Source organism: Microtus pennsylvanicus, chromosome 3 (assembly GCF_037038515.1).
Source record: "Microtus pennsylvanicus isolate mMicPen1 chromosome 3, mMicPen1.hap1, whole genome shotgun sequence".
NCBI classification, from domain to species: Eukaryota; Metazoa; Chordata; class Mammalia; order Rodentia; family Cricetidae; genus Microtus; species Microtus pennsylvanicus.
The window spans coordinates 138,619,266-138,763,444 of NC_134581.1; the positions used below are offsets into that span (position 1 = coordinate 138,619,266).

The following is a 144,179-nucleotide window of genomic DNA, read 5'->3' on the forward strand; positions in this document are numbered from 1 at the left end:
TTCACGCTAACTCCTCATGGCCTGAAATCCAGGGTCCTCCTACTTCCATTACTGAAGTGCTGGCATTATGGGTATGGACCATCATGCTCCAAGCCAGATGCTCAGAGGAAGATGGACATATACGACTTACCTTGAGAAGGAGGGATTCTAGCATCTATAACCTGTCTCAAGGAGAGACCTATGAGCCGGGAACCACAGGCAAAACCCAAATACAACATAACACCCAGGCATCAAGATTGGATGAGGACTCTGATCAAAGCTAGGCTGTCTGAGAGCAGGAGGGAGCAGTAGGTGGGTAAAGAGCAAGATTCCGAGCTCAGGGTCACTGCAGATCTTCCTCCTCTAAGAGCGACAGACCACCATTCTGTGATGGGAAGTGTTGTGCCTAGGGAGTAAAGGAGGAATGCTTTGTTTGACAGCCGCAGTGACGGCCGACCCTGTGGGTCAGTGTGGACCTTCCTCATCACTAGGAGCTCGGAGACAGCTGAGGCCGGAAAGCTGAGTGGTGGGAAATGGGCCCTGCTCTGGGGCTATGGGAAAGAGCAGAAGTCACACCAGGATGCAGGGCAGTTTTTGGTTGTTCTGTGGATTCCCCCAATGTCTCCAGGGGCCGGGTAGATAGCCCGACCAGAGAGCTTTCTCTCCCACAAAGCGAGTCTTGCTGTTCTTGTCCAAAACATCTGGGTAGTGGTTCTTAGTTCCAACAACTGAAATTTATTTCCCTCTGTTTCTTTTCCCGAATGGATTTGACAGATGCAGGGTGGCAAGTGTATATGCCCAGCAGTCTATGTTGATCAAGTGATTGTCTTTTCAGTTATTCAATATCTATTTATTGAACAACTAAGTGGCAGACGCTTTTCCAGATGCTGGGGATAGGATAATGAACAAAACAAAGAGAAGTATGAGCAAATTTCATCCTCATAGAGCCCCTCCCATACCAGGAAATAGCATCACCACCCAGGCAGCTAGCCAGGCGCAAAGCCCAGGGCTGTTGTATTGTACCCAAGACCTTCTAGCAAGTTTCCTTTTCCAATTTTACCAGAATCTCTCTATTTCTTCCTCCTTCTTTGCTGCACCCATAGCCACCCATAGCACCCTAGCCCAAGACATCATCATAAGCTCTTGGTGACATCACTGCAACCATTTATCCTTTGGTTCATTTCTCCCTCCAGTCCTGGCAGCACACAGAAGTCCCACTGGTCATCCCCAACACACATCCATTCCCACGACACCTAACGGATCTGCTGAGAGCTGACAGCCAGATGGGCATATCTGTCTCAGAAATAAATTCATGGTACTGAAAGTGCATGGCTCATGAGACAGTCTCCAGGTGTAAAAGCGCCAAGGATAGTTTTTGTTTCCTTTTCCTCACAATGGAAAATGTCATAAGGAGCCGGGCATGCATGGTGGTGTACATTTGTCATCCCAGGACTTGCAAGGTGGAGGCAGGGGGAAGCAGGAGTTCTGTGCCATCTTGGGCTACATGAGACCCTAGAGAGAGAGAGACTGGCTAGTTTAATGTCGGCTTGACACAAGCTAAAATCATCAATTAAGAAAATGTCTCCACAAGATCATGCTTCATGCAAGTCTGTAGGACATTTTTCTAACTAGTGATAGATGGGGAGAGTCCCCCCATTGTGGGTGGTGTCACCTGTGAGCGGGTGGTCCTGGGTTCTCTAAGAAAACAGGCTGAAGCTAGGTAGTGGGGGCTCATGCCTTTAATCCCAGCACTTGGGAGGCAGAGGCAACCGGATCTCTGAGTTCAAGGCTAGCCTGGTCTACAGAGTGAATTCTAGGACTGCCAGGGCAACACAGCAAACCTTGTCTTGAAAAACAAAAACAAATAAAAAAACCCAACCAACCATACAAACAAACAAACAAGCAAAAAGAACGAAAGAAAGAAATCAGGCTGGGACTAAGCTAGTTAAGATGGGCAAGCCGGTCAGTAGCACTTCTCCACAGCCTTGGCATCAGCTCTTGTCTTCAAATGCTTGAGTTCCTGTCCTGACGTCCTTTGGTGATGGACTATGGTGTGGAAGCATAAACCAAATAAACCCTTTCCTCCCCAACTTACTTTTTGGTCATGGTGCTTCATCAGAGTAACAGTGACCCTAGCTAGGATAGAGACCTAAATAAATAAAATAAAGGGATACCTAGGGACATAGTCCTGTAATCCCAGACCCTTGAGAGGCGGAGGCAAAGGTTTCAAGAGTTCAAGGCCAGCCTGAACCACACATCAAATTCAAGGGTACTCTAGGTAATTTAAATATTTTCAAATTAAAAGAAAATGGCTAGGGATACAGCCCAGTGGCAGAGTGCTCATCTAGTGTAAGACCCCAGTTCAATGTTCAACGCTCAAGAATAAACCAGGACTTGGAGAGATGAATCAGTGATGAAGAGTACATATTGTTTTTCCAGAGAACCCTGGTTTACTTCCTAGCACCCTTATCAGGTCACGGACCTGTAACTCTGGCTCCAGGGAATCTGGAGCTTTCTTCTGGCCTTTGCAGGCACCACCACACACACACACACACTTCAAAAGTTAAGTCCAGTTGTAAATCTATCAACAGTGCTTCTCAGAGCAATCCTTGTCAATCTTCCTCCCTTTCGTTGTTCAAAAGTAGGGATGATGGAGGATCCACAGTACTTTTCCTGCCCTCTGGCAATCCCAGCTAAAGCTCTGTCAAGACAAAGGGGCTGTCAGCAAAACACCTTTTCAAGAGAGCTCACTGTTGTTATGGTTAAGTCTGGGATGTCCCCCACAGGTCATGTGTTTGAACACACTTGGTCGCCAGATGGTATTGCAGTTTTGGGAGGCCGTGGAGCCTCTGGGTCCTCTAGCCTAGCTAGCAGAAATGGGTCCCTGAGGATCGGTTTTGAAGGTGATATATCTTTCTGCTTCTGGCTTTGGCACCCTGCTTCCTGATGTATCAAGGCATCAGGAGCTGCCTCCCTGCGCTACCACTACTATAACGGAGTATTCAAACCTCTACACCTTCTCCTCCATGATAGATTTTATGTCCTGGTGCCACAGCCCAACACAATCCTCTCTCCCCTTATCTCGTTTCTGTCGCGTATTTGTTCACACCAACAAGAAACAGCTGTAAGAAAAGTAATGAAGACACCTGTCCACCATGATGCCCTTCCCACTCCCAGAGATTAATGGCCCAATCTCCATGCCAGGCCTAGGATGGGATTAGAGGGAGAAACAGTCATGATCATCTGCCTCGAGAAGACTTCAGGGTTCCCCGTAAGAGGAAACTCTCCTCACAATACCAACTAGTGGGAAGGTCCTCTCTTAGTTACTTTTCTTCTGCTGTGAAGAGACACCATGACCTTCATAAGGCGACTTATAAAGCAAGCATTTAGCAGGGGGTGATTATGTTTCAGAGGGTTAGAGTCCATGACCATCATGGTGGGAAAGAAGGCAGCAGGCAGGTAAGCATGGCACTGGAACAGTAGCTGAGAGATCACATCATATCCACGAGACAGAGAGAGAGAGAGAGAGAGAGAGAGAGAGAGAGAGAGAGAGAGAGAGAGAGATCGGAATGGCAGGGACTTTTGAAACCTCAAAGCCCACACCCAAAGGCATACCTTCTTCAACAAGGCTGGTCACACCTCCTAATCCTTCCCAAATAGTTCCACTAACTGGGGACCAAGCATTCAAGCATAGGCACCTATCTGGAGTATTCTAATTCAATTTGCCACAGAGCCCCCCAAAATGTGGTGAGTCCTAGGCAGAGGAGATGTTCTCAAATTGATGCCACATTCTGTTTGCCTTTAGACTGAGGTAAGATGACAGGCCTTTACACCAAGGTGGAGATGGGGACAGAAGAGAGCTTATTGGTGAAGAATCTGGCTAGACATTGTGGATCAGGCAGACAGTGTTAGGCTATACGTGTTGTGCCCAACATTTGAAGATCCATCCCAGTGAGGACACTGGTGGGATGTGCTAGTCAGAGAAGTCCCAACAGCCAACCCAGAAAGGACTGTAGCTGTAGCCAGAGAAGTAGAGACTCTAGACTTGTTTTCTTCCCTGACTGCCCACTTCCAGACACACGAGAGAAGCTGGGCATGAAGAAGGAAGGGGAGGGGATTTTTCAGGCCCAGATTACGCACCTCTCCTATCTTCCTTCCGAAAAGGATGCCAGCTCAAGAGAGCTGTGTGAGGGCGGGGCAAGGGAGCAGCACGGCAAGGGGATGGTAAGGTCACACAGGAGATAGCCACTTAAGCAGGAAGTTATGCAATCTTCCCGTGTCTGTCCTGTGTCTCTGACCTCTCCCCGTCTTCTCCCATGTCTCTGTGGGGTGGGGGGCCCTTTTCTACAGACCGTACTTCCCAAGATGCTGACTCAGTGGACTTCTAGCTTGGTGTAGATGAGTTCTTGAACAAGGAGGACAAACAAACCCTGAGCGAACACTGTTTCCAGCTACACTTCTGCTGTGGGCTCTGTCTCCCTCATGACTCCAGGCCCAGCACAGGCCAGGCTCTGTGTTCTGGCCCTTGTCTCCAAGCTCTGCAAACACATCCTTCTCCGCTCACCTATCTTTTCATAGTACCCGGATGGACATTACTGCCCTCCATTCATTCATTGGCTTTTCTATCCATCCATGTGATTGGCTGTCCACATCAAATTCCCTTGGTTCAATTCTTTAAAGTGCCTTTTGTTGCTTGGTTGGGCTTAGATGATGCACTTTCCCAGGGGTCTTTAAAATCTATGCTGTAGAAGACTTAGAGATAGAGCTAGTGATAGCAATCGCAAGAAATCAAGTCGTTTCATGTTTACACCTTAATCAAGGTACCTCAATAAGTCGACTGCAGATGTCACTTGAATGTCATCTCTTCACACTGGAGCTTTTGAAGAGGGCACATCCTCCTCCAGTCTCCCTCAACCCTGTCACCTTGTCTTTCCCCAGTGTCCAGGACTGTCCGAATCACCACATACTTACTTGTTTACATGTGTGTTTTATATACTTCATGGGAATATAAACCCTCGAGGGAAGTTGTTCTTTTTCTGTCCTTTCCAGTAATTCATTAATAACTGGCTCATCAGTACCAGGACCTGAATAAGAGGAGTGGGTGGCACAGCAGCCCCTGGAGCTTCTGCTAGATTGGATCACTGGATGTCACGTTGACTGTCAACCCTTAAAGAGGCAGCGAGTCTGCTTTATTGAGTTGTAATTGTTACAAGTTGAAATGTAAATGAGGACATGTATAGTGTGTATGCATGTGTAATGTTTAACGTAAGAAGTAGGGTGCAATGGGCAGCTTTTTTTTTTTTCTGAGACAGTCTCATGTAGCCCAGGGTGGCCTCAAACTTACTATGTAGCCAAAGATATCTTTGAATTTATAATCCTCCTACTTCTGCCTCCCAAATTCTAGGATTTTGGGCCTGTGCTTCCATCCTGGTTTATGTGGTGCTGGTGATGGAAACCAGGGCTTTGTGCGTGGTAAACAAGCTTTCTACCAACAGAACTACATGTCCAGCCTCTGTGGGCAGGGATTTTTGTTTGTTTTTATCTTGGAGACAGAGTTTCTCTGTGTATCCTTAGTTGTCCTGGACCTCTCCCTGTAGACCAGGCTGACCCAGCACTCATAGATCCACCTGCCTCTGTCTGCCAAGCGCTGGGATTAAAGGAGTGCACTGCCACCACCACCCAGCTCAGTGGGCACTTTTAATTGTTACCTGTCCCTTCGTTTTTTGGTTTCTACAGCATCTTTTTTTCCTTGAGGGACTGCCCCAATACTACCCATAAATACATATGCAAAATGTGAGAAGCTGAGCAGATTTTTAAAATCATCTTTTTGATTTAATTTATAGCTAGCAAAACGTCCAGATTATCTGCTTCAACTGTGCTCATGACATTTTCATAGCATATTATTCATTGTATCTGCATCTTAAAATTCAAATTAGTAAACAGTCCTTAGGAGCTTTGATATTTTTACAGTAACTTTTATGTATTCTTTGAGAAATTCACACGTGTATATAATGTATCTTAATCATATCCACCTCCAACTCCCCCCTAGAATCTTCCATATTTTAAAATGGCTCCTATGTCAGTAGTTTATATTTTTACTATAATTTTATTCATGTATGTTTTTCTTTCTTTTGCCATAAATATGCTTGCCAGACTGACATGAGGTATTCTCTGCCTTGGGCCATTAAACAAAATAAAAGTTAGGGAACATTTTGATAGTCTAATACCGGGATGGCTACTCAATGACCAATGGGAGTGTCCTACTTTTATTTCTGTTGCTGCGATGAAATACTCTATTTATTTTGGCTTACAGGTCCAGGTTACAGTCTGTCACTGTGGGGAAATCAAGGCAGGAACTTGAGGCAACTAGTCACATCTATAGTCGACAGCGGGGAGAAAACTCATGCAGGCTTACCTCCCCTTCTCCACTCTTACACAGTTCAGGGTCCAACTCAAGAGAAGGTGCAACCCACATTTAGGGTGGGGCTTCTGATCTCAACCCAATTAGGAAGTGGGACTACAGAGATGGCCTAGCGGTGAAGGGTCTCTGTATCTGTAGAGGAGCCTGGGTTCAGTTCCCAGCACCCACTCAGTGGCTCACAAGCATCTATAGCTCCAGTTTCAGAGGATCCGACAACCTCTTCCAACCTCCAAGGGCACTAGGCATGTACATAGTACACATGTGTGTGCACGGACAAAAATTCACATATACATATCCTAAATAAATGTAAAAAAATAGTGATACTCAATTCCAAACCTTCCCTGCTGTGTGTGTGTGTGTGTGCGTGTGTGTGTGTGTGTGTGTGTGTGTGTGTGTTCACATGTGCTCTCTCATGCCACTGTACATGACTCTCCAGAATTGGTTCTTTCCTTCTAGGATGGGTCTGGGGATGAAGCTCAGGCCAGCAGACTTGCTCAGCAGCATTCTTCCCACGGGGGCCACCTCACTGGCACCTTATTTTATCTCCAAGGACTGTCTCTGATCCTCTCAAATTTATCTAATTTCTTATCCTCTAAAATTTCACCGAGAGTACAAATTTGAATTTACAAAGTTGTCTCTTTTTTGTTATAATCACTCTTTTTAAATAGAAAGCATTGGTTCTGACCCATCTGCTAGTTTCTGCTTGAGAGCTGCTGGGACGCCTGGGATGACTGACATGAATGTTGCTGATGTTCATGAATATGGAAAACTAGAGATGAGCTTGAGCAGCTCTGCTGAGGCCGTGCTTGGTAGCACAGGTGTCTGTGAGAGCCCCACCCCCCACCCCACCAGCCTGCAGGTGACCTCAGCTCTGCTTGCATGGGCCAGCAGTCAGGGCGCAGCTGGGGCCCAGGCCTGGTCTTCGCTGTGGTTATTAGTGCTCAGCCATGCCAGGTTCCTGCTTCTCAAGAAGCATTTGACAGCTTCCATCCTGTTCGTACACTTGTAGGTTTTCTCCTTCTCTTCCTCCTCCTTTTCTTCCTCTTCCTTCTCCTCCTTCCTCCCTCTCATTTTCTTCTTCCTCTATCACCTCCTCCTGTACCACATCTTCATTTTTTTCTTTCTCCTTTCTCCCTTCTTCCTCTACCACCACCCTTCTCTTCCCTTCAATCTTCTCATCTCAATAAGGTTCCACGAAGTTGCTGTAAGCTCAGATTGTTATCATGAAATCAAACCTGAGTGGTTTCCTGATCATGATATAACAAGCCTCGGTGCATCACCTCTAAATTCCTTGAAGGGCAGGCACTTCTTGCCCCGGGAGCTTACTCTGGCCATCAGAGCCTACTCTGCGTATGTGTGGCCAGCTGGAGTTTGATGCAGCACCCTACCCCTCGACACCCATCCCCCCATCTCTCAGTAACCAACTGAAGCCGCTCTACTGTTCTGGAACAGCCTAGATCTAGTGTACTGGGACTGGTCTTCAGCCTTGAGACTGAAGAAAAAGAGGCAGACAGAGCAAGGCTTGGTGAGAAAAATTTATTAACCATTGTGTTAATGATGAAAATATGGTCCTTGCTGGCAGCAAGCCCAGTCGGGTCCCCAAAATTTGGATCAAAAGAGGATAGATTTGTGGGCAATGACAAAGTTGACTTCATCAGAGATGGGATGTATTTTTCTTAAGATCTATGGAAGAGTCAGGAATGTCTCTGGAAACAGGATTTAGTAAGGGCCCACATATGATTGGGGTGGAGCCGTCCCTTACAGTTCGCTGGGAAGCTACGCAGGAAACTCTGACTAGGGTTACTAGGGCCAGTCCTGGTGGCCATGACTCAAGATGGCTGCAGTCATTTAAAGCTGAATCCACAAATATATAAATACCACAGTACCCTCGCTCTGTGGAAACTCTGAGGTTCCTAAAGACAGGTCCCTGAGTTCCCTGAGAGAAGCGTGTGAGCTAGCTACCCACAGAATAACTAGCCGCACTCCTCATGCCCTGCCAACCTTTCCTTGTTTCGTTTCTCGAGGGTTTCCAGGAAGTGCTTCCCCTTTATGAGATGTTTGCAAATGAACCCCCTCTAAAGGGAATTCCAGGTCAGACTGATGTAGCACAGTGGGCATTTGTGGTAAACTGTCTCTTCTGGAATGAAGAAAGACCTAGGCAAGAAGCTCAAGTCCACGAAGAGACCATGTGGAGCTAGGAGGGCCAAGCTGCAGAGACTTAAGCTGCTGAGAGATGGCTCAGGGCTTAAGAATGCTTGCTGCTTTCACGGAGGACTAGAGTTTAGGTCCCAAGCACCCACATTGAGAAGCTCCTAACGGCCTGTAGCTCCAGCTCCAGGCAAGCCAACACTGTTTGGGCCTCTGTGGGTGTTTGCATACACATGTCCATGCACAGAGAGAGAGAGACAAACACACATATAAAAATAAAAATTATTTAATCTTTTAAAGAAATCCAAGTGGCTATCATTTTAAGTAACTGTACTTTGTTGGGTCTCCATGTCACTTTTTTGTGTCTGAGACCAAACACCTGCCTCCCTTTTCTTCCCACCCCAGCTGCCCACCCCCAGAAGAAGGAAGGTTTATTTTGACTCATGCTCTCAGAAAAGCTTCAGTCCATTGTGGTGGGGAAGCATGGTGGTTAGAAATGCTCCATCTGTGGCAGCAGGAACATGAGGCAGATGCTGGACACGTGACTTAGTGGCAGACGTTAAAAGGTCAACCCAAGTGATCTAGCCAGCCAGACCCACTTCCTAATTCCACAACCTTCAAAGGGTGCCTTGGGATAAGGACCAAGCGTTCAGATCATGAGCCTGTGGGGAATATTTTGGATGCAGGCCTTAGCATGGAAGTCCCAAGCACTTACTGCTTCTTGATACTGAATACTGAGGACAAGTCCATCTATAACTGCTGAAGAAAATGGCTGGTGGAGGAGAATTGAGAACATTTACGACAAAACGATAGATATCTGAGGAGATGTGATGCCCATCAGCCTGATCCTATCACTGCTCACTGTATTTGTGTGTGAAATGTCACACTGTCTATATATTATATGTAAATATGTTTTCATTGCATCAAGTGAAAATAACACAAATATTTGTCAAATGAGTAAATAAATGACTTTCCAGGCCCAGGTTAGATGTTGGTGTCATTCACTGAGAAAGAGAACAAGTCTATAAGGAGAACAAAGTGGAAGGTTTCTTCTTATGAGAGTTCTGGAACCTTCTTGGAACTCAGGGCACTGGGCAGGCTTGTACAGGAGACAGAAAGTCCACTTAACGACATGACATGTGCCCCTGCTAACCAGAAGGAATCTAGCCTTAGTATCGGGACTGAGTTCTGGGGTCCCTGCTAAGCAAGATGATAAAGCATTGTGTTTGTTGGACTGAGGAAAAAGGAAGGAGTGGAGCAGGGCAGCCAGAGTATTGGGGTTAGGGACAGGACAAATTTAAGATCAGCACTCAAGGATGCATCAGTGAGGACATGGTAAATCAGTTCTGGGCTTGAAGATGGGCAGAAAAGCTAAGCTGATTGGAAGATAACACTTAGCACAGTTTGGGGAAGAAGCTTCAGCTCCTCCTGAAGACACCTGGGTAGGCCAAGGATGGAGGGCACACTGACGGAGTGCTTGCTTGGGCTAGAAACTCACTCCCAGCACTACCAGTGAGCTCATCCAATGAACGCACTTTCTGTGCCTCCCCCTTTGCCAGAGGGAAGCACTGAGTTGCTGGGAAGGATTAAATGCTGGGATTGTGCTCAGAAACTTGGAGAACATGCAAGGGATGACATGGGCAGCAAATGGCAGAGCCAAAATTCAGAGCCACGAAAAGACCTCTCAGCATTCGATTGTCATGTGACTTAGAGTATGAGCTGGAAGTCAAGAGGGGGCTTTGAAGAGGCTCAGTGATACTCTGATGACCCAGGAGCTCAGAAGGAACAGGAAACATCTCTAGCTGCTAGGTCAAGCAAGACTTGAACAATGCATTTGTCCCCATGGCAGGGTCCTAAGTGTGGAAGGATGCACGAGAATTCAGAACAGTCTTGACATTAGAATCGCCTTGGTTAGGTTGTTTTTTATATGTTTATGAACACTAATTAAAGAAGAGGAGGCCAGGAATTTGACGGGGTCATGGGAGGAGATGGAGGAAGAAAAAGGAATGAATAGAAATGATGTCATCATGTTTCACACTTAAAATGTTAAAAAAAAAAACAGCCGGGCGGTGGTGGCGCACGCCTTTAATCCCAGCACTCGGGAGGCAGAGGCAGGCGGATCTCTGTGGGTTCGAGACCAGCCTGGTCTACAAGAGCTAGTTCCAGGACAGGCTCCAAAAACACAGAGAAACCCTGTCTCGAAAAACCACAAAAAAAAAAAAAAAAAAAGAAAACAGATGGGGTTGGTGGACTTGAAAAACAGAGCCATCGTTTGTCTCTGTGCCTCCATATTGAAACATGATCTTCTGTAGAAAATAATGATCCCAGATGTTTCTGAGTAAGAGAACAAATGAAGAAACATGGAGCTGAACCCATCTCTTCCTTCCTCAGATCTTCCCAATGTACCCTGACCATTCATTGTAAGATAAAGTTTATATGCTTTATCCTAGAACTCCAGGCTGGCATGATCTCACTTCTGCCTGCTGCTCCATGCCCACCTCACCCCATCCCATCCCACCCTATCCCATCCCATCCATCCCATCCCATCCCATCCATCCCATTCCATCCATCCCATCCCATCCATCTCATTCCATCCATCCCATCCATCCCATCCCACCCTATCCCATCCCATCCCATCCACCCAATCCATCCCATCCCATCCCATCCCATCCCATCCCATCCATCCCATCCATCCCATCCATCCCATCCATCCCACCCCATCCCATCCCTTCCCATCTACCCCATCCCATCTCATCCATCCCATCCCTTCCCATCCCATCCATCCTATCCCATCCCTTCCCATCCCATCCCATCCATTCCATCCTACCCCATCCCATCCATCCCATTCCATCCATCCCATCCCATCCCATCCCATCCCATCCATCTCATTCCATCCATCCCATCCATCCCATCCCACCCTATCCCATCCCATCCCATCCACCCAATCCATCCCATCCATCCCATCCATCCCACCCCATCCCATCCCTTCCCATCTACCCCATCCCATCTCATCCATCCCATCCCTTCCCATCCCATCCATCCTATCCCATCCCATCCCATCCCTTCCCATCCCATCCATCCCATCCATCCCATCCCTTCCCATCCCATCCATCCTATCCCATCCCTTCCCATCCCATCCCTTCCCATCCCATCCATCCTATCCCATCCCATCCATCCCATCCATCCCATCCCTTCCCATCCCATCCCTTCCCATCCCATCCATCCCATCCATCCCATCCCTTCCCATCCCATCCTATCCCATCCCATCCCATCCCATTCCATCCCTTCCCATCCCATCCCTTCCCATCCCATCCCTTCCCATCCCATCCATCCCATCCATCCCATCCCTTCCCATTCCATCCATCTTATCCCATCCCTTCCCATCCATCCCATCCCTATTGCTGGGTATGATGAATCTTGTGTTTTGCTCTTCTCAATGTTCTGGTCATTTCAAAAACCTTAGGCATTTTGGATGGAGGAAGTTTGTTTGTTTGTTTGTTTGTTTATCTGCACATATCATCTCTGGTGAGGCTTCCAGTCACAGTCCAGGACACACAACTCAAGTGAATTGCAGTCATTTTTAGAAACTGATGTAATCCCAGAGGGAGAGGAAGCCTCTTCTTCCCTCTGTGGCTCTTGGCTAACAGAGGGCAACACAAGTCTGAAGCCCTGCCCACAGCGGCAACTAGTCTTTGGTTGGAAAGAAGAACATACACAGAGAAAAGCAGAAGCAAGCCAGACAGACAGACGGGAAGATGGGCACACACCCTAACCCAAGCGCGACATTGCCAGACTGAGTCTGTGTTCCATGCCCCACTTCTTGGTATTATGAACCGACTCATTCCTCTTTTTATTTTTACTCTTTTTTGAACCTCAGTTAGTACTCAGCTATACCAGGCTGCTGACAGTTCCCATGATTCTGCTTGTATCCTTTTCAGATTCGGGTGACACAACACTCAGACAAGGGATCCAGAGGGGACGGGAAACCTGAGGTTGGTTCCTGGACTTACTGGGTCTGTTTCAGGCCACACCATGTGGCCACATAAGTTTCTCAGATGATCTTGGTACTGGCTTCCATACTGCCACAAGAACTGCCAAGTTCTTTTGCTCCGTTGTCTCTCCACCCTACTTCTGCCCCATCTATAGAGGTTGGCAGCCATTTCCTCCCCACCCCCACCCATGTTCTATTGCTAGTGGAAGATTCAGGAAGCCGAAAGCTATAGGCTCCAGATCTGCGGGTCTTTCTTACAGACTCAGAGCAAGTACCCCAAAGTCCTCCACCTTATAGAGGTGATTAGCTGTGCACGCCAAATCTTCCTTCCTGGGTTTGAACAGAGTGTGAGAGTTGGTCTCACAGCCTTCTAGTGCCTTCAAGACTTCCAAGCAAATGGGTAAAAGGTTTGGAGACCCTTAAGTCATTCTGTTTTAACTAGCTGAGTGACAGATTTCAGATGTGAAACCCACCAGGCATCCCGAGGGAGGAGCATGGCACCAGGTAAGCAGGTCTAGGGGATGTTATAGATGCTTTGGGGGAAGGGGAGGAGAGAGACAGGAAGGGACACTTAGCGATTTTGGCTCTGCCAAGACAGCACAGGACACGAGCACCACGGCCCAGCAGAAGAGCCTATGCAGCTTGCCTAACACATCATGAGGTAGGTCAGGCAAAGATGAGGCGGAGGCAGACGTTTGGCAAAGAATCTTGAGGGCCGGGCACAGGACCAAGATGCTTAGTCAGAGTGCATGGGCCCAGAGTTGACTCTGGGACTCCATCTGTGAGGGCGTGTCCTTTAGCATGTACAGAGGCAAGCCTCAATGCCCTCTCCTAGGGTCAGGAGAAGCTGACGTCTCTCTTCCTGGCTTCTCATCTCCATCTTGTCCTCTCTGTGGTCTTGGGTCTTGTGACTCTGACTGAAGTGGGCAACATCTCTACTTCCCAACTCAGGATCCCTGTGTCCTCTCTCTCCTGCCGCTGCTGCCCATGACAAACACTCCCCACCTGTAACTCAGCCGTGGCTCCATCCTCAACCATCCACCCCTGGGATTTTCCCCTGGAACCTTTTTTAGTTCATGATTCATTAGATTCCAGCTGCTCTTCCTGCTGTGAAGTCTGAAGTGGAGGTTCCTGGACTGTTTTGCTTTTGCTTCATTAATTTATTTTTGTTCTTAATCTCCTTCCTACTTCAAGGACTCAGGAGAATGCATTCGCTATGGTGGCTTTTTCTGGGCCAGCCCCGCTGAATGAGAGGAAATATCTCAGCATGCTTCTTGACTACTAATTATGTTTCTAGAATGATGCACTTGGGGTGGAGAGGGGGCCAACAGGTGGCCATACCCTGCGGCGCCCCGGAAAGAGCTTGGGCATGGGAGGGAGAAAGCCTGAGTGTGAAGCCAGTCCAGCAATGCCAGCCACGTTACTGGACTCAGGAAGGACCTGAGCCTCCTCTTTCTTTTATCTTCATTTGTAAAGTGGAGGTTTAAAAAAAATACCCCCTTTGCAGAGCTGGGGTACCTCTGAGGAGTAGCATTTACTTAGTGAAGCTGACATGGTACGTCTATTCTGGCCTCCTAGAGACAGACGAGCCCACAGCCATGCATGGAGACAAGGGTGCAATCATAGCAGATCTCGTCTCCCATGCAGGTTTGTCTGCCTCACCCACCTCCCCCCCGCCCCTCCTCAGGTCTGGAATAGATTGTCCCCAGTGCTGGTGATGAGATTAGCACATCCACCCAGGCCACTTCTGCCTCAGTGGCAAAGAATAAAAGATTCAGGGGGGGGGGGGAGAAAGTCACACGGAAGAAGGCACCTGGAAGAGATGTCTTTATGTTCTTACATGGAAAAAGGTAGCGAAGCCGAGAGCGCAACGGTACAGATTTTTCCGAAAACTCGCTTCAACGAATCTGTTTCAGCTGCAGTCGTAATTCAACACTTGCCAAGTGGAAATTTGGGGTGGGGGATGGGAAGGAGGACCAGCAAGGGAAAGGTAATGATTATGCGCTGTTTCTTTTCTTAGAGTCTCAACTTTCCCAGCAAGCCAGAATTACATAAACAGATGCCACGCTCAACTATGATTGGGTAAACATGCAAAACTCGACAGCATGGTGGCAGCGATGTTTTAAGGGGGAGCCATATTAAAGCCTGATAGAAGAGAATATGAACGGGATCTTTGGAGCAGTTCCCTTCCTCTGGACGGATGGGTATGGGTGGAATCTCTAAGCACTTGGTTCACACATAACTTAGGAAGGGGCTGTGTGTCTAAAAGCTGACCTTGTAAACAAACATGAAGGACATCTTACACTCAATAGTCATGGTTGGAAGGAAGGAACTATTCTCTGAAGAACACACTGGGCGATCCCTCCGGCCTGTTTGCTGATTGCCCTACTCTGTGTTGGGTTGTATTCACACTGCTGGGGTTTCCTGCAGGATCTAGCACCAATATGTGGATTGGATCTGACTTGGATCTGAGTCCCTCGCGTCTTTCCTTTTGAGTATATTGAGGTATGTTTTCTTTGGTTTCTCTTTTGACAAATGTGTAGTATACATATATAAAAAAAATCCTGTAATATTTACAGCATTTTAGACTTCAGTGTCAACTCTTCACATAAGAAAAATTAGAAAACTCTTTAAGAATCGTGGGAAGGCTATTACTTCCTAGCGTCGGTCATGAAACTGTTTTCGATACACAGGACGATTAGCCGATTAGCACAGCTATAGGCTTTCTGGTCCAGAATCTTCCCTGTGCTCAGTGGGGAGGCAAATCCCGTTACTGCCATGTCTGTGGTTCGCCAGGCTTCACAGTACTTATCCACAAGACGGACTCCATGGGGGTTGGATCCATGCCAGACGACTTTCTGGGGCCTAGAAAGGAATTTTAGAGTGTTATTTTTTAAGTGGCATTTTAAAATAACATCAAGTTCTTTATTTCTTATTTTATTTTACAGCTATTGGGTTGTGTGGTTTGTGTGTGCGTGCAAGCATATATGTGTTTGCATGGGGGGTGTGGTCGCATGAGTGTGGGCAGAGATCAATACTGGGTATCTTCCTCAATTATTCGTCACCTTATTTTTGAGGCAAGGTCTCTCACTGAACCAGGAGTTTGCTAATTTAGCTAGATTTGATGGCCACCAAATCCCAAGGATCCACCAATTTCTCCCATTCAGGGCTGGGGTTTACAGTTGTGTGCCACTCCTCTGGCAATTAGATGTATGGTGGGGATCTGAACCCAGGTTATCGTGCCCGTGCAGTGAACATTTTACCCTCTGAGCCATCACCCCAGTTCTCAAATGGCTATTTTTTTGTGGTATATCTTAGTAAGTGAATTGGCGTAAGTATAGTGAACTAAGACACATTCCTCCTCATCCACAGTCCACGATCCAAGCCAAATCCTCTTTGTGACCTTGTGACTATTACCAGCTTTCTAGGCAGACTCTGTTTCCAGCCAGACTCAGCTTGCAGCATCCCCCAACAGCGTCTTTAGTTTTCATGAATCTCAACCGTTGTTGCTGAGGTTGCTTCCTCCCAACCAGACTTGTGACTCCTTCACCTTAGGAGTCCCCTCTTTGCAGGATTCTGCTTTTGCGTCTCACCCTCAGAAACAATGGCTCTTCTCTGCTCCTCTCATCGTCTTTCTCTTTTAAAACTACAAAGCTGTCTACATTTCCATTTGGTCTGTTATCTATTGCCCCTTGACGCTGAAGACCCTTAAAGCGAAGGGTCCAGGTAAGCGTATTATTGTGCCTTCCAGACCTAGCACTGAATGTGTTAGAGCATAGACACTGAGTATTCTGAACAGCACGTATTGTTTTCAAAGACTGAGAGGCCCATTTATAGGACAAAGCCACAGGGCCACCAGTCACATCATGTCTATGGAATACTGCGTTTTCACCCACAATCATCCGCACAACTGTCCCATGGCATACACACCATGGTCTACTCATTTGACAGGCAGGCAAGGCCGTTGAGATCCCTAGAGTAAAGTGCTTTGCCCACGTATTGTAGTGAGCTACTAGACCTGGGTCTTCTGGCTCCAAGGCCATAGCTTTGCCATGACTCAGCGGCCTCCCTGTGGCTTCGGATTGGCAGTACTCCAGGGCCGTGCTGGCAAAGGTATGTCATTGTTAGAACACATCCTAAAAGCACCTAGCATGCCACACAACAGGGCCCCATTTACCATAATGAATCGGTCATCACATCTCGACCGTCAAAGGAGTATATCGGAATGTGTGTATTGAATTGGCCTCCATCACCAGAGAAGATCGAGTCCCAATTGTTGAAAAGCACCTGGCCCTATGAAGAAAAACGCCACATTAGAATTTTTGTGCCACTGGCCTACAATTAGGCTTCTGCTTATTCTTGAGGGTTCAGATGTCAGCTATCCTGAAGTCCCCTCAGAGAGGAAACTGCTTTGAAAAGAGAAAAAGTGGGGCCATGAGCTATGGTTGATACCCTGGAGTGGCAAATGCTTGGGTCGCTTGGGGACCGGTGTGCCTGAGGGCAGTGATGGAGGTTTGTCTTTACCTTGAGGTTCACAATGGGGAGGCTGAATCTCTCGGCTTTCCTCACAACTGTGGAGAGATCCTGCAGGTGGGACGACAGGAAAGCTCGGAAGGTGGACAGCAGTCCTGCAGCCCTGGCCTGCTGGAAGCACTGGAAGTCTGCTCGGATGTCCCCGGCCACCGGTGTGTTCAGAGCAACCAGGTGCAGCTGCAAAGAGGAAGACAGTGTAGTTAAGGGTGCCGCCGCCACCTCTTGTTTTGGGCAGGAACCACCTTCTGGCTGCAAGGTGTGCCATAGGCTTCTTGGCCACCTGTAAGGGCAATGGAACTGTGCCCATCCCCAGTCAAGATAGCCTTGGAACTTGGCCTGTAAGGGCAATGGAACTGTGCCCATCCCCAGTCAAGATAGCCTTGGAGCTCCAGCCAGCTCATTACAGCTCTGTGAACAGCCCTTGGGGTAGGGATATCTTTCTTAGATTTAAAAAAAGAATGCAAAAATTCTCCTTGGACCGAGCAAAGCCCTTTTGAGATCTGTTTGAGCCTGCGGCCCATGCTCAAGCACTCTGGATATGCTCCTAGCTTAGTTCTCACCACAGCTTATAAGTTGACTTTGCCCTGGCTCCCAAGCTTCCTCCAGCCATTCCTGGCTGCCCTTACTTCTTCCTGAGCATACCAGGGGCTGATCATGGGAGGTGCCCAGGAATGGACTCACAGCACTTATCAAGACATCTGGGATGGAACCTTCTAGAAACTAGGGTCATATAGCTACTCTAGGCTCCCATTCCCGACACCCTGCTCATCAGCCCCAAACAAAAGCCATTCTAGACTTTGTTTTCTCTCATACACTGGCATCCATTTGTTGACCTCCCCTTCAGCCTTTTCTGCTGGCATTCCATATGAAACACAGTCCACAGGCTGAGTGTTCACCCTCTCCCGTTCCCTAGCCTCATCTCAAGAGTAAGAAGCTTACACTGACCTCCAAATGCACCACACACACACATGCACACATGCATGCACACACGCGTGCACGCGCACACACACACACAGAGTCACACACCCCTCACACACAGATATAATAATTGAAAATGAAAACCCCAATATACTGCGTTAAAGCTCCATTAGCCACTTTACTGACTTTTGGGACTCATTGACGGCTTACTTAAATTCACTTCTCTCTCCCTTGAGCATTTACTCCTAGAATCTTGGTTTCCAAAATGCTTTGTGCTCTCTTCTAAACCCGAAGGGCACCTTTCAGTCATTTTTCCCCCACCTCCTGCCTTTGATTCTGGAGTACCCCCTTTGACCTTCTTTCTTTGTCTCAGCCTTGGCTTCTCATTTGCTTCTCCTGTTTCTTCCACCAGCCTCTCTTTGCATCTGTCTCTGTATAGAATCTCTTTGGGACTCCTGCCATCCCCATGACGGTGGCCATAGCTCTGCTGACGTTTCCAGCTGGATTTAACACATTCATCTTCTACCCCTTCCTTCTCACTCTCACTTGGGTGTCCCGGGGCCACCTCAGACTTACTTTGCTGACCCTGAGGTCTTCTCTGGAGGTGTGAACATTCCAGAAAGCCTATTTCTGTGCTGTGTGGCTTGTACTGTGAAGGCCTTAGGCCTCTGACCCTGTCTCCCTGCTGCTCTCTGTTGGAGTGGAAATGAGTAACCGATCTAAGACAGAATCTGAGGCTGCTTCTCCCAAGGCTCTGAACTGACTCAGGTGGGTTGAGCTCTGCACCCATAAGGTAAGAGAGTTAGGGCACGAGAGAGCACTGTGGCAATCCAGACAGGCCTGTAGGATAGGGCTAGCGGGGGACACTCTTCTACAAGGGGGTCTGTGGAAATAGCAAAGTGTCTGAGAACAGGGACAAGAATTCCCAGGCTGGCTATACATCCTGTGATCAAGCTCTATGACGTCCCTGAAGTGACCAGGACATGGTCTTTATTTACACTAGTGAAGGGCTGGGGTACATCTCCACCCTGCCAGATGATGCCTGGGAAGGGGCCTGTGCCCACTGCATCAGCCCAGTGGGGACTGGGCATCCTTCTCCATCTCACTCATCCTCCTGGCAACACTCGCACCAAGGGACCAGCCTGGCTTCCCCTGTCTCTTCCCGTGACTCCCACCAACCCTCTTCTACAGCTCACAGCCTCAGTCACTGTTCCTGGACTTGCACACTCAAACTAAAGTCATTTCAAGATAACATCCCTACCACTTCCCCTTGCTCTACTTTTAACTTATCCAAAGCTCTCATCGATTGCAGGAAAGGGTCAAAATCCCTAGCTCTGGCCCTTGTGAGCTTCTGTAACCTAAACTTTTTCCTCTGCTGTGAAGTCTACTCCTCTGGCCAGTTTGAAACGCAGTCAGGAAGGAGCAGCACACACACCCCACCCTCCCATGCTCCATCTTCCCCTCTGCCAGGAACTCCTCCTTTCATTTTTCCCTGCCTGAACGTCAATGTCCTTTAGGTCTAAAGCTAGAGGTCACCTCTTGTGGACTGACTACCTTTGTCTTTCTGGTGACCCCAGCATCTCGGTTTTGCCTCACTCAAATAACCATGATCCAACTGCCCATAGTGTGTGTGTGCCCTCCTGGCTAGGTGGTAAGAGCTATTTACCAGGGCTGCAGAGGTGGCCCGTCAGTTGAGCGCACTTGCTGCTCTTTCAAAGGATCAGGATTCAATTCCTAGTACTCACATGGTGGCTCGAAGCTATTTCTAACCCCAGTTAAAGGGGATATGATTCAGATTCCAGATCTCTGCAGGCTTCAGGCACGCACATGGAGCACGCATATATAGACAGGCAAAAAAAATACCACTCATATATGTGAAATAAAATCAATCTTAAGAAGAAAAAGAAGGACCTAGATACCAAACACAGGGCTCAGGGCACACGCACATACTCATTCTCTGCCAAGCAAACGTATGACTGTACTTACAACGGGCCTCTGGTAATTGGCACTTAAAATGGGATTCAGTGGAGGCTGTGGCTGGTACGGCTGTGACATGAAATGGGAAAGGGAAAAGAATGAATACATTCAGAATACACACTGTGCTCTTCAGCGTACAATGAGGTACGAGTCTAATGTCCCCTTTAAATAAATTTAAAATGATGCTTTAAACTCTCAAGCGGGAGGACTTTCATGGACAAATGAGAAAGTCATTAGCAAAGGAGGGAGTGTTCTCAGGCTCTTTAAAACAATCCCTGAAACTGGAGAAGCAGAGGACCTCAGCTTAAAAGCCAACATGTCTACCTCTTCAAAGGTTCAGTTTTATAATCTGAAAAATGGGGTGATAGTAGTGGCCTCCAAGGGTTGCAATAGAATTCAACATCAGGCTATGCCAGTTGCTTCTGCTCTTTTACCGTTGTGAGTAAATGTTAAAGGTCGGCCTGGTGGGTGTGTGGTGCACGCCTTTAATCCCAGCATTCAGGGAGCGGAGGCAGGTGGATCTCTGTGAGTTCCAGGCCAGCCAGGACTACTAGTGAGATCTGGTCTCAGAATAAGTAAACAAAAGAGGGAGGGATTCTTCCAGACGGTTTGTGGGTAAATTGGGAACAGGGGTCTCCAGCTTCCACACCCAGGTCTCCCTCCACTCTGGGTGACAACATTCTGTCTAGGAATTATTGGGCTTCCATGAGGTGCTAAGTCACACAGAACAGGTTGGGCTTGGAGATCTTGGTCCAGGTCCCCAGGGGCACCCAGGAAGCAGACAGTGGAGTTACTCACATTGCTGGAAAGCGCTGGTGGTGGGGGGCTGTCAGCAGGAATGGGGATCAGTTCTCCCAACTGCAAGAGAAGGAAGATGTTGCTAATGAAAAGCTATAAGAAACAGCTTCCAAGACAGAAAACCGGCACTAATGGGGAGTTCTTCACCTTGGAGGGTATTTGGAGGGGAGAGGGCTAGCAAGGACATTGAAGAATTACCTGTAACCTTTTCCAACCATCTCGGACACGAATGAAAAACTCTGCACTGTCCCTCAGGTAGATGAACGTCCCCTCTATAACCAAGTGTGCTTTCTGCAACATGTCACCCATGTCGTTGAGTGCTGTGACCTGTCAGGGTATTAAATTCCAAACTGTCAGGAAGCAGTAGCAAAATGTGATGCGCATTTTGATAAGTAACCCCTCATCCGAGAAAAAGGTTTATTGCATTGGACAGTGCCATAATACTAGTTAATAACTAACAAATAAACTTATTAGTTAATAACTAAAGTTATTCGGTGTTCTGGCTCAAACCCAAGACCTGTCCAAGCTAGGCAAGTGCTCTACCATGGTTGTTCTCTCTTCCTCTGCGTGTGTGTGTGTGTGTGTGAAGTACCAGATGTTGTCACGTGGTCTTTTCCATTATCACTTGTTCTCGACCTCATCTTTTGGAGCAAGGTCACGTACTGAACCCAGCACTAGCTGATTGTCTACACTGCCATCCAGCAAGCTTCTGTAATCCACTGTCTCTGTTCCCACTCCCCTAGCACAGGGTTACAGATGCGTGCAACCAAGCAGCACTCTGTTTTTCAAAATGGATGCTAGGGATGAACTGGGGTCTCCATGCCTATGTTCAGGCACTTGACCTGCTGATCTTCTCCTCAGCCTCTAGCTTTTTAAGACGTTCTCACTGTAGCCAAGACATGCCTTGAACTCAATAATCCTTCTGTCTCAGCCTCCCAAGTGCTGGGATTTCAGGAGTGTACTATCATGCTTGGCTAAGGGAGTTCTTTTTCATGAAATAAAAACATGCATTTCTCTGAACCACAAGTCTAAATTATAAAAAAATGAATAAAAACCAAAAGATAATTTCCTGTGAAGATAAGGATATTGCGCCAGAGTAATCTTTGCTGGGTTTTGGTTTTAGCAGAATCATCAGCACATTGCCTTTTTCCCCTGCCACTCGCATTGGTTTTTAGCATCTCCACTGGCTAATGGTGTCATCTCACATTCATCAGTGACTTTCAAATCCATTTTCATTTGGGATAAGAAATGCAAGCAAGTAGGCAATTATACTTAGCACTTAGTCTTTAGTCTAGCTGGATGGCTGCAATATTAAATATGTGTTTCAAAAGTGGGGGCTTGCGGCAGCTCTGTCTCAAAAGTTGCCTAAAATGAGAATGGCAGCTATTTAGCAGCCCCAGAAGCAGATTCAGGAAGCTGAGACTGCAAACACTATTCTGAATAGCACCAAGCCTCAAGGAACTATCAGTCGAGAGTCTCATTGTAACTGAGAAAAAGTCCCCCCAATTTTTTTTATCTTACCTTGATGATAATAACGTTAATCAAACTGACACAGAAATCCCCAAAGAGGCAAAGTGTCAAATTTTGTCATCTTCTGGACAATTCTGTCTTTTGAAAGTCAGTTTTTTAAAATATATTTTTTTAAAGAATGAAACCCAGTAACCACCAAAAAGGTTTCCTTGGACTGCTGCCAGTCTGGTAGGTGTTTGTCTGTCTCTCTCTCTGTGCATTATAACAATCCAGGCAAGCCACTCCCACTGCAGTGCACTGTGGGGTTGTGAATGCCCATATGCCATGCTCCATCTAGGAAACAACCTAGCGTGAGTGTGACCATCAGAGCACCTATGGTGTTGTTTACACGTCTTTACATGCTGTCTTTAAAAATAGGAATGATTGGATTTTAGTCACTTCAAGAGTCACAGGCTACAACGTCAATAATTAGTCATTTTGTTTTCTGTAGCTCTTTATTGAATAAGTCATTTGAATAGGAAATAAATGGCCATCTATTATTGGTGGAGTGACACATTCTTTTGTCATGGAATTTTACTTGTTTGTTTGTTTAGAGATAGAGTTTCGTGTATCTGGCCTCTAACTTGTGTTGCTGAGGACAAACCTTGAGTTTCTGATCTTCCTGCCTCCATCTCTTAAGTGCTAAGACAACAGGCATCTGCCACCATGCCTGGTTTTCTGTGATGCCAGAGATCGAACTATGCCTCCTACGTTAGGAAAACAGTCTGCCCACTGAGCTCCGTCTCCAGAGAGTTCTAATTCCAAAATAAAAGGGATTCCAAACACTGTCGCCAGAGTCTGAAGTAAGTCTATCCAATGTGTAATGGCTACTATACAAGATACTGACCAAGTTTCTGGATCCCGGGAGTCCTGGCTGTCCTGGAGGGCCAGGTGGGCCTGGAAGGGCCACGGCTGGGACAAAACAAAAGAGAGAAGTTATCACAGGGGGTCCCTGCCGGCCCCCAGAGGGGTGCTCACAGTCCCTTCCATGCTGAGGGTTATCCACCTTGCAGCTGGAAATGGGGCACTCTGACCCAACAAGAGATTAAGGCCATGCTGATTGGCTTGGGCAAAGAGCTGAGATTCTTCATCATCGCCCTGGATGAAGCTGTGCCCGAGACTTTTCAGAATTGTGAGGAAATCCCATTGGTGGTTATTTGTAAAAGCCAGTTTGAGTCGAACTTTCTGTTACTTGCATCTGAAACTACCCTGACTCATACAGTTTACTCAAGAGACAGAGCATGTGACCACCAAGTAGAGGAAAGTGGACCACAGAGGGGAGAGGAAAGAGTCCAGGTTGAGGGTGACAGGAGGGATGACCAGGTTGTCCATTGCCAGCCATGCATTTTAGGAAGCAGCAGGTTCGAAGGCTATTTGCCAGACATTGGCAGACATTCCTTCTACTTTAACATTCTATCGGCATGCTGGTGAGAACCAGTGACATTCAGGCTGCAATCTTCCCAGAGTTTCTTAGTTCTTGGTGTGTCACAGGACCCTTAAAAATTAGCTCAAAGCTGCCATATTGATCCCCAGAAAAATAAAAGGGCGTGAGTGTCCAGTTGAAAGGTCCTTGCCTCAGGCAAACACAGAAGTATTAGCATTTCCCCTTGGTTTTTCTTCTGCCTCTCTAAGCCACATCCCTTCAGCATCTGCACAGCTCTTGGCAGATGCAAAGATGTCTCTATAAGTCCTAGAAAACAACTGCATTGTCTCTTCAGGACACCGCAAGCGAGCCTTAGCTCCAACACAGGGCTTGAACGACCACGCATAGGTGGTACGTGCCCAGTGGAGGACTTGGATGTGGGTCCAGCCATGTGTCCATCGAGCATAAATGACCTTGAGAGAGTCACATGCCCTTTATGAGCCTCAGGGTCGGCCTCCTGGGGGTTATAATACTATCCACTTCACCTCCCTTCAGCATCGCTGGGAAGTCTATGTGGGTAGTGGCTATGCATGTGTTTTATATACTGGGACTTGTCATGCATTGTATGAAAGACAGTCCCTGCTCAGTGCAGCAAGGTGTCTGGATCCCCCTAGGCTGATGCTTTTGTGGTCAACAAATTCTCTGCATCCCACACTCACGCTGCCAACTGCCTGTATCTTCTGCAACGCCTCTGCATCCCTCCAGGCCCTGTTGGCACATCTGGTTTAATCTACCCAGCATCCTTTGCAGATCAAAGTCCTCATAATCTTCTCCTGAGGTCTTTCTCTTCACACCCACAGCCATTTCCTCCCAGAAAGAGCTATTAGGTTCTCAAGTGGTCCTCCCTCCTGACTATAGATGATTCGTTCAAAGTTGGCACCTAGCTCAAGACAGGCCAGTTAGAACTTTTCCTGCAATTGACCTATTCCAAGATATTTCAGACTCGAACTGAGAAAGGAGCTCATGATTTCCAGCTCACAGTGGAAGCACTGAGCTGTCGGTAACCACCTTCCCCTCTGTGCAGAGGATGTGGTCTGTGGTGAGTAAGGAGGAAGCTGGTACACAGATAAGATAGGGCCAGAGCTTCATGACAAGGTGCGAGTCTGAGTTAGGCTCTGGCTGTTCTTGGCGTCCCATTTCCGGTCTACTCATCCCATGAGCTGATTGCTTAGCCCCTCCTTCCAGTGAGCAAACTTCCCTACCAGTCACTCTGCTCTGAGCCTTGTTTCTGCTTTCAGCCAGGAAAGCCAAGCCATGTTAAAGCCAGCCCCAGGCCACTCTCTGCAAGGCCCCAGGTTCTGTGGGTTCCTGGCTTGCTCCCCATGACTTGCTCAGCCTGCTTTCTTATAGAACACAGGACCATCAGCCCAGGGATGGCCCCACCCACAGTGGACTGGCCCCTCCTCTATCCATCACTGATTAAGAAAATCCTACAGCCTGATCTTATGAAGGCATCTTCTCAATTGAGGTTCCTTCCTTTCAGATAACTCTAGGTTGTATCAGGTTGACATAAAACTAGCCAGAACTTCTGGTTTATATCTAATGTCCAGTATAGAAAACTCCAGAGACAAAAAGGAGATCTGGGGAGGTAACTGCTTCCAGCAAAATCAGTCTTCCTTCCTCCCTCCCTTCCTTCCTTCCTTCCTTCCTTCCTTCCTTCCTTCCTTCCTTCCTTCCTTCCTTCTTTCCCTCGCTTCCCCCCTCTCCCTCTCTCCCTCCTTTCCTCCCTTTCTCTTTCCTTCCTTCTGAAGTTCTAGGGATAAAACCTAAAGCTTCCCCCATATTCTACCACTGAACTTTTACTCCATCCCATGAGGCTTCTTCTTGGTGTAATGAATGTCTAGAATTAAGCAATTGTGATAGCCGCAACATTGCTAAATTGTACACTTGAAATAAATGTATGTTATAATATCTGAATTATATTCATTTCAAGGAAGAAAAGAAGGCAGGCTCCATCCAGCAAACAGCCCTGTTAGACAGAGACGTCTGCCAACCAGGTGTGCCACCCTGAGCACAAAGACAGAAGCAGTAGGAATGAAGCGCCACTCAGCACTAACCTGCACCCAGGATGGCAGGAGGTCCTGGAGGCCCAGGGGGTCCCGGTGGTCCAGGGACACCAGGTCTCCCAAAGCCAGGTGGCCCAGGCAGGCCTGGAATTCCTGGGGGGCCCTGTGGTCCCACAACAGCCTCTCCTTTCTGTCCCTGTTGAGGCAAGCACATAGTCATGGAGAAAGCTCTCTTTTAATAAGGATGTCTGCAAGATCCAGTAATTGCAGGTGGTGTCAGCAAGCAGCATCCCAGACACGGAGTCCAAAGACACCAGGCAGTCCAGGCAGCCAGAGGTTCGTTGAGATCTAGTCTGGCTTTCTCACTCCATACATGAAGCTACTGAGCCTTCAGAGTGGAGAGGACTGGCCTTAAATCACAGTGCAAGAACCATGCCACAAGAACCAAAGAGTCCTTCTAAAGCTATTGCCAGTGCCTTCTGTTCATCCTACGAAGAAACCCCTCACTATTGATAGCTCTGTTCAGAGGGAAGTTGCCACAGTGTGGACAGCTAATGCCCGTGGGTTCACTAACTGCACGTAGCCTGGACAGCTCTAGAGACTGAGTTAACCAGCCAACAACACAGGAGGAAAACCTGCTCAGGCCTAAGTACGCACTACACCGACTTCAACTCTAAACCCACCTACTCATACTGGGGGCGAGGCACAGGGAAAGCCACAGGTCCCCAGGGAGTTACTACTCACAATCAGGCCTGGATGTCCTGGTAGACCTGGAGGCCCAGACCCAAAGAGGTTGTTGCTGGACTCTCCTCTGAAGGCTGCATCTCCATTCCCCTCCTGGAAGAAAGACCGTGGGAGGTTGCAGTAAGAGGCATGAACCTTTCTTAACAGAAACTCAAGAAACCAAATCACAAGCTGTTGTGATATCAGTGGGACCCCCAAAGTCCACATGTTAGAAATATTATCCCCAAACTTGTGTATTGCTGGCACTGAGAGGTGGAGTCTGGGTTAGTGGAGTGACTTGTGAGCTAGGGAGTAGTTTTGCTACATACATACATACATACATACATACATACATACATATCCTTAGCATCCTTGTTCTGTCTTGCTCTGTGATTCCTGCATCGTCTCAGGACTTTGCAGAATTCCAACAAGTAAGGAGCCCTAGCCCTCCAGAACCATGTGCTAGAGAAACCTTTATTCTTTCCAAGTTATGCAGTCTGTGGTATTCAGTTACGGCAACAGCAAACAGACTAGGATAATAGACGAAACATTGAATAATGAATAGTCACCTTTAAGCTGTGGAGAAAATGTCTCAGGTAAGCCGGATCAACCGGAGGGCCTAAAGAAGGAACACTTTGTAAGTTCATCATTGTAGAGGCAGAGATTTCAGAGTTTCCAAGTTAGTAGCCATGGTTATCTCTTAATAAAAGTGATACTATGTTGATTTACTAGAGCTGACAGTAGGCTCAGAGGCATCTCCAGTCCTAATCTAGGCCCAGGGACTGTAGGATTCTGGGCAAGTGCCTGATTCTCTCAGTGCCATATTTTACCTATGAACAACAACAGAAAGTCACCCTCTCCCTCTGACCCCCACCCCACCTGTAGTTCTGGGGTTGGAAGTCGGGGTTCTGAGCATGCTTACCAGTACCCCACCTTCAGCCCTCCCCCCTGGTCTCCCTTGAGTGTTCTGCTTTGGACATGTCAGGCCCGAGACTGTTTCTTACTAGAAACCACAGCGCTTGTGGACAGGGTGGCTAGCTTGTGTAGCCACCTTGACTTAGCAAGGCCTAGGGCAGGAGCAGGCATACCTGGTGGTCCTTGGGCTCCTTGGTCCCCCTTTTCTCCTTTTGAACCAGGAAGACCCCAGGACCCTTTCTCTCCTTTAACACCTGTCATCAAACACAAGTACACATTTAAGAACAAGGAAAAGTAGGTTGTGGGAGATCAGGTTTTAGAATTAAGCCCTTTAGCAAAGCCCATCAGACCAGAAGGCTCAGGGAAGCCAGCAGGTAGGAAAGAGCCTTCAGGGCCATGATCCCGGCATCAGACAGGTTTCCAGATCTTGACCCAGTTCACAGTAATGTAATGTCACAGAGAAGAGTAGAGTCCAGCAGGGACTATAGTGACTCAGCAGGGGCTGACTTCCCACTCGCTTAGGAGAGTTTGTGAGAACAGGCTGGGGCCCCATTCCACTCTGCCCTTCAGTCTCCTCTCCCCCGGGGCCGGTGCAGCCTGAAGTCTTGAGGAGCAAATAAATCCCCCAGGGACGATGACACAGTTCAGCTAAGGGGGCTGAATCACTCACTTATGCATCTGACTGAGGGGATGAACACCCACTATGGGTCACATGCCACCCTAAGTGGTAGGAAGCCAGGGGTCTGAGGGGCTGCCTTCCCAACCCACTGTTTCCTCTGCTCCTCATAGGGGAGAGGTGCATGAGGAGGCTTTTAGGAAAATGTATCTGGGGAGGAAAATCACCCCTTTCCGCTGTCCCCTGGGTGGGACCTAAAGGTGGACGTGAGATCCTCCAGTTTATGACCCCCTAAAAAGGGAAGCAGATAAACCTTCCAGTGTTCTTTAGTCTAGAGGTGGCTGTCCTAAGGTTGTGGGGTTCAGGCTTCCTGGATATAGGAGAACAGCCAAGAGCACCAAAGGTGTGATGAGGGAGCAGCCGGGACGTCCAACCACATGGCCCAGGTCCCACGGATGCACGGGAACCGGTGAGACTAAGGGCACAGGCAGAGCACTGTAGGTTCCCACCCAAGCCACAGCTAGTGGTGAGGGCAGAGGAGATAATGAGTAGACACCCACAGGTGCTGCCCTGAGAGGTGATTTAACACCCAGAAGCACTTATGGAATACCGCCTCTCGCCAGGGCCAGTGCATCCAGAAAGTTCTGTTCTTGCCCCTCCCTCACAGGATAGCCTCACAGGACAGGGAGCAGCTGAGGGTCTGAGAAGGCAAACCCAGCTCCCCTTCCTACCCAAGGCCTACCTACGGCCCTCATTACCACCAAATAATAATCTCGAAACAAGCCCAAGTGGTGCTCATGCCTTTAATCCCGGTTGTCAAGTGGCAGAGGCAGGTGGATCTCTATGAGTTCAAGGCTAGTCTGGTCTACTTCATGAGTTTCAGGTTAGCCAGAGCTGCGTAGAGAGATCTTGTCTCAAATGACAACAAAATTCCATAAGAACAAGTTTTACCTAACATCAAGGAGACAGGGACCTTGGAGCAAGTCTGAACACCAGGTCAGGACATGGCCTGGACTTGGCAACCAAAGTGACAGAAAAATAAGGAAAACCTCATTAGGGAAGACCCCTCCCTGGCAGACCAGGGTGACACAGCTAAGCTGCAGGGGACCACAGAGTGAGAACGGCTTTCCCTTATAGAAGTTGTGAGTGTTTTGATTCTTCCAACAAAAACCAGGCACTGTGTGGCAGGGAGTAGAGGTGGAAGGGGAGTCTTACTGCTCTCTTAGAGGCCTGTCCCGCTGTGGTGTGCTCTTAAGAGGCTGAGCGTGCAACCTTTACTACCTCCCCTGACATATCACTCCTCCGCCCACACACATAAACACACTGAGCAAGGTTTCACGGAAGCTCTGTCTGTAGACTAGGAGAACACAGGTTCCGATGGACCAATGAGGACAGATGCTGACCTTGAACTGGTGATCCTCCTGCCTCAGCCTCTTGAGTACTGGGATCGTAGATATGCATCACCATGCCTCGCCGCACCCTCTCCTCACAGCAGTGGGGATCAAACCTAAGGGCTCACACATGCTAGGCGAGAGCTCTTGACCAATGGAGCCGTTCTTTCTGTCCTGTAGTTAGTTTTAATGGTTCCTGGCACCCGAAAGATCTTAAGGGCTGAGAAGGCAGGAGACACATAGGGCAGCACCAAGTAGGCATCTGTGGCTGTCTTTCGAAGCGATTGGCAAAGGAATGAACAAAGGGAGAGTTTCTTGTAACCCAGGAAGTTTAGCCAGGATGCACGGGTATGTGAGAAAACCAGAAAGACATGTGTACTACAGCTCAGCTGCCACTTGTCCCCTATGCCAGTCAGCCCTTCCCGACCACCTCATCTGTGTCCAGCACTAGACACACATAAGTGCCTACAGATCAGGAATGTCTCAGAGAAGCACAATGAAGAAGAGTACATACCGTGGAAAGTGACAAGCTCTGTGTCCCCAGGGTGAGCAGTACCAACCTAGGGAGAGAGAAAGACCAGGTCAGACGTGGGAAGCTCTACCCTGGCTTTTGTCTGAGTAGTTACAGTCCTAGGGACATATTGCAGAGGAGGAAATGACACAGGGCCAGGCTTGGACTTAGCTCTGGAGCTCCAGATCTCCCAGCACCCTCAACACAGACATCCCAGGCCTTCAGTAGGGAAGCCCGTGATGTAGCCGGCCTCAAGAACACAGCATCGAGATTTCTGGCCAAAACTCTCAGCAAAAGGGAAACCCAGGGCCTTCAGATAGTGTTCGCAAGAGTGTTGGCCAAGCTGAGCGTTTTGGCCTCCTTCCTTATCAATTAAGATTGGCTCATGGTTGAGGCCAAACGTCCGAGCCAGTCCTGAGCCAGCTCAGAAGCTGGGCCAGTCGTCTGCTACTGAGTGTAATCAAAGACAGGCATAAGGCACGGGTCCTGGCAGGAGTTGCCGTGATAAATAACAGGGTTGTCATTGATTGGAGAGGCTATTATGGGCTCTTCATTAGGTGACAGGGGTCTGGAATCCAAGCAGTTCTGGATAATATAATTCTCAGTTCATTCCCATATCCCTGCTGCCCCCCTCGCCCTTTCTCCCTTCCCCCCTCTCATTCTCTCCCCCTGCCTCTCTTGTGTGTAATCAATCTTACGTGTGATTCCTCAGGCACTGTTCATTTTGTTCTTTGAGTCACTGGCCTGGGTCTGGTCAGTGAGTGGTCAGTGAGCCCCAGACATCCTGTCTCCACCTCTGTGGCACTGGGATTACGAATGTGCACCAACATGGCTTTTCCCTCCTCAGGTTCTGAGCATCAAACAGTTTTTCCTGCTTGTGCAGAAAGCCCTTCACCAAGCCACTCCCGAGATCCCCAGATCTCGCCTAGCACGTGTGAACTCTTAGGTGAGTCTGCAGGCAGAGGCCCCTGCAAACTGGTGTGCAATATGCCTTGTCTTAGCTTCGGCTCCTGTTCCTGTGATAGGACACCCTAGCAAAAGCAGCTTACAGAAGATTTTTTGATTGACAACTCCAGGTTATTGGAGTTATAATGCTCGGGAGGGAGTCAAGGTTGCATTGCGAGGAAGCAGCTAGTCACATTCAATCCATAGTCAAGAGCAGAGAGCTAGGGATTCACGTATGTGTGAAATGCTCGACTCACTCTCTCCACTCTTACACAGTTTAGAATCTCTTGCCTAGGGTATGGTGCCACCCATAGTGGGCAGGTAATATAGACAACCTGACCTATACAATCCCTTATCAAGACTCTCTTCTCGGGCGATTTTTGGTTGTGCTGGGTCTACTATTAAAGGGAACTACCACACTCCACCGCCATCATTCCCCAGTTGAGTGGCGGTGCCCCACCTGGATCCAGGATCTTTCTGTATTTATGAATGGGATTGCCAGTTGCTTAGCGGTTATCACACACACAAAAAAAAGATGCTGGGAAGGGGAAAGAATCTTCGAGAAAAAAAATTAAGGATGCATATTGCAGAGATTCTGGTTAAGAGGCATGGTGGGGGTATAAACTGTGAGGCCTAAACTGTGCTGGAAAGTGCTTATGAGGTGCTGGGTATGTTTCTCTTTGGTGATGTCCACTTTGAGGGTGGCCGTATAGGAAACATCCTCTCCTCCAAATCCCAAGGTGTCCCAGTATGCCACGGGAAATTAAGACAAAACAAAACTCACTCCAAATACTCCGAGCCTAGCATTGACTTCTTTTAAGTAATTCCACAGCACACCCACCCACGTGTGGATATGGCACAGGGTCCCAGCATAGGTCATGTGACTGCAGTAGCATTCCCACAATACTCTAAAGTTTGTGGTGGGCCGTCCCATACTTGGCGCAATGGATTGCTTTGTGGGAGGTGGTAATGCGGCTGGGTTCTGCGGTGGAAGGCGGGACCTTCAACACTCATAGCCAGGGGAACCTAGGCAGCCTATAGCTCCTGCATGTGGAGGTGAGTGCACAGCGTTCTGGGACTATCTCCAGAACCTGCCCTTGAACCAGAGGCCACTATGCAGTTATCTGTAGAAACATGCCCTTGGCGGTGCTATCGCACCTACGCGGAGCTCAGCACTGCACCCAGGTGGATCCCATGCTCTGCCTTCCACGCTAGAATGCTTGGAGTGTGGGCTGTCCACTTGGATGCCGCAAAGGTCAGACTTGGACATATGCCTAGGGCAACACACAGCCAGCCAGTCTGTGTCAGTCGGAAGCCTCAGAGAGCAGCCCCATCGCCACTCCCACAGGAATCAATTCAAGCCCACTTCAAAGTATATTTTGAAATGATCATTTGCAAACTCCAGAAAGCAGAGCGCAAGCCTGTCTAGGTCATCCCTGTGTCCCCAGGGCCTAGCAGAGTCCTTGGCACTGGTGAGAGCTCAGTAAATATTTACTGAATGAACGAACGACTGATTACTCACAGATCCGTGACTCATGCCTGTCCCCTTGTTTCCTCACAGAAATAAACGTCTCTCTATGAGACGGGCAAAAACCTAAAGACAGTGCTGCCAACGGCCTGTGTGAGGAGGGGCAGGAGGGCAAGCCATCATAGTGCCTGTACCTGCTTCCTGGTGACCAGGAGATCTTAGCTGTGGTCCCAGCTGCCCCATGCCCCATGACCCTGGGCTAGCCCAAGAGCTTCCGTGGGCAGTTGCCTTCCCGTGATGAAGGGGAGAGATATTGTTTGCCTCTTGGGGAGGTTTGGTAAGCAGTAACACAATCCTCAGGAAGGATAGGACAGAGTAGCTACAGATTCCAACCCCAAGTTCCCAGCCCAGGCACCATGAGCTGGTGTAGCTTCTTCCTGTTATAAGGGATCTATTTTGCAATTTTACACTCCTCTTGCCCATGAGGCCAATGTGGTCTCACTAACAGAACACTAGCTGTACTGGCTGTATCAAAAGAAACGGTGTGCAGATATTTCATTACTGGTGTCTATCACCTAGAAACATCTAGACCTTTAAGGGTCCTGATGTGGATAGAAGCTACATCCAGGGATGGAAGGTGCTTGAGGCAAGACTAATCTGTTTCTCTGAGTTGGCACCCATGCTTAGCCTGCTGCCAATGACATGGGCTCATGTTACTTACTGGAGTTTTGCAGTGTGGCCGGGCAGGTATTGGGAAAACAGCCTGTAGGAAAGAGAATATGAGGGGTGAGGCCCTCAGAAAACCCTGCTCCAGCTGAGGCCAATCTGGTGGCTGTTGCATGGTCCCCAGGCCCATCCTGACTTACACCTTTGATGTTAACCACAGCTCCAGGGGGTCCTGGGGGTCCTGGGGGTCCAGGTAGGCCAGGTGGACCCTGAAGGAAGAAAATAAAAGCTGCTACTGAATTTGGGGATCTGGGAGTAAGAAGCAACTGCAGGGTGTGCCCTACACTGGGCTGGAAGTCGGGAAGGGAGGAGCCTTTGGAGACAACCCACAGTGGCCTCTGGTCCCTAGTCCCATCCACAGAGCGCCTTCACATCTGGCCCATACTGCAAAAATGTCGGTAAACCATGGAGACAGCAGAGCAACTATGTCATACTGGTTAATGGCCACAAATAATGAGGCCCAGGGAGGGGACACAACCTGCTCAAAGTTTACAGAAAGCTGACATTGGAACCCAGAGTTTGGTTCCTAGAGCAATGCTCCATTAACGTCAGCCTTCCTGGAACTACGTGCAGAAGGGAAGAGGGGCATCAGGATCCTAAGAGGCTCCAATCCCTTCCTCCTGCCCCCTCTTCCATCTGGTGTCTGCATGGGGAGACTGACACTCTTCAGCATGAGCATGATCCAGGTGGCACGGGACCCTCCTGAGAGCGAGATGGGGGCAGGGCTAAGTGTGAGGATCTTCGGAAGTGACAACGGAGGAAGAAGGCGAACACTCCCGAACATGCATTCTGCAAACCCCACTCCCTGAACTTCATGGCACTGGACCCTCTCGAACAGGGTGTGATCAGCCCTCCAGCTCAGGGGCAGCTGGGATGGGAGAAGCGGATATAGTTCTCACCGGCATCATGATTCCTCGATCTCCTTTGGCACCCTTGAGACCGTTCAATCCTGGGCGACCCTGAGATGCATACAAGATACCTTAGTGAGCTCTTGCTGTGGGGCAATCTGGTCCCCACATGCCCCATCCTTTAGTGTGGGGAACACTGATACCTACAGGTCGTCCGGGGAGGCCAAATTCTCCTTTATGTCCTGGTGGTCCTTTGGGTCCCTAGAGGCAAAACAAACACCAGAGTAGCAAATGACAGAAACTCAGGCTCCAGAGATATGGAAGGCTGGGCTTGTTCTTTGAGGCAGTGAAGCAGGGATTGGAGGGGGGAACATGAGCCACAATTCTGAAGCAACCACCCACCCATTTCCTGGTCTCCTGCCTCTCAGAAGGGCTTGCTCAGTCCTTACACTCTCCCTGTTTTTCTGAAGGCTACACACCCAGGATGCAATCCCTCAGTAAGGGTGAACAACATAGCGAGAAACCAGCAGCTCAGTGCCTCAGGTCCCGGGTGGCCACATGCTAGGCTGGCTCAGAACACGGAGCTTTGCCACTGGTCATACATTCCAGGGTCCCCATGTCTTTCTGTTCTGCAGCCCTACCCCTCCCTATGCCTGTTTGCCCAAGAACCGGCTTCAGGGTATGGTTCCTGTCCTGTTCCTACTCATCTTGAGGCCCAGCCTCAGCATGGTGCTCCCATCCTTCTACAGAGTAGAGTCCCTGACCCACGGACCCTTTTTCTGGGTCCACACACTTCTCGAGTCACTGCCCTGATCTAAGCTCCCAGCGGGAATCATCTTGCCTACTGGATTCTAAAGAATGGCAGGTATGAATATGTCTGGGGGCCTCCAGCCCCTCTGCCCACCACCACTAACATAAGTAGCATGCCCTAAAAGATGACAAGGAAATGTTGCATTAAGACAGGGTCCGCATGAAAAAATCTCAAGTCTATGTTATTCTTACGGAAGGGAAAAGCAAAACTCGAGGGAGTTTCCAGGGACTGGGCCACTTGGTGGGTGGTTCTTTGGAATGCTTTCCAAGTGCACAGGTACAGAGTGTCCTGGGTCTCATTAAAGTGCAGATCAATGGTGTCTGAACTGGTATCTGGTCCGGGGCCTGCATTATGCATTATGACCAGCCTCCCAGGTGATGTCAGGGATGCTGATCCACGGACCACACTTTGAGCAACGAGCCGTAGCCTGTCTGTAAAAAGAGTTGTAAGCTACATTGGTCTCTAGGGCCACAGTGAGCCCAGATGGAGGCATTATGCAAATTAAAAGGTGCCCTTACTGCCTTGTTTGGCAAGCTGTGCACAAGCTGGCCTCCAGTGGGATACCCGCCATAGCCATCTGCAGCCGCCTGCTGGCCCCACTACTAACTGTTTGCATTTCCCATAGAACTGGAGGTTACCGAGTGGTTAGCCAGTTGGAAACAAGACTCCCCCATCTGCCTTCACTCTCAGCCCTTGTACTCTATATTCAGCCTTTTCTGCCTGGCTTCAGGAACCTAGAGCCTTAGAAGCTTTTCTGAAGGATGGGCTGGGAGTGTGAAGGTGTTCATGTGAGTGTGAGCCTTTCTCCCACCGCCTAAGATCCAGCGTCAGTAGAACAGACCCACTGCGCGCGATTGGACAGTCCATGGGGCTCCAGTAAGTAAATCAATAAATAAATAACAAATAAAGGGCAGCTTGTATTTTGCAAGTTGGGGGAGGGTGGAGAAGTGGGGGAGAAACTCTGGAAACAGGGCATGCCAGGTTGGCCTCAAGCCTCCCACTTGCCTCTGTCTTACACACTGCATGTCCTCTTTGAGCCCTGGTTTCCTTGTCTATAGACTGGGGGTGGGGGTTGGGGTTCTTTGATCATACCCGAGTCTGAAATGAGATGTCTACAGTAAGCTTATCCAGTGCCTGACCCACTGTGGTGATCAACACTAGAACTTTCTGCATTCCAGGGGGAATGCATGACAGGGAAGTTTAGGGTTCGTTCTCGGGAAGAAATAACTCAGGAAGTGTTTGAAAATTCAAGTGTGCTCGCTGTCTCTAGAACAGTGAAGCCAGAGAGCTCTAGCACTATCTAACCTGAGTCCAAGGCACTCGGCATTCAGATGGGAAGGACTGAAGCCCGGAAAAAGGGAGAGGAAGACATGCCCCAGCCTCATAGCAACAGAGCAGCAGACCCAGCAATATGTGAAGGTCCTTGTGAGGTCCCCGGCCCCTGACAACCCTTGCCAGTTCTCTTCCGTTTCCTATACATGTGGCTCTGCTATACATCTGAAGATCCCAAGAATCTGACCAGTAGAACATGCTAGACGTGATGGGCACTACCCTTTATAGTCTCCCCCACTTCCTCCAACCATAGCTTGCCAATTAGACAGCTCTGTGGCTCTGAATCTGGAAGACACTGGAGTCATTGCTTGGAGGAGAGAGGTCCAGCAAGAACTGTCTATAGCGGATTGTGGGACACTCCCGTCTTCAATCACTGAGGGTTTGTCTGTTTGTTGTTGTTTAAATTTCTATTATTATATGTAAGATTGTTTTGCCTGCATGTATGTATGTGCACCACATGCATGGCTGGTGGCCACAGAAACTAGAAGGAGGTGCAAGTGAACTGAAGTTAGGGATGGTTGACCCACCTGTGAGCACTGGAACTGAACCTGCATCCTTTACAAGGGCAGCAGATGCTCTTAACTACGGAGCCATCTCTCCAGCCCTGTTCTGTTTGTTTTTGAGAGTCTCTTGTAGGCCTGGAAACCACTGAGATTTCTGTGTCACTGGAGCTCGCCTCCCACAAACATAGACACATGTTTTGCCACCTGTCACTGTATTACTCTATGTTTTCACAAGTAGAACAATTCAGTCTGACCGAGCCAAAGCACGAGAAAAGCTCGAAGCCATTGTCCCAACCCAGTGGAGAGACACCCAGCTTACCATGGGTCCTGGGGCTCCATGCATTCCAGGTTCACCCTAAAACAGGAGACAGGCACTTGTCACTCAGGAGACACTGTTTATGACACAACCAAAGCTGGCAAGCCAAGGCAGGGGCGGTGACATAATTACCTTTCTCCCCTTCACCATTTCCAGAGGGATGTCCCCTGTCAAGATAGCGCCCGGCTCTCCCTTCTCACCCTGCAATGCAGAGAATCTTTTAAAGTCCAGCCTCCTCCTGCCATCTTGTTCAAGGGGTCTTTAAGACGTCATGCATGCCCCGTCAGCATGACATCTCGTCTTCAGATCACCCCTCCAGCCCCACCACTTCAGCATGGCCTTCTTGCCAGAGGATAGAACAGCTGCTTACATGATGGAATGTTCTCTGAGCTCTTCCTTCCATGTCTAGTTGAGTTCACTGTCCAAGTGCACTCTCAAGGGCTCTGAGAACAGATATGTAGCCTCTTTCTCAGACCCCACTCCTGCCCCAGGATGGCTCTCTACTTCTTGCCATAGATGCCCTTCTAGGAACCCCTGGCTCCTGACAGGTTTGGTAGTTTGCTTTTCTAATGACTTGAGATCTGTCTCTATCAAGGATCCTTATTGTTGGTTAAACAGCTGAAATTGGGATAGACAAAGCTGTAAGCATGGTGCCTCTCTCAACACAGGAGCCTCATGTCTTCATATACAACTCTCCCCGATTCTCCAAGTCTCTGTGCAAACGCCTTATTGGTTAAGCCAAGCTATTCTAGATGCCAGGAAAGAGATGATGGGAGACTGGGGGTTAAAGACACAGGATCCTGCTCCTAAATCCCTGTCCTCAGTAGGTCCTCTACTATCCCAAGACTTCCAGAAAGACATACATGAAGAGAAACAAGGCCAGGTGGAGAAAGTAGCATACCTCTGGGCCTCCACAGTAGCTCTGGGGAACTAGGCTGACCTTACAGCAACCTCCTTTCCACAGTTGGAAGTGGCCAGGGTACCAGGGTGAGCAGTGAAGCCCCTCTCTCCACCCCCCAAAGCCCGCAGCTAATATGTGGGTCTTACCACTTGGCCGGCGAGGAAAGGCAGTCCTGAGCAGCAGGGAGAGGCAAGCACAGAAGCATTAGATGCAGAGTGGCAGGAAGTGCAGTTGCTGGAAGGGCCGGAGCAGAGCTGCCTGGTGTCTGCCCCAGACATTCAAAGTAGCAGAGGATTAGAGGCAGGAGTAGCCCGTGGAATCTAGAGTCTAGGTCCACCTCCTTTGCCACATATGAAAAGGAGCATTGAAAGCAAGACCTGCCAGAGCCAACTCAAGCCCATCCCTCCTCTGCAAGCCCACGGCAGCAAAAGCATCCCAGACACCACCACTATCGTGTGCTTCCAAACGTTACCCAACACACTAAACTCTCTACTCCCTAGTGTAGAAGGCCAAGAGTCTCTGGGGCCTCTTTCCTTGTTCTGGGGGTAATGTGGCACCACTGGGACAAAGGCCCAGAGAAAACTGCAATTCCTACCCCTCTCAGGGAGGATGCTTCCTCTCGACTCCCAGGGAGGTGTAGCCCCCTCTGCAGCCCCTGAAATAGCAGGATACTCTGCCCCCTGTCCTGTGGTTATCTTTCTATAATGCTTGGTATAAGAAACTTCTGGGTCCCTTAGGGGATCATAAGATGAGAGAGAAAGAGAGAGAGAGAGAGAGAGAGAGAGAGAGAGAGAGAGAGAGAGAGAGAGCGCACAAATAGTTGTGGGACAAAGTCAGTATAATCCAGAGTCATTGCCATCTATTCATGGACGTTTCTGTTTGCTTCAGCTATGAAACCTTCTAGGAAGTTGACCGTAAGAGGTCATGTGGGGCTACAAAGGGTGGCTCTGAGTCCCAGTGTTCTCCAGGAGTGACCTGCATGACATGTACTTAACTGCACAATGTCCAACTTGCAATCACCAAATACTGGAACTCATTTCATTCATTGATCGTTATTCTTCCATCCAGCAAGTGTTTGGGGTGTCATTTGGGGGCCAGACTCTGTACTAATCCCAGAGCTTCAGAAAAGTCTGTAGCCAGGAAGCACATACGATAACCAGGAGACAAGACGGGTCAACATGTAAGATCAATGTTGAGCCGTACTTTCTTTTCAGATGGGGGAAGAGTGGAATCAGCAATGTGACATCAGGGAAGTCATCAGATAGATTGAGAGTAACTGTGGAAAGGCATGGTATTTCTTTGGGATGAAAAAGAAAAAGAATTCTAGGGGCTGGAGAGATGGCTCAGAGGTTAAGAGCGCTGGCTGCTCTTCTAGAGGACTGGGGTTTGAATCCCAGCATGCACATACCCCCAAACAACTTTTATTATCTTTGTTTCCAGGGGATTTGATGTCCTCTCTGGAATCTGCAAGCACTGAATGCTTGTGGTGCACAGTCATGCATGCAGGCCAAATACTCACGCACAAAGTAAAAATCTTAACAAAGAAAGCATCCTAGATCTAGAGAGTGTTGGTGGTTGTGAGTCTTTTAAATGTTGCTGTTGGGTCTGACTCTCCAGAAGGAAACAGCTGGCCAAATGGAGGGAGACGGTTAGCCAATTCCAAGCACATCCCCACCCAGGCATTAGGGTCTTACCTGTTCTCCTTTCAGACCTGGAAATCCAGGCACGCCAGTGTCACCTTTTGGTCCTCTGGGGCCCTGCAAAGAATTGTTGAAGGATACTATGTTGATGGTTAAAAGGTTTTACAGAGAAAGAAAAACATTGCTGTTTTTCTCTTCCTGTCTCTGTCTGTCTGTCTCTGTGTCTCTCTCACTCCCTCAGAACAACCACTTTTCAAGCAGGTAGAAGTCATGATTAACTTGATCTATTTCTAACTGTAAGAAGGCTGGAAACCGGGGACAGACGGCAGCACCGAGTGTTAGAGGCCTGGAGAGCCCACACGGCTGTGGAGAATGAAGCATACTTTCGGGGTTAACACAGTGGGGCATGTCAGGGACCTGGCCAGGGAACTACTCCCAGGAAGGCTGTTCACCTTAAGACAAGATGCTTTTCCTTCCCAGGCCTTTGGTGCTGTTTCTATGGCGGGGCTGAGATTCCGTGGCGTCAGCCCCTCTTTCGTCAGGAGGATCTATTTCTTTTTCTTCTCCCCCATCTTTTTCTTTTGAGTGCTGACCAGAACCTAAGGATGCTTTTTCAAGTCCCTAGTCAAAGATCTGTCTTTCTTGCTCTGTTTCTAAAGCACTCCCGCTATGTGGCTGTGGACCACCAGATGGCCGATGGCCGTGTTTATCTTCTCCTTTCTCCTCCTCCAGGAAACTGTGAGATTTACAGTTTGTCTACTCTGGGTTTTCCTAAATGCTAATGAAACGTCCTTGTGCTTCTCACTTGAGTACGTTATTTCTTTTATTATTGAAACTAAGAACCCCATAAGGAGACCCCAATTATCATGGTGTATGATGGCTCTGCTGCTGAGACTCCCCAAGACTTCCAGAACTACCTCTTTCCTGCCTTTTAATTCTTTGATAGAGAAAATGAGCCTGTCCCTGCATCCCTAGACAGCATCACTCCTTTGAACATCGGGTTCCTGCAGGCAGGCAGATGCTATTGGATCTGCTCTCTTCTGGTCCTCCTGGGCTGACTCACCCACAGCTCCCCTGGAGCCTGTACCTGTCTGCCCAACATTTGCCCCACAGGATGGGATCTAGCATCCTAGCTCGCCATTAATATTGGCAGGACCTCACACTTCATCGCCCATGCCCTGGAGGTGACTCCCTTCCGTTGACCTCCTCACACTGGACCTGTTGTCCCTGAACTAAAGCTCGTGCTGCCCCTGCTGGGCTGCAGAGTCATATTGGGCACACCAGCCAGAGGCCATGCTCTTCAACTCCAGCAGACCCAGAGAACTGGTGACAGGGACTGGTCTACTCATGGTGCCCACTGTCCCAAGGCATCTTATTGCTTTATTGTTATTTAACCTTTCACAAGCCCTGTCTTGCCTCTAGATGAAAGAGTATGCTTCTATCACAGTGAGAACATGGAAATATTTCAGTGCTATTGTTTAGCAGCAAACTTTTCATTCTTTCTTTTTCAAATAATTTTAAATATAGACCAAATAGGCAAAATCAGTTAAGGGGGAACCTCACATCTGGGGTGTGTGGTCTGGATCCTGTTCATGACCCGTCCCCACTCCCTGAAGAGGCCCCTCAGAAGACAGGATCATTTGCATGGGGGAAGGCATGTTGGAATGTTCCAGAATGTGCTCTGAGTCTTGAAGTGGCTGCCTTGGGGGCTGCAGCTAAAACATGGGACCTTTTCTGATAATGGCAATACTGCTTCCCTTCCCCCACTTCTGTTCTAATGTCTAGTGAACATGATAATTTTTTACCACCATCATAGTTAATAATCATTTAGAAAATACAAAAAAGTTCCAGTGTATTACAAAAAGAAAATATGAAAAGTTCAGAAAAGTCTGAAAAGATAAAAAGAAGATCATCTACAGTTCAGCTGTCAGGAACACATTTTTATGACAGTTTTATCCATTTCTTTCATTTGTCCCAGAACGGCATTTCAGGCCTTTCCAAGTTGCAGAGTTTCAGAGAAGCAGGTCCCACCCTGGGGTCAGCCTTGGCCTTCTGCATAGGCACATACGCCAGACAAAACTGATCGCTTCTCATGCAAGAGCACACCGCCCTCCACAAAGGCACACACAGGCTGTTAATTTCAGCCCTCTGCTCTGTGACTGTCCTATGTCCTCCTCTCTACACCACTGCCTTCCTGTGTCTCGAGGGGCTTTATCTGCATAGTCTGTCACTTGAAACACTAGGGTTACCCAGCTGCCCAGGGCTGGATGGCACAGGGGTAGAGACAGAATACCTGGCCCTCTATAGCTGTCACAGAGTACACACACACACACACACACATACACACACACACATACACACACACACCACGGGAGAATCTGTCACTTAAGGCAAAAAAGAATCACAAAATGGTAAAAATAAACCCAATGGGTCTCAAAGAAGGGGATGCTTCTGGAGAGGGTATGAAAAAGGGATGCATGTGGTGTTGCTAGAGCTTGGTCATGCGTGGATGGAGGGAAACAGCATCTCAGGGGTAGGAACAGGATGAGCATAGTGCCTGAGCGCAGGTGGACACTGAGCACTACAGTACTTACTGGAAATCCGGGTAGCCCAGGCACACCATCCGGCCCCTGTAACACACCAAGGACAAAGAGTTCTCAGAGTCAGAAGTACCATGCCTCAGGGACCACTGTCCCTCAGGAGGGCATCAGCCCAGGCCTGTTTTATCCAGCAGGGTCCACTGTTCCCCTGCCTAAGATCCAAGCCTATTTGCACCCAGTGTGAATCCCTGTCCCACTTTGTAGAAAGGGGTGCTGGAGACTGGTAGGCAAAGTGCCACCAAGTCACACAGCTGTTAACGATGGAGGCAGGGACTGTCCTCAAGCTGCCACTATCCCTTACTGAAGCTTCCTCTGCATGACGTCACTCAGTGTGAAATGCCCTGGAGTGATGGACAGCAAGGGAACCTGGGTTAGTCAGCTCTGAAGATGGACTTGAGGATACGCTGGGGGGCTGGGGGGAGAAGTGGGTGCATGCTGGGAGTAAGACTTTTATTAAAGAGATGGTGATTTTTTTTAAAGGACATCACAAATGGCATGTGTACTTTACCACACAGGGTCACAGCCTCCATTTCTGCCAACTCCAGAGATCTGATGAGCTAAGACAGGTCAAAGGAGATAGATAGATAGATAGATAGATAGATAGATAGATAGATAGATAGATATTTAGATGGATGGATGGAGAATGGATTGATGGAGGGAAGGATGGATGGGTGGATAGATAAATAGATGATAGATAAATAGATAGATGAATGGGTAGATGGATAGATGATAGACAGACAGACAGATAGATATTTAGACGGATGGATGGATTGGTGGATGGATGGGTGGATGGATAGATGGATAGATAAATAGATGATAGATAGATAGATAGATAGATAGATAGATGAATGGGTAGATGGATAGATGATAGACAGACAGATAGATAGATAGATAGATAGATAGATAGATAGATAGATAGATAGATAGAGACTAGAGACAGATAGACAAAAACTAGAGAGAGGTCAGAAAAGTATCTCTGCAAATAAAAGTGCTTGCTGCCAACCTTGATGATCTGAGTTCAATCCCTGGAACCCATATTTAAAAAGAGGTAGGAATGAACCAGCTCTACCAATTTGTTCTCTGACCTCCACATACACTCCATGGCACACACACACATGTCACCCTTTCATAATACCCCCTTCACTACACACACACACACACACACACACACACACACACACACACCGTCAATAAATTAGACTTTAAAAACTAGATAGAAACAAGCGTCTTAACCCACTGGTTATGGGGAAAGGGGACATGAAGGTAACAGCTTGAGTCCTCTTAGGAGGAAGTTGCCACAGAGAAAGGTGAAGCTTGATCCAGCCTCAGAGGTGAAGGGGGCCTGGACTCACCCTTGGGAAGGACATTAATGGGGAAGGAAGTGTGGAAGGTGAGGGCTAGAGTGTAGGACCCAGGCTCAGGGCCCAGCACCACAGAGCGCCTGCTTGCCTGCTCGAGGTTAGGCTGTCTCGCTTGCTCTACCATCAACCACTCACACTCCAAACCTCTCTTTAGTAGTTCAGGGAGAACAAAGACCCCATGACTGATTTTTTTTCCCAGTGGCTGGCCTGTCTTAGGCTTTGAATACGGGTCTGTGGATTATTCGTTTCAGAAGCAATCAACGGAAAGGGGCCCTGTGGGACACAGCAGAGAAGAGGATGCTGCTTACAGGAGGAAGCTGGGGTCAGAGGCGCCACCAGATAGCTGCAGAAATCTTGAGTTATGTTCCAGGTCCTCCCCCAACATCATGCATGGCCAGCCTCCCTGGGTGGCTGGGTGGGCTTCCCCAGAGCATCTTCTGGGCACAGCTGGGCATGCTGGGCATGCACCTTTGGCTCCACAGTGACTTGCTGAGTACCATGGTGTGATAAGCACTTTCACCTCCCCCACTCGGCTATCCCAAAGTCCGGAAAGAGAACCAGGGACTCTGAGTGGCCTGCAGAGATGAGGCTGGACCTCAGGGCTCCTATGGCCTCCCCCCATACCCATCAGATGCCATGGGAGTTTATTGAACAAAGGGAATCTGCTTCCTTCTTTTGAGACCCTATCATGTGTGGGTCAATGCTAAAGCCTCAGGGAGTCATGTGAGTCCCTTGTTTGTTCATTTCCTCATCTCTAAAATGGTGTGAGAAAGGTTGCAGTGGGCCTCAGTCCTCCCGTGGGTCCAGCGTCCCATTAGGGCAGCCCTGTTCAAAGAAACGAGACTGAACCGACATGCGTGGGACCACAGCATCACCCAGATGGCATGGTGTGAGGAGCGCTCTGATCTCACACAGAACTCTGGTGCATGGGATGGAACACTTCCGCTCAACTGAACGCCAGTCTCCACGATGACATTAGTATTAGACAAGCATCTCAGAAACTCAGGCTCTCTTCCTTTTGACTTTGAGAGCTCCAGCAGCTAAAAGGATTCCAACCCAACCCAACACTTCCAATTGAGGATCTGGATAGAAGACTCTCTCAGGCGCAGCCACAGATACAAACCGGAGGTCCCATAAGCTCAGGAATGTCCGAGAAGTTCATGGATCCATTAGTGATGTTGAGCAAAGACTGAAAGAGAAAAATTACTCAGTGAGGATGGAGGGCGGCTTGTGCTTCTCCTTGCTTCTGGCAAGGAGACCTTAATTGAAGTCACTCAGCATGGAGTACATTGATACATTGATCACACCTCAAAGCCACTGCCAAACATTCCCAACCCTCCCACTCCCCGTCAAACAGTCCCAGCCTGCCAGTCACTTTTCCTTTGTAATTAACTTTAAAATTACTCAGGAGATGAATGTTTTCTCTTTTAAAATTGTAAATGTATGTATACATACATACGTATATACACACATACATACATGTGTGCCCATATATGTGTGTGTGTGTGTATGTATGTATGTATATGTAAAATAACTCATGTATGTCATTATTTTACATAAAAGGCATCAGGCTGTGTGAACTCCCCTTCGACTCATTCTTCTCCACTCAATCATCTTGTGTGGAGAGCTTTCCATGTGCAGTTCTGGAAGACATCTATTTTTAGTTTGAACAGACTGTCAGGGAGCCCTCCAAAGGGGCTGTGCAATTTACACTTCCCCCACGAACACTCAAGATTGTCTATTTCCCCACACGCCTGGCACTTAAATCACACTCTTTTCCTCTTAACTCTGGTCATTCTTTTTTCTAGGTCTTTGGGATTTTATTTTCCTTTCTCATGTCTGCCTGCTTGGTTGTTATTCTCTTAGAAGTACCATGGTCTTTCTCAAAGGTAGTGGCCTAGTATGTGTATATCTGATGGACAAAGGGATGGATGGATGGATGGATGGATGGATGGATGGATGGATGGATGGATGGGTGGGTGGATGGGTGGGTGGATGGATGGATGGATGGGTGGGTAGATGGACAGGTAGATGGGTGAGTGGGTGGATGGGTGGGTGAGTGGATGGATGGATGAATGGATGGATGGGTGGGTGGGTGGATGGATGAATGGATGGATGGGTGGGTAGGTGGGTGGATGAATGGATGGGTGGGTGGAGGGAGGGATGGGTGGGTGGATGGATGGATGGATGGGTGGACAGACAGGCAGGTATACATCTGATCCAGCCACAGTTCAGCTTCTCTCTATCACTCTAGTAACCCCCAAGCCTGCTACCCACTGTCAGCGAGTTCCTGGTGTCCTGACACAGCCAGCACAGTTCTGTCTCCTCCCATGACTCAGGGTGCTGCTGCCACCAGAACACTGAGAGTCACCGAGAGTCCTATCCGCATGCCTGCTCAGGAAAATTCTCCTCTCTTGTCTAGTCCCCACCCAAAGATACTTCCTTCAGAAAGTCCTCCTTGATTTCTGTGGGCTATGGGTCACACTCTGCCCCAGCCATCCTCTTAATTGCCAGGAGTGCTTGCTTCTTAGTTGACTTTAAGCCCCGGGTCTGGTGCCGACCATGAGTGCAGGAATGCTTGCATCAGTGTTTCTTTTTGTTTGTTTATTTGTTTTGTTTTTGTTTTTTCAAGACAGGGTTTCTCTGTAACTTTGAAGCCTGGCGTGAAACTAGCTCTTGTAGACCAGGCTGGCCTTGAACTCACAGAGATTCAACTGCCTCGACCTCCGAGTGCTGGGATTAAAGGCATGTGCCACCACCGCCCAGGCATGCATGTTAATGGTAGGCACAGAGATTTAAATGGCACTTCTCAGATGAGGACAGGCAGAAGACCAGGAGCTCGTAGGAGGACAGGCAGGTTATCAAGTCTTTGTTTGTGATACGGATTAATTATGACATCAAAATTACACATTACTATTTCTCTGGGAATGGGGGTCAATGTGGGGAGAGCTTCTCTGTTCATCTGTGCAGAGAGCTTTCCAAGTGAAAATTTGGAATTTGTCTATTAATAGTTTTAAACAAATTGCTAAAGAGACATCCAATGAGATCATCTGAAGATGCCTCCCTGACAAGAACTGGCCCTCAGGGGTATAATCTGAGGGTAAACCTCAGGGTATATATCTGGCTTTTCTTGGTCTCTTTACTCCCACCCCGGAAGATGGAGGATGCTTTCTGATGGCAGTTTGGGGCATGCTCAGCACTATCCTTCTCTCTCTTGTCTGACTCTGGAGTTAGTGAGCAGGCCTGTGTGGCTCTCCTACAGGGCAGAGGCCACCAGCCTCCACATAACCTCTGCCATAATTGAGCAGGTATATGCCGCTCTCCCATAGGGTGAAGGCCGTTAGCACGCCTTTGCCAGCAGTGAGCAAGTGATCTCAGGCCTGCGTCTCCAGCTTTGACTTTCTTTCTCAACTAGTTCAGAACCTCAGTCAGCTGAGAAGGCAAGCCAGATTTATTTGGGACTTCCTCAAGTTCCAGTACTTTCTAGGCTGCTGTCTGACCCCTGATCTTGCCAAGCAGAAGAGTAGACTCTGCAGGTCGTATGTAGGAGAGCGGTGGCGTGGAGGAGGTAGGACAAACAGATAGGTGAGCTTGCTGGTAGGTGCAGGCCCTGACACTCTACATAGCCATCAGCCCTGTAGTCCTGAAGGGTCGGGTGACCTGCTGTCCCCTTTAGTAAAGCAGAAGGCACGTGGCCAAGCTCCAATTTGGATGATACTCACACTGGACAGGACCTCAACACGCCCAGGGGGCCCTCTGGGCCCAGGGGGGCCCACAGTGCTGGTTCCGTCCATTCCCCGTTCGCCCTAGTTATAGTAGAGGGAAGTAAGAACAAAGCTCTCAGTCCATGGATAATGCTTCTATAACCTTCTAGAAAGACCCCCACCTCAGATGGGCTAACTTACCTTGGGTCCTTGTTCTCCTTTTTCTCCTTTGGGACCCTGACAAAAATAACCAAACAATGAAGAGATATTCTTTGGTTTCCTCCTGTCTGCTGGTGTGTTCTGCCTAACTGGCATCTTGCCAACTCTCCCTAATTTCTGCAATCAATGCTATACCAGGTGATGGAATCAAAAAGTGGGGGGAAATTCCCCTCCCAGGGTGAGAAGTGCCCACAGAGGGCAAGCCTCAGAGGCCCTCTCCCAGCCCGCAAGTGTCCCCTGACTCCACCCTCGGATCCTGTGTATACACGACGCTCCGTTTTCTGTGCCAGAAGTTATTCCCTGGGCATTTGGCATTGTTTCATGTCACAAAGATCATAAGATCCAGTGGAGGGTCCTCATGCAGGCATACCACAAGGACAAGGGCAATGCCTTCTGGGGATGAGGGAGCACGCAGGGCACCTGCTGGGAGCACAGCATTTTTAAAGGGGGCAAAGTGACTCTAACATGGTGACCGGAAGCCATGAAGCAGAGATGGCAGTAGTGAGGAACTGGCCAGAGGGGACAAAGATGACTATCAAGTTTCCCTACGTGAGTCGGTGCGAAGCTTCTATGTGGCCCCTGGAGAAAGAGCCTGCGATAAACACCTTACAGGCTGCGCAGCTCGGGGTCAGCAATAAGCACGTTACAGGCTGCAATAAGCGCCTGAGAGATTGCACATTTTGGACCCTGTGATGAGTACCTTACAGCCTTCAATGGGTTCCTTACAGGCTGCACGGCGCAGGGCTGGAGTGTGACTCATGAAAAAGAGAAAGGCCAGGTGCCCCTCCCTCACCCGGCCTCTTCACTCAGGTTCGATAGCAGGACAGGGCTCATAAAAGGGTTCGTAAAAGTCTACTTACACTTGGAGAGGAGGGTCCCGTGAGTCTGGGTTTGCTCAGCGGCTGGATGTTCCCCGAGCCTTCGAAGTCCTCGGGGAGAAGGAGAAGCGAGGATTTCAGAACTCACTGCCAGGTGGAATGCTGGGAACTGGGGGCTCGCAGGGAGCTCAGCAAAACCTCTGCCCTCGGGTCAGTACCCGGTGTGCTGTGCCTTCCAATGGTCCTTCCTAACCATCACTCTGCAGCCACGGAAAGGGCGAAAGTACCTCAAATCCAAGTTCTGTTGTACATCCAGGGCCTGGGGGTCCAGGGGGTCCAGGAGGCCCCGGTGGTCCCATGACCCCAGGAGTGCCAACTTGTCCGTTTTTCCCTGGGGGTCCTGGTAAGCCTCGGTTGCCAGGGTCTCCCTGTAAGGAAGAAGACAGGATAGTTACCAGCTGCAATTCTGCCGTGGAAGGAGAGTGTGTGCACCTGAGTCAGAAGATGACCCCTTGACGCTAATTACGGTGGGAAATTCTCTGATGGGCGCTGCTTGACGGCCCAGAACAGCTGCTTCACTAATTGACATTCCCCTTTGCCAACGTGCTCACCAGAACGGTGAGGAAGGGGGAGCGTTCCCAGCTGGCCTCTCTTCCCTGAGCCATTGCTCTGAGGAGTGCTTCTCTCTGCCCTGTGACATTTATGGGTTCACTCCGCTGGCCCGGGGGCACACTGATAGCAAAGGGAAAAGGGGGGAGGGAAAAGCTGTTCTCAATTACCTTCTCGCCAGCCGAGCCGTTAGGTCCTCTTGCTCCCTAAAACACATGAACACAGGGGCCAATTAGGATGTGTTGGACTAGTCCCGCTCAGAGGAAAATACAGCATTACAGTCATTGAGAATAGCAGGATACAACGGATTGTTCTATCTGGATTTGGCTGGTGTCTCCAAGCTGAGCACACTACCATGGCTATCAGTCTACTGAACAAGTCAGGCCCAAACCTTGAGAAATCCATTCCTCAATAATTAACCAACTCCGCCCCCCCCCCCACTTTGAGATTAAACTAAAGCAGTTGGCATGAAGCAGACTCACACTGAGGAGGCTGACTCCCATCTCACCCTCATCCTCTGCCATGACGGAGGTTAAGGGGTGCTTCCAGTCTTAAACCAAGAGAAGAGGCAGTGGCTAATTCTGATTATCGGTTTAGTTGGGTTGAGGAGCACCTTGAAGATCTGAAAGCACACTTCTGGGCATGTCTGTGAGGGGTCTCCAGAGAGCATTACAGAGGAGAGCAAGACCTGCCCTGAATGTGGGTAGCACCTTTCCATAGGCTGGGGGCCCATGGGTCAAGTTGGAAGAAACAGGGAGCCAGCTAGCACAGCATCCACACCACCCCAACCTCTCTCTCCGCTGCCAAGGGAGTTCCCAGATTCGTTCTGCTACATCTCTTGCTGCCACGCTTCTGCCTCATCATGGCCCAGACACAAACAATGGAGCTAGGCAAGCAGGCCTGAACTTCTGCACCTGTGAGCCCAAGTAAGGCTGTTCCCCTGCGGGAGACGGTCCAGACATTACGTGGCCACACAGAAGCTGTGACATTGATTATGGCATGCCTGCCACTGAAGACTTCATCTCTCCTTGCCTCTTTCCCGGGCTAGATCAAACCCATAGAAATAACCCACATCATCCACAGGCTGGGTGGCGAGTCTACAATACCCATCCTCAACTAAGATAGGAGTCACTTGGCTGGAAGTAACTAGGAATGCCAACGTGAAACAGACAAGAAGCCGACAAGGTCTCTGCCATGGGGAGGAACTGTAGAGACCGAAAGGCCCTGCATAGTGGTGGAGAACACAAAAGCAGGAGGCAGCCCAGGAGGAGGCAGAAGTAGGGGTGACCCTGGAGGAAGCAGAAGTACCCTAGGAGCCTATGACAGGGAGACAGGCTGAGTTCCTACATCAGGACGGCCACCCAACACCAACCAGCTCCCCTCACCTTCAAAGCACACCCCTGTCAAAGAGCACCTATGGGTGCCCTAGTACCACATTAAAAAATACGAGTTCTTTTCAGGAGCGAGGTGGGGTAGAGATCTGGAAGCTTAGAAGGTGCATGGGCACCCAAAATGAGATCAGTTTTGGAGGAACCCTGCCTGATGGACAGTCTACTCTTATCACGCTTACTGAGAAACTCACAAGCCTCAGACGCAGTCACTGCCCACTTCCTCAATGGCCTGTGCCAACAGTGGCCTAAGAATGAAACGGAAATGCCAATTTTGAAAGCAAACACAGAGGAAGAATCAGCGATCTGAGGAAGGAGACAAAGTCAACAACAGAACAAAGGGAGCAAATGCAACCAGAACTTTAATATACTCAGAGAGAAAAGGGACGGTATTGTATAACCATGAAACAAGAACCAACTATTATGAGATGAGAATTATCTCAGAATAATGGGTATGAAAAAGAGCCAGTTAAGAGCCATGGATATAAAAACATATCATGGTTAAAAATGAAGAACTCTATGGGAATAAAAGAGATATATCCCAAAGAGAAAATTAACAGAGAAAACCAAAGACCAGGCTACAGAATTGCTCCAAAAGGCAGTACAAAAGAATAAAAGACCCAGAAAGAATGACCAAATGGAGCTCAGAGGATAGGCAGGAATTCCGATATCTGATCAAATAGAATAAAAAAATAAAGAGACCAGAGAAAGCAGCCTGAGAGGGCAGTAACTGGACAACCCTGCACGTGACCTCGGCAGAAGGCAGAGGAGCTCTAACTGAGCACTTCTGGAAAACCAGGAAACAAAAGCACCACAATCCAGAGGGCTCCAGAGTAAACAACACCCCACCCAAGGCTAGTGAGTACCAAATGGGAGAACACATCTTTTAAAGAATCCTATCCAGTGACAGGACATGGGGATTTCAATACGTCAAGAAAAAAAAAAGGACTCCTGAAATTTGCCAAAGGGAAAAGACAGATGGCCTTAGGTAGGTTGAGCATGGCAGCTAAATCTGTCCCAGAAAACAGCGAGACTACCTTCAAATCTCAGGGGCAAATGGTTTCAAATTTAAAATTGCACACACTGCTAAATAAAACACGATGTCATTATTATGGTTCGGAACTCTCTATCTAGACCAGGCTGGCCTCAAACACATAGAGATCCACCTGCCTCTGCCTTCTGGGTGCTAGAGTTAAAAGCGTGCATCTGCACATTAGGCTAAAAGGAGAATTTTAAGCAGCCAAAATCTAGAAAGTTTGCACAGACCCGCTCTGAAAACACTACAGGGATACGGTCCTGCAAGAATAGTTGAGGAGGAAGTGCAGGATGTGGGAAGCAGTGAAAGGTGACTGCTTTTGGAACTACACATTCACTCAAAAGGTTGCCTAAGGCAGGACTTCTCTCCTTCCGTCTGAGTCCGACACACTTCCTCGTCCAGTGGCTTGGCCAAGACACAGGTAGGAAGCCAGGAACTGAATAATTCTCAGGTTCTTTCCAGCTGGCTCTGGGAACGCTTGCTGGAGATGAGCCTAAACAAAGTTCTTCAGATGACCAACAAAAGTAAGAGCAACCCTGGGAAGCCCGGCACTGAGACAAGCCACCCATACACCCAGACAGCCATTCTCCCTCTTCCCAGGCTCTCTGCTCAGCCACTGCAATAGTCTTCTTCAGGCCCCAGGGGGCTCCCTGTGTGAGGCTCAGGATTCTCTGGTGAGGGCTGTCCAGGAGTGTTGGGATGAAGACAAGTGCCTGGTCTGTGTGAGGCATGAGGACAAGGTTCCACATCTCAATAATAGTTCCTTGGTTGGGAGACCCTGCTCAGTCCTTGGGCTAATGATGGGGACAGTGCAGGAAAAGCATTGGACCTGTCGGAGGAGGCACCAGACTCCAGGCAGGGAGAGCGTGCTGGAGTGCACCGAATTGTACACCCAGATCATTCGGTAGCTGGTCCTAGGCAGCCTGGCAGAACCCCTGGTGCCTCCCTAGCCCAGGAGCCACCAGGGATGCAGAAGGAAATGGAACTCAAAGCAGAGGAAGTAGCCATGACCAGAGCCATCACCCCCATCCCGGCCCACCCTGGGAACCAACACAGGAAAACTGAGCAATTGAGTGGGACCTTCTACCTGGGGCAGAAACATGACTCCAGTACTGGGTTCCTATTGAGCTGCTAAAAGTCAAGGCTGCGGTCTCTCTTAATTCTATTCCTCTTGGGCATGAGCAGTTAGACTTTGCATACAACTGGCTTCAGCCCCTCCTTAAGAAAAGTATCTACCTCTAGCCACACATCAAGCCAGCAGCAGAGATCTTATAATCACATTTAAAACTGCCCCATCTCTGAGGGCATTCAGCTGTGCTTCCAACTGATGCCATTAAATAGAATTATTATCACGAAGTGGGAAACTGCATTGTTTTCCATTACTTTCCAAGTCTGTTTAAGCCAAATGCACCTTGTAGCAGGGTGAGAGGAAGTTCTAGAAGCCATCTGAGTCCCTGATCTTTCTCTCTGATTATTTTAACACAGCTTGAACATGCTGAGAAGGTAGGGCTTATGTCCGGTTCACGGCTCACGTGTATGGGGGCCAGCAGTTTGGAATATGAGCAGTTTAGTCAGGGGACGGAAGACTCTAACCCATTAGAATGTTCATGAGTGAGTAGGGTGAAAATTGAGAGCTTTAATAAGTAGTTGAGGAAATAATCTGCTCTTCCGAAACGGGGCAGTAGCACACGCCACTCCTTAGCCGGAAGGAATTTGGGTGCATCGAGTCTAGGCACTTTCTTGGAACTCCACCTAGTAGAGCCACGGGGTTATGAGTGGGAAACTGTATAGGCTCACCCTCCGCAGCAGAATGAGTCACAATAGGGCTCTGTGTCACAAGATCATAGTTCAGAATTTTAAAAATATATATATATTTTCCGCTTTGAGACAAGGTTTTATTATGTAGCTCTGGCTGACCTGGAACTCACTATGCAGACTAGGCTAGCCTCAGACTTTTAGAGACCCTCCTGTTTCTTCCTCCACAGCACTAGGAATACAGGTGTGCACTACCATGCCTGGCCTGTAGTTTAGAATTTGTGCTGATCAATCTTGACTGTCAGCTTGATTGGCCTGGCAGTGTTGAGATCAGCAAAGCATACTTCCGGGCATGTCTGTAATGGTGTTTCCAGAGGGCATTAAATAAGGAGGGGATGCCAGCCTGAATTGGGTTCAGATGGAACAGAAGTAGAAAAAGGAGAGCTCCTAGCTCAGGCATGCACTCTGTTTTCTGGCCAACATGAGCTGCTTTGCACCTGCTCCACCACAGACTCCCACCATGATGGCCTGAGCCTCTGACCTCTCTCTGCCCCACCATGGGCTCCCACCACTACGAGCTGACTTCTCTAAATCTGAAAGCAAACCCTCCCACCTCTTCTCAGGTGTTCTGTCACAGCACAAGAAGGCGAACATAAGTCATTAGCAATTCTGACTAACTGTGGTAAACTAAATTATCAAAGGCATTACAAGATGTCAATATATAGGAGCACAGAAGGAGACAGCAGATATGTAGCCTTTCTTCTTTTTTTTCAGGTTTGTCTGCTGAATTTGTTCATGGAGTTAGTATTAGTAATAAATTCATCTCATGAGCCCCTACAGACTTCAATCTCTTTGGTTTCATAGAAGCCTGGCATGCAAATGTTGTGCCAAAGCCAGCTGCTAGTGAAAGAGAGAAGACAGAAGCCAAGCCAATACTGTGATGTGCTGGACTTCAAACACAGCTGGTTTCTGGATTCTGGGCAAAAGCAGCACGATGCTCAGAGTCCTCAAGGGTACCCTGATGTTGTGACATGAACCACGTTCCAAAGCAGATTGGGATTGCTAAGAGATGGGGACAGTGGTGATGATGTCATCAAATTTCTCTTCTAACTCACGAAAAGACAGAAGTTGGGTCTACAGTGACATTTCCAGCCCAGAGAGATTACTATGAGACAGTTCTTGGGAGTTCAAGGTTCCCCATCGATTCTGGGTAGTTGAGAAAACTTCAGAGGACAGACTTTTCCTGTGTGGGTATCTCAGAACCTTCTAAGGCTGAGGAATAACTTGAATGCCCTGGATCCTGACGACTCCATGCCCTCAGTCATTGCAAAGCTGGGAGCAGAAGCTGCAGTGTATAAAGCAGTGTTGTCTGAGGACCCTGCTCTCTAGCAGGCTCTTCAACTTCCCTACCAGATGTGCTCTGCAGCTGGGAAAGTAGGCCACTTCCATCTCCTTCTGCCTGGTATAAAGGTGTCAGTTCAACTTAGTGTGGGGAAAATAAAAGATACTTCTATTTATACTAAACATCATAAATAATCTACTGGATACATTCTTACTGACCACCCTTGATGACAGGTTCGTGTGTGATAATGATGGTTATATATAAGTGTATTAAATTTCCCAGACAAGTAAATCAAGTCTTATTCATTATGTGTAGGGGAGGGGCCTCACTTTGAGCTGGGCATGGGAGTGCACACGTGTAAATCCTGTATTTGGGAGGGATAAAAAGGGGTATTAACATTCAAGGTCATCCTCAGCTTTTACAGAGTTTGAGGTCAACCTGGGCTGCATGGGACTCCATGGGTTCTCGCAACAAGAACACACACACACATTGAGATAATTGCCTGGGCTGTTCTGTGTGCCTGGCAAATAGCATGAAAAAAAACTTCCTACAGCTCAGTCTATCCAACCATGGGAGGCACTGTCTAGGCCTTATTGATGAAGCTATGTAGGTCACAACAGACCCTGGCAGGAGATGGGGTCAAATGTATCACTGGTCCTCATTCTCATAAGGGTCCCAAGACACTTGTTTATGACTGTCTGGTTGCCCTTCAACTCTCCAAATGCAAAAGTGCAAGTCCTTCTAGAATCTGCTTTTGCTTAATCCAAAAGCAGTCCATGTACCCGGCACAACATGGGGCCTCTTAACAAGCCCCCGGGGATAAACCAGCAAAACTGATCCCAGCAGTAACCCAGGGCAGGGCCACTCTTCCTGCCTGCTGCTCTATGAGCTCTATGAGTTGCAGCTGCAGCAGAAGCAGCACACGGGTGTCTTCAGGCACAGACAGTGTGGGAGGACCAGCCTCTGGTTTGGAGGCGCTGGCAAGGTAAGTGTGGGTTGGCGGCACTTCCTGCAGACCTAGATTTCTTACAAAACCGTCGGTTCGCATAAGATGAGTTCCCTAAAATCTCACAGTTGAGTCTTTTTCTGAGAAGTTCATTTGCAACCAAAATCAGACTACTCTTTCCATTAAGTTGGTGGAAACTGGCTTGGATTGAGTGGCCAGGGTGTCCTGGAAGGAAGTACTTCAAACATGTTCATAGAGGTGATGCCCGGGGCCCAGCCTCCTATCCAGTGGGTGCCTCGAACCCTCATTCACTCTGTTAGTGCATCCCTAGTGCAAACTGCCTTTTAAAAACATTTATTATCTCTCTTTGCAGAAAGAGACTTGTCCTCATTTTGGCTGGGAAGGCTGCAGGGGCAGGAATTGCCTTCTCCCAGGAGCACTAGCATAGACAGTAGGCAGACAGACCTGCCAACAAAGACTGAAAGCAGGCTAACAGAAACGGTAACTTAAAATGGTTTTTGAAGAATAACCCACTTCTTCATAAAAGACTAATAGAGGCCTGTGCCAGTTGAAAGGCTGTTTCCACTCTATGGCAGGATAGGATGAGAGTACACAGGCTGGCTAGCATCTTCTGTGTCACTGGTTAGTTCTCAGTGACATTTACCGCATGTTGACAGAAAGAGGAAGGAGGACGGGTGCTGGAAGAGTTGAGAGAAGTCGGGCAGTACGTGACATCTATAACCCTAGCGCTAGGTGCTCGGGAGAGGAATCACAAGTTTGAGGCATACCCCAGCTGTGTAGCATGCCCCTGCCTCAACAGACCTCAAACAAAATACTAACCCCAAATGAAAGGACGAGGAGGAAGACATTCAGGGTCCCCCTCACCTTATCCACAGTTCTACTCTGTGGTTTCAGTTAGCCACAGGTTGAAATTATTAAATGGAAAATTCCAGAAATGAGCAAGTCACAAGGTTGATATTACACACCATTTTGAAGAGCGTAATGGAATCCTTCAGCTTCCTGCTCCATCCATCCTAGGACACGAGCAATTCCTTGGTCTAGCATATCACGCTGTGCACATTACCCACCCACCAGTAACTTAGCTGCCACCTTGTTATCAAACCAAGTATGGAATCATCCACCCGTTCCTTAACCTTTGTTTTACTTAATAATGACTCCAAAGTGAAGAGAAGTGATGCTAGTGATTTTGTTATATTGTTACGATTGTTCTATTGTATTATTAGTTATTGCAGCTAATTTTTGTTGTGCTTAACTTAGAAATTAAATGGATACAAACACACAAAGAACATAATCTGTATGTGTGGGGAGGAGTCTTGCAACACAACGCTTAGGATAAAGGAGAGTCTCTGTATCTGAACTGGGCCTTGATGACAAAGAGACATGGCATTCCAGACGAGGCGAATAACACATGCAGATTTAGAAGCTGGCAAAGAGGAGCACGCAGCAACTGGCTTGTTGCTCTGAGCTGGAGCAGTGAGCAGTGGGCTCTGCGCTGTGGAGACAGCTGGTGCTAATGAAGATGGGCATTAGGGCTTTAGTGGCAACAGAGTGCCATTAGCATTTTCTCAGGAGCCAGGGAGTGCCCACTACATGAAGGTGGGTGGGCATAGGGGGGTGACTGTGGGTAGAAAGGACATCAGTGAGGGTCCTAATGCTACATGGTAGGCAGAAAGAGATGTCTGGTTGGGATGCACAGAACGGTCACAGGTATGGAAGTCACTCTTGACAACTGGCCAGTGATGACAAGGAAGGGACGAGAAGATGGAGCCTGGGAAGACAGGCCCCAGGGTGGATGGCGGCAGTGCCATTCACTGATGCTAGGGCATACAGGAATGGGAAGGAGAAACAGATGAGAAAACTGTGAACCGAACCCAATGGTGGGATGGACATCCAATAGAGATGACCAAAGAGAATAACAGAGAACAAACTCAGGTTAGAGGTCGGAGAGTGGCCAGGCTGGCTCCCTATGTTGGGACCTCATACCATCCCCATACCTTCTCTCCTTTCATCCCAGGCTTGCCAGAGGCTCCATCAGGTCCAGGCTGTCCCTCGGGGCCCTGCGGAACACATGACAATCAGCCCACAGCATGGCTGCTAAAGACCACACAAAACCCTACCTAGGAAGGAGGGAAGGATGAGCGGACAGGAGGCCAGTGAGCACAGGGCTAGCTGCTGGTGCCCCAAGACAAGCATCCTCTGCTCTCTGAGTCTCCTCGGAGGAGGAGGACATCAGGAGTAGCACAGGACCAGATGGTCTCCAAGGCTTTCCCACACCAGGTCTAACACTGGTGTCCTGTGGCAGGTTCTGAAATCTCCATGAGCCTGCACTCCTACCCCCCCCCATATGAATCAGGAAAGCGGTGCATCAGGCATGTTCTTGGTTGTCCTTCCGTGGAGTCTCAGAAATGACCCAGAAGGGGAAGATTTTGGTCCCCAACCTTGGGTGGTGCTGGGTCTGTAATCTGTCTGTGAAAGGAAGCCCCACAAGCACAGAGTGAAGAAGGAGGCTTTGGTTGCTCACCGGAGGTCCTGGCTCACCGGTAGCTCCATCCTTTCCAGGAGAGCCAGGGGGTCCCATGAAAACATCCGTTCCTGGTTTTCCTGGAATCCCGGGTGATCCAGGTGGGCCTGGGGGGCCCGGAGGACCCTGAAAAACAGTGTGTTGAAAGTAATGAGGGAGGGTGAATACACGAAGTTTTTTTTTTTCGTTTAACCTCCTTTCCAATCCTCGTAACACTCCCATAAGGAAAGAGTGGGGTTCCCACCTTGCAAAGGGAGCAACTGGGGCTCAATGAGGTAACACAACTCAAGGAATCATACACACAGCTGAAAAGCAGTGGAGCTGGCATTGGAATGTAAGGTTTTCCAAGCAGCTCACACCAGGCTTTCTCCTCAATGGCGTATACGATAAAGAACCAATGAGCTGGAGTCCCAGAGGAACCCCGGATAATTCTGCTTTCTAATTGACTGTAAGGTCAGCCAAACAGCCTGTGTTTGACCTCGTCTTAAAACACTTTCCAAAGTGGACTTGTTTCCCCAGCTTCCTGCTGGCTGTTGGGTCTCACCAGCCCAGACTGTTCCTGGTAGATCCACTGGGCTTTCATACCACAGAGCCCAGCTAAGTGGAGCATCAAGCTGGAACAGCATGGCGGCTCAGGGGAAGGGCTGGAGAGAGGCCTGGGCCCAAGGATGGAGCAAGAGCTACATGGAGAACCAGCCACACTCCCCTGTGGGTAATTTAGAGAGGACTAGTAAAGCCAGCCTAGGGCACGCCAGACGTATCACAGGCACCAAGAATGGGCCAAGAGCAGACTGGGGGCCAGGGAGGGTTTCACGCTGGAAACTTACCATGAAATACTATCCAAACAGAGAAGGGACCAGGGTAAGTCTTTCATAGGTAAAGGGTAGGGTGAGAGTCATGGGTAGAAGTGAAGGTCAGTGAACAAACTTGCTATGAAGAGATAGGAGCAGCTTCCAGAGAAAGGAGGAGGGTGGAGAAGAGAGACATTTCAATGCAAATCTAGGCTCGCACTTGGCTAAAATGAGACGGAAATGTCAAACGTGAAAATAAAGGGGAAATGTATGATGATCCCCACAGACTCCAGGAAACAGTCCCTAAGGACCTGTCTACTTTCATTGGTTGCCTGACCCCACGACGTTCCCTCCCGGGTCCCCAACACCAGCCCCCAGCACCCCTAATACTCACTCTCAACAGATCCTCGTTGCCCATAAAGTCTCCAGAGCCTGAGCCCACATCTGAGTCCAAAACAGGGCCAGAGCCTTCAGTTTCCTCTCCTACCTGCAGAAAAAAGAAATTCCCACAAGGAGATTCAGGCACCAGTCTCTACAGAAGGCCATGCCGTTTCAAGTGCTCCCAATTCGGTAGCCTTAAAATGTCTGTGGCCAACTTCTGGCCTCACCTCTATTCCCCTTTCCAGTGGGAGTCCTGCCTTAGCATCCCCATCATTCAGCCTGCAGGTGGCCTGGTCTCAGCATCCTATTAATCCCTTCCGTTTCTTCTCCAGGGAACTCCTTAGTTCCCAGGTGGCCTCCGGTGTGAAACCACCCTGAAGATGAGGCTTGGATATGGCTTTATTTGATCACTGAGAATGTATATCCTGAGCCCCCACTAAGAGGTCCCAGGAGGATCAGGGTTGCAGGTTAGAGCTGGGGCAGGAAGGTCACTGTCCTGTGGCTATCAGAGGGAGGCACGGTGGTTTGAATGAGAACGTACTCCATAGGCTCATATGTTGAATACTAGCTCCCCAGTTAGTGGAACCATTTAGGAAGGGTTGGGAGGTGTGGCCTCGTTGGAGATGTGTCATTGGAGGTTGGCTTTGGGATTTCAAAAGCCTATACCATGTCCAGACTCTATCTCTCTTGATCCATAAGTCGAGGCTCTTATGTAAGCTGTCACCTTCTTCTCCAGGACCATGCCTGCCTGCCTGCCTGCCACCACCATGCTTCTCACCATACTGATAATAGGCTAAACCCCTGAAACTGTTAGCAGGCACCCAGTTAAATTAAATGCCTTCCTTTATAAGTTGCCTTGGTATTAGAACAGTATATAAGACAGGGGTAGTAGTAGATGTAAGGAGACCCAATCAGGTTGCTGCTTTCATCTGATGGAGGAGATTTATGTTCAACCTCTAGCACTATAAACACAAAACAAACACCAGTATAAAACAAAACCTACTGTAAAAGTTATCAGTCCCATAGCAAAAGCAACAAAGTGCACGAAGAATCTGACAGCACCTATAGTCCCACCACCTCGAAACAACGCTGCTCACATTTAGGAAGGGCGCTTCCTTCTAGAGTCTGTGTTTCCTAACAGTTAAGACCACACAATACACGTGAAGTTATAGCCATCTTCTTTCACTTAGCATGATATGGTAAGCATTTTCTCCAACATTGAGTACAAATAAGAATAATTTTAATAATGTCTAATGTTCCATTATTTGAATAGACTTTAATTAGCTTTTTTGTTGGTTAATTAAATCATACCCAATTCTTCTACTATGGGCAGATATTAAGGCTAACATCCCAGTAAATAAAATCCGTTGTTACTTATCAAGTTATCTCCATTGAGGAGGATTCTTAGAACCAAATTCCTGGTTGCAGTTGTGTGGTGGTTAACTTCTAGTTGTTAATATGCAGTTTTAGGGTCACTAACATATGTGGACAGAGTTTCCCAGAAGCAGCAAGCACATCCAACTCCCCGACCACAACCCCTCCCCTCCACCACCACCAGGGTGACTGACCCCACCAACCTAACTTCTCAGGACAGAAAACTCAAGGATACAAGGGTGGTTTGTCCAGTTTCTCCAAAACACCAAACAAAAAAGAAGGTGGGAGGCAGAGACAAAAAGACCCTTGAGAGATGATTGTTAGGTCCAAAGGAGACTCCAATTCCCCAAACTCCAAAAGGCAACCCACCTAGACTGTAGGAGGACTTCTGGTGGCTAGATAAAAGCCAGCAGTCCTCAGGAACTTGTGAAGCTGGTTTCCCTCTAACAAAAGGAGCCATTTCCCTTACCTTGGACAGAAGGCACACATGGCTAACTGTGGCTCCTGTTAGCATTTCAAAGGGCTTGCTGTTTCCAGGCTCCCTCAGCATCACATGCACTTGTTACACATTTCAGAGTCCATGCTAGCATCCTGGTCCTTCTCAGCACCTCCCCTACACTAAACTCCCTCCAGCTCATGGGCTTCCCTTCCCACACCACAGCTACTCATTCTCCTTATAACCCTGCTATTCTTTATATGTTCTCTCTCTCTCTCTCTCTCTCTCTCTCTCTCTCTCTCTCTCTCTCTCTCCTCTCACTATGTTTTCTCTATTCTCTATCTCTGAACCCCTTAGTGCAGGTCACTGAGTGTTGCATCTGAGGGGTCACACGGCTGAACCTTGAACCATGGCTTTCAGAGTGCCACTGTAGGAACTGACACCCTGAGGTGGGTGGCCTACAGGAGGTTCTCCTTGAGAACCATCTTCATCCTGATGCAGGTTTGCAGTTTGCTCCCTGATTCACACAGGCCTGCTTCTCTGAGACAAAGAAAGGGTCACCCCTCAGCTGGTGACCGCACCGTGTGCATAGATGGTTCTGAACATCTTCTCAACCGACTCCCCAACCATCCTGTGCAAACCAGAAGCCTGCCTGAAGAAACCAAAGGATGGCTGATGGTTCCGAGTAGTGGACCACAGACAGCCTCAGACCCTCAGCTGAGGGGCCCCTGCAGGTCCACACACCATTCATGTTCTCTGTCTCTATAGACCCTGCTGAGTTCCACACTCACTGTTTATGACCTGAGACGTTGCTAACCTTGATGTGATTACAAAGGCAACTGAAGGCCTCGGAAAGGTCCCTCCACATTCATTTCTTGCCTTTTCCTACCCAACCTGCAGTCCCCTAGGGTTCCTCAGGCCAAAAGCCCTCAAATATCGTCTTTACAAACCAAGATGAGAACCGACCCTGAGCTCACGGTGGCCTTTCTCCACACTGAAAGATCTTCCAGCTGAGTCCACGCACCCTGCCCCAACACTCACCAGAGTGATCTGCCTCTCGGGAGTCACTGTGGGTGTGGGGAGTGGAGGCCCACTGGGGAGTATGCTGCCAGACCCCTCCTCTTCAGCGTCCTCTGTGGAGGCCACCAAGTCTTCTCCACCAGCAGGTGCCTGAAAAGGAGGTCAACAGGAGGGGTCATCATGGCCCCAGCCCACAAGGCTGTAGGATTGCGGGTGTCGTGTCTGTGATGGCAATCCAATGTCAAAGCACTTACCTACCTACCGGCATGCTCACACCCAGCTCAGTCATGCAAAAAAAAAAAACCCCTCCCATCTATGGGATCCTGATCTATAGGAAAGTTCTTAGTCAAAACTAGGAGGTAGCCGACTGGGATAAAACCCAACACCTGACTCCTTCTGTCACCGTCTTTTATTTCAGTTCAGTTGGCATTTCCCGAGGACTCACAACAGAGACAAAGCTGTGTGCGCCTCTGCTGAGGACCTTAAGGGCTCCTGGTTCAGAGTGTTGAGCGTTCTGTCCCCCATGAGTCAGAGAGGATGCCAGTTGGGACTTACAGGAGTAAACACTTGCTCAGGGACCACAGTGGGTGTGAGAGTGGCCTGGGTATCTGTAGGACTCCGGCTGGCTTGCTCAAGGACCACTGTGGGTGTGGGAGCATTCTGGACGTCTGTAGGGATCTCGCTGGCTTGCTCAAGGGCCACTGTGGGTGTGGGAACATTCTGGACGTCTGTAGGGACCTGGCTGGCTTGCTCAAGGGCCGCTGTAGGTGGGAAGGCATCTAGGCTGTTGATGGCAGTCCCGCTGGCTTCCTCTTCCTCAAAAGCACCGAGTGGTACCTTGGACACAGCTGGGGTTAACAATTCTTCACCATTTGGACCCTGAAATAGAACTGATATCAGATTATGTCATAGGATCTCCACCCCCCCCCCCAATTTTTTCCTTTTGGGGGCTGTGCACATGCTACAGACAGGAAACCACCGGGACCACTAGATCTCAGCAGTTCCTTTGCAGCCTTCCCTGAGTTCTCCTTCAATGGGGAGCTGTAACTGAGTGTACAGGTCTCTGGACATCGTCACACCCCCCCCCTCCCCTGGAATCCATCTGCCTGTATATCTCTGTTCAGTCAGTATCTGGGTTTAGTTCACACCCTCCCAGCTATGGGGAGCTCATCCCCTCTGCAGGTAGCCCCCCTCCCTTTTATCCTGTTCTAAGGGCCGAGCTCCAGCCTCTGTCACACTAGGACTTGTAGAACTGGAGTCCGGTCCCCGGTTTTCTCCTGCCGTGACACATACTTTGTCTTTAAGAAGAAAAGGAAAGGGAAGGAAAGGGAGACATTTGGGTCTTTGAAATCATCTGTGTGACAGTCAGGTGACCTGGAGAATTCTGTATCTAGCCTGTGCGGATACGAGAACAAACCACAAGGCTACCTGCGCAGTTTGCTACAGACAGGAAAGCGAGCGCGGTGAGGGGCTTGGAGGTAGGTTGTTGGCTTTGGTGGGTCCAGCTGCCTTCATGCTTTTGCTCAGCCGATTTGTCCAGCACCTACTACTTGGAAGGAGCAAAGCAGATCTGGGAAGCGGGGGCTGCTAAGCCCTGTCTCCACCAGGCTCCTGATCTGCTAGGGAGCCAAGCACGTTCTAGGGGAGGGGGAGGCTCTCTGCAAAGAGGAGGGGTGTGGGAAGACAGCAGGGCAGAAAAAAACTCAGAAAAGCTTGAGGTAGGAAGCTGGGGCTCAGGTGAGGAACACAGAAGCCCCAGGTGCAGCCAAGAAGGCCAGTGATCAGACCCTTGCTTGGCTTCTCAAGGGAGCTAGGTCAGTAGGTCAAGGTTAGCAAACCATCCCAGAAGAGGGGGAGCAGCCAGGCAGGTTTTGCGAGAGAGGTTCCAGTGGGGTGTGAGCAAGGCCTGGCTGGGAAGGGAGGCCGCTCAGGGCCTATGCTGCTGAATGGCAGATTTAGGTTGAAAAGCAACAGGACCTCATTCTCATGGGATATGGGACAGAGGAAGAAGGAAGGTCATTCTACTTGAGGTTGCTGGGAAGGGACTGTCCTATTCACATAGGGTGGGAACACAGGGGTGGACATGGGGTTTGAATCTGATGTGTAAAGGACTTTCATGGGCTATCCCAGGGACAGGATCAGTCAGTGTCCAGCTGGGGCGTGTGTGTCCAGCCTTCTCTATACTGCAGGCAGCTTGACCTTTCCCTCTACCCTGTCTGGCCTGCCTGTCTGTACCCTGCCTCCCTTCTCCTGACAGCCCACAACAACACCAGAACCTCTTTTCCTCACTCACAGGCCACGCCTTCCGTCCCTGGTCCCTGGCCCCTGCTGGTGGGGACAAGAGAATCTGCACACAGCCCCAAGACTCCTCCCTACTCCTCTGACCACACAGGGCATCCCCATCTCCCTTCAGGCCCTGCTGGACCACACGGTCTGAGCTATATAAGCAGCAGTCCTGGCTGACAAGTCCCACCTCTGAATGAGCATTGGTCAGAGGTGCTCGCACACACCCCAGGCCAGGGCATCTGGGCTTCCTGAGTGTAAGGCTGAGAGGGCTATTCTAACTCATCACACTACTTACCAGAGTGACCTCTCCTCTTGGTTTCTGGGTAAGCATGGACAGAGTTGGCCCTGAAGTAGGCATGGTGCCAGCCTCTGCCTCCCCAGCAGTGCTGGTGGGCACTTCACCATCCCCTGATGCTGCTGATGCTAGATTTTCCTCATTCTCTGGATCCTGAATGGAAAGACATCCCAAAGGTCCAGGTTAGTGGACCACCAGTTTGGTCCATGTCCTTGGCTTTAGGGGACAGACAGTCAAAGCCCCTCGTGTACCTGTGTCCTGTCCCTCCCTCACCTTCAAAGTGCAGGCACAGCTAAGACCCGTCCTTTGCCTCTGCTCTCACTGGTCTACACCTGCCAATCACCTGACTGCTCCTTGCCTCCTGCTCCCCTACATCAGTAACTCCCACATTTAGTGGCCCTTGCCACTGTTGCTCAGAGTCACTCACTGGAGCTTTAGAAAAGCTCTGACAGGTTCATGGCCACCCCTCCTCATCTGCACCTGGATCCAGCCTGCCAGCGTCCTCTATCCTTTCTCCACCTGGAAGCCAGGGTGATCTTTCTAGAATCTGAATCCACCCTCTCCTATGCTTCAGTGGCCGCCGCTTCACTGGATGCTGCCATGCTACCCAGCAGAAGCCGTCATGCTCCCGACCTCTCCAGCTTACAGCTGACACCAGGGTCCCCTGCTGACCCCATGATACCCCGTACTTCTTCACTTCCTGTGTCGTCTCTGGGCCCCACCTGTAACATCCATCTATCCCATCTGCTTGGCTACTTTTCTCAAACCCCCAGGCTCACCTTCTACCTCTCTGACCTGCAAGATCACTCCCAGAGTATTTTGGGAGTCCTTTGTCCCTTGACCACTGTGTCTTGGGAACACAGCCTATCCTAATGGCCATCAGCTCTGGCAAGCAGAACCAGGGCCTGGTGTGGCATGGCTCTCTGCAAACCTTTCCCATGAATGAATACCTCTGCAGCCAGTTGCTCTTGCCCACCTGGACTCTGCATAGTGCAGCCCCTGCATGCATTTTCAAACAGGAGGCTAGGAACTGCTTCTACCAGGGATAGCCCCTAACAGGAGAACTGAAATGTGTGTCTAAGTTACTCACCGAAGTAGCCACTTCCCTGGAGTTCTGGGTGGTCATGGCCAGGTTGGGGTTCCCAGTAGGTGCACTGTTAATCTCTGCTTCCAGGGTAGTGGTGACAGGCACCTTGGCCTCCCCAGCTATTGTTGCTGATAACACCTAGAAACAAGAGCCCAGTGAGAGACCCTGCAACAAGTCCCTTATCTCTGATCAACAAGCCAATGGCTGGAGAGAACTGAGTATCTGGATCACTACATGCCCCCTGGCATCTGACATCCCAGCAGCTTCCTGACTGTAGGTACCTCCATATTTGTGACTTCATTCCAGTCTTAGACCAGTTCCAGGCTTGCAAAAGCCAGGAGATAAGAAACATCTCTGAGGCACAGATGTCTTGCATTTCATGCTAACATCTGTTAGCAGACCCTGTGGCCATAGGCAGTTGCCTCCTGAGTCAGCTGGCTGCAGCTCTGTGCCTTGGGTCTAGATACACAGATCTCCTGTGATCACCCCTGTACAGAAGGACAATGACATTCTCTCCATGGTGCTTCAGCCACATGCAGGCAGCACTCTGCCCTCCTCAGCCCACTGCAGCCCTAACATGCCTTTCTCTCTTGGTTTATAGAATAGCTTCCTCTGAGCAATAAAAAGATTGCTTTAAGTCCCACAATGAATGGGGAAATAGAGCAGCTGTGACTGCAGCTGTCACAGAAATAGACAAACTTTCCGGAAATGACAGTGCACACCTTTAACCCCAACACTCGGGAGGCAGAAGCAGGCAGATTTCTCTAAGTCTGAACCAGCTTGGTCCATTTAGTGAGCTTTAGACCAGCCAGAGTTACGAGATCAGATCCTGTTTCAAAACAAAGGGGTGGGGAGGGCATGTTTATTTTTGTTTTCTAAGGTTTCGTGTGTGTGTGTGTGTGTGTGTGTGTGTATGTGTCAGTGTGTGTGTGACTGTGTGTGACAGTGTGTGTGAGTGTGTGTGTATATGTGAATTGTGTGACAGTATGTGTGAGTGTGTGTATATGTGAATTGTGTCAGTATGTGTGAGTGTGTGACAATGTGTATATATGTGTGTCAGTGTGTGTATGTGTGTGTCAGTGTGTGTGTGAGAGAGACAGTGTGTGTGAGTGTGTGTATGTATGTGTGAGTGTGTGTGTATATGTGTGTGAGTGTGTGTATGTGTGTCAGTGTATGTGAGAGAGATAGACAGTATGTATGTATGTGTGTGAGTGTGTGTATGTATGTGTGTGTGACAGTATGTGTGTGAGTGTGTATGTGTGTAAGTGTGTATGCATGTTTGACAGTATGTGTGTGAGTGTGTGTATATGTGAATTGTGTCAGTATGTGTGAGTGTGTGACAATGTGTATATATGTGTGTCAGTGTGTGTATGTGTGTGTCAGTGTGTGTGAGAGAGAGACAGTGTGTGTGAGTGTGTGTATGTATGTGTGAGTGTGTGTATGTGAGTATGTGTGTGAGTGTGTGTATGTATGTGTAAGTGTGTGTATGTGTGTGTCAGTGTGTGTGTATGTGTGTGGTGGGGTGGGTATGGATGCACTTGTGCATATGGGTGCATTCACACATGCATGAATCTGTGGAGACCATATTTGTTGTCTTCCCCCACGGCTCTCCACTTTGTTTTTGACACAGGGTATCTCACTACATCTGGAACTTGCCACTTCATCTAGGCTGGATGACTACCGAGCCCCTAGGATCCTTGTATCTGTCCCCCTGCCATCCATACTGGGGTTACAGGTATTCATCACTGCACCTAGCTTTTACATGGGTGTGCTAGGGGCTTCACATTTGGCTCTTCACACTTGCACACAAACGCTGGAGTTGAGAAGCTGTGGCCCTATCAAGTCAAGCATTTCTCAAACTGGCTTTGTAGATTTGAAAGACACCTGCTAAGAACAGTGTGGACATGGCCACAGTTAATGTTCTGAGGAGACTGTGTCATCTTAAGGGTCCAGTGCTAGGGGGTCACCATGGTGAGGACCCAGTATTCATCACCAAGCATGGGTGAAGGCAAGCTGGGGTTGATTCTCCTCCACCTATGCTGGTGTGCCCTTGAAGCTTGGCCACTGTCCTCTATACCCTGGGGACATTGGTCCTGATGACATTCAGCATCATCAAATTGAAATAAGCAAATGAGTTTCCTATTAGGCCATTATATCAAACTTACCACTCACTCACCTGACCATCGGTGACATTCAGCAGGGCCCCATCCCCTGAACCACCATCAGTACTGGGGTCCCCATCCACAGCACGGATCTCCAGGGTGTCATTTAGAATCTCACCAGACCCTACAGGGAGCAACAATTGTGATATCAAAAACTACATTTTGCAGTCTTGGAAGAGAATGAGGCCACTCATTTCCTAGTAACTTGGGGAGGTGTCCATGATTCCATTATACAGTGTCAAGAGGGAAGAGCCAGCCTAGAGAACAGGGAAAGAGCCTAGGATCTGGTGGCATTATGGACTCTGGCACTGCCTGCTGTCTGGAATCCTGCTTTGGCCCTTCCCAGAATAGGACTCAGGGCAAATGCTTAACCTGTGCCTCAAGTTCCTTCATCTACAAGTGGAGATCACAATTCCTACCTCATTGAGTAGAAATTATTCTGAGGATCATGCGTCATTCAATCTAGCTGATGTGGGAAAAATACTGGGGACAGCACCTGGCACATAGCAAGTTACTCACAAACATTTGTTATCATTGGAGCTCTGTAGTCAATGAACAGAAAAAAGGACTACATATGAGTATCCCTCTGTATGCTAGGAATACCATTGGTTAATAAAGAAACTGGCTTGACCTGATAGGGTAGAACAGAGCAAGGCAGAGAAAACTAAGCTGAATGCTGGGAGAAAGGAGGCAGAGCCAAGGAGAAGCCATGTAGCACCACCAGAGACAGATGTTGGGAACTTTACTGGGTAAGCCACAGCCATGTGGCATACACAGATTACTAGAAATCGGCTAAATTAAGTTATAAGTGTTTGGCCAATAAGAAGCTAGAGCTAATGGGCCAAGCAGTGTTTTAAATAATACAGTTTCTGTGTGATTATTTTCGGTCTGAGCTACCAGGCAGCTGAGAACAAACAAGTCACTCCTTACAACAAGTACATATGTGATTATTCTATTAGATATTTACATTATGCAGTCATTATTACCTAGCATACGTATTATTTGTGTAGGCATCTGCGTATTTATGTATACACAGCTAAATCACAGCGCTGAACTTAGGCTTCTTCAAGATGATAGGAGTGGAAAGAGAAGGGGAGATTATTATTTTCTGTTGTCATTGCTATTCCTACAACTCTACATTGACTGAAATGTTACCACATGCACACCTGTGGGGAGGGCGTCAAAAGACAAATCAAATTCTAAAGCAAAGAAGAGATGGCATTAAAATGAATGCACGCCCGTTATCCTGCGAGCCAAGCTGTCTCTCTAGGAAGACCAGAATTTCACATTCTCAGCCTCCTCCATAACACCCCGAGGCAGGTATTTTGTTCTAATCACAACTTTAAGATAATAATAATTATTAATAATTATTGGTAGTATTTTTAGCAGTGTTGAAGACTGAGCCTAGGATCTTACACTGGCTACAAAGTACCCACTCAATGGGCTGTGTCCTCATCTCTCTCATGCAAGCTCAACAAGTACTCTGTTATGGAAATGTATCCCCAGCCCTTTTTACATCTTTATTTTGAGAAAGGATCTCACTAAGTTGACCAGGCCGATCTTGAACTTGTTCTGCAGTGTAAGCTGGTCTTGGACGTGTGTATTCCTGTTGCAATCTTCTAATTGGTTGGAATTACAGGCTTGTGCCACCAGGTCTCGCATTATTAGCCCCGTTCAGCAGACAAGTGAAGTCACTGTGAGAGTAGTGGCTACAAAGGGCTTGTAAGTCAGGCAGGCTTGTCTCTAGACCCGAGTTTCTCCATGCATGTAGCAGTCACATATGCCCTAATTTCTCCAGCTCATCCTGTGTGGCCTCAGGTGAAATCCACCGAACTCCAGGAGTGGTCTGTCTGACATTGGCCCGTGCCTGAGTCCTCCCTGCTCTGACCACCAGGGGGTGCTGTGCAAGCAGCTACTGGCCCCCAGGGTCACCCTGGAGAGAGATGGGGCAGGTGCTGTCAGCAAGCATGGAATACACATGCTTCCAATAATGGAGAGCTTTTCCCATGCAGAACAGCACTTAGAGCACTAGCTACCTTCTCTCCATCATCTGGGATGTCTATTCATCAAGAAAAGGAACACTTGAACAAGTTCTAGGGTTTCCTTTTGGCCTTCTGTCTGCTAGCTGAGGAGTAGAGCTGTTTCTGGTACAGGTGAGAGGCTCAGGTGGGAGGCTCGACCTCCACTCGGCTCTTGCCTCCTTAGACTGGAAGAACCCCTTGCCCTACGCAAAGGCCCCAATCCACCCACCAGTATCCACAATTGATAATGCTTCTCTATTGCCAGGAACAGAGAAAATACAGGGCGCCCCACCCTCTCACTCATCAGGCAGCAAGGACGGTTAAGAAGGCTTGCAATGTCAGCCATGCCCCAGGCCCACAGCAAATAGACAACCAAGTAGGGTGTCTTCAAAGCTCTGTCAAGCTCCTCCTACTCCCCCTCCCCGGCTTCCCTCTGCCACGTTACCACAACTCCGTATTTCCATTGTAACTCTATTAAATTATTTATAATTTTCCAGTCTAGTATTCTCTACGTCTTGTCCACAGACTCCCCAAGCTCTGTTGTTAAAATAACTCTCATCAGCCGATGGCAGAAGCGAAGAGAACAAGGGTGACTATTACTGTAAACGACATTGGAGACGCAGAAATTTAACAGAATCAAAACCACCTGCAGTCCTACCACACGCTGTATTTTGGACTGAATTGGTAATGTATTTCCCACACATACGAACAGCGTGTACTCAAAGCAGTGGCCGAGGCAGGTTTGAAATCTGCTCCTATGGTGAAGACTCCATTAGCATGGCATAACTCGTTAGGTCCTCCCGTCACGTGGATGAATGACGTCAAGTTGGCTCAACCCATTCTTACTATGGGTGCTTTGGGTGAACATCGCTTCTGGAGAATACCTTACCCCTACATCTCAGAGCTCTGGCCTTGGCTGAAGCAAAGGTCACCACCTCTGGGAAGTGGTATTCTTGGGCCTGGGGTGCTTGTCAGTCTGCTGCTCGGGGGAGCCACACTCTCTTTAGGCTTCCGTTGGCCTGCTGGGTGACCATACCAGTCTCTGGTCATCAGGTAGCTGACCCCTGAGACCTAGAGAGCTTGTATCCAAAGTCAAGTGAAGATTTTGAGATGAGGCTATGAGCTTATAGGCCTGCTGCTTGCCCCCTTTGCAAGGGCTGGCTCTTCCCACCTGTAAAACTGCAGCTAGCCATATTGACTAGAAGGCACGCAGTGGGACTGGAGAGTTATGGAAAGGTATTGCCACAGACTAGGTACTCAATTGGCAGTAATGATTATTATAAACTTTCCTGTCAGGAGAACAGAGGTGGAATCTGAAAGTTAAAGGCCCAGACATTGGAGAGCAAGTGCTAACTCTGCCCCTCTCGGGTCGCGTGGTCTCGGCTAGGTGACCCAGTTTCTCTGTGGCTCGGTCCTGTGTTTAAGGGGTGTGAGTGTCATTCTTCCCTTGAGGGGTGAAGAGATGGTGAGGGGAGCCCTGTACACACATGGTGATCACTCCGTGGTAGACCACCGCTCTCATGCATGTGTCAGGACTCGCCTTGCTCGGGGCTGCTATGCCCAATGACGCTCAAGTTGGTTTCTGGGGTTCCCTCGGGCACAGGTTCACCAGAAAGCTCCGGGTCCTCAGCAGGAGAGGATGCAGTAGGAGGTGTGCTTATGGGGTTGGCATGTGCTTCTTTAGGCTGAAGAGAGAAAAATGAAATTTACTTTAAAAAGAATCTTTTAAGTAAAAAGGGATTTACCTAACAGTGAAGCACTAAAAAAAAACATAGTGATTTATCCACAGAATCCTGAATAATCCCGAATGCCTATGCTGGCTGTGTCTCCGGGCAGCATCACACCTCCCAGGCCTGAAAGAGGTACACGCTGAATGTAATTCCATCTCCACTCACTGTCCAGGGAGATATTGTTGATCTCAGACTAAGGTCTCTAAGATCAGAGACCACACTTCTGTGATGCCTGAGTCCCAGAGAGCACAGAGCAGATGCTGGGTTCAGGAATGTGTGGGCCATTGTGTCAGTGAGTCGGGCTGTACGAGTAACACCCTGTAAATCCAGCCCAGAGCAGCACAGAGGACGAGGCTCTGACAGCCAGGCGAGGTCTTAACCAGTCTTACCAGCTGGGAAGGGGGTGGATACAAAACCCAACACCTGGAAATAAAGGAGATTGGAAGTCCAGGCAGGAAACTCAATGCTGGCCCTAAATGTCCCAGAGGCTGAGGGCTGTTCGTGAGACCCAGTGTTGTCAGCATTTGGTCTCTTCTTTTCCTAAGCTCGGGATTGCTGAGGAGAATGGAGGGTTGAGTGGAATCACCTAGTGTTGAACTTAACTGCGGAAAAGGATCACATCTCTGCTGTGTTACAATGCTACCGTTTCAGGGCTTGTTTGTTACTGCAGCACTCTGGGTACATCCTAGCAAGAACAGGTTCCTTTCTTAACGTTAGACTCTACTGTGCAAACAGTGGACCTTCGATCCCTCATAACTGGGAGGACTGTCAGAAGCCCTATGACTTCAGAGTTCGTGATGCAGTCCTTACAGTCAGACTTGGGTCAAATGCCTGCTTTGTATTTAGTTGACTGACCTATTCTATTTTGGATAAATCATACAGCCTCACTGGGCCTAAGTTCTCTCCTCTATGCAATGCAGCAGTAAGAGATGCTCTACAGAGGATGGAGAGATGGCTCAGTGGTTAAGAGCACTGGCTGCTCTTCCAGAGGACCCAGGTTCAATTCCCAGCACCCATTTGGATGTAGGTACAAGGACGATACTGAGGGTGCAAGTGGCCGGAAGAGTCCAGACTAGAAATGCTGAGGTCCAGCCCAGGAGGTCTGGGTGGGACACCAAAAAAGCCCAAAGGGCAGGAGCTAGACAGGGGTGCTGAAACAGTGGGAATCCCCAAGGCAAAGCAGCAAAACCCAGCTAGGATTGACCCATCCTGGGATAGACACCTTCTTCCCCCGTGAGGGGTCCAGGAAGAAGTTGTTTCCCATGGGTCCCTGATGGAGCTAGGAAAGCCCATGGAAGCGCAAATGTAGCCTCCAGGGGAGCCAATAGCTGGAAGCAAGAGTACTTTGTAAGGCATGTGGGCTTGGGGACAGACACCTGGAGAGGCTGAGGCTGGGTGAACAAGAGGACAAGCCTGAAACAAGCTGGGCTGTTACTCAAAGAGATCTTAGGTGAGTCCTTGAGTTGCCTTTCAGCCAAAATCTAACAGTGAATCGTATCTTGGCAGCCATAGCCACCTGGGCCCTGGCTCTGGGGAAAGCTGAGACTTCCAGGAGCTGCTGGGGAGAGAGTAAAGTATCTCATCTTGAGCACATAGCTGATGGTTTCAGAGGTGACATGGACAAGGAACCAAGTGTGGGCTGTGACGATGTAGAGATATTTAAAGACTTTGGTACATTTTCAGGGTATTAGGGAGGTGTTTTGTTTTGTTTTGTCTTTTTGACGACCCTCATGGTCACAATGCGATGTCCTCATTCTGCAGACAGGTTTCTATGAACCCACTGAGTGCCAGGTTGGGAACTAAATCCTGGGGCTTGAGAAAGAAATAAAGAATACATGGTCCCTAGAGCACAGAGGGGCACAGACCGGACCCCAGCAGCCTATTTCATGGGACACAGAACAGCAGAAGCAAGGGACAAGCTGAGAGGGAGCATGGCAGGAGAGGCCTCACTGGGAGGAGGATTTGGCCTGGATCCTGAGATGGGTAGGAATTTGCCAGAAGGAAGGAAGAGTGGGGGTGGAGTGGGGGGTTCCAGGCAAACAGAACTGCATGGGGCTGTTGGGAGGAAGTCCCAGATGGTATGTCTGGGAAGCCAAGAACCCTTAGGTGTGGCTGGAAGGAGGCCTGGCTGGGGCTGGGAATTACCCGCCCGTAGAGCTCTCTGCCAATGTGCGTTCTTGTTCTTCGCTCCAGACATGCTGAACATCCAGGGAAACCGCCCTGGAGACTCCTTATTAAAGGCCTCTGTCAGTCCCGCACAGCTGGGCACAGGGGACTCACAGGCACAGCCATGTCAATCCTAACTCAGTCAGAGATGAGGTTTCCATAAATGCCAGGGTATGTGAGCAGCAGCAGACATGGCCGGAGAGACAGGCACAGAACAGCCAAGACACTGACCCTAAACGGGAAGTGGGAAGAGGGAGGCCACCTCTAGTTCAGTTACTTTGCCCATTTGGCTCCGTGTCCTGAAGAGTGGCAAGCTATAAAAGCTGGGTATGGGGAAGTGGGATTCTGACTAAGAAAGAAGCCAGACAGAAAAAGGAAGGACTGTCTGGGACCACGGGGTGGTGGGAATTCCCTGTGCTAGAAGGGTAACTGTCAGAAAAGCCATAAAGCCCTCAGGGTAGAGTGACTGAGAACACTCTGCATCCATAGCCCAACATCTGGTTCCATCACCTTCAGGCTGGGTGGCCTCAACAACATGGTTGTTCCAGGCATGCTCCTACAGAATAGACCTCAGGAGCCCTGTCTGAAATACCACTGAAGGCCGAGCAGCAGAGTCTCGAGAGTGAGCCAGCCACCTGTGTAGGTAGTGGGACACCTGCAGAAGGACACAAGAACTCTAAAGATGGCATCTTGCATGTGAGTGTTGGGGCCATCAAGGCTGGGCCTAGGGGAATCCTCTTAGAGCAAAAGGCAGCCATGGGGGGGTTGGCATAACAAGACACCAGAAGAAGCAGGAGGGGGTCCCAAAGGAACAGGGAACTCACAGTGTGCTGCTTTGCGTCTGGCCCAGAGCTCCCTGGCCTCTTGGAATACTCGCCAGCCAGTTGGCACCACCAGCTTTTACCCATCACTGCTGTGTGCCAAGGACTACTTGTATGTTTGGACCAGGCAGTTTGTCCACCTGTCATACTAACCCATGAAGTAGGCATGTTCCATGCTAGCTGTCTTGGAAAGGGTAGGTCTCTTGCTAAAGCCAGTAGGCAGAGACACCAAGACTAAGAACTATTCTGGGTAGGATTGGACGTACAGCTCTTCTCCCAAGTGCCCAAGAACTTGGAAAGGGAAGGAATGAGCTGTCCCAGAGACTCTGAGGGCACCCTACCACCAGACACTTTTCTTTATCACTTCTCCAGGTCCTCAGAGATCCATTACACCCTCTCTGGGCTGATGTTGGCCATCAGTCCCGGTACCTGATGTCATGGTGTGCTAGCTAGTCTTATGTCAACTTGACACACAAACTAGAGTTGTTTCAAAGGAGGGAAACTCGATTGACAAGATGCCTCCATAAGATCCAGCTGGGGGGGGGGGGGCTGGAGATATGGCTCAGTGGTTAAGAGCACTGACTGCTCTTCCAGAGGACCCAGGTTCAATTCCCAGCACCCACATGGCAGCTCACAACTGTCTGAAGATCCAGTTGCAGGGATCTGACACACACCAATGCATATAAAATAAAAGTTAAATAAACCATAAAAATATTTTTAAAAAAAGATCCAGTTGTAGGGCATCTTCTTAGTTAATGATTGATAGAGGAGGGGCCAGCCCGTTGTGGGTGGTACCATTCCTAGGCTGGCGGTCCTGGCTTCTATAAGAAAGCAGACTGAGCAAAGCATGAGGTGTAAGCCAGTAAGCAGCACCCCTCCATGGCTTCTGCATCAGGTCCTGCTTTCAGGTTCCTGCCATTTGTGTTCCTGTCCTGACTTCCTTCGATGATGAACAGCTATATGGAAGTGTAAACCAAATAAACCCTTTCCTCCCCAACTTGCTTTTTGGTCATGGTGTTTCTTGGCAGCAAAAGAAACTCTAACTAAGACACACGAGAAGAGGCTCAGGAGGTTTGAATCCTGGCTCTGTTACTGTCTGACCCTGAAGATCTGCTCCTCCCCCTGGCACCCATTTCTACATCTGCACAGTGAATAATGCCACCTTCCTTGAAGGGGTTTGAAGGAAGAAGTGACATCGTATTCGCAGAAGCACTAACCCTCTTCCTCTTCTGCTTCCCCCTCTATTCCCAAGTTGCCTGTCTCCACCCGTCCCTCCTAAACTGTTGTTCCAGTCTCACCTTTAAGACCCTCCCCGGGGACTGCCATGGGTCATTAGTACCTCTATCTGAGTCATTCTACTTCTACATTATGGGCCTGTATGTACAGCACGAAGCAGCATTGTGCTCAGAGCGCTGAGCATGTGGCCCATTGACCTGTGCCCAGGATGTGCCCATGGGTGGCTAGGCCGAATAGGCACCCAAGATTCCAGCACTGCCTGAGCAGTAGTACATGGACTCCTTGACATCCTTATCTCAGCCAAGATTGGCCAAGGTTTTGGGGGCACACTTCCACACTCCCACCCAGACCCAGTGGTAGATGTCAGAAGATCTGTGCTCCAGCCCAGCTTGCCCAGCTTTCCTCTCTGGATCTGTATGCCCATCTGTAATATAGGCGGTTTGCTACACATGTCTGTCTAGGTCCTTCTAGCTTTAGCGGACTATGGTTCTGTTCTGCCACACCCGCATCCCTGATCCCTGAGGTCTATAACTTATAACTTACAGTCTCCTTATTACTGTCTCTTTGCTTTCTATCAGAAGTGCCTTCACGGAGTGATGAGCCCAATCTGGGGGCTTTCTTTGCTTGCAGCTCAGATGCTCCTTGCTAGTCTAATATATACATTAATATATAGCCTCCCCCCACAAACACACATGCCTGTGTGTGTGTATGCGCGCACGCTCCTTGCTAACCCCATGGACTGACTTGAGACTTTGCAAACCCTTCCCTCTTAGCTGCAGAGCACGTCCCCATGAAGGAGAGCGTAAACACCAAGATGAAGGCTGCTTTTGCTTGGGTCCAAAGCAGCACTGAGTATCTTTCAGGGCTGTTTCCCTCATGCCGGGCACTTTTTCAGACTCACCTCAAGCCACCTCATCTAAATCTCCAGTGACCTAAGGTACAAGTGATGTTATCATCGCTCTGTAGTGTAGAAGACAGCTGAAGTTCAGAGGGACTGAGCAAGCCCTCCACGGCCCAGAACACGGCTGCCTCTGCCCAGTTTTCATAGCCATCCACGCAGGTGGCCCTGGGCAATTGGTATGTTTGCTCGGGTGTGGGTGTGAGGTTGCAAAGGACCCTCTTGAATCCTGCAGAGGATCTTGTACTTAACCTCACACATCTGACAACAGCCTGGGACAGTTAGCCCACCCACGGGGGTGGTGCCCATGCTCACCGGGGCCTGAGTGTAGGTGACAGCTTCCATGATCTCAGCGACTTCATCCATCTCCTGAAGTCCACTGGCTTCTCCAGATGCCTGTGAGGAGATACATCATGCCACACACTGTAAGAGTCTTTCTCTGTCCCATCAGCCCCCAAATAATGACACGGAGACTGATTAATTATGAAAGCTCAACCTTAACTTAGGCTTGTCCCACTAGCTCTTTTTTTTAATATTTATTTATTTATTATGTATACAATATTCTGTGTGTATGCCTGAAGGCCAGAAGAGGGCGCCAGACCTCTTTACAGATGGTTGTGAGCCACCATGTGGTTGCTGGGAATTGAACTCAGGACCTTTGGAAGAGCAGGCAATGCTCTTAACCACTGAGCCATCTCTCCAGCCCCCCACTAGCTCTTATAACTTGAATTAACCCATTTATTTTAATGTACGTTCTGTTTCCTTGCTTGTTACTTTATCTCTCTATACTGCTCATGCTACTTCCTCTGTGTCTGACTGGCGACTCTGCCTTCTTCCCAGAGTTCTCTCTGTCTCCAGAAGTCCCGCCTATACCTTTTGTCTAGCTATTGGCTGTTGAACATTTTTATTATACCAACCACAGCAATTTTCACACAGTGTACAAATATCCCACAACAACATACAAAGCGGGAAAGCAGGTTATACAGCATTGGGGTACTTGGGAAGGTCAGAGACTGACCAACAGACTCCTATAGGGGAACTATGTGTGCATGTGTGTACATTTGCATGTGCATGTATGTGTACAGTTGCATATATGTATATGCATGGGTATGCATCTGTGTGCATGCATGTGTATGGTATGCATGCATGTGTATATGCATGTAATCATGTGTGTACATGTTTGCGTGGTATGCATGCATACATGGTTGTGCATATGAACACATTATATGCAGTATTTGAACCTGTGTATATGTGTGTGTGCATGTATGTATAACATGGGCATCAGAGACAGGGTGGGAAATGCTGTATGCACGGTTGTTTATTCTATTTCTATCCACACTATTATTGCTGCAGTCTGTGTTACTTCACCTTCCAACCGTGCTCAGGCTCCCTTTGTTCCCACTTTGTGCAAAGTGCTCACGGAAACCCACTCAGGGAGCACTCATCCAAGGTGGTTTTCTAGGGTTGCCCTATGTCAGCCCAGGAGTCTGTGCTGTGGCTCTGCAGTGGATGCTGTGCCCTGGACTGTTTATACTTCAACATGAATGCAGAGCAGAGACAATTACGTGACAACTCCCTTATCCTCTCTGCTATCTCCCCGGGAATGCCACAGGCTCAGGAGTTCAGACATTCAAACCGGCCCAAATGCTATCTCTGATGTACAAATTTCTTTTTTAACACCAAATTAATGAAACCGGCTTCCAATTTGTTCAGAGGCTGACATCACTTAAAGAGCAACAGTCGCAGGAAACACCACTTTGCCGGCATCTGGCTTTGGCTTGATGCTCCTGTCTGCCTGGAAGGCCCTCCAGACAGTGCCTCTGCCTGCCTGGCTTCCGGCTCCTCCCCCTGCTCCTCCCTCCTGCTCTCTGACCTGCTGAGTGGGGTCTGAGGCTCTACCACTTAGTTGTGTCTACAGGTATGTGTCAGGTGGTGGAGGAGGGGACAGCTCCTGAAGTAGGTCCCCTTAACCCCAGCCTACACCCAGGACTGTCATAACCAGCAAACTCTGGAGGAAGGAAAGAAGGAAGGAAGGAAGAAAGGAGCCATCTTTTCTCCCTGGCCCCCACCCCACCCCCAACTTAGGAATCAATTCACTTGCCAAGCATAAAATGAACCTAAATTTAGGTTCATTTTTATAGGACTTTACACCCAGAATATCTTAGCATTTTAAACTCTGATTTTAGAATCCTGACACCCTTCTTGGCAGGAAGGCTGGAAACCAGGCCATTGACTGCCACAGGAACATCTCCTAAGACGCACAGCCCCCACTCCAAGGAGACGGCTGAAGAGCTTTAAAGGATGAAGGAAAGCCAAAAGCCCAAAATAGGACTCAGGGCAGTGCTGGCCATGATGAGAGGCTTCTAGGCTGCCTGACGCTGAGTGAGGAGAAGGACTGGGCAACCAGCCTTCCCCTTGCTGACTGGGGGATGAGGGTACAGAGTACCAGGGGAGGGGGAGAGGTAGGCGGAGGCTCACCGAGGACTCTTGGGCTTCACACAGCTCCTCAGGGGTCCTGGGGTCCGCATAGATGGTAAGCTGCTGTATGGAGCCCTGGGAAGAGAGAGACAAGAGGCATGGGTTACGTGTATACATCACAATGCCCAAAGAAGATGGGGTGGAGGGTTCGTATGAGGGCAAGCACTGGGAAGGGCTAGCATGGCCGGCAGCGTGCTGTCTATGGCGGTGACAGGAGCACCGGGCACACCCCACCCAGGCTCTCCGTCCATTCAGGGGACTCTCCCTCCCTGCTCCCACTGGATATGGACTACCTTAGCCTGTGTTCAGAACCTGCAGACCGTCTCCAGGGTGCCTGCAGGTCAACAGTAGACCTGAAATGTGTCTTCCCACCCCACCAAAGCTCGAAATTTCCTTGCTAGACATTCTTGCCACATGAAGAGCTGCCAGTAGCCTCCTCATTCCACTCCTAAGGACTCTCCAGATCTGATGCTCGGTCTTCAAAAGTCAGCACAGTCAGTGTCTACACCCGTGTAATATGTATACATAACCTCTGTATCCCCCGAGCTACAAATAAATTCAATTTCTGCCCTCTAGTGGTATTTTTTCTTTGTAGTTGGTGGTTTTGGTTTTTTGATTTTGAGCATGAGTGTGTGGGAGATATATATATATATATATATATATATATATATATATATATATATATATCGAGAGAGAGAGAGAGAGAGAGAGAGAGAGAGAGAGAGAGAGAGAGAGAGAGTCAGTCTATGTAGTCCTGTCTGTCCTGAAGCCACTGTGTAGGCCAGGCTGGACTCAAACTCACAGAGTTTGGAATGCTGAGATTAAAGGTGTGCACCACCATGCCCAATTTTGAGGCTGACCTTGAAATCACTCTGTAGCCAGGCTGACCAGGAACTCATGACTCACTGTAAACTGAATTCTGGGATTTCAGGAAAGACCCAGGACTCTTGCCTTCCTTAGTGTGTTTGAGTCACCCCAGAGGCATCCTGGCTCAATCCACAAGTGCATTAAATGAAAATCTCTGATAACCTAGTTACTTTCTTTAGAATGGCTTAATAGAAGCTCGTTCTGGTAGGGAGGCTGGTCTTCCGCTTTGTTTGTTTTAGGACGCACTGTTCAAAAGAGGAAGGGGAAGTTACTCCTCATTCCAGTCGTCAGGGGCATCCATCTCTACGGAAATTATTTCAGCACAGTTGCCGTTCACATCTAGAGGTGAGATCATTGGAGAGCGGCAAGCTGGGCTTCTTTCGGGCATGGCTTTCACTGAACAAAGTGCTTCTCACCATTTTCCCACACAGGCTTATACCTTACTATGTAGCCCAGGTTGGCTTTGACTTCATGATTCTCCTGCTTTAGTCTCCCGAGTGCCGAGATTCCAGGATGCACTAAAAAAAACCCAGGCTTAGGATAGGGGCCTTCATGTCCATATTCAGACAATAAACATTACATAATACAGTACTGCCTAAAGCCTGCAGCCTCGGTTTCTGACAGAATACTGGGACCATTGACTTCCAGGCCTAGAGTACTTCCCACACAGTGCACATGCCTTGTGAGAGCATAAGAATACAATAACAATGATCATCGTTACTTCTTGGGGGGTGAGAGTTCACGCCCCAGCTTCTCTAGCCTTGGGGAGTGAAGGGAAACTCACTGTAAATGTCTCCAGCCCCATGGCTCCTGCACTGCCCACAAAGATCCCATCACGGGGCTCGAAGGTCAGAGGCCGGGAAGATCGCTGGAAAAGGACGTGGCTGTGCTCCTCACAGTCCATGAGAAGGGCGACCTCCTCACCCTGGACGGTCACAGCAAAGCGATTCCACCTGTTGGTCATCACGGGCACTGAGAAGGCAGCGGCTTCGCGGGACACATGGGAGCCCGGTTCCGTGTAGTACAGGATAATCCGCTGGTGGCCGTCCTCCACGCTGGACAGCCGCAGGCCCAGGTAGATGACCGTCTGGGAAGCATCAGTAATAGCAAAGAGCACGCCTCCTTGGGCGCCGCTGGGCTTCACTGCCACACCGATGGCAAAATCCTTGAAGAAGGTAGGTGGCATAAGGGTCATGGCTGGGCGGCCGACATTGGCACCAGGCCCAAAGCTGTAAGCCGGGAAACCACCATAACCCGTGACAAAGGACACAGACAAGGGTAATGGAACACCGATGAGCTCCGTGAGGTCCAGATGGTCCTGGGAGGCTGACCCTGCAGGGAGGAGGAGATGCCATGATTCCACTACACTGGAAAGGAAGGAACCACAAACACAACCCCATGGGCATCTGCAGAAACTAGACTTCCTGAACGGCAGCCTCCATTCATGGAATTCGATGTAAAGTGTGCACAAACACACATGAACAGAACCCGGAGACGCCGTTCCCGAGAGCACCAGCAGGACTGCGAACACTTAGGCCCTTGACCCTTTTCTCCTCCCCTTTAATTATTGTTTTTCTCTTTATAAAATTAAAACCATGCTGGAAAGACTTACTAATTGATCTGATTACCCACTAATGGGTCATGCTCTATGGTCTGGAAAAACATTTACAAATCACGTCTAGAATATATAGTGCTCCCCGTCCCCCCATTAACTTGGAGATCTCTTTAACGAAGTGGAATCGGAGTGTACCGCTTTGTTTGAAATGGGGTCTCCTGTTTACATCCTCAGAGTGCAGCGGGGAAGCAGGCACAAAGGCAAGTGTTCCCCGGGAGTTCAGCACAACAGTGGTAACCGTTCGGTGGCGGTGGCAGCAGCGGCAGCCCCAGCAGTCCCAGCATCCTCTCCATCAACCATATCCCAGCTCTTTTTCTGTACAGGGAACTGCTCTGAGCACTTTATGCAATTGAACTCATTTCATTGTCACCAGAAACCCCACGAGGTTAGGTACCGTGATTTCCATGGTTACTTCTGAGAAAACCAAGACCGCCAGAATCTAACCAATGTGCAAGCAAGATTCAAGCACAGAATTCAGTCCTGGAGTCCCTGACCCAAGCTTGTGCTCTTCACCAGCACTTTTGGGAGGGTGGACAGACGTTTCCTGTAGTGGCCTGGAAAAGAACCTGGGTCTGACCATTGTCTTTGGATGAAAGCTACAGGCTGGTCCAGGGGGTCTGCCCACATTCCTGAGCTGATGCGGAAGTGGCAGCAGTGAGTGAGAGAGGCATATGGGTCTCAGGCAGAGCAGCTGCATCCAGTGTCACTGAATCTGTGGACAAGGCTTCAGAAACAAAGCTAGATCCTGAGGATTTGGCCAGGGCAAAGGGCCTAGAATGATGAGCCTCAGAATGGAGTCCTGGCCTTCTTGAAGGCCAGAGGGCAGGACAGATTTCCTAGTGGCCACCTGGGCTACAGGCAAAGGTCAGAGCCCCTAGACCATGGCTAAGATTTTTCTTCTATTGCACGAGGAAGTCAGAGGACAACCCGAATGAATAAGACCATCACTTCCTGTTAGCTTCAACTGTCAACTTGACACAGGCTAGAATTACCTGAATCCCTCAGATAACTTGCAGTCTCAATTGAAGGATTCTCTATCAGTGTGGTCTGTGGGAGCATGTTCTTGACTGCTATTGCTATAGGGAGTGGGCAACTCACTATGGGTGGTGTCACCCCAAGGCAGGAGGTCCCGGACTATGTAAGAAAGCTAGCTGATTTGATTTAGGAGCATTCAGTAAACAGAGTCCTCTGTAGTTTCTGTTTCAAGCTCCTGCCTTGCATTCCTGCCCCAGCTTCCATCAGTGATGGGTAGCATCTTGGAAGGGTTAAGATGAAATAAACCCCTTCCTCGTCAAGTTGCTTTTGGCCTCAGTGTTTATTGCAGCACCAAAGAAGTCAAGCAGACCACCATCTTGCTTGCTGCCTATGTCCGTGTCTCTTCCTCCCTCCCTCCCTCCCTCCCTCCCTCCTTCCCTCCCTCCATCCCTCCCTTTCTCCCTCCCTCCTATCCTTCCTCTCCCCTTTCTGAAGCTGTAAATTTTGAATTAATCCTTGTTGAAGCTGTGGCCCTGCTCTTACTACGGTACTCATGGCATGAATGAGCCGCAATGGGCAGGCTGGCTTTTCTGGTGATGGAGAGGAAGGTTTCTGTAGACTTCCAGACAATATTGCTGCTGATTCCCTTATCCCCATCTCCTGTGCTTATGGGTACAGGTCATCCCACAGTGGAGGCGACAGGCACTTGTGGGCCACAAAGGCTGCTCACTCACTATTCCACTAACTGCTACTGAAGTCCCCTTGGCCGATTCTGTGCCACTGACCACACCCATGGGTGGCCCAGCATGGCCATGTTGGGGAAAGCAGAGACTCACTTTTAGAGATGTCTATAGGGCTTTTCTGTATGTTTGATTTTTACATTAGTTCCGAGGAAGCATTTGCTGTATTATTGTTGCTGCTATTACTTTTAGAAAGGGTCTCACTAAGTAGCCTTGATTGGCCTGGTACTCACTATGTAGACCAGGCTGGCCACAACATCACAGAAATCTGCCCACCTCTGCCACCTCAGTGCCAAGATTAATAACACATGCCTCGGTGACTGCAAGTGTCCTTCAGAACATACTTCATTGGAAACATTCCACAACGTTTATAGAAACAGTCACCCTCTTCCACAAAAGATAGCATCTGATCACACAGATTCTTGCTCGGAAATCTACTCTGGACATCTGTGGTCCTGTGGGTCAGGCTGCCACCCACTGACCTGAGAGATATTTTCTATGCTGGGCCCAGCCATTCTCCCCTGTCCTTCAAAATAACCTACGACGGCTCCTGGCGTTCTCCTCTGCTGCCACAGGTCCTCCACCCCACTGCCTTTCCTCAGTCACTCAGCCCACCTGTCTCAGCTGTCGTTCAGAATAACTTATTGTGCTCCTGCTCCTCCTCCGCCCAGGTCTCCTCCCCTGCAGCCATTCCCCTCCAGTGCTCATAAGCTCTTCTTGGTGGGGGTTCACTAGAAGCCCCCTGCACGTACACTGGGGGCCTCGCTCATAGCCCCCTCCCCATGTCACCTTCCTCATGCCACTATTGGCTTCTTGTTTCTACCCACAGGGGATGATGAGGACAGGGATTTCACCATTCAGTGTTCCCAGGGCCCAGCCCAGTGAGGATGAGGGAGTAGATGGACGAACTAATAGCTCAACGTGAGGACAGACAGGTGGGTGGAAGGAAGGATGAAAACTCCAACCTTCTCGCTTCACAGAACACGAAGGCAAGGTCAGTGGAGGAGAAGTTCCTGATGATCACGACCCCAGGTTTATTTCTCAATTGAATGCTATCCTCTCCAGCTTGTAGTTCCTGATGATCACGACCCCAGGTTTATTTCTCAATTGAATGCTATCCTCTCCAGCTTGTAGTTCCTGATGATCACGACCCCAGGTTTATTTCTCAATTGAATGCTATCCTCTCCAGCTTGTAGTTCCTGATGATCACGACCCCAGGTTTACTTCTCAATTGAATGCTATCCTCTCCAGCTTGTAGTTCCTGATGATCACGACCCCAGGTTTATTTCTCAATTGAATGCTATCCTCTCCAGCTTGTAGTTCCTGATGATCACGACCCCAGGTTTATTTCTCAATTGAATGCTATCCTCTCCAGCTTGTAGTTTGCTTAAAAACAGGCAGACATCCACTGGGAGTAACTCGGGTTCTGAGGCTCAAACTCCACGAGGCTATCATAGGCTAAAAGAACAATAAATCTGGCTAAATTTAACTAGACAGAAATAAAATTCTGCATAGCAAAAAACTTGTAATAATGATTTCATAACTTAAAGACATAAATTTGAAATGAAGCCCTGAGGACCAAAACATTTTTTAAATCATGATAATATTAATCCCCACAACGCCAGCTAAAAACCAAAGTTGACAGAGAAAGCAGAATCATGGCATCACGGACAACAAACTCGCTTCTCTAACGTGAAAAGCAAATGGATAACGCTACAGTCAATAGAAAGATCAGCAAAGAACAGGGATTCGAGCTACAGCAAAAGAAACAAAACAGCTCATACGTAAGTATATGGAAAATATTTGCCCTCATAATGAAAGAAGTGCAGGGGATGCAAGGCGAAACCATTTTCCTTCCTTATCAGATTGGCACCATGCAGCATGTTGGCTAATCGAAAATGCTGGCAAGAGGCTGAGGCAGCATGAGGCCCTCTCCTGCACCGCTAGCGAGATCCTAAAGTGTGTCACATCCATTGGGACAGAATGTGACATTTTTCAAAAGTACAAATGCATATGTACTCTTTGACCTGGTATAAATAATACAATATATTCATGCAAGAGAATTCAATGTAGCCTTCCGAATGATGTGTGTCCCAGATACTACTGATCTGAGCAGTAACCAGGACACAGTAAAAGACAGAAATAATAAGGCACAGAATAATTACTGTCAGTTGCTAGCTTATAGCAAATACATAAGTATGTAAAGGATATTGAAGTCCATAGGCATGTTCTATATATGCTGGTTTGGACCAACAATAAATCAGATGGGTAAGATAGACCAAGAGCTTGTGGTGCCTAGAGGCACCAAAGCTCTTAGCTGAAGGAAACTTGTGAAGTCCCCACAATGGCAGGACTAAGGGTATACGTCTCAAAGTGCATCTGTTGTTAATCAAGGCATGACTATGCATATATTAGAATATATTAGGATATCTTAGGAAGAACATCCAAGAAAGTGGGGCTAGAGATTATGTACAGGGAAGGGAGAAGAGGCAGCAGATAGGAGCTATTCCTCTTCACTGGGTACCTTTGCAACATTACACCACTTGCTTGGTGTGAAAATAAAGATTGTTTACATATTGTTAATTCCTTGAATCTGTTGCCAGGTGTAGTGGCACACACCTTTAATCCTATTACTCAGGAGGCAGAGGCAGAGTTTGAGGCCAACATAATGAGTTCCAGGATAGCCATGGCTACACAGAGACACCCTGTCTTTAAAAAACGAAAGGAAGGAAGGAGAAGAGAGGATAAGAAAAGAAAAAAAAGAGAAGAGATCAGAAGAGGAGAGGAGAGGAGTGGAGTGGAGGGAAGGGGGAGGGGAGGGGAGGGAAAATAGAGATGAGAAGGGAAAGGAAGATAAGATAGAGAAGAGAGAAATTTAAAGATGTACGCCTTTTCTCATTGGGGTGTAGCCATCTTTGTATGAAAGGAAGGAAGGAGAAGGACAAGAAAGGGACCTAACACCCCAGTCAGGGTTCCCCCTTCCCACCACGGTTCCAGATAAAATGAAGACCAAGCCCAAATGGTCTGATATCCTTCTTTGTCTCATCCTCTCACCCCCACCCTCACTCTCTTACTAGGAGGAGGCGGAGCCCTTTCTGGTGGGATGCTTCTGTGTCTGCAGAGCTCATGGCTCTGTAAAGGTAAATGGGCTGGCCCACATTCAGTGGTCTATTTCTGAGTGGACTTACAGGGTCAGGTGAGGAACTGGGGGGCACAAAGTGTCATTTAAATCTGTCTAGGCTTGCTCCAGGTCAGGCACATATAGACTTGCACACAGCCATTTTGTGAATTTCGTTTTCCGGGCATCTGTTTCAAATTTTTTCACAGCCCTCTCTAACCTCCGTGTTTTCTGGGCCAGAGAGCAGGAAGCAAGGGGGAAGAAGCATGGCAATGGGGCCCAGCAGCAGAATCTGAGGTGACCCAAATCCCTGGCGACCCAGTCTTTCCAGGTTCTGGCCCATGATGGGCCAGCTGGAGAAGGGGAAAGGAAGCAGGCTGCAATAGAGGACACCTTCAACTTTGATCAGGGCTGGGTCCCTACTCTCTACCAAATGTGCAGCCTTTGGGTAAATGACCAGGGTGACATGGAGCCTTCCTGCCCAAGTCCCTTATGGGGATCCCATGGGATGGTGACATGAAGCCCAAGTTATCAGCAAACTGTACAACCTACAAAATGCAAAGTTAACAAAAGCCAGTCTGAGGACTCTCTCCAGCCACCCCCCGCTCCCACCCTGACTCTAAGGTCTCAGAACTGCAAGGGGGGACAAGTGCGCAGGCACTGGCCCTCAGGCCCCATTTCCACTGACTCAGCCACAGATAGAACACGAGACTTCTGCAAGTCCTAGTTCTTCAGCCTTGCCCTCCGCAGGCCCCGCCTTCCTCCACATGCATGGTCCCATGGCGTGGTATGGAGGGGAACGACCCCTAGCCTGGAGTGACCCCTGCTCAGCGCTGGGCCCGTGCCTGCTGGCTCATTTAGCCCTGGCTTCCAGTGGAAAGGCCACCTGCTCAGGCAGCCGCAAGGGGTGGGGAGGAGGAGCCTGGGAGCCAAGAGAAACAGGCTCAGCAATTCGGTCCATGTCTTGTCCTGGGATGGCTCTGACTGGGGGCAAGAGAGAGAGGGAGGTCACAGCTGGTGGGAAGACATCTCTCCATCTTGGAGGGACAAAGCCTGGGAAGCTGGAATACTGCTGGTGGGGGCTGTTAAGAGAACTCCTGGCCTTGGGGTCTTTGAAGTGTGACTCACACTTCTGCATAGATTTTGACGTCTATCGTAGGGCAGCTTCAAGTCTTGAGCAAAACTGTACCTAGAACACCCAGCACACACTTCTCTCATGTTTATAGTTATCTTGTTATTTCTCCATACAGTCGTTACGTTGGCGATCAAACTTTCAGGAAAGGGCCCCATCCGTCTGTCTGTCTGTCTGTCTGTCTCTCTCTCTCTTTCTCTCTCTCTCTCTCTCTGTGTGTGTGTGTGTGTGTGTGTGTGTGTGTGTGCATGTGTGTGTGGAAGTCGGAGACCAAACTGTCATTCCTCAGAAAGTATAATCTTGTGTTTTGAGACTGGGTCTCCCACTGGCCTGGGGTTGCTGACTTGGTTAGGTCCACCTGCCTCTCCTGGGATTACAAGCAGTTCATGTTTTCTTCTGTGTGTTGTAGTTCCAGGGTTTGAACTCAGCTCCTCACAATTGTGTGGCAAGTACTCTCCTGACTGAGCTAGCTCCCTAGCCCATCCTCCTTCCAAACTTTGAGCCGTGGTCTCATTAATGCCACCCAAGCCCGTCTGGAACTCATGACCCTCCCTGCTTCCACTTGCTAAACGCTGAGATCGTAGGTGCATGCCACCACACTGGGTAGGTCTCATCCTTTTGGGTCCGTTCCTTCTATATGAAGTAATACTCCACAGGTCTCCAAGCTTCTCATTATACCACCCCCTCACCTCCTCCATGAAGCCTTCCTGGACTCCCACACTGGCAAGCCTAGGCCCTCTCCCATCTGCACTTGGCTCCTGTTCTAGGCATCGTGTATCTTTCCACTTCATGGACCTCTTCTCCGTCTTGAAAGACTTTTGAGTATTGGAGCTGGCTCCCATTTTTCCCCTTTACCCAGCACAGATCCTGGTCCTCAGCTCCAGACGGGCTTGCTGGCTGAGCCGAAATCCAGGCTCCAAGTCTGAAAATCCTGATTAGGGTCAGTGGGGCCAGACTCCAGTCCCACATCCTACAACCACCTACCTGCACATCCATCTGTCATCTAGGTAAGCAAGCTCCTTCCTATCTCTCAGGGAGCCTCTTTGAAGGCCACATAGCCTCAGAGCAAGCAAGCGACCCCAGGCGGGAGAGGTGGGGATTCAGGGTCATGTCCCAGCTGTGCTGTTGGGCAAATTGCTCACCTTCTCAGATCTCAGTTTCTCTATCTGTACTGGGTTGAACAAGATGGGCTATCTGTGTATCGCTGCGGCCCTCAGACACCTCATGGGGTTAAATCTAACTTCTGCCTGGCTTCTTTACTTCTTCAATGCATAGGAGCAGTTCCATTTCCCAAGGTGGGGGCAGGGTGTTCCAATAAAGCCCCCCCCCCACGCGGTGCTGAAGATATGAAGAACTGGACCCATCTAGCCTCAAGAAGTTCATTGTCTAGGTGACAGCCGCTGCCATTCACATTTCTGGCAAGCTCCAAAGCTTCCAATGGTTCTCTGGTACCTTCAACACTGGAGTCAAAATTTCATTCCAGACACTTACGGGGTTAGGGTGTAGGTAGAGCCTAGCATAGGTGAGGCTCTGGGTCTACCTACAGTAGAGTGTGGGACACACCCCAAACTTCAGCTTCTCATTCTTCCCTCTCCTCTTTCCTCCTCCTCTCCCTCCTTCTTCTTTTCCCATGATGTTGGTTTAATTAATAATATTTTTAAAGTGTTCTTTATGTGAATGGATAAGTTTTGCTACGTTCTGTGTACTATGTGACTGCAGTGCCTGCAGAGATCAGAAGAGGGCGCCCGAACCCCTGAAGCTGGCATGACTAATGGTTATGAGCCACCATATGGAGGCTGGGAGTGGAACCCAGGTCCTCTGCCAGAGCAGTGAATACTCTTAACCACGGAGCCGCCAGGTGGTGGTGACGCACACCTTTAATTCAATACTCAGGAGGCAGATACAGGCGGATCTTTGTGAGTTCAAGGCCATATTGGTCTACAAGAGCTAGTTCCAGGACAGCCGGAGCTATTTCACAGAGAAATCGTATCTCGAAAAACAAAAAACAACCAAACGAGCAAAAAACCAACGGAGCCATCTCTCCAGCACCCTAATGTTTTGCATCTTCTCACCGGTATTTCCCGGTTCAGTCAGCTGGACCCCAACACAAGGAGCTCCATTCTCGTCCTATAAACGGAGCCCCAGGCGTCCCTCCCCTTACACACTCAGAAGGTTTGGCAGAGCTGGCAGTCCGCAACGTGGCCCAGGGAAAAGTGGACAGACAGAAACAGCCAGAGCCTCTCGTCCCTGGAAACTTGGATTTAGATTCCTTGGGGATTTCAGGGTGGTCCTTCCCGGGGGTACAGGGAGGAGCCGTTCTAGAGGGCTTTAGAGAAGAGCCTGGGAGGAAAATCTGAGCAGTCACCACAGGGTGCCACTTTCTTCCCAAGGGTACAATGCCAGTTTCCATGGAAACCAGAAAAAAAATCCTGGCTGTGAGGAAACAAACTGGACTGGCTCAGCCTTTGGAGGAGGTGAGAAACAAGAATTCTCGCTTCTCTTCGTTTTCCACAAGCTCCTGGATACCTGCACCTCCCTTTACCCTCCAACCTCAGTTTCCCTTTCTGTGCACTGAGGAGACCAGCCTTTCCATCTATGGGGTCCTCAAGCAGGACCCAGGGCTGATATGGGCTTTGGAGCTTGGCGTCCCTAAAGAACCGTATCTGGCTCTGCGAAGCACTGTCCCACAGATGACCATCTGGGACCTGAGCCCAGGGCTCGTGCTTGTCAGCATTTAAGGCCCCAAGAGACTAAGTTGCTTTTCTTCTGGCACCGGGACAAGGCCCGCCAAGAAGTCCCAAGAGCATTGCACCACAACCGGGAACGCTTCACTAAGGGGCGCGGCAGCGGCTCCTAGCGGCCTCACAGGGACCTGCGTCTTCTCCGACCACAAAGCCTGGGGTCCAAGGGATGGGGCCTGAGTTTGGCTTGGGGAGCCCAGGGGAACCCAGATCCCAACCACAGAGTCGTGGCCAGAGATTTGAAAGCGACCCAGGAGAGTAGGCATGACGTAATGAAGTACTCCGTGACCATGCCCCCTTTCCAGGTATCCTGCTGGGAACAGTAATGCCCACCCTTCTAGGGACTGATAGATTTTTGTTTTCAGTTCTGAGTATTGAATCTAGGGCTTCCTGCACAGTAGGCAAAGGCTGTACTGCTGAGCTATACCCTAAGACTGCTTCACTTTCTGAGACAGGGTTTCACTAAAATGCCCAGGTTGGCCTTGAACTTGTAAAACCCCTACCTCGGTCTCTCCATAGCTGAGACTACAGGCCTATGAAAATAGGCCCCATCTTAAGACGTTTTTCTGTCCAGCTGAACACCCATACAGAGAGGTGGTACCAAAGCGTGGGGTGTGGCTAAGGCACCCCACCCCACCCACACTGACCTGTGGTTTCCCTTGCTCTCACTCTGGAAGGATGAAACATGAGGAGTTCAGTGAACTGAGGACTCTGTCCTCTCTGGGGACAGAGGCTCCCCCAGTGCACACCCATCAATGGCCACCTGGCTCTGGCTTGCTCACCTCCACAGTTGGGGAGCTCACTCACAGTAAACAGCTCTAGGTACTGGACGTTCTAAGTCCTCAAGGGTCTCTCTCAGGCTGAACTCAGTCCGTCCTCCCTGTGACTGCCCCATCCCCTCCAGCTGGCAGAGCTCCGCCCCCTGGGACCACAAAAAGTCCACTTCCATATGGTGGTCTCTCAGATGTCATGAGGATAATAGAAATGGCACAAGCCTGCAAGGCCACCTCCGTCACCAACTCAACACATGGGTGCAGGAGTCTCTTTGTCGCTTCCAAGTCTCTGGCTCAGTGTCTGCAAGCTAGAGTCTGGACTAAATGTTTTCCCAAGGCCCTTGCCAGGTCGGAGCGCCTCCAATTCCGCATCCTCGTCTGCCTTCCAGTTTCTCTAACCACCCTAGGCAGCCGTCCCTTCAGGCCTGGAAGAAATGACTCCTGCGGGGACTAGGAGAACAGTTCTTCCTTGCAGACTTCCTGGTCTCTGGACAGCGTGGCCTGGATAGCATAGGGACGTAATCATGCCCTCGGTAATGTCACTGCACCCTGCCTGTGAGGAAACTCAGGCCCGCCCTATGAAGAAACTACAAGGACCCTCCAGTCTCCAGAGGCCCCGATGCTACCTGACTCCCTCTGGGAGGGACATGAACGCAGAACACCAGGCCACAGAGCATCAATCTCCATCTAGCGAGGTGTAAGAGGTTCTTAGACAAACCTACCTCCCAAAGCAGTTCTTAGAAGAAGAATGTTTCCCTGCCAGGGGAAAGTCCTGGACCCGCTTAGAAAGGAGACCTGGCCGGGCAACGATCAAAGACCCCATTTTTCTAAATCACAGAAGGGCATTTTTCTCCATGTAAACTGAGAACGCCTCTTCCTTTTTCCGGTTTTCATATACAGTGAAAGAATTTTCCTTCTCAATGAAGTTACTGTGTGAGCACTCCCTCGAGCAAGTGTGCGTGGTCTCCCCCTTTTCTCTCCTTCCTTTTCTCTCTCTCCCCCACCTTCCTTTCTCTTTCCCTCTCTCCTGGGCTCTAGGCTTCTTGCCCGCCCTCCCTCCCTCCCTCCCTCCCTCCCTCCCTCCCTCCCTCCCTCCCTCTTCTGTTCTAACCCAAAGAAAGGATGGTTAATAAGAGTCTAGTATCTGGGGTCTAGGATTGCAATTTGTTTCTCTGGTCTTCCACGGGAAAGCATCAGAAGTTACATGCCCGGTACCCTCTCCAGTTTCCCCATCACCTCCTCACCACCAGACGCCCCCATAATGGGGTAGTAAGATGGGGAGCATTCTCTCACCTCTCAAAGAAAGACTCCTAGAAAGTGAGGGGACAGCTTGCTCAGACTGGATCAGCAATGGGACTGGAAGAGGGCTCTCTGCCCACTGCATCCCTCTGTCTCCATGGTTTCCATGGGTTTGCCCACGGCAGCTTCTTCTGTTCTCACCTCACTATCCCTCCACTTAGGCACCCCTCCCTATGCACTTGCTGTGTCTTAGGCCTCCACATGGACTTCCTGGGGATGGAGCACTCTGGCTTCTCTCTCAGGCCCCAGCAAAGGCTTAACAAAGGTGACCTGTGGATGAACTTAACGACAAGAAACAACAACATCCATGCTTTTTTTTTCTTCATGTCCGGAACTCTTCAGCAGTTCGCCAGGCCCGTTCCTCTTCATGAGTGACTCTCTATGGGGCATAAAGTACTGTTAGCCCCATCTCACAGTTTTGAAACCTGCGTTTGGAAGATGCTCTATTATTGTTCTGGGTCTAGAAGGGTCAAGCATGACTAGAGTCGTGATATAGATGGCAGGATGATACGGGCTGATGGCTCCAGCTACATCCCTCCTGACTGGTCTCAAGGAAGTAGAATTTTCTAGAATCTGGCTTAGGTGGCTTTGATGCCCTGTCCCAGGAAGCAGTCACAGGCAAGGGCCAATTTCAACATCAGACATATCCGGAGTGAGTCCTGGGTCAGCCACTAACCAGTTGTGTGGCTATGGACTGGCCACTTCACCTCTCTGGGCTGGGGTCTTCCGGTCTGTCTGGTGTGACAATGAGAGACCCTGGTTGAGAAAGTGAGACCTGGTTGAGAAAGTGAGGATTGTGCTGAACACAGCCTGGCATGCGTGGATCACTTGGTTTATGGCCAGAGGCCTGGATAAGTTGATTTTTGTTCATATCCACCCCCCCTCAATTCAACATACCATGTCCCGGATTGGCCTTACAAGCACCCCATCCATGCGCCACAAAAGGAAGAACGTGATTGGCTGAATAGAGCCAGAAAGAAACAAACTGCCAAAATCAGGATTACAGAGCATGGCTCCCTCCCTTGCTCTGGGGCTGGACTTGCTCACCTTACCTAACATGTATATGTGCAAACACACACACACACACACACACACACACACACACACACACACGTACGCATGCACACACACACACAGCAGAAACCAGCCTACCCACAAAATCCATATCTGAGCCTCAGGAAGTGTGCAGCGGGCTCTGCAGTGACAGACTTTGGTCCCTCCCATCACCTGCCTTCCCATACCTGATTTGGAACCTGGGTATGATGTCACCCCAAAGACTGCGTGTAACAAGTGGCACTGTAGACCAGATATAGTCAAGAGCATCAGGGAAGAGTTTGCCATCAACTCCTCTTAGTCTGAGGACTTTGCTTTTCCATATGGGGAACAAAGGCTCTTTGAGCATAAGCAGGGCCTTGACTCCTGAATCTGACATCATCTGTAATGAGTCACCATCACACCCCACAGGCAGTTCTGGGTGAAAACGGCTCAGAGGAGAAGGGCTCTGGACACCTCAGTTTCAGACTTCTGGCCTCCAACTACACAACGATAAATCACTGTTGTTTTAGCATATTCACTTTACGGAGTATTGTTATAGCAGCTCCAGGTAACTCATACATCTCCTGGTGCCTCCAAACACTATCCCAGGCAACACTCACAAGAACTCAGTGGAGAGCTATTACAGTGACCCCTGCTTTGTCGATACAGAGGTGGAGGTGCAGAAGGGTTCAACCACACAAGTAAGGCTGAATCTGGACCTTTATGGCCTGGGTTCAGATCCCACAGCCTATCTGCTGGCCTAGGGCACTGGAGGTTCTCTAGGTGTGACTCCTGGACTGGTGGCATCTGGGAGCTTGCTGGATCTCAGGATCTACACCAAACACCCCAGATTTGGGGGTGGAATCCTGAACGGCATGCATTTGCCAACCCTGGAAGTGTCTATGGCTCACACTCAAACTTGAGGCTTGCTCTGTGGCTGAGGCTAACATGTTACCTGTACACTCAGTCTTGAGGAGTCACGGAGCTGACAGCAAACAGTGCGGGAGTCTGCTGCAGGACCGGAGACCCAAGGGCAGGAATCCAGATGCAGCTCCCAAGGGATTCGTACAGGAAGTGCCCCAGGACTATATGGGAAAGCTGAGCCTTGCCTGAGATATGCAGCTTAGCAGCTAAGCAGCTTCCCAACCAAGTTGACTGCGTGAATAACCAGATTTTATGGATAGGGAACAGTGGTGTCCCGTGCCACATGCTCCCCACCAAGGAGAAGGAGGCTAACTAGCAAGAAGCCTGTTCAGGGATGTTCCTGGATGTGCACGGGTAGAGGAAGGGCAGACCCAGGCACTGCTGGACAAGGGTTCTCTAGCCAGTCACAAGGAGTTGGGGTTTTTTTGGTGCTGACCAATGAAGGGACTGCCCAGTCCAGAGCTGTCCTAGTCCAGTCCTCCCAAGGGGTCTGAGGCACTTGTTTCTCCAGCTTTTCCCAGTCTCTCTTGTCCCACACAGAGTTAGAGATGGGCAGATATCCAGGGAATGCCCCCCATCTACAAGAGGGAGTAGGCCAAGTAGCTACCATTCTTACAGAACCCCTCCTGCTCATCTATGTTTTCTGCCATGCCCTAGGAAGAGCTCTTCCCTGGCCCAGTGCCCAAGAAGACCCAGTTTTCCACTTCTCTGTCACCATCTAGTCATAGGCCCGTGTCGCCCACTGGCCCGCAAGCGCTGAAGGACATAATCGGTATTTTTTGCATCTCATCTTCCAAACTCTCCCTCCATCTTTCTGAAATAGGTCTCACCCAAGAATTGACAAAAATCAAACATTTGGTGGATGCATAAACGAATGAACAAATAATGCGTAAATGGATACGTTAATGGATTCTGGATAGAAATAGCTCTATGCTCCCCTTAGCACAGGGTATTTATTGTCATTGATCATAAAGAACTCTTAGAAAAGTCAATCATTGTTCTACCAACACCACTCAGTTAACATGTGGTTTATAACCCGACCCTCATCTGACCCCTGCTGTCTAGACTTAATACACTAATAATTAATAGCATATCAATAGCTACACTGAGCCTGGCTGTTGACTCACGGGAGGCCTGCAAGCCCACATCATCAGCTGACCCTGAAGCAGAAGGGCTTGAAAAATAGAGTCTTCTGCAAGATGGCTGCCCAGGACTCACTCTCTCCAGCTGGGCAGGGAGTACCTCTGAGAAACACTGGCTCCTCAGACTTCAGACTGAATTCCAGCCGCCTCCACCTTCCCTCTCCCTGCAACAATGTTCTGGGTGGGGCTTGTGGATAAGAGCCGCTTCCCCTTCTGGGTGCCTCAGTCGGGGAGAGTGTCCACAGCCCATCCTGGTGCTAGACACCAGCTCAGGTCACTGGGCAAGAGGAGCCGAGACTGTTCGGTCCTCCAGGAACCAGGAGCAGAACTTCATGTGGATGAAGCCCAATCTCATTAAAGAGACAGGCACTGGATGGGTGTGGCATGAAGAGATGGGAAGAGGATGAGAAAGTTCTATAATTCTGGAGCTTTCCTGAGTGTAACGGCTGTAAGTGAAGCGTGGGCTAGGGCATCTCTTGAATCTTTGAGTATAGCCTAGATGCTACTAGGTAGTCAGCAACCTCTTCAGAGTGGCCATCCACAGGCCATGGCCCTTGGGAACACAGTTACAAGGGAGACGGGAGCCCTGAAGAGAAAATAAGAGCAGCTCTCCCACCATTTGCTTTATCACAAACCAGCCCATGTCTGCCCATAACCAGCATCCCTCATCCAACCCTGTCAGGACTTGGCCTAGGCAGAGCTTGAAGTCATGGAGGGAATGAGAGACCTGATAGCAGCTAATTCTCAACCTCGTCACCAATCTCCATAGCCTTGATATTGAAGGCCTGAGTCTGGAGACCATGTGCCAAGGACAGGAGGGGACCCGCAGGACTCGCCACCTACTGAAAGTTCTAGGAAGTGACCTAAAAGAGGGGGCAGTTGACAGGCTCTAGAAGGCTCTGCATAAGCAAGGCCACGTGAGGAAAGCTAAGATCTGAGTGATTCTGGAAGGGAAGAAAAGAGATTGGCAAAGAACTGCCAGGAGCTCACGGGCCAGAAATGTCAGGCCACCCACAGGCCACACTGGGGCTAAACATGTGAGCACATTTAACCTTTGGAGGGGCGGCCATGTACCCGCTTCAGGTGAGTGGGCTGAAGGCAAAGGAGGTGGAGCCCATCTGTCTTCTTTCTTCAGAGCAGAGGCGCTTGGCCATCAGATCTAGGAGACGCGACGGACGGGCAGCAGGGCACCTCTGAGAGCTTCTGAGGAAGGCTCCCCTGACCATTTTAGGAGGAATCCCTCCTTCTCCAACAGCGGTTGCCCTGGCAGTCGGCCCCTCTTCCTTTCCCTTGCCAAGGAGAGGGTGGGACTGGGTGACTTGGAATGCAGAGCCCAGGCGGGAGTTTGGCAGCAGCAGAAGACACACTTGCCTGCAGTCTCTCAGCACTTGGCATGGACGCCTGGGGCAAATCAAGCTGCCCTGGGAACAGCCCGAGGCATCCGCACAGATGCACTGGTGTGGAGCCAGCCGGGTCAGGCAAGTTGCTATAGCAGACAGAGCACACAGCTGTAACAGGCAGGGTGAAATCATGCTTACGCTCTCTAAAGCAAAGACAAACCGGGGTCATCTTGAAAGCTAGGAAGGGTCCCGGGAAATGCCAGATCCCCCAAGATGAGCAAAGCAAGGTCCAAGCTGATGTCATGATGAGGGCAAATCCCCACAATGTCAAATCCCCAAGCTACTCTGGCCACGCCCACCTGTGGTTCCAAAGAAAGGAGAGATGGCAAAAAGCCTTGCAAGGTATTTGGTAGACAGCAAGGAGATGCTTGCTGGCGAGATGAGTGCATTGAACCTATCCCTGGGCTTGTGGTCCTCATGCAGTGATTTGGATGTTGTTGGTGAGGGGACAATAAACAATAAATGTTTTTTTTTTTAAGTGTGTTCTGCAGCTGTCACCAAACACACTACAACTTTGTAAAAATTTCCTGGCCCAATCGTGCCAAGAGACCTGCCTTCAGAGAGATGCTGAGGGAGGGGTTGGCTCTGAACTGGGATTTGAGTTTAAGAGGACAGCCAGGACAGATGGTGACCCTGAAGTCATATTTTGAAACAGACCGACTCTTGTTTAACCAGGTGAAAGGTCAGCTTGACGGTCTCCAAACGTTTCCTGGAGGAAGAGTCTGTGGCCTCTAGGGCGCTGTGGGAGAATCAGCAAGGTGCTAAGGCATCAGAAACTGAATGAAGAGACAGGGACCTTAGAGGACCAGAAGATGACCAGCTTCCCCCAGCATGGTGCAGAGAAAAAGATATGGACGTGGATACCAGAGAAACCTGCCAGCAAGACCCTGTGTTATGGCTTCCTAGCCAGGGGATCTTGGGTTCTTTCTTTAACATCTCTGAGCTTTTAAGTCTCTATCTGGGCACGGAGATGATGCTGTACCTAGCTTTCATGACAGCACTGCAAGGTAAATGTCAGGTGGACCACGACCAGAAAGTGCTGGTCACTGCCAGTCTGTGCATTCAGAGAGGACAGAACAGACGTGATCCTGCCTCTACAGCACAGGTACCCTGAGCTCCTCACTTTGTCTGGGGAGCTGAAGCTCCAGGGAGCTTCTGAACATACTGCCCTCTACCACAGTGGGATTCAGGAGATGAGGCCCAGGCTTTTGTATTTCAAGAAGCTCCCAAGGCTGCTGCTGCCCAGCAGAGTGAGGTCCAAGGTCCCAGGAGCACCCAGTGCTGGCCAGCAGCTTTCCTCAGGCGCGGCATCCCCCGCTGACTATCGCACAGTCTGAGAGGCAGGATTTCTCCTGCTCCTCTGTCCAGCTGTGGTTCCATCTGAGTAAGGTACTACAGTCACAACACCAGCAAGTGACTGAGCTGGGATCCGAAGTCCATCTTATGTTTGCTGAGCTGAATGCTAGCCAAGACTAGCCCCTCCTGAGAGGGGACAGGCAGTCAACTCATCTGTGCTCAAGTGTTCTTGGAAACTTCAAGAAGGGGGTATGCACTCACCCAGACAGCAGCAGACACTTCCAGACTAAGTTCTGAAACCTTGTATTGATGATATGCTTTCTGCGCCTTCCTTTTCCCAGCTGCAATTTATAAAAGCCCAGGAAGATAGTCCCCAATACCCAACATTTTCTGTCTTCTAGTTCCCAGAGGGGTCTAGTGAATATCAGGGATGTGCAGCACCTATTAGAAAGAAAGCCCAGCCAGGCACGGTACATGAAAGGCCAACTGTGCCTTCACCCACAAGAAGCCAATGTGCGACACAGACCACACTGGGTAGGAGGCCGCCTCCAAAGGGTGATTCTTCGAAATCTTGAACTTCAGAGCTGGACTGGCTGGAGTCCTGCATGCATATTCATGACCTGAATGTTTCACATTCCACCCAAGCTCCCGTGTGAGAGCAGCCCCCCTCACTTGTTCCTGGAAAGGTAAACAGATTGAGAAGGCAAGCTTCTCAAGGCCATCAGAGCACATGCGCACACACACACAAACACACACACACATTCACACACACACACACACAAACACACACACACACATTCACACACACACACACACTCACACACACACATTCACACACACACACACACACACATTCACACACACACACACATTCACACACACACACATTCACACACACACACACACATTCACACACACACACATTCACACACACACACACACACACATTCACACACACACACACACATTCACACACACACACACACATTCACACACACACATATTCACAGAGAGCTATTCATGCAGCAAGCATTTGCAGAACACCTGCTGTCACCATTCTGGATGCTGGAAGTCTAGAAGCGACAGAGGCAAGTCCTCTTGGAACTGAGAGTTCTCTCAGTTCAAGTCCAAGAGCTTTGAACCATGGTGGTCTCCATTTTGTCATCAAACACTACATTCCCCCAAAACACACAAATGCTGTGAATGGAGATTTTTTTTTTTTTGCATGAATAGGTCCTGGTACCCTGGACAACAATTTGTGCCTCTTCCATGATTTGGGAACCTCAGATCTCTTCCCAAGCTTCTCATCATCAAAGAGAGGACCTCAACCTGTGGGCCTGACTTAGCCAATGAGCCACAGGAGCTTGAAGACTCAGTGAGAGAGCATCCTGCTTCACAGCCCTCCAGCTACCGCGTCACAACACACGAGTGTTTGTTTCTCCTAGTGATGGTCTGGATTAGTCCCCAGTTGTGACTGGTCTCTGGCCCCAACTTCCCAACCGCTGAGTAAATACGTGCTCGAGGAGATAAACAATGTGGCTCTTTGCGGGCCTCTGTCACCGGGCCAGGAACCACGGCACAGCAGTTCTGAAAGGGCAACACAGGGAGGGGTAGCACAGGGCTCCCTTCCCACAGGTACAGCTGTCTCTGAAGGAGTTGCTGCTTTGCCTTCCCATCCAGACCCTCCCCTCCTCTGCCTCAGCCAGGAGGGCCCAAGGCTCACTCAATGCACTTCCATGTGCACGTTCTCAACGCCATCTACAGAGAGGGAGGAGCAGGTTAGCACCTAGTACCACTGCACTGGGGGCCCGGTCACTTTCCCCACGCCCTTCTCTACCTCTCAGCCTGCAGTGAGCTCAGCCTGAGAGGAGCTCTTGCCCATAGCTCAGGGTTCTCACTCCAGCCCGGCTTTTCCAATGTTTTTCTCTAAGTCTCTTAAGTTTGTCCCTCTATCTTCCACTGGAATTAGTGCATTCTCTTGTAAGCAGAGGTAGAAGCAAGGCTGATAGCCAAACCCAGAGTCCCACTCTGCACACCTCCAGGGTCCAAGGCTCTCATTCTATCCCAAGCCCTGGGCTGTGAACACCGCATGGAGCCTGAAGGGCCGTGATAACAAGGCTAGGCTATCAATGGGATTTCCACCTTCCTCTGTCTCCTTATACTAAAGTGCTCCTGCCAAGGCAAGCCACTCCATTACAACTTTTTAAAATTTTTATGTCTTTAAGTATGCTGCCTGCGTGTATGCCTGTGCACCACGGGGGTACCTGGGACCTGTGGTGGCCACTATAGAAGTGCTAGATCCCCTGAGGCTGGAGTTACAGACCATTGTGATATGACATGTGGGTGCTGGGAATTGAACCCGGTTCTCTAGAATAATACCCAGTGTAAAACACTGGACAATCTCTCCAGGCCCAGCAGGCCACTTCTTAACTCTCTCCCTCATCTGGATTCCTTCAACCGGAAATCTGGATCGCTCAGCACAACCTTCCCTGACTAAATCCATTCACCTTCGGGATCACATCTTAAATGTCACTCCTTGGCAAGGTTTCCATGATGCCCTCAAACAGATGAGAGCATCCAGATGTGTGCTTTCGTAGGGCCCTGTACTTCCTTATTCATGAGGCCAGGCTGGCTTGGAACTTGCAAGCCTCCTGCCTCCTCTTGAGTCCTGAGCTAAAAGCGTGTGCGTCCATGCCTGGCTCCTATTCTTCTCCAGACCCCTGTTTGCTGTCTATCAGTATCAGAGGATTGTTCTTGCACAGTTTGTTAGTGTCCGCATCCCTCGCTGGAGCCAGGCCTGCCTTGTCCACCATTTTACATCCGGTACGTCATACATAGCCTTGCATGCAGTAAGCTGTCCAGAAATGTGTAAGTGAAAAGGAAGGAACAAATGGATGAGTTTACAAAAACCTAGTAGGCGTCCACAGAGAGGGCAGCCCTGTCTACCATGGTCTAGAACCTCACAACTATTTCTGCCCACCCATCCGAACCTGACAGGTCTTTGCTCAGCAGATTCAGCTTTTCCGCACCTGGTCACAATGGTTGCCTTCCCGTCCCCGAGGGCTCAACATTCCTAACCTCCAAAGGTGAGTGGCATTGACCTGGCCCTCCGGGTCCTCGGTGATATGGGCTTGCAGGTGGATTCTGTTCCCTGACAGAATGAACCGATGTGGAATGAAGCCACAGGAGGGTTTAGGGATGACCCAGAGGTTGCACCTGGACCCTGTGCAAGAATGTCCCATTAGAATCCAACTTCTGTGCAGGCTACAATGCCTTCACCAGCCCCCCCGCCCCCCCCCCCACATACTTCATAGTTATCTAAAACAAAGCACTGAGCTGGGCATTGTGAGCTCCTGGCTGACATACTTCCGGGTGCCAGGATCTGATTTTATATCAAAGCAGGTATTGGGAGGCACACATCCTGTTCCCATTCCCTTCCCTGCCTTGCCTTAGAATCAGAAACCACCAGGCTATGCTGTAAAACCTGCCCCCTCCTCAGGGAGTTACAGAAGAGACCCTCACTTCTGCCACACGGGCCCTGATTTCCTCCCTTCAAACCCCCCACCATACTGTTGTCTGTCTCTCCATGGAGCTAGTAAATGTTCTAATAAACTCCATACTCCCCAGCAACTTGTCCTTGTCCCTCTCAACCCCCATATCTGAGACCTTTCACCCCTGACTCTTTACTCCCTACACTGTTCTAAGAGCTTGGGGTGTTGGGGGTTAATGTATTTACTGATCACAAGTAGCCCGAGATAAATCCTATTCTTAGCCCTACTGTTACAGATGAAGAAACTGAGGCTGGGAGAGGATTAGTAAGCCATTCAAGGTCACCAGCTAGCACTTGTCACCAGCCTAGGACCAAGCCAGCTCTGCCAGACACTTCAGAGCCAGGCTCCCCATTGTCCAGTGCTTAGAGCACTGTGGATCACACTTTGGCATCAAATGCATTGCCTAGAGGCATCTAAAGCACAAAGCCTGATGCTGTTGCTCTAGGGAAGGACCCCAAGCCCTGCATTCCAGAGTAATGCCCAAGCTGTTGGCTCAGGGACCACAAGTCAAGGAGCAAGTCTATGAAAAACTGGTGAGGTTGAGAAAGGAGACCAGCAAGGAGTTCAGCATGGCTGGAGCCAGCGGCTGGGAGAGATGGGAGAGGAGGGGGTTTGGCTGTAGCCCAGGCATTATAGAGCTCATTGCTGTAATGGAAAGCACAGAGGGATTTAAAGAAGGGACACGATAGGACAGCCTCTCTGCATGCACAGAAGTGAGCCAGAGGTCAGAGATAGGGAATGCCTGACTTTCAGAGAGGTATGTCTCCAAGGGTAGCAAAGAGGTGGAAGACAGTGTTGGCAGGTAGCAGATGCCACACAGGCAGAATTCATGTCTAACAAACACAGCCACCATTCTTCCCAATGCTCAAAGCTTCCCAGTTGTGCCACGCACGGAGCACCCGAGCCCAGACCCACAGCTGGCAGCAGGTGTGAGTCCCCATCCCAGCAGCCTTCACGGAACCAGCTGCCCTTAGTGACATGCCCAGTAACCATACTTCCCATGCAGCCACACGGGCTCCGTCTCAGCGGCTGCTGCCCCCCCCCCCCTTCAGATAAAAGTGTCTGCATCCACAGAGTGAACAGGACTTGGCCAGGCCTGGAACCAACCAAACAACTAGACTAAGAAGTCATTGCTGGACATCACAGAGCAGAGAAGAGGAAGGCCTTCAGGTGCAAATTTGGTACCACCTCACACTTGCAAATATTAAACCAACAAAAGCTGTTGTGTGTTTTTCATCAGGAAACTCAAAACTCAAAAAGGGGTCGGGAGACTCTGAAATGAGGCCATCGGCTGGAGTCGGCTTAACCTGAAGTAAAATTAGAAAATTTGTCACATGGAAAAACTGCGGAGAGAAATGATTCGTTTTTCCCTGTGCTTTCTGCAGGAGAATGAGTAATTTGGCATTTTGACTGGGCGGCTAGCGCAGCTGAAGTCTCTGTTTGGTACCAAATATACACAGTTGTCCTGCAGATTTGGGTCCAGCTCATGAATGGACCATCAGTGAGAGATTCTTGGGACCAGACAGCCAGGCTGGGCCCCGCTCAGTCACATCGATGCCCTCATTTGTCACAAAGTCAGGGCCAAACTGAACTCAGACACGCTAGAATGTTCTTGCTAATGGTGATGTAGGGTTCACCTGGTCTGACCTTTTTGTTTCCCAGATGGGGATACTGAGACCCAGGGAGCTATGGAAACTTGCCTGGGCAGAGAAAGAGCAGGAGAAAGCCAACACAGGCTCGGGCTGGTCTCTACTGCACCCTTTCTTGTGGGCATAGCTGCGTCCTGCACATGGTGGGTTGGGGAAGGGGGCTGTTTCCTGCCTGACGCTAACCAGGAGCGAGGTCACGTGAACTTCTTTAACAAAGGTCGGGAGCTTGAGCTCAGCCCGCCAGTCAGGCACAGAGCTAAGTATTGGGGGAGTGACCAGGATCCTCGGGGAGCCCCATCTCACCTTCTAACCCTGAAGGCATTGGGTCAGAGTGAAAAGAGCAAAGGTCTAAGAGAGCAGGCAGAAGCAGCAGGTCCACAGAGGAGCGACTGTCTGTGACTGATAAGAAGTTCTGCTTTTATCAGTCACACGAACTCAGTGGCTCTGATCAGCAAAGATTCAGCGCCTTACAGCTCTGGAGGTTAGAAAGGTCTCGCTGTAATAAGAATCAAGGTAGCAAAGACAGGATTTTTCTAGAAGCTTTAAATGAAAAATCTGCCCCCTTGCTGTGTCCAGCCCCTTCAGGGTGTCCATATCCTTTGGACTGTAACTCAGTCCTCCAACTCCCAGACAACTGAAGAAGGCTGGCCATGTCACCCCCACTCACACAGCTCCACCTCTACGTCACCCTCTCTCTCCCACTCACAGAACCTCGTGGATCTCCTGGGTCCAACCCCATAACCCGGGGTGCTGTCCCTTCCCTCGTAGCCTTACTTCCTCTTTGCCACATTGCCTGATACAGGCCTACAGGTGGCAATGGACTCCTTCCGAGGGTTGTTGCTCTGCCTGCTATAGGGATTATTGTGGAAGGGTTTTAGGCAGGGGCAACATAATCAGAGACAGGCTAAGCTTCACCTTGAGATAGGGGGGTTCTCACTGAAATGCAGATTCTCATTTACTGGGTTCCAGATGGGGCTGGAGACTCTACCTTCCATGGAGTTGCCAGAAGGTGCTGGTTCATGGACCGCAGCAGAATAGAAAGATGCTAGAGACTGAGGGGGGTGCAGAATAGAGGTCTGCCCAGGGCTGGGAATGGGACAGACATGGGTGCTCCTGCTAAGCTCTGGTTGAACTCTCTCCCACCACAGGGCTTTTGGGTGTGTTACACACACATGCACACTCACAATGCCACTTATATATAGACTACACAAAACCTAAAAGCCAGACATATACATGTACACAATATATAAAAGGTTATATATACATACAACTTATGTATGAAGCACAGATAAATATAAACACTTAACATGCACCTAATTGCTACACACAATATATATTACATGTAGACATAGTTGATAATTATAAACTACACAGGTGTGCTATGTACTTATAGTTTATAAACATGAAACACACACCTCTCTATAGCCAGAATACATCTCTAAAACATAGAAATTCATCAGACTCCTCCCTTCAGGTCTCAGGACTCTATTCAAAAGAGGAAGCAGAAAGGTTGTAAGAGTAAGAGATGGTAGGTGACTCCAAGAAAACAGTGTATTCCAGGCACAATAGGACTGATGCACGTATGAACTCACAGAGATTGTGACAGCACATGCACGACCTGCACAGATTCAAACCAGACAAAAATCCTAGCACTGACAAGAAGAAGTAGGCACAAATTCCCACCACTAACCAAAAAGTCATTTGCAATTGATACCTGCTGAGAAAGGGAAAATAAGTTTTCTCTAGTGGAGAGTCAGCGAGTAGACCAACCATACTTTAGGGCAGTGGAGAGTCAGCGGGTAGACCGACCACACTCCAGGGCAGTGGAGAGTCAGCGGATAGACCAACCACACTCTAGAGCAGTGGAGAGTCAGCAGATAGACCAACCATACTCCAGGGCAGTGGAGAGTCAGCAGGTAGACCGACCACACTCCAGGGCAGTGGAGAGTCAGCGGGTAGACCAACCATACTCCAGGGCAGCAGAGAGTCAGCAGGTAGACTGACCACACTCCAGGGCAGCAGAGAGTCAGCGGGTAGACCGGCCACACTCCAGGGCAGTGGAGAGTCAACGGGTAGACCAACCACACTCTAGAGCAGTGGAGAGTCAGTAGATAGACCAACCATACTCCAGGGCAGTGGAGAGTCAGCAGGTAGACTGACCACACTCCAGGGCAGCAGAGAGTCAGCGGGTAGACCGGCCACACTCCAGGGCAGCCGAGAGTCAGCGGGTAGACCCGCCACACTCCAGGGCCGATCCCATGCCTGGGAGTAGTTGGTCAACACAAAGCAAACTATGCTGAGGGCGGAGAAGCAGGAGGTGCTAACAACATCATAAGGTGCTAGAATTGTGTTGTTTTGTTGATTTTTTGTCTTTTTGGTTTTGTTTGTTCTGACTTTCACTTGTTTTGTTCTTGGTTTTGGTTTTCCTGAAGAGAAAGGTGAGGGACATAAAGTTGGGTGTCCCAGAGTTGTGGAGGGTCTGGGAGGAGTTGGGGAGAAAGTGATTCAAATTTATTATATGAAAATATTGAATAAAAATGCATAGAAAGCACCCATGACTGTCAGTACCCAGGTCCATGGCAAACTCTCTAAATCCCAGGACAGTAATGGAGGAGCCAGGACACCCTCTTATACACGTGGCTTGCACCAGGAACCCGTAGCTAGCTGAGCTGGTCACTGCACCTATCTAGGCTGGACAAAGGGGCAGAGTCAAGCAGCCACAATCCTGTGTGACTGAAGGTGGAAAAGCAGAGGACACGGACAGAATAAGTTGCTTAGTCATCAGCTGGACCTCAGCACCTCTGCCCCAGCGGATGGAACCGTGACAGTTGCCATAGAAACTGTAAACACAGAAAATGTTTACAGCATGGAAAGCAAACATAGACTGCTCTTCAGAAAGCATCCTGTTTAGCCCTCGCTGGTCTCAGACTAACTGGGAAGCTTCAGCTGACCTTGAACTCCTGTTGAGTACACCACCGTGGTTTATGCAAGGCTGGGGATCGAACCAGGGTTCTGTGCATGCCGGGCAAAGCCCTCTAATGCTGTGCTGCATTCCCAGGCGGCAAACACATGCTCTTCCTGATGTATCTATGTTGTAAGCCCTGCTCTGACCCCCCTTCCCACCTCCTGCAACCAGAATGGATGACGGAGTAGCCTGCATGGTCATGTCAAAGGGCCTACCGTGCTGGGTTTTCTCTGAGGTCACCTCAGCCCCAGGCTTTAAAGATTCTTTAATGAATTCAAGAGCTCCCTGTATCCTTTGGGTGTCACGGCATATGCTGAGGAAAAACAGGTAAATAAGACAAAGGTCCTGTCTCCAAGGGACCCACAGTGAGGAGGGAGGGGTTAATGAGACATTGCACTTCACCGTCACTGACTGACTCCTACCTAACTCATCTCTAAACCCATCCCAATCTACGAATCAGAAAGACTGAAACATCTCACTCAAAGGAAGGCAGCAAAGCTAAGATTTGAATCCAGAACCTTGAAGACCAGAGGCAAGAACCACATCCTAAATCTCTCCCTGGGAACCAGCTCTGCCATCTGAGTTGTGGTCAAATAAAGACTCTCTCAGAGACTCAGGACCATCACCTCCTAAAGGAAACTGTGGAACTGGAGGGTTTGCTCTGCTTTGTGTTCGTGCCTGCTTTGTTGCTGATTTAAGACAGGCTCTCACTACACAGCCTAGGCTGGTCTCGAACTTCTGGCAGTTCTCCTGCCTCAGCCTAATAAGTGCAGGGATCACAGGTGTGAGCTACCATGTCCAGCTTAGACTGGTTGTTCATAATGCTGCTGCTTCTTTGCATTGATTGGACCAGATATCATTAAAACCCGCTGGTGGCTGGCCCGGGGGTTTCCAGGGGCCATGAACACCAAGCTTGTGACCTGCACATCCACATTCTAACTTTCTGAAAAACCCTTCTAGCATTTACCACAAGGCCTGAAAAATGGTTGAATGAACACAAGAGAGGAGATCCCATCTCTGTTTGGTTAAGGCAGGAACATGAAGAAGCAACGCACACCCTGGCCTTTGGCTGTTGTCGTTTCTTGAAGAGGCAGCAGTCCGGGTCAAAGGCAGGAGGCAGAGGCTTTCTCATTGGCTGTGTCCTGACTGGTGAATTACCATGACCTGGCCAAAGACTGCAACAAAACCTCCACTGATTTGTTCTAGGAATTTGTGGTCACTAATAATCACAGAGTCATCAAACAGAGATGCCATTGTAGTCTTCACAGTAGGATTTACATTGAGCCAGCAGCAGCAGCAGCAGCAGCTAGAAGCCCACATATGAATGAGCCTAATTGGGTATCTGCACTATGAAATGCTAGTTTAGGTACATAGAATATTAGAGAATGTTTAATGCTCTTGAGGAAGCGTCTACAAGATTACTAAGGGAAGAAAGCACTCATCAATGATCTATTCATGTTCTAACATATATGCATATTTACATGTGGAAAAGATGGGTGAGAGTCCCCCCCAAATGTGAGCAGGCTTTCTTCACTGCTGAGTATGGATAACATGTGATCTTTACTTTTTTTAAAAAATTTTTCTTCTTTTTCCCCAGGTTTTTATAATACTATGCATTACTTTCATCACTTTTTATGGTATTTTTTTTTAAATCTTCTCTTTTAAAGGCTGAATATTGGATGTGGTAGTATGTCCAATTCATGGGCAGGGGAGGTGGGGACAGGAAGATCCCTGGGACTCAATGGCCAACTAGCATAGCCTACTTGGTGACTTTTAAGACAATGAGATATGGTATCTCTAAAAAAACAATTATAAGAAACATGAATGGTATCTGGGGATGCCACTCAAGTTTGCCCTTTGGTCTCCATTTGCATGCACACTCACACACACACACACACAGTTTATGTCCCTCTTTTTCCCCCATTTCTAGTGGAAATGGACGTCCCTATTTTGATAGTGCACAAGCTTTCTGTCTGTCTATGGGGACACTCATAACAAGCCCCAAGCACACAATTCACCTGCTATACTCAAGCCTCCACTACCAGCTCCTGAGTCTCTCCCAGGATGGGGAGTGGATCCTATGCAGCTCTCTAGCCCCTGCCTCCACTCCAGAGAGCCCTTTAGAGAACAGGACCACCAGGATATATGGGAATAAGACAGACATCTCTAAGAGCAATCACGAGAGAAGGACAGATCACTTGAAGATATTGTTGGTAGATCCTTTGGGAAGGAAGTTAGTTTAAAGAGACTTTGGTTGAGAGCCTTTTCAGCTGGACTTATTTGAGGCCCTCATCAATAGAAAGGGCAACTCCTACAGAGGCTGCTACCTGCAAGCCATACTTCAGGCAAGCTTCTCAAACCCAGGAAGGGGCTCCCTAAATCCTAAACTTAGAGTCCTGGTCGCTTAAGAACAGTGTCTTCAAAACAGATTCCTTCTGTCCCTGTGTCACCATGGATACAAACAGATTGACCTGGATTCTGATGGATTGAGTTTGAGTCTGTTGTGTCAGACTGGGATGAGTTAGTTCACCTGGGCTGTTCTGCGCTGAACACAGTTGAGTTGGGTTGAGCTAAATTGAGTTAGGTTGAACTGGACTAACTAGATTGTGTCAAATGGAGCTGAGAAGACTCAGACTGAATTTGGATGGAATGATCGTGTTGGCCTGAGTTAGGTTAAATTCAATTTGGTTGAGTTGGTTTGGGTTGGGCTGAGTTGGGACCAGTTGTGCCACGATGGTTAAACTGGACTAAGGAACAGATAAGTTTTGGAGGATTGGGTTGGGTTGGATTGAGTTGAGTAGAATTGTGTTCTGATGGAGATGGAGTGTGGGCTGCACACACTGAATTCCACTGGCCCAGTTAACTCCTTATATGCTGCTCAAAACCTTCTTCTAGGTTCTACTCTTACGCTAGACTGCTTGGCCTTTCATTGGTGGGGAGTAGGAGCTGGTCATCCAGCAAACCCGACTCCTCTGAAGACCTCTGACAGCATCTCAACTTTCCTGGGCTCTGCAGAGGGCAGCAGTTCCCACCCCACAGTCTGGTGCTCTGACTACAGAGCCCTGTGTGTTTATCCCTTCTCCTCCATCATTCACATCTTTCACTGAGTTGTGCAAGGTTGGCTCCTTTTGCCCTTCCTCCCTTAGCCACACAAGGGCACTCCAGGAGTTCAATCACATCCTGAGGCAATTATTTAACAACTGACCTACTAAAAATTCAAGACTTGGACCATTGAGGTGTTTCAGTGGGTAAAAGTGGCTGCTCCCAAGGCCTATGGCCTGACTTCCATCCCCAGGATCCACACGATGGAAGGAGAAACAACTCAAGGGAGCTGCCTTTTGACCTCCACATGTGCTCTGTGGCATGTGTGCAGGCACACAATAAATAAATAAATAAATAAATAAATAAATAAATAAATAAATGTTTTTTTAGGCAAAGAATTCATGGTTTAGTGAAGGCGGCATGAAGGTGATGTCCCTCATCTGACTTTAAAACAACAATCATCAAAACTTTGTGGATTTAAGCACACACAAAGTCATACACACACAGGCAGCACAGATACATTCTTGAATGAAATTAATCAGTACTATAGAGATTAAAGAGTTAAATTTGTGTGGTAAATGAGAAATTGTACAAAGAAACACAGTGAGGGCAACCGCTGGCACTTAGTAACTCGGGGACTCCTGGCTGGAATAGAGCTAACTTCAGCTCATGCCTTCACCTTTGGTCCATTTCAAATGGATCAGCTGTAGCCATCAAAGATAAACTCAGAAGCTTAACTAGAAGAGGAAAGATGATATCCCACCCTTGACTACATCAGTCATCAGAAACAAGAGAACAGATGAGCCAGCAAACAAACAGGTCATCTAGCTCATGCAATCATAAATAATAAAGATCAGGGTATCTTAACGGAATCCCAGACCACCTAGTTATGAAGTTGTGGAAGGAAACGGAGCCCCTTAATGTTCTCTGAATTCTCAGCCAGTCACTCTAAAGTTGGCAGAGCTGTGGAAGGTTTGGTTTGGCTTATGTACCATGGAGAATATGTTAGATGAAAAGTCAGATTAGACCTTCTCACTCCTGCCTCGATTTATTAAAAAGCCTCGCTGAGTGTCCACTTATGTCAGACCCTGTCTGAGATTCTGGGATTCAGAGTTGGACAAGGCCCAGGCCTGTGTCATGGTTCCTCCTGCAGCGGAGGATGTAGGAGTGGTCACCATGCAGTATGGGTTCCCTGTCACTGAGAGGCACCCAAGATGCTTGGGAGGAGAGGCTGAATTCCCTGGGCAGAATCCTAAGGGAATATGAGAGCACCAGAAAAAGTAGAACAGAAGTATGTTTAAAAAGAGATTGCCTGGCAAGGACGGGAGGATACCTGGGGCTTGCTGGCCAGCGAGTCTGGCCTAACCTATGAACTCCAGGTTCTGTGGGAGACCCCACCTCCATATTTTAAAAGTCAGTCAGGATATCCAAACGGTTCATAGACATACAAAAGTTTGATCAACTCTACTGGGGAGATGGCTCCACCGATGAAGTGTCTGCCACAGATCATAAGGACCTGAGCTCCATCCCCAGCATCCATGATTAAAAACTGAGCACAGTGTGCATTTGTAACACCAGTACTGGGGAGGTGGAGGCAGGAAGATCCCTAGGGATAGCTGGACACACAGTATACACCAGTAAGTGAGCAGTGCTGCGAGAGACCTTGTCTTCCAAAACAACGTGATGGCTCCAGAGGAACAGCCAAGGCTGCCCTCAGCACATGCACAGACACCCACACCCACAGTCACAGGCAGGAAGAGAGACACACACATACTCACATGTAGGGAAATAGGAATTAAGGCTTCCTTAAGATTCTAACTGCACCTGTTAGAAGTGTTGTCAGTAAATGCAGCCACGAGGTTGGATGCTGGCCAGCAGATGAGGACAGGGGCTCTACTTCCCGATGCATATGTGTCTTGGGTACAAACAAACACAGAAGAAGGCACGCCAGCAGTACCTGCTCGTCTGAAGACTGTGCACTCCTGTGACCCAACACCACACCGAGGGAAACTAGAGGAAATGCATACGTGTGTATCCTCAGATACACATAAGGACAGTCGCACCACACTGGCAGATTCCACGGGTCCATGACAGCCCACATGCTGTTGGGGAAAAGCGGGTAAGTCACAGTAGGAATAGTCGTGGTGTGGACTATTGCACTACAGTGAAAATAAACTATTTGCCTCGTGCATGGATGTCAAAGCCTTAACATTCAGAGAAAGAACCCGAAACAGAAAAGTACATTTTTCATGGAAAAGGCTCAGAGTCAAGGAAGACAGAGCCCAGGATGGAAGGTGTGTTTACATCAAGTTCTGTTTTTAAGTGAACAGAAGCGACAGCTATAAAAGTTCAGGCGGCAATCACCCCTGAAAGGTGGGGAGCTCCTACCCCCTACCAGAGCAGAGCAATGCCCTGGGTGTTCTCTTCCCTTCTGGGTTGTACTTTGGGGGAGCACAAGCCTGGCAGCACCGTTCCTGCTCCAGCAATGGTCCTCACCCTCCGAAACAGCAGCCCTTCCGATCAAGCTAGCTTCATTAGGAGAGGAACCCACAGGGCAATCCTGCAGACTAGCCCTGACCCTCAGAGACACAAGGGGCCATGATGGTGAAGCTTCAGGGATGTAGGAGGGGAAGGGTGACTGCCCTCGGGATGAAGTAGATGTGGGATGAGGTGCGGCCTTTCTTTCTGACTGTGAATTCAGAATCCCTTGGGAGAGATCTGGATCTGGCTCCTTTGTATCCCCAGTCTGCAGAAGGCCTGACTGACTACGTATTTAATCCATTTGCTGAACCTAAGTTAGTCTTAATCTGGGTAAATGCCATCTTGTTTCCCATTATTCAAAGCTAGAAATGCAAGGCTGAGCAAACCTTGCCATCCCATTTCATAGATGGGAAAATTGAGGCTCAGAAGGAGAAGTTAGTCATCTCAGTTTACAGATGAAACCTGGGTTTCCCAATGCTCAAAAATGGATGAGGGAGGGGCAAGGAGGAAGTTTACAAAGATCTACTTTTTAATAAACCCACTGTCGGCAGATTACTGTACATCTGGGCTCCATCCCCCAGGAGCTCTGCCTATGGTGACATCCAGGGACAGCACAGACAATAGAGCTTGAGACCTGGAGAAGCAGCCTGGACTCGGAACAACCTTCAGGGGGCAGCAGTCCTCAACGGGGCTGGCAGTCTGTAAATGGCCAGCCAGGTGCAGACTCTCCGCAGGCTTGCTGGGAACCAGACCATAGGTCTCACCTGAGTCTAGAGGCCTGCAAAGTGCAGTCTTTCGTTTTTCTAAACAGCTTTGTTGAGGTCTAGTGTGCAGCTCGTGCTGAAGGCAGCCAGGTCAGCTACCGCGTTTACGTGATAGCACAGCCACCACCACAGTCCAGCCTTGTGTCATCCCATACAAAGTCCCCAACTGTCCGTGTTAGTCGCCCCTGCTTCTTTCCCTAGGACTAAGCCCTCATGGATGCCCTCCAGCTCTGTAGTTTTTCCTTTTCAGAAATTCTGTTTGAACGGCTTCTGAGAACCTGCAGGCTTTTATCTGGCCACATGTAGCCATGTGGATGTGTGCTTCTTCCCTTTTCGTTGCTGAATAGTATCCCATTGAAAGGACATACCATAATTTATTTACTTAACAGTCAATGAGAAAGTTTGTTTCTACATTTTGCCACTGTGTATAATGCTGTTATAAATGGTTACATAAAAGCTTTTGAGTGGGAGTATGGTTTTCCTTCTCTTGAGTAGCCATTTAACCAGTAGACTCACTCGGTAGTGGTGTAATCAATATTGAGTGCTTAAGAAGCCACCTAACTATTGGTGACATGAAAAAACTTAAACATTTAGCTTAGTGGTCAAGAGCATAAATTCTTCCAGCTGTACTTCTGCCAATGCAGGTCGTGTGCTCTTGGGCAAATGACTTTGCCTCAGTATCCTCGTCTGTGAAACTGCATCTGTGGAGCTGGTGTGAGCTCTGTCGACTACTATAAAACGGTAAAGTCCTACTGCTGGTTGAAAAATAGTTTATCAGTGTAGCCCAGGCCAGTCTTGAAGTTATGATCCTCCTGCCTTAGCATTCCAAGTGCTGGGATTACAACTTTTTTCTCTTTCTTTCCTTTCCTTTCCTATTCTATTCTTTTCTTTTCCTAATAGCCAGTTGAGCAGTGGCTCTGTGGAAAGAATCTCTCCCATAGACTTGCAGGTTATCACAGATCTATCTTGGAACAACTGAGTGAGTGTCTTTAGGCAAATTGCCTGCCCCTCTGGGCTTTCAGATGGAGATGACCCTCCAGAACAACAGGCTACAGGAGCTTTGGGAATGCACTGGGCTCCTGTCATGAGTAGGACACGCCTATTACACCATTCACAGGAGAATGGGGGACCTTAAGGCCATCTCTGGGAGACTCCTTTGATCATTGACAACAAAGTCTCTGGAGTGAAGGTACCTGAGTCAAATCCTACCCCAGACACTTGGAAAACTGACTTGGATTCAGAGTTCTCAGAATAGGAGAGCTAAGGTCCTCAGTCCCCAGCCCCTGGAATAATGACTGAGAAGGGAGGCTGTTCACACCTCATCTGACACACCGCTGGATGAGAGCTAGCCATGTAAGCTGCACACAAGTTCTATAGAGCTCAGGGCCCCCAGAGTCCTCTTCAGATCCCAAAGGGGCACTGAATGTTGTCAGCTGCCCTCTGCAGTTGACTTGGCAAAGCTCTATATCATATGGGAAATTGCAAGGTTTCCACACTGGTCATCCTGAGAGAAGCCAGAACTCTGCTCCAACTGCCCTTTGATCTGCAAGAAATGCCAGGCTGGACGCCCTGGCAGGAAGAGCTATTATTGCATCTGCGTCTTACTCCCTCACAGACCACAGGCCGGGTGGTACCAGGCTTCTTCAAGCACCTAAGGAGTTAAACAAGGCCACCAATCTTAGCCCAACTTCCATCAGAGGACCATGACACACTCCCGAGCCTTCTTCATTTATTCATCCGAGCTATGTGCTATGGGTAGAGAGGCTGCTGTTCCAAAAGCCTGGTTTTGCTGAACGCATGGCGGGAAGACGGAACAGGGACCGGAACCTGCCCAAGGTTTGAGTTCTGGCTTTCAGAGCTGCCTGCATTTCCTATGTCTCCCCACTGCAGCTGAGGTACTTCCCAACACAAAAGTTCCTGCGAAGAGGAAGAAATCTTCTACTCTTATTTTCTGACTACTCAGTACCCAGAAGCATGGAAAGAACCCCCCCCCCCCATCTGTCCGTTAGACTTCACAATATCCCTGGGAAGTAGTAAGTGGGTCTAGTTTATCCTTTTCAGATGAAGAAACTGAGGCATGTAGATAAGAAAAGTATTGCGCATGGTCACCCAACAGAGGCGCGATTCATACCCAGGCAGCCAGACTTTAACCCAAATCCACTTTAATTCGACAGTTTCTGAGTCCTGGTTGGGGGGGGGGGGGAAGAGGTAACAGAAAACAGAAGGAAGGGTCACTTGCCCAGGCTTAGTCCATCACTCACCGCGCCTCTGTCCCTCAGGGATGGGGAAGGTGGAGGGGGGGACCTCTGGTAACCCGCTGAACCAAGCGCGCATGCCACTCTGTTCCGTTATGTTAGGAGAGACCAGGGCGCCAAGGTGTCCCTGCTGGTGACTGTGCTTTCTATAGACCTAATGGACTTCGGGTCTGCTCGACCCGAGCCCGGCGCGCCAGGAACTCGGCGCGGATGCCCAACACTGTTGGTGACCCTGTCTTTTCTGGTAGTGTGGTGTCACTGTGCAGCCAAAACCCCTCTCTGCCCTCACTGGGAAGCCGCGTCCAGCTCAGACACTCTGCGTGCCCCGGCTGAAGCGATCTCCCCAGCGCCTAGAAACCACGGTACCCGGGAGGACCCAGGACAGAAGAGCCAGCACAGCGCGCTGCGCCAAGCAAGCACTCCCTTTTATGTCCAGGAATGAGGCGCTGCAGCACTCGGGCGCGCAACCGGCTGCTGCGGTGGCTTACCTGTCGCGGCGCGCGTCTGCAGGACGACGGAGAGCAGCGCGGAGATGATGGAGAACAGCCACCGCGGGCGCCGGTTCTGCGCGGTCCTCCTGAAAGAAGCGGTGGCAGAGAAGGTGAGGAGGCGGCGGGGCGGCAGAGGCCAGGGTGCCGGGGCTCGGGGCGCGGGTCCTACCTGGATGCCATGGTGCAGTCGCCGGACCCCAGCTCCGCTTCGCACGCGGAACAAAGGCGGCGCTCGGTGGCGACGGCGGGATCCCGGCTGCGGCCCGCGCCTGACTCACCCGCTCACTGAAACCCGACTCCGCCGCGCCCTGCGCTCCCCCACGCGCGGTGCCCCACCTCGCTGCTGGTCCCGGCCGAGCCTCCCCACGCCCCCTTCTTCCCGCCACCCCAGGGTCTTATGTAACTCGCAAAGAAAGCCCCGCGTGCCGACACAGCGCCCCACAAGCCAGGTCGACTGGAATCGCTGGGGCTTCCTTACATGACGGACCAGTCTATTAAGGTTCAGAGAAGCGCTGCAATGTCCTGAAGCCACACAACTGAAGTGTTTCCCGGCTGCTGTGCCACGCCCAGCACGCCAGCCAGGGTCCCGCTTGCATGCTCCAGAGTAGCTGCAGTGGGGACAGAAGTCAGGCACAGAGGTAGGACTTTGAAGGTCACGTTTGTGTACCCTGAACATTTTGGGATCCCAAACCCTTGATCAAGGGGCGCAGCCCTCAGAAACCTGACCTAGCCTCCTCCCGCCTGTCCCCCAAGTTAATGATGGAGGAACTGAGGTCAGGAGAAGGCAAACGATTTACCAAGATATCCACCCAGTGAGCGACACAGGGCTGGAGACCCAATATAGGAGGAAAGGGCAAAGTCTCAGCGTTCACCAGGGCAGGTAGGGTCAGGTGTGTTACCTGCCTCCTGGGGAGACAATAGACCACTTAACCAACAAGAAACACAGAGGCAGGAATCGGGGCTCAGTTTTTGGACACATTCTCCCCAGGAATCCTTGCAGTTACTAGTGCACTGCATGAAAAGGGGGGTGAGGACTCGTCCCTGCTCAGGCCAGGAAGAGTCTAGACATTAGTAAGGTACAACTGAATTCTCAGAGTGGCTGGCGAAGGACAGTGAACAATAGTGTGTCTACCCTGCTGTTGACACTACCCTGATCATATCCTCAGATGACAAGGGTCAATATAGGCAGGACCATAGGCTCTTAAGGAACTAGGGCACAAGGAACCAAAGTGACCCCAGAGTTAGGAGGGGTTAGGAGGGCTCCGAGGAACTAACAAGGAAGATACGGCATTTTAAGGACACTGTCCAGTTTAGATGGCTTTAACTACATCCATTCACACTGTCTACAGATGTGAACCCTCTCCCCTCACCCACTGCAGCTTTCTGGGATGGGCATAACTGTTGTGACAAACCGCTAACCACAGGGAATGGCTTTCTCAGGTCTGTATTTCTTGCAAAAATGCATCAGTGAGTTCTGGAACTGACTTCCTGAATAGATCTTACCTGAGAAGACAGCAGCACATATCTGTTTGCTAGTTAGGGCCAGGAGCTAGAAACTGGTGCCCTGGGCTCCATGTGGCCCGCAGATTAGTTTGGATTGGTTTGCTGGGCAATAGCTTCCAAATTAAAGGGTTAATAATAACAATATTTTATAATTATGAAATGTCCATTAAGATCCGGATGGCAGGGCTGGAGGGTTGGCTCAGAGGTTAAGAGAGTGTGCTTCTCTTGAAGAGGACCCAAGTTCCGGGCACCCACACAGAGTAGCCCACAACGGCCTGTAACTCTCTCAGGGACCTATTACCTCCTCTACCCTCTGTGGGCACCTCTACACACACACACACAGAGAGAGAGAGAGAGAGAGAGAGAGAGAGAGAGAGAGAGAGAGAGAGAGAGAGAGAGAGAGAGACTCACACAAATCAAAAACTAAACCTTTCTTTAAAACTCAGATTTATGGCTTTTAAAATTTCAAGTAAATCTGCCTATAGTCTCTAGATCAAATTTTATTGGAACTGAATCAGCTAAGGCAATATACTCTCCAGTTCACCACCATTTTCTGTTTCTCCCAACACCAAGACAAAGAATCAGTTCCAATTAATACCACACGTGAAGTCTGTCTGTCTTTGCTCATAAGAAAGAATGGAGCTAGGTTGTGAGCTCATCAATCTGTTCCAAACAGGCAAACAAAAGATGTATGGAGAGAGAAGGCCGTGTTTAAAGGAAGGCAGAGAAAAGCACATATGAAGTACACAGAGAAAGTTTAATTACACGGGTCAGATGGGATTGCACAGCAAGCCTGGCCTGCCCCAGTCCCATGTTGTCCGCAGGATGAAGGCATACCTGCGCTTCAACTGAGAGGCTTGCCTATGGTTCAGCGTATCCATCCAAAGCACAAAGTGGATAACGCATCGGGTTCCTTTCCTACTCTCTCAGCCAAGTCCTCCGTACACATTTGTTGACTCTAGGTAAGCCCCTAACATCCAACTCCTTGGAATCTGAGGACCAGGGTCCCTGCAAACCTTTTCTCCCATGGGGACAGGAAATAGACCCTTGCCAATAGTGTTGATTTGTGTCTACTTCGTCTGAGAAGCCAGACCATGTTCAGAGATGAGAAGACTATTTATTACCTTGGAATCTGGCCTAAAGATGGATGGGAGTTATGGCCTAAGATTAATGAGGGGATGGGGGTTCTTTTAGGCCTAGGAGCTGAAGGGGCTTGTGGAGGGAGACAGGCCAGCAGTCTCAGCTGTGGGTATGGGACAGATGGGGCAGGAAGCCAAGCAAGGCATTCCACCTCCTGCCAGACGGTGATGCGAGGGCTTAAGTGATTTCCTCCCATTCAATGTCAAGTTGTAGAAATAGCCAAAAGGAAGCATCATGTCATACTCAAGCTAGTCTAAATTGTTTACCACCGTTCAGGCCAATCTGCAAGGCTGGGACGTGTGGAGACCAGGGATTTAACGTCCCAAGTTCTCCAGAACTGGACTAAATGAATAGGCTGTCCATTTCCCTAGAATCCAGCCAAATGTTCCAGAAGGTTCTGTATCCAGGGGCATTCTTCAGATTATCTCCAGCAGCTGGAAGGGCACAGAAACCTGGGAGACGCATCTCAGGCCTTGTTTGGAAAGAGATTACCAAGAATCAGTGCACGCCATTCTGAGCGGGACTTTCTTCAGTACGTGGGTATGAAGTGTCTGTCTTTTGTATTTCCCAGGGTACACAAGGACAGCGCTGTGTATCTGATTAATGAGCAGAAGAAGCAGACTTCACTGGCCGGCTAGAAGTGAACTTATTAAAATTGTCAGAGAAGAGGGCTACCTCTTGGCTAACTGAGAGAAAACCATGACTGTTCCACACAGCTGCTGCCCAAGGGGCTTGTATTCCGATGACCTTGACTGTGTCTGTGCAAAGAAGGCTGAGAAAACTTGCTGTTCAGCATGCTACACAAGAATGGGTGTGAAAATCTGAGAAGCCAAGAGTGGGGGGGGGGGGCGAGAGAAAACAGGTAGGAGGGTGTGCCAAAGGGCTCCTAAGCACGCACCCTGTGCCCTGTACCCTGTTCACGTGTCCCTCCCGCCTCCCTTTTGTCATGTATGTGCCTAGTATCCATTACTCCTCTGCCAGCACCTGAATGTTCTCTCTGGCGCTGGACCCCGTTCTGTCTTCAAGCACAACAGAATTAAACTCTCCCTTCCTATTTTTTTTAGCCAATGGAATCTGGCTAATACGTTTTCTTTCTTCCACGAAAGTAACTTCTTCACTTTGCTTCACTCGTGGTCTCTGCCTCTCTCCCTCCTTCTTGGGAATACCCCCCCAGGAGGGCCTGGTACACAGCAGGCAAGTGCTCTTCCCTGAGTTATACCTCCAGCTCCATTTTGAGGATCTTTTTTAGGCATTTTGAAATGTGGTCTCACAATACCGGGTCAGGCACAGCTAATGCCACTTATAAAGGGCTCTTCCTGCTTCCTAGCCTCATGCCCCCTCTCCCACCCCTGCTTCCTAGAATGATACTCACTATACAACAGAGACGCCTAAGACTTGCCTCGGGTGCTGTTGTCTGAGAAGCCCAGGACAGAGAAGGGAATTCATCTTCCACATTTTCACACATTCCTTGCCTTGGCCCAGCATCTGAGGTAGCCATCACTTACTGCTCAAGGCTGCTATTAGTATGATGCTACCAACACAGAGGGGGGACAAACATTGCAGAGATGTCTTCCTACAAGTTACCTGATCATGGATACTGACGAGTTCATGTAGCTGTAAGGGAGAACTGTAAACTACGTTCCCATCTTTGCCATGAGAAAGTGACTTTTGAAACCTTCTCTGGGACCCCACTTGCCAGATCATACTGCAGCTCCCTGCCAAAGGCTGTGTTGATCCGTTTCAACAAATCCCCTGCATCTGTCCCAGCAGCTGCTACTGATGCTACCCTCTGGCCAAGTTCAGGAAAAGCTGCTGTCCTATGCTACCGCCCATTTGGCTCTTGCAGGGGCCCAGCACACCTTTGCCTTTTAAGTCCTGGCGGTGCCTCTGGCGTCCTTAGCACTTCCTGGGGTCTGGATTGCTTCTGCTCTGCTATCTCAAAGTGGGGGAAGTAGTCTCCAGAGTGCCCACTTGGCCGTCCCTGCAGGAGTCAGTTGTTAACGTAAAGGCTGTGTGTGTGTGTGTGTGTGTGTGTGTGTGTGTGTGTGAGAGAGAGAGAGAGAGAGAGGGGGGGGGTGAAGTGTGAAGCACCCAGTGAGGTACCTGAGATTAGACCCAAAAGGCACAGAAAACACAAACTGTGGGGACAGATAGACAGACTCCCCAAGTTATTTATTGCCTTACACCAAGGCCCCTTCAACTCACATCTATGACTTCAGGGGTTGCTTCCTGCAACCAGTGAACAAGAGGAGAGGAGAGCCAAGCTGTGTCGCAGATAATTTGGGGTGCTGTGAAGGTGCTCATGGGCTGTAGCTTGTGGGGGGACATACAGTTCAGCATCTCTGTAAGACCCTTAAGGACAAGAGTGATGGGAACCCTCCCTCTAGGTACAGCCCAAGTCGTGCAGCTGGACTGCCTCTCTGAAGGACGGAGGACCAGTCTCAGAGACACAGAGAAGCCTGAGAAATTGGTTCAGGTCTTGGATGATGGCCAGGAGTCTGAAAGACAAGGTTGACTGATTCTGGACAGGAAGACCCAGGGAGGACCAAAGAGATGTTAGCAGCTCAAATGCCTGATGTAAAAAGCATGAGGATCTGAATTCAGAACCCACGTAAAAGCCCAGTGTGGTATGAGCACCTCTAACCTCAGCACAGAGGCCAGCAGATCCTGGGGGCTTGCTGGTCAGCCAGACTACGTGAAATGGCAAATGGCAAAATCGATGTCCACTGAGAGACCCTCTCTCTCTGAAACATTAAGTTGGAGAGTGATAGAGAAAGATGCCCAAAGTTGATCTCTGGTCTCCAAAGAGGCCAGATATCCCAAATATGCAGATACTCCACTCCCCACCACCCACACAATAAAACATAGGGAAGGAGAATGTGGGATGGCCTACACAAGCCCAAAGCTTCTGCATCTCATGCTGCTCACTAGACACTACCCACTGCAGAGAAGGCTCTGCAGCCAGGGTCCTGTGGAAGTCTGTCAGTCTTCCTTCTTGTCCAATGGCACGGACCTTTTCCCGTGATCAGCCACTGACCATTATGGCCAGACTTAGTGAGCCTTCCTTGACAATACCGAAACAGCTGATGCTGGTTGCCTTCCCTGGTTGAGTGCCTTTGCCTGCTCTGCCATATCCCCAAACACACAACACTTGCCTCATCCATTTTGTTAGTGCCCACGGGGTGTGGTTCAAATGGAAAGGCCCATTTTATGACAGAAGACCCGATGAACGGTCATTTAAAGAACCCATCAGTGTGAGCCTGGGCTCCAGCACCAGAACGCAGCTGACTTCTGATGCAGTAGAAAAGCCTTTAACAGGCTCAGCGAGGGCTCCCCACTAGGGAAGACCACTTCTCTTCTCAGCATCCCTTAGGTGCTTAATTCCTTGTCTGTGGGTGGAGTCCCATGGGATTTCTTTCTTCCATGCCAGCATGTCTGTTAGTGTTGTCCTCATCCGGGCCTTACTTACTCCAACCTCTGTCATTTCTAGAAGACACAGTAGATTTTCTGGTCCTCTGGCTCTTGCAATCTTTCTGCTCCATTTTCCATGATGCTCCTGAGTCTTGAGTTCAGGAGCTGTGTTGTGGATGGATCCGCTGGAGCTGGACAGCCCAGACTCCCATAGATCTTATATAATTCCTCAATTGCTTGCACTACTAACTTAATGTGCACGGTTGTTATCGGACATTGTGGAATAGTCGCAAGGGAAGTCTGCACACACCCAGTATAGTCAGAATGTTTGGTATTGGCCTGCATTTGATTGAATCCCCAGATGCAGAACCCACATATATAAGAGCCAAATATACTTGGGTCTGGAAATCAAGGAGTAGTGTTGGGGTTAAGCCTTTTTTCCTTGATCAGAGAATCCCTGAAGCCCTGGGCTATCACTGCTCAGGGTAGTGTTATCCAACTGAAAAGCTTTTCCAAAAGAATAGTAATTCCACGAAACTTGACACTGTGCATACAACTGAGCCACTTTGAGTTCCTCATGACAGTAAGGAAACAGGCAAGGAAAAAGGGGGGAAGGGAGTAGCTATAAATGAGGACAGTGAGCCTTGATGGGTACCAGGAGCCAGCGAAGCTGCTGCTGTGTATGGACCAGAGGACACAGACAGAGCACAACGTAGAGTATTCCTGGGCTTCTGGGTCCCAGGATGAAGGCTACGAGGTCCAAAAGTGGTCCAAGCAAGCTTGGGACCAGACTTCAAAAGGATGAAGAAGTCTGGACCATCTCACCAGGCAAGCCAGCCAGAGCATCTGAAGTGTGGGCTGAGAACAAAGGGAATCTAGAATGGGTGGAGGAGGAGACCAGGGCCTCAGCTGGGGATGGAGTTTCCTTTGCTCTCTTACTTTTCAGAGATGTCAGTTGGCTGTGATCTCACAAGGGACCCCAACTACCAGTCTTTTATCCCTTCTCTTAAAATATGTGAAGAACATTGTGTTCCCATAAAATTGAAGGCTTCGTGCACAGCCAACCCCCTTATCCCTAGGAGACATCCCAAGACCCCCCAGTGGATGCCTGAAATTGCAGGTGGTTCTGGACCCTGCAGGCACCGTGAATATTTTTTACATATGTATGATTTTTATAAGCAGAACTCTGTAAACTAGGGACAGTAAAAGAATCACGACCATAAAGCAAAAATAAATGACAGCAGTAAAAGCTTGTGGGTGTAGCCCCTCCCCCCCACCTCCTTCTCTCTCTCTCTCTCTCTAGACCATATTCCATCTTTCTCTGGTGATGATGTGGAATTGTGAGAGCAGGTGAGGTAGATGGTATGCACAGGGTAGCATGCAATGGAAACTTAGGAATTATCCACTTATGTTTCCAGACCACAGCTAACTGCAGGCACCTGAAACGGTAGGAATCAGAACCATAGAGAGCCGGATGTCTGTCCAGGAGTGGGGTTCTGTTGCTCTCTGGGAACAGCTCTGTGCAGTTCATGGAGTGGGGTGCACAGCCCAGGGCACCACTCTGACAACTCAAGCCTTGCTGACCACCCTCTCTCTTACCATTACCTGCCTCTGGGTGGTCACTTGCTCCTGCCATAGTACAGCCATGGCTGGTGATGTCACCTCAGTATCTGCCATGCGCACAGCCCGGCAGTGCCTCGGCTCTCTGGCCATCATGCCCACATCTTTCTCCTGCTCTAGGATGTCGTTAAGCCCAAAGCATGAGATGTTGTGGAGCTCATTTGCTGTGCAGACTAAGCTTCTTGCAAAGGCACAGGAAATAATATGTGGCCATCTTTGAACAGTGGCAAGTATAAGCAATGCGCAAATAAGTGTTTTTTCCCTTCCTCTCCCACAGGAGCCCCCAAGAAGCAGATTCTCTGAGGCATAAGGAAGACAACCCTATTTGCTTCTTCTCTCTTTCTTATTTCTGCCCTTTCATTCCAAAGAGTTCTTCCAGAATCAACAACCTGGGAACTTTGCTCAATCTACCAAATGCTTGGGCAGGTTAGGGCAGTGAGTCTCGTGTCACTGGCCGAGAGATGAATTCTGTGCCAGCCCACACTGAAGGCTACAGTGAGCCACACGCAGAACACTGAAGCAAGGAGACACTACTCTCAGGGGCCATTTCTAAATCGTGTTACCAGACATGGAGACCAGCATCAGAGGCAAACACAAGAATACTGGCCTTCTGGGAACTTGCCTAAATATTGAAGATGACTTTGGGCTTCTGAGAGCCACAGAATGGAGGGAGTTAGTGGTCATTTCTGGACTATGACATTTGATCAATATAGAGTATCCAAAATTAGACGATTGGGCTTTTAAATCCAGACATTGTCCATTACAGACTGTGTGACCTTAGGAGAGTTACTTAACTTCTCTGCTCTTCAAATTTCATGAATTGGAAAAAATAGACATAATAATAAAAAGTGCTTGGGGCATTGAGTGAACTGATTCAAACACATCACGTGTTTAACACCTCAGTAAGTATTTCATTGTCCTGGCCATATCATTTAATGGTCTGTCCACTCTAAATAAAACCGCTGGGTTCAGAGCTATAGAATAGAAGGACACTCAGAGACCTTCAAGGCCAGCTCCACTTGCATCCAGGGGCAGGAAGGGCTTGCAGGGCATCACAGCTAACCAGAGCCTGAAGTCCTGACTCCTCCTTAGTGGCCTTTTCTCTGCCTCTGGGGCTGCTTCCCAGTTCCCTCACACACTGAGCCAAGGCCACTGTAAACCAGGATAACTGAGAGCCACACTTTGTGCTTTTAGGATGCCCTAAGGTTCTACATGCTCCGGCAAAAGGCAGCCAGAGAGGAACAGCACTGGTCAGCCACGGTGGATTCATTTTCTAACCTGGGCCCCGCCTTCCTCGAAACCACTTTGTGGAAGGAAGGTGAAAAGTCTAGATTCCTAGTCTCTGTGCAGTCAGAGTGGAAGCTTCACGCTGGGCTCGGGAGTTGGAGATCTTGAGTCCTCCTGTGCACTGCCACCGCTGGTCTGTGGCACCTGGTGACTGAACCCCGTCCTGGAATCTCTTGCGTCAGAATACATTTATATTTCAAAAACGTCCCAGCAATGATGTGTTTGCTGTTTCCAGTCTGGACGCATTGCTAATTCCTCCCTTGGATGGATTTCATCACCCATCTGCATTCTGCTGAATTAAGGTTTTTAGGACCCAAGGAAGTTAGCTGGGATTAAAAGAGGCCTCACACCTGATCTCCAGCCAATCAGAGACTCTGCTGTGCAGGTTTATTAATTTAGAGAACTTGGGTAGCTAAAGAATCTCCTGGCTGGTGTTGGACAAGGGGCCTGTGCAATAGGATGCAAACAGAAACCCATACCTTCCTGGCTCCCCCATCAATGCATAGAAAATGACCACCCCTCCTTAAATACCATACCAAAGATGTGGCAAAATGAGCATGCTCGATGGGACTACTATTTTTGTGTCAAGTTGGTAAATGTGTCCTTAAACTAAGCCCGAGAAGATGGCAGGACATGGGTCCCAAGTGATAGGTGTTTTATAATTGGAACTGCCTCATCTCGCCTTGAGAGTAGACAGTGGCATACCAGCTCTCTGTCCACACTTTGTCTGACACACTGCCTCTTGCCTCTGGCTATTGGAACCTGACTACCCTGGGTACCACTGGGAAGAGGGAGTGGTCCCTGGGACCGGCAGCAGGCTGCAGCTTCTTCCTTCATCACTGCAGGTTCAAAGGTTTGCAGCTGCTCAACAGTGCTCTGGGGGACATTCAGAAATTGGGGAAGGGGGCGCTAAAGGGGATCTCTTTTATTACAGCAGAAGGGGATGCCATGGTCATTTGGCAGGCTAGTGGTGCAATAGGAGAGGTTATCTACCCAACATGAAATGTTCAAGCAAAACCATGTCAGTGGTGCTCACTGAGAGATGCCGCAGACTGTAGCTGTCAGTCTTTCTTGATGCACAATGCCATCTGCACACACAATGCAGCAACACTTCTCACTACATATGACACCCTCAGATGTCTTCGACTTTCTTCTGTTCCACTTTATTAAAGGGGAGCCATCAGCCGATCACAGCCCTCCCTTAAATCGTTCCCATGATCCACAAATAGGCAGTGACCCATGTGATGATTTCAAAATCTTCAGTCGGCCATTGGAAAGGAATGTTGGGCAATTCTTGAGATGAGAATCACTCTTCTGCCCTTATGCTTGACTTGTAAAAATCACAGGACTTCAGGCTGGAAAGATGGCTTGACTGGCGCTTAAGAGCATGCGCTGCCCTTGCAGAGGACTGGCGTCTGACTCCCACGTCCAGCAGCTCACAGCCGCTTCCAGCTCCAGGGGAACTGATTGATGCCTCTTCTGGCTCCACAGGTCATGTGTGCTTGAGCTTTGTGTGTGTTCATGTGCTCACGTGTACACACACACACACACACACAGAGAGAGAGAGAGAGACACACACACCCCGTTTAAAATATAAATGAATAAATGAACCAGCCACCAGGAACCAGTGTGGTCAACGGAGAGCTTTGTCTCATTATAATAGTATCTCCAAGTCACCAGCCTTGCAAACTGTGTGTTCCCTTCGTGCCTCCGACACCACAACACATCCAAGAAAGAAAGAAAACTCTCTCTGGAAAAAAAAAATCCCGTCTCGCCCCTAGGATTTCCCACTTTTTCCCACCTTAACACAAGAATAACCACCCTACCCTTCATTGCAGTCTCTGCCCCCTCTCACCCAGAGAGTATGGGCCTTGCTCTGAGATAAACTTGCTCCCAATTCTTGACTCTGTCTCTTCTCTGAATTTTTCCCCAAGAGTGATAAGAGCCAGGACACAGCGGGTAGAGATCTCTGCCAGTTCTTTCTGTGCCTCAGATCTCCCCAGCCTTCATCACCAACCCTCTGTCTGCTGTCGTGAAGGCTTCCCTCACAAACTCCCTCGTCTCTTCTCCCACTGTTTCTGTAACAATGTCCTCAGCAACCATCCTACCTGCACTTTACTCCTAAGTGGTTTGAAAGATACCACTTTCAGAAAGCAGAGCCCCGCCCCTCACCCTGGCTGGTCCTCCCGGATCCTGGCTCATGGTTTCCTGCTTCCTCACTTTAGTGACTCAGAGTTCCTATACACATAGGCCGCTCTAAATTATTGCCTCTCTCTATTCCTCTTCCTCTGTAGCTAGGCGCTTACACACACACTGGCCCCGCTCTCACTCCCACTCCTGGCCTGGGGAACCCTGCAGTAGCCAGGAGACTCCGACTTCATGTCTTTTCTTCACCAACAAGCTAACAAGAGGAAAGCCTTGGCTCTGTTATGACCTATGTTCTTAAAACGGAAATGAGGTGCTGCTGGCCACAGGGCTAAGGCTTTCATGACACCCTCTACCCTCAGCTCAAAGGATAAGCAGATCAGTGAAGGGCAGGGCTGGACCCTCAGATTACAGATGAGGAGGCCGAGAGCACTCACTTCCCCCACGTCAGTTGAAGGGGAAGGGGCAGAGCCTTCCGTCTTTCCACACATGGTTCGTTCTTTCCATTTCTCTGGCCTCCTCCAAGAGTAATGGAACTGATTGTCTAGCATAAGACCGTGAGTTCAAGCCCCAGCACTGGAAAATCAATCAAAATCAAACCACTTAAGTCCACCTCACTGTCCACATGGCCCAAGAAAAGACAGCTTGAATGTTTTCCTCCCAGCATGGTAGTGCAAAGAAACCCAAAAGGGCCGAGACTGACATGGTACCTTGTGACTGGATTTGGGGCAGCCCCTGGGGCCCCCATGCTAAAATCTCCCTGTGGTCTGTGAGTACCTAGGAAAGAACAAGGCTTCTTGAACTCTACAAAATCTCAGAAGCACATAGTGTCTCAGAAAAGACTGTCCTCAGAAACAAATAAAATAAGACGTAACCTTTTATATTTGTTTCATTGGAAAAGTCAAGTTTTAATACTAAGAAAATGATCAGAGTGGACTTCTGCCAAAATGCTAACAGACACAAGTGATGGGGGATTTTTTTTTTTGTAAGCTAAATTTCCTCCCTCATGTTTGGGGACCTCATGAAATGGAACACCTACCTTCTTCAAAAGAGACTTTGAAGCCATAAAAAATGTTCATAAGCTTTGACTCAATAATCCCCTTCTGGGAAGGTAGCCTAAGAAAACACCCTGAAATATAGCAAAAAGCCGTATGCAGAAAAATATCTATCAAAGAGCTACTCAGCTAAAAACTGGAATCAACCCACACATTCAACAAAGGGGAAGGAGGGTAGTTAAGTCTAAGCCTTGAAGAAATATTCTATAGCCATTAAAAATGAAGGATATAAAATTTATGAAGGGTCATAGAAAATGCTTATGATAAAATACTAGGTGGAAATGCTTGGAAAAATATTCAGATGCACACAAGTTGTAAAAGCAATAAGGAAATGCAGACATGTAGTTGTCACTATGTCAAAATGGTAGGCCTATGGATTTGTACCCTGTTTTCAATTTTCCTTTTCTTATTTTTTTGTCTCTACCTTTTCAAAACAGTTGAAATCTCTTTAAGAAAAATCAATAGATATTACTAGTGATTTGGCCAGGAAGAAACATCAATAACAAGATTACAAGTTGGAAGGAAAACTGCCTGTTCCATCATTAATTAATTGTCTTGAGAATGCACCCAATTTTTTAATGAGGTAAATACAAATGTATGCAAAAAAAGAAAAGAAAAAATTTTAATGGAGTTTTGTTCTAGACACAAAACTACGAGATTCCATTACTGCAGAAACCATCCCGTGTTTAACCAACCTCTTATTTCTGTGTTGTTTGGTTGCCATGGACACACATACAAGGACTGTCTTGTCGAGGAGTTCTGAACTGATGCTGAGTGTCTCAGAGTTCCTATTTCATCCTCAGCACTCTCTGTGCCTGGACCAGTTGTTTGTGGGCACTGACTTTGTCCCATTTCTCATCCAGAAAGTTTGGAGACAGAGGGGAATTGGATGGGAGCTTTGGAGTAGAAATTTCCTCCATAGGTGCTATAGATCCAGTGATGAAGGCGGGAGGCAGTCATACAGGGTCTTCCAATTATGACAGAGTCAACATCCTACCCCAGGACTAACTAAGCCACTTCACACAAGAGCTGGAAAAAGAAGGACCCACTAGTTGGCTCAGAAGGTAAAGGTGCTTGTGGCCAAGTCTGATGATTTGAGTTCAATACCCAGGACCCACAAGGTAGAAGGAGGAAACTGATTCTCACAATTTTTCTCTGACCTCCACACATGAGTCACACTCAATCAATCAATCAACTACTGTACTTTTTTAAAAGAAGGGAAACAAAGGTATCTGTCCCTGCCATTTGTCACTGCATTAATTAAAGCACCCTAAAATCTCAGTGTATTAGGATACATTTGATGTGGGCCATGATCTCAAGGGTCAGGATGTTAGGCAACATTCAGCTGGGTAGCCCTCTTGCTCTTGGAAGCATTTGAGGACACTCAGCAGGAGACTGTGTTGGGAGAATCTGAAGTTTTGCAAGAGCATCTTCACAGTGGCCACATCCCTGTCCTGGTGGCTGCCACCTCCGGAGTGGTTATCCTGACAGTCCAAGGCAGAAGCATCAAGGCTTCCTGTAGGAGCTCAGATATCTCAGACCATCATACACTTAGTCAAGAAGGACACTCAAGCCAGCCCAGGTTCAATGCAAAGGGATTAGAACTCCACCTGTCAAGGAGAAAGGCAGCAAAGACTTGGAGATCATCATAGGCACACCACAGAACCACTTTGCATGGGCTCACTTAGGAAAAAAGTTGTAAATGGGGGTGGGGGTGGGCAGGAGACCCATCGCAGACAAGAGCATGAAGGTAGAGTTCTTGGGCAGGCTGTAGGTGCTGCAAACGGGTAAAGCATTTGTTTACTTCCTTGTTCTATTATGTATTTACAGACAAATATCTCAATATTATAGCCCAGGGGGCTGGCCTCACTCAGGACTCCCATGCCTCAGCCTCCCAAAGTCTGGGATGACAGACAGGAGCCACATTTGGTGACAGACATTTTGAGAAGTCTTCTCAATAATATCATGACACATGACATTACTTGTTTGCTTGGGTCCCAGTCTCCCGCCCCAGGCATCCATCTGTGATGGTAAGTGTTCATGTCAACTTAAAAGCCTCTAGAATCACCCGGGAGGTAGGGCTCTGGGTGTTCCCTCATGGGGTTATCTTGGTTGCTTTCTTTCTACAGTGTCTGGGTAAGGACCCTTAAGAGACACCTGACCACCTCCTAGTCATCATTTCCCTAACCCTGCAGTCAGTCCAGGATTCCATGGGTAGCAGAGCAACCCAGACCTGTCACCCCCTGGTGAGGTCCTGGAGGATACGCCTCCCACTAGTGCAAGCAATAATCTTATGGAAACGAACTTCTTAACCAGCAATATGGATTTCTCCCTGGGTCAGCTTGAGACTGGAACTGAGATAAAGATTAACCAGATCACAGCTGGCCCCAAATTGCCTAGGTCTGAAGCCCCACCCACCACCTAGTGCATGCATCAGCTCCCAGAGACAGCTGAGATGCTCAGTGCCTGCCATCCCAGACGGCTGCTTTGATGAAGCTCCTTTCCCACCCTCTCACCACAGCTTCTATTTGCTTTCTCTGGGGTGAGTGGTCAAACCTGACACGTTGGAACACCCACAGACTGGCCTCTGATCTAGAACTCATGCTATAGAACACCCCATCTTTGTCAAATATGTAGGTAACCCACAGGCCAGAAACGTCCATACCCACCATATCCTCAGCTTGTGGCAGAGCCAAGTGTGCCGTTTTCATGCCCAGAACCGCTGGCTTCTTTGTAAACATGCTCTTTCTGGTGACCACTCCTGATGTTCTATTTGTAATGAGGATGTGAGGATTGCAGCAAACGCTCTCTCCATTCCCCTTCTTCATAACCAGATGTGGCAGGGACAGCAAGGACCAGCAAGCACAGCACTGCCCAGGCCCAATAGATCCAAGGGCCAGTGGCCCCCAAAGGCCATCAAAGGACGATGGTTTGGTTTCTGCTGTAGACAAGTAATCTGAACAATCCTCTCCATCACCAGGACATTTTTTTTTCCTTAGGAGAGAAGGCAGCACCAGGACGTGCAAGGCTAAAAACTGGTCACAGCTGGGTGGAAGCACAAAGCATTTGTCCACCCAGACCACTTGAGAGAACAGCCCTAAGAACTCAGTTAGAACCTAGGACTGAAGGCTGAGGCTGAATATGGGAGGGATGGAGAGGCTGCTGGGGGGAAGTGATGGCTGTCTGAATGAGGAGCTAGCTCCCTTGAGAAGGAAAGGGTTCCTTGTGCCTGGAGGCAGCAAGTGTTATAATGAGGACAGGTTCCCAAGCAGAGAGGGGGAGATGCACTGGCTTCAAATTCTAGCTGATGCCCATGGGCAAGTCACTTCTCCTCACCGTTGACTCCTCTACAAAGACAATGCCTGACGTGGGATTCCCCTCTGTATGCTGTGAATACCACTGGTTAATAAACAAACTGCCTTGGGCCTGTGCAGGGGATCGAGGTAGGAGGGGGAAAACAAAGCTGAATGCTGGGAGAAAGGAGGCGGAGTCAGAGAGAAGCCATGGGGCTGCAGCTAGAGACAGATGCGCTGAAACTTTGGTGGTAGGCCACGACCTCGTGGTGATGCACGGATTAATGGAGATGGGTTAAGCTATGATGTAAGAGTTAGCCAATAAGAAGCTAGAGCTAATGGGCCAAGCAGTGATTTAAATAATATGGTTCCTATGTGGTTCTTTCGGGTCTGAGCTGCCAGGTGGTCGGGAAACAAACTAACGGCCTCCTTACAATACATGCCCATCTCCTAGGACTACCAGGCCTGTGAAAGCTGCTGGCCCCTGGAAGACCTCTGACAAGCAGAGTGTTCCTTCCCATTCAGATCTGAGCCCAAGAGCGGTTGTGTCCACAGGTCTTACTCCAGGAGGGAATGTGTAGCCCTGCACAAAAACCACTGTGATTACCAAGAACTTGGTCTTGAAAGCAGGGATGGGCCGCTGCACCTGGTACTCATGTTCCAGAAAGCCTGTTTCTGCCCCTAGTGACTCTTCTGGGCTTGCTCTGGATTGGGGGCAACAGTCTTCATACAGAGATTGTAAAAAGCTTCCCCAAGTTCCCCTAAATCCTAGCAGGGTGAGGAATCCCTACCTGGATGATTCTGGGTGAGGCCTCCAGGTAATATTGGGACTAACCCTGCCCAAACCCGGAAAACGGATGCTCTCATTCTGGTCTCAAGCCAGAGGAATCTGGGTCGCCTTCTAGGATTATTTTCTCGTGTTCCTAGAATCTTTGATAATCCCAGGAAAGAGCAAATGAATGGATAAAAGTTAGCTTTTCTCTAATAACACTTTGTGGGGGATACTCAGAAACAAAGGTGTGGACGGTTTAAGAAAACAACAACCCCTCAAACGCCCAAGTCATGTTGTTTACAGCTAGAGGATTCCCCACACCTGGCTTCAGTTCATTTCTTGCGGCGAAGTGTTGAAAAGCTTTCAGAATCTCATGCCCCATGTCCCTCTGATGGACATGAATTAGGATGAATTAGAGACCGCTTAAAAACATTGGCATATACTGGGGGTGGGGGTATCAGTTTGAGCCACAGCGATTGAGAGACAGGCATCTTTCAGAATAAATGTCAAGCATTCTTTTTAGATGAGTTATTCTTGCGAAGGTTCCCACTGCTGGACACTCCATCCCTAATTCAAACCGCAGCTGCTGGATGATTCCGGGTGATACTGGGACTCCTCTACCCAACCCTGGGAAACGGATGCTCTCATTCAGTTCACAAGCCAGACGGATCTGGCTCGCCTTCTAGGATTTTTTTTCTTGGAATCTTCACGTAGCCACTGGATGCACGGAGTCTGGAGGATGGGTGTTCTCACAGTATGTTCCTGGGACCAGCAACACCAGGACTCTGGGAACTGTTAGGAGCCCAGATTCTTCTGCCTTCTGAAGCAGACGCTCAGAGGTGGGGCTAAGCCTTCCAGGTGATTCCCCTCAGGGCCTAGAGAGTGATGGTTTATCCTGACAGTCAGCTTGATTAGATTGACAACAGCCTAGGAGAGCACTCTTCTGAGTGTGTCTGAGACCTTTTCCAGGGAGGACATCCTAAGAGGAGAAGACCAACCCTAAATGTAGGCCAGCACCTCCTAATGGGTAGGGAATAAAACTGGAAAACAGGAACAAAATGGGGAGGCAGGAAAGACCCAGCTTATTCTCTCTCTCTCTCTCTCTCTCTCTCTCTCTCTCTCTCTCTCTCTCTCTCTCTCTCTCTCTCTCTCTCCCTCTCGCTTCCTGGCTGCGTAAGGTGATCTGCTCCACTCGGCCATGTTCTCCTTGCCATGGTGGACTCAAACCTCTGAAACTGGGAAGAATAAACTACCGTCTTCTAAATTGTTTCTCTCGGGTTTTGTCACAGGGTTGAGAGGAGCACAGACAAACCAGGCGTGAACACGTGTCACTTCAAAATGCCAGCAATGCCACTCACTCCTTGGCCAGGTCATTTTGCACCATGCACCTTGGTTTCCTCACAGTGCAATGAGTGGAAACAGCCCCTGCCCCTCCGAGGATGTGTGAGGATTAAGGGAGTGAATTCAAGGAGTGTCTTTAGCCCCCTTCTTCCTGGGACTGGGAAAGGTGTAAGACCAGGGAGGCGCACAGGGTCTTGGAGTGAGTGTCTCTCTAAACATGACATCAGAAGGTGCTCGCTCACCTTACCAAAGTCCCCGACAGTCTGTGGTATTTCGGAAATGTTCCACAAATGGCTGCTACTGTTTCGTGTTGTGGAGAAATCTGGATTTTCAACCATCTTCACAGATTTTCCCAGGTAGAGCTCTGGAGTCGAAGGCTTTGAGAGTTTGGTGTAAAGAAAGAACAGCGGTTTTACAGTTCACCAACTGAGGTTCTACACACAAGGAAGGGCACACCTAGCTCCCTAAGAATGCCTCTGGGCAAGCCGGGCGGTGGTGGCGCACACCTTTAATCCCAGCACTCGGGAGGCAGAGGCAGGTGGATCTCTGGGAGTTTGAGGCCAGCCTGGTCTACAAGAGCTAGTTCCAGGACAGGCTCCAAAGCTACAGAGAAACCCTGTCTCGAAAAAACAAAAACAAAAACAAACAAACAAAAAAAGAATGCCTCTGGTCACTGACAGGGCTCCTTCCTCTCCTACCTCAGAGAGAGTCAAGGCTGCTCTTGGGTTTGGATTCTCATCTGTGACCACTGTACTCTCCATATCATATGAGCCTCAACAGCGTGTGGCATCCAGTCCCGGTCAAAAGTCTCAGAACAAAGAGTCAAAGGGCGCAAAGGAGAGTTTCCATCTGTCCTGAAGCTACAAGCTGGTACCTAACATCGCCCTAACCCAGGACGCTGCCGTTCTCCCTGAAGGCTGGACAAGACAGACACTGGCGTCTGCTCTCTCTCTCCGATGCTCTGTTATCTCAGAGATTCTAGAAAGTTGCTGAAGTCTAGAGAAGTGAAAGACATTCGGATCAGAAAAGAATCGAAATAGCATCATTTTATAGATGGTGTCTTTAGCCAGGGAGAAAACCCCCTGAACCCACACTGAGCCTGCTAGAACAACAGACCAGACTGAGGAGTTGCAGCGCACCAGCAATATATAAAATGTGCTGTCTCTTCATACCAGAAACACAAAACCTGGAAAATAAAAATTTTAAGTAATCCCTTTTTCCCCTAATTTTATGAGACAGGATCTTGCTACATAGTCCAGAGCAGTCTGAAACTTGAAGTGATCCTCCTGCCTCTGCCTTCCCAGTGCTAGGATGACTGGTGTATGCCACCACATCTGACTAAGAATACTATTTAAAATAGCATAAAATATAAAACTCTCAGGGACAAATCTGGTTCAAAACGTGAAAAGTGTACAAAGAAAACTGCACACATGACTGAGAGAGCCAGACTAAATAAGGCCCTGCTCAACTCAGGATCCTGAAGATTTACAGCTGCTTTCTACACCTGGCTTTGTAACTTTGGCCTTTACGTTCTTCCCTTTGGTTTACTGGGAACCGATTTCCTTATCTGTGTGAGCCAATGGTTTAACTTCACTCTGCTGCATGCAGACACATTGTCCCAAAGCCATAGTTGAAGAGTGCCCTTCCTGTATCAAATCACCTTGCAGAAAGTCTTCCCATCAAAACCGTGGAGTCTTAGTTCTAAGCTCTCAAGTTTTATTCCATTGAGCCTCATGTCTGACTCTGCCAGTACCACACAGGGTCACTTTGCTGCAGACGTGCGGTGAAATCTGTGGCTGTTAAGTAGGAGTCTTCCCAATGCATTCCCTTTCAACACTGGATTCCAGGCTTTCATGACAGACTTTCGCTGAACATGTACAAGGAGTTTAGTGGAGAAAGCATAGACTTATCAACACATTTGTATTTGTTTCTGTTCTCTGTGGCAACAGAAGCGAGGGAGGAGTTTATTCTGGCTCATAGTTTGAGGGGACATAGGCCATCGTGGTGAGAGTGGGACTGGTCACTTGGTGCCTGCAGAGAGAGGAATGCTAGCACTCGCCCACATCCCCTTTTCCATTGAGTCTGAGCCCCCGGCCTGGATGGTACCGTTCACGTTCAGAACAGCTCTTCCTTCCCATGAGGCATGTCTCCTAGGTGATTCCAAATCTAAGAGCAACCATCACAAACAGAACTCAGGACTAGAGGGTAACTGTTTGCCTTTGAATTTCTGCTCTCCTTTGCCTGTGATTACTTTGTTTGGTTCAACTCCCGCTTCCTGAAAGCTTCTGTTCTTCTAGAAGCTATCTTCTAATTTTGTTCCAAAAACATAAAGTTGTTTAATTATGTCTATATATTCTTGACTTATGCTTTCTGTGTTCAAAGGCTGTGCCTTATCTCTCCATCCATAGACGGTTTCCTGAGCTCTGTGAGCCTGAGGTGCTTAGGGACACAAGACTGATGCAGTCTAAGGAGGGGCGCTGTGAACATCTTCTCCAAGTCCCAGACAAGTCCCATGCTCTTCTGGCTGTTTGGAGGGGCCTGGGTTGCTAACGCAAGGATTCAATTATCTCCTGGGTTTCAGACATGAGTGGATGGGTGGAATATCTTCCCTCACAAGGAAGGAAAAAGAGCTCCTCAGCCTCCCCATACACGCTCCACCTTCTCCAGCATTACCTGGGAGCTGGGATCCCATCACCAACCTGTTGAATCAGAAACTCTGGGCTGTGCTCGGCAATGTGTTTAATCAGCCCATGCATGGCTCTGAGGCACCAAGGTTGCTAGCTTACCTGCTAAAGCCAGACTACCACGGTCTGACAGCCTGCTTCTGCCATTTGAAACCCATTACTCAAAACCCTCCAGGTCTCACTTCCTTTTATAAAATTGGGATGATAATGGTATCAGCTCTCCTGAGACTTATTTGGTTACTTTTTTGTTGTTGTTGTTGTGACAAAATTCACAGCATAAACAACTTTATAGGGGACAGGTTTCTTGTAGTTCTTGATTTTAAAGAGAGTTCAATCCACCATGGCGGGAGGGGCCATAAGAGCAGCGGTGGCCCCGAGGCACAGGAGCAAATGGTATGGGCTCTGCATAGATGGTGATGCAGAGAGCACAGCTGTAGAACCTGCAAATGCTCTCCCCAGGTGTCTCACCTACCTCCTAAAGGCTCCATTGCCATCAAAATAACTCCACAAGCTGGGGACCAAGCTCTCAAAACATGAACCGGCACAGGGAAAGTGTTTCATAGCCAAGTCATAACAAGACTTTTGTTCAAATGAATATGGGGAGACGCATAAATTATTCAGGGATGACTTAATTATTAGCATGCAGGTCTCTCTTGTTTCAGCTGCTTGTAAAGTCTCAATGGCATGTGTGACATTTGAATAACAGTCTTTAAATTTCGACAGGGGTACTTGGAAATGACAGGCTTGCTTATTTTCAGACCAAGCAAGGTACTTACAACCATCTTCAGCACACAGGGCGAACAGAGCTCTGAGTTAAGGAACGATCCTTCCAGGGTCATGAGACTGCGGGTCTGGGATCTATGCTGCTTCCAGACAAAGCATCTGCACCCTGAGCTCTCAGTGTGCAGACCTGTGGGCTCGGACAACAGTGTGCGCGCCTGTGATCTTGGGTAACATGGGTCCCTGTATTAATGTACTCTGGGAAAGAAAGATGTGATTAACTCCGATAGAGTTAGTGATGTAGAGGTTCTCTGCAGGAGCCAGCTTGTGCCCTGACTCATGGATGCTCTCTAGCTTTTCTGATGAGGTAGAATAGATGCTGGACTACAGTGGGGCTGGACAGACGGCTGGACTGTCGTGGTGGGTGGACAGACTGCTGGACTGTAGTGGGGCTATACAGACTGAACCCGCTCTCCACCTCTGACCCCAATATTTCTTATCTGAGTGCATAAACTTGAAGTGGGTACCTCACCCTTTAAAACTGCCCTTCTGTTCTTCTGTCATCTTATTTTTGTCATTGTTTATTTTTCTAGGCAAGGTTTTGTTAAATTGCCCAGGTTGGCCTTGAACACACTATGTAGTACAGGCTAGCCTCAAACTTACCATCTTTTGGTCTCAACCCCTTGAGCACTGGGATTCGGGGTAGATGACTCTGGCCGCCTTTCCTCGTCTATAAAATGATATTACCCAGCTTCCAGAACCACCCTAGGGCTCAGCTTATATAATATGACTGTCGTGGGGGCCTGTTACAAACTGTAAAGTGTGAGCACCGGCATGGGATAGGAAGGTGCCGGGAGGCAGTGGGAGAGTTTGCTGAAGATGCACACTGCTGGTCCTGCCAACTCCCCAGGCCTCTGCGGTCTGGCAAGGCTGGCTGAGGCACTGTGTAGCTGGTGGGCGGGAAGTGGAGCTGGTGGAATATCAGGCGGAATGTGTGGTCTGACCCTTGCCGGGGAGTGGCCTACAGGCACAGAGACTCACAGACCCTGCCAGGCAGACCTGCGGGCCTGTGCCATCCGCTCAGCATGGTCTGCCTCTACCCTGCTCCCTGGCTCACTGCAGGCCCCCTGGAAACGGGACCAAGGAATCGGTTGCAGTGAGCAAGGGTGTCCAGTCACGGGATGAATATGGACAAGACTCCCTATCTGGTGTGTCCTCCCCAACAGGTGGCTGGGCCTCCGGGATCCCTCCACGTTTCTATTATTCTGCCCACAGAGAGTGCATGCGTCCTAGTATTTCCCTACCAACCCACTGGGCATCCAGACCCCAAACTTAGCTTCCGGGAGACTGATTTCTGATGGGGAGAACTGGAGCTAGATGTGCAGCCTTAGTGTATGCACCTTACCCTTTGAGCCTTAGTTTTTCCACCTGCGAAACTAAGATCTTCAGTGTCCAAGTCTGGGACCCAAGATCAGTGAGCTGATATTGGTGTGGGAACCTGGCTAATAGGTCAATGAGAGGCTCTACTGTTGCCAAAGACCCCACCCTGGGAAAAATCAAGATGTCTGAGACCTTTAGAGGCCCGAGAGCCTCACATGGGAGCTATATACATTGCTTTTAGATTTTTGGAAAAACTGGAGAACGTCTGAGAATACCCCTGCCCTGAGGGGCCATTGCGAGTGGGGCAGGGAGGGAAGAAGGGTATCTTAAAGTTTCTTGTGCTAGACACTCTAGGTCCTGGGACATCTCAGCTGTGCTGAAAGTCAGCCAAGCCTCTTGAAAGAAGCCTGCATGGTCAGAGGCAGCTGGACTTGCGGTGAGTCCAAGGTAGACCCCAGGCGGGGCCGCTGCACTGAGCGAGCCCGGCCCAGAGCCAGGGCATGAAGAGGAGGCAACATCAGAGGGAAGCAGGCAGCTCCAGTTATAGTCTCCGGAGCCGAACCTCAGCACCCCTCCTGCTTCTCTGATGCTGAGCATGCCAAGAGGGCAGGAAATGGTTATTTCAAAGGCTGGGTTAGCTGTTTGGCAAAGGGTTCAGAGTCAGAGGCCCCAGCACTCGAAGGACCTGCATAAAGCCTTGCCTATTTCTTTCTTTCCTTCTCCTTTCTTCCCTGGCCTGTCTGACGTAGACAGACTTATCTTGGAGATCAAGACCAAGGAAGAGAAACCTAGGTACCCGAGGGAGAGAAAACTCAGGCTTCATGTGGGTAGAGGGATGTGGGTGGGGTCTCCTGCAGCAAAAGACCACACTGAAGGGGATGACACAGAATCCTTCGCCTTTGCCACTGGCCTGTGTCTCATCTGCTTCTCCCTCCTGCACATTGACACTCTCTGACACCCACGCGAGGATTCTTACTCCCATTGCATAGACAAAGAAACAGAGATCCAGAAAGATGGCCACGCCACAATCCTCGGCTAGCTTTCACCGAGGACAAAAGGATTTGCCAAGCAAGACAAGATTATCTCATGTGTCTTTCCGGACTCTGTGAGAACCATGAGAGGGCGGTTCTCACTCTGCAAACATGTTGTGGAGGTGCACAGATGTCAGAGAAAGACAGTTTGGTTCCGTGGGACATCAGACTCCATACTTGACACCACTCTGCCCAAGGATTGCCTGGCAGGACAGTGACAGGGTCAGCCTGCATCTTCTAACTCTGAGTTCAGGGCCTTTTCCTGCTACCCTTCTGCCTGTATCCTTACCCTAAGGCTGACTGCTCCTCTAGTGGGAAGGGCACCTCATCACTAAGAGGAACGGCAGCCCAAAGTATAGGTTCATGTGGTAGAGTGCTATGGGAGTCGGGGAGGTGAAAGGTTGGGGTGGAGTGGGTCAAGGTACCCAGGAAGGTTGCTAGGCAACCCACCTAACAGTTTCTAGTTCCTGCCTTTTATTATTATTATTATTATTATTATTATTATTATTATTATTCTCAAGTTGTCTCTTCTCACCCTCCAATTTTGTTTTTCTGGAGACATGGTCTCATATAACCCAGGCTGGCCTCAGTGAGGATGACCTTGACCCTCTAATTCTCCTCCATCACCTCCCGGGTGCAGGGACTGTAGACATGTCCCGCCAGACCTAGTTCCATGATGCTGAGTCTCATATCCAGGGCTTCACATCTGCTAGGCAAACACTCTGCAAACCAAGGGTGCTTTCCCAGGCCCCCATTCTACAGATCACTGAGGGTCTTCCCTGTGCTTAACACTAAGTTGTGCTCACAGTGGATGAGGCAGACACTGCGCCTGCCCTGATGGAGCCAGTACTCCAGCAGCCTGCACAGCCAGGCCGGCCTGCTGAGCCTAGGCAGCCCACCTCCGGGACTTGTCTCCTCTGTGGCTCTTCCAACTCTTGCCAATCAGATCACACATCACCCCACCCACAAGTTGCTGTGTTCCCAGTGGAATGGCACCCCTCCTGCCTGCCAGACTCCTGTGACCACCGAGGAGTGTTATCAAGTTCCTGGGCAGTCAGTAATATTGGTCTGGTGTGAATTTCAGCTGGATGTAGGGAAAGGGGAATAGAATGAAGATATGCTAGGCTGCATGGTGTGAACATCCGAGACTGTGTCTGACTCTGGCATCATTCATTCAACTCATTCATTCAGCAACTATGTCCTGAGCCCTGACACAGAGTGTTCCAGCAATGAATCTTCAGTAGTGAACCAAGCAGGGGCGTAGCCTGGCCTGTGTGATATTTTAAGGAAAACAACCAGATGTCTAAGTCAATGACCAAATTCCTAACCAGACTCCTGATGCTCAGAACCTGGGGAAGGTGCCTGATGCCTACGTGTACCCACAGGCCAAACGTTTATCTAAACCAAGTGAGCTCCTGAAGCCAGCCCACCTTCCCCTGCCCTGTGAGGGTTTCAAAGAACCGGAAGGAGATTGTGCTGGAATTACTCTTCCCTGCCTTGGGAACCCCGGGCCACTGAGGTGTCGGCCTGAGGTTTGGATTAACTAAAATAAACTAGACTTTAGAGTCACTTAAATGATTCAATTTCAGGAAACACCAGGCCCAGGGACAGCAATAACAAAAATAATCAGTACAAACATTTACACAGCACACACTGTGAGCCAGCCCCGCGAGAAGCCCCCTGCTCCCCCAACGGATGACTAGGCTGCATCGGAAGGAAGGGGAGGCTAGCAGGGGTGACCCTGATCAGAGCTGTCCCCTGGGATGGCCATTGTTCACTCAGGCTCCACTGTCCCCTGAACTACAGCAGGCTGTTGGACTCATTCCTTTGAAATCCCCAGGAATTTAATGGCCGAAAAGACAGGTCTTGCCAACCAAGAGAAGAATCTGACTCCCTACACAGAAAAACTGGGCTTAGGGGAGGGATTTCCTAGAAACTTCTGAGGTGCCTTGATACCCTGAAAAGAAAACTGGAAACACATTTATTGGGCACTTAATATATGCCAGGCACTTGCTAGGCTTCTCTTCGTGCCATCATTTTTGCCAGGCACTATTTCAACAGAGCTATAACCGGGCATGGAATAGATATTGGCAGCCCTCGGGGTTAGCCAGGATGTCCCCATATAGCTGTCCCACTTGGCAGAATATGTAATCCTTTTTTATTCTATTTGTGCACCTTTGTCTCTGAACATCCAAATTCCCACCCCCTGCCCATCTGTGATCCAGCAGCTCAGGAATTAACACTGCACAGCTGGGAACCCAAAGATTCAAGGCTCAGCTAGACCCAACTGGCCCATGCTTTCTCATTGATCTGCCTCACTCCTTGTCTGGCCCCCTTTGGTGGCTACCAGGCATGTGGGCACCTTGTCCAGCCCCCAACAACTGAAATCTCAGACCCTTTCTTCCAGTTTCCCAATCCCTGCCTCCCCGAAGCCTCCTTCTTGGCTGGCCACTGCCCTCCTTGTTCACCCTGTTCTCTAATGGTCTGAGCGCTGCCTCTCTGCAGGGGCTTCTCTCTCCCTTTTCTTCTCACGCACGCCCCTGAATCGCTATCTCCAGCCTAGACTTCCAACCTGAGCTGGCCCAGGGCCACAGCCTGTTGGATGCTTCTCCTAAAGTCCTACTGTCATCTGAGGCCAGGCTCATCCCTAGGCTTCTTTCCACTTCGTTTCCTTCCTCCCTCTCCTTCTCCTGCTCCCATCTCTCGTTCACATGCATTCTCATTCACATGTATTACATGCATTTATACCATAAACAACACAGAATGTCTGTTACATGCCATGTAGGTTGTGGAGAAAGTCCAGGTTCCCTGGCCTGGTGTCATGGCCCATCTGGTTCCCTTTTACTCCAAGAAGTCTGCCTGATAGGAGATGAGCGCGGAATGGTGGGGCTGTTGGCTCTATCTGCTGACACATTCTCAGCCAGGTAACAAGCACACAAACTCCTGTACACACCCAGAGACGGGTAAATATGTAAACTCATGGCATTGGCACGCCTGCATGCGGATCTGCATGTCAGGTTCAGAAAATAAAAGCAGACACTGGTTACATCTGCTTTTCGGGTTGTGCTTTCCTGAGTATAAGGATGTCCAATAGGAAACTTTGGACATAATTACTGTTAGGTCTCAAATCTGGGACAAATGGCAGGGGTGCCTTTTTTAACATCAAAGTTGACCTGGCCACCAGGTTCTCACAGCATCCTTCAGTCCCTGCCTGTTACAGGGCCCTCCTGGCTGGCATAATCCACGCCCTACACTAAATTTCTCCAACTTAGAGGTTGGGTTGCCTCTCCCTATATAATCCAGGCATTTTGGCTACCCGCTCTTTTTTTTATCTTCTCTCCTTTGGGCCTCCCGTCTGCTGCACCTGGTTTCCCTCTCTTTTCTCACCTCCTGCCTCTCCTCACATGGCACAGCTCAGTTCAGTCCGGTCCACTCTGGACTCTCCCAGATGCCCCTGCCCCTAACTGTGCTCTCCCACGTATCTGCAGTAAACTCTCTCCTCCACCACACCTAGGAGCTTCCTTTTTATTTCTTTTTTTCATCCACTTTCACTAAAAGATAATTCATTACTCAACTAAAATTCAAATATGATTGATCATTCTGTATCTAATCTGGCGGTCTTATAAAGGGAAGGCTAAGCAAACATGGATCACACACAGGAAATTATACAGCTTATATGCTTGTGCACATTAGACCCTCACACAAGCAGCTCACATGTCAATACATACCTCACCCAATACATACCTCACACCGCACACTAATGGGAATCTCAGGGCCTGAGAGCAAACTGAGGCAAGCTACAATTGTGGCCAACTGCCAAGGATGCTCTGGGGATGTTTATCCATGAATAAAGATCTCATGAACCCAAACTTCTGCCATGCAGCTCCTCAAATGCATGCCTACAAGACTCCTCAAAGTTATCTGTACAAGAGAGCTGGGTTCAGCAAGCTCCATCCATGTCCTGGCTGGCAGGGATAACAAAGGGGAGAGGAGCTTCCAGGGTCTGAACCTCTTCTTATCTCTTGAGTTTTCAGATTTCCAGAGCAGAATTCAGTGTTCTTGAACTCCCTTTCCAAACAGGACCTCTTTGTCCAAATCCAGTCACCCTGGGATAAAGGAAAAGCCACCCCATTTGACGCCAGACAGAAAAAGGCTCCAAATCCTGACTCTGATATTTGCTTGCTGTGTCCTTAGACAGGTCAGTTAGCATTTGGGAATAACGTGGACGTTCTGTTAATGGCTCTGAGGATGTAGTGAGGATTACTAAGTAGAAAAGGTACATGGAAGATGCTTTTAGAGTTTTTTATATTGTGACGGGAACTAGCTCAGATAGCAAAGTGCTTGCCTTGTCGGGATGAAGACCTAAGTTTGGTCCTCAGATGTCACATAAAAATGCCAGATGTGGTAGCTTGTAATCCCACGTTGTGGAGGCAGAGACAAGAGGATCCTTTGGGCTTAATGGACAGCCAGTGTAGTCCAATCGGTGATCTCCCAGCCAATGGGAGACCGTGTTCAAAAGAAGTAGGCAGTGTACCTGGGAATGAGGCCTGAGATTGTCCTTCTGACCACACATGTGCATGCACATACACATGCATATGCATACACGCACAAGTTATTATTCATTTCTATGGCAAATAATCCATGTTTTCACAATTGTGAGTCCATATGAAAAAAATCAAACAAATATTTATTTCGATTGGATTCAGAGATCTAGTAGCCTCTCAGGCTGGCAGTGAAAAGCACAGAAGAAAAGGAGGTGGAAATCATTGGGATCAACTGTGATCAATTAAGCATAGTCGTTGTAGGGTTGGAGAGATGGCTCAGCAGTGAAGGGCAAGAAGTTCTCCTGCAGAGAACACCTGTTCAGTTCCCAGAACCCATGTAGGAGACCTCACAACTGCCTCTAATTCCAGCTTGGGGCAGGGGTGTGGGGGGTGGAGGGGGTGGGGGTGGGGAGGGTGGTCTGGCTCCCTCTTCTGATGTCCGAGGCCACCTACACTCACAGCATATACCCACACAGAGACACAAAATTAAAAAATAAAAAGAATCTTTAAAAAATTAGATATTTGAAACATTTTTAAAAGAAAGAAAATTAGATGTTCGAAATCCAAAACAAACCAAAACAAAACTCTTTAACTATAGCAGTCCCCCTGAAGTAGATCTGGTGCTAATCTGAGACACAGAACCATTTAGAACAGTGTCTTCAGTGCCATGCACTGTGAAAACATGCCCCCGGCACACTGGCAGCTGAGGCCCACTGAAGCAGACCGAAGGGAGAGGCAAGAAACGGCTCCGTGCAAATGTCAGGGCATCGTCTGTTTTTAAGCCATCTGGTAAACTCTTGTTGGTGAATGTCAGGGTGGAAGATTCCCAAGTTCTGTTTCCTGCAGGGTTTCAAAACCCTTCTCCTGGAGCTATTGATCCTTGCTGGGCCTGAGACTGGAGCTGCTCATGAGTTCCGAGTGTTTCTGCTTCTTCTCCTCCTGAGCCTTAGGTCTCTGCTTGGGCCGATGGGAGGAGCGGGTGCAGCAGAGCGTGGCTGGGGAGCTCATCTTCATCTCCCCTTGCAGCAGTGACCAACAACATTCTAGAAGGTGAAGCTGAGCCCTGAGTTCCTGAAGACGGCCCTGGTAAACAGAGACCTGGCAACCGCCTGTGGTGAATGCAAACTTGCGATGGCTAACCTGTCCA

At 49.1% G+C, this 144,179-nt stretch overlaps 1 protein-coding gene across 1 annotated transcript; it reads right to left on the minus strand.

The window, feature by feature from the left end:
* Positions 1 to 14,353: 14,353 nt before the first annotated feature.
* On the minus strand, positions 14,354 to 115,431 carry Col15a1 (collagen type XV alpha 1 chain). The gene is made up of 40 exons (XM_075967256.1): positions 115,276 to 115,431; positions 115,104 to 115,192; positions 80,503 to 81,050; positions 78,852 to 78,926; positions 76,689 to 76,769; positions 71,063 to 71,207; positions 67,516 to 67,625; positions 65,343 to 65,477; positions 64,253 to 64,405; positions 62,227 to 62,550; positions 61,693 to 61,821; positions 58,855 to 58,947; positions 57,670 to 57,795; positions 57,143 to 57,205; positions 48,831 to 48,866; positions 48,339 to 48,479; positions 48,094 to 48,162; positions 47,216 to 47,251; positions 47,033 to 47,116; positions 44,434 to 44,499; positions 41,944 to 41,979; positions 39,404 to 39,466; positions 36,941 to 37,009; positions 36,812 to 36,847; positions 34,054 to 34,107; positions 33,898 to 33,957; positions 33,139 to 33,207; positions 32,994 to 33,035; positions 29,863 to 29,908; positions 27,515 to 27,595; positions 26,996 to 27,045; positions 26,448 to 26,540; positions 25,755 to 25,899; positions 23,122 to 23,186; positions 20,964 to 21,092; positions 20,766 to 20,825; positions 19,977 to 20,036; positions 17,064 to 17,249; positions 16,717 to 16,832; positions 14,354 to 15,404 (listed from the first exon to the last, which is right to left on the minus strand). Exons 1-40 carry the CDS (start codon positions 115,284 to 115,286, stop codon positions 15,191 to 15,193), a joined length of 4,188 nt encoding a protein of 1,395 aa, XP_075823371.1. The 5' UTR covers positions 115,287 to 115,431; the 3' UTR covers positions 14,354 to 15,190.
* Between the last annotated feature and the right edge of the window lie 28,748 nt (positions 115,432 to 144,179).

Bases quoted from the DNA above. Each gene is read 5' to 3' on its own strand.
- Col15a1 (XM_075967256.1), bottom strand. The intron at 71,208-76,688 runs GTGAGCATGGGC...TTCTCTCTTCAG, and splicing joins TCACCTACACTCAGGCCCCG to CCTAAAGAAGCACATGCCAA. The intron at 65,478-67,515 runs GTGAGTGAGTGG...TCTTGTTTCTAG, and splicing joins TGAATGTCACCGATGGTCAG to GTGTTATCAGCAACAATAGC.